This window comes from Scyliorhinus canicula, chromosome 26 (genome assembly GCF_902713615.1).
Source record: "Scyliorhinus canicula chromosome 26, sScyCan1.1, whole genome shotgun sequence".
NCBI classification, from domain to species: domain Eukaryota; kingdom Metazoa; phylum Chordata; class Chondrichthyes; order Carcharhiniformes; family Scyliorhinidae; genus Scyliorhinus; species Scyliorhinus canicula.
In genome coordinates, this window is record NC_052171.1 from 24,326,880 (window position 1) to 24,469,468 (window position 142,589).

Genomic DNA, 142,589 nt, shown 5'->3' on the forward strand with positions numbered 1-142,589 from the left:
AGCAGTGGAGTTTCTTTCTTGAGCTCTCTGAATTTCCAAACCTGTAACATGATCGCTGCTCCTGTCTAAATGATCACTCCGTCTCGGTGGAAGATGTTCGGGCTTGGTGAATCCTTGTCCTTTCTCTGTCACATTGCTACTGAAGGATGTTTGGAGGACGGTGATGTGTTCCAAATGCCCCTGTTCCTCTCTGGTGGAGAGGATGCGTTGGTGCACGGTCCCATCCCTGCAGACGCTGCGATCTGTCTGGAATGCCCTGTTCCTAGCTAAGGAGAGGATGTGATTCGACAGGCAAGCCCATCCCTTGGAGAAGACGTGATCAGTAAATGCTGGAGGTGGGATGTGGGCAAGTGACTCTCAGGTAGTCGCCGCTGAGAGATGGCACTGTGTGTGAGCGGAGTGTGTGTAAAGGGGAGGGGGGCTGCTGAATAGGTGTGAGTCCGGGAGCTAGCGAGCATGTGCATGTATGGATTTTGTTCACTGGTTGCTGGGGTACCGACTGCAGAAGCAGAGGGTGAATGCGAGTGTCAGTTGATGAACTCAGTTGGTGGCTTATATGTGTTAAATGGTGACAATATTGGGGCAGAGAGAGAGACTTCAGAAACTCACTGCAGTGTCCAGAACCTTACAGACTTCTGCATTGCCGACCACCTCTTGTAAAAAGATTACAGTTCACCAGGCCGTGTGGGGACAAGGACTGGAAGGACAAGGACTGGAATTTGGTTTGGCATGTTTAGAAGATTATCTGAGCTAAACTCAGAACATTCAATGTAGCCATAGAATTCATACTGTGCAGACAAGAGGCCATTCAGCCAGTCGAGTCTGCACCGAACCTCCGAAAGAGCACATTTCCCAGGTCCACATTCCTGCCTTAACCTCACCTAACCTGCACATCCCTGGTCACTTAAGAGGCCATTTAGCATGGCCAATCCACCTACCCCGCACATGTTTGGAGGAAACCGGAGCACACGGAGGAAACCCAGGCAGACACAGGGAGAACGTGTAAACTCCACACAGGTAGTCACCCAAGGTTGGGATTGAACCCAGCTCCCTGTGCTGCTAACCACTGTACCATCATTCCAAAGATTGCACAGCTACATAGGTTCCACCAAGCACCAGCAACAATAACAGGAACTGTTTCTTCCGTGGATGACACTGCCCACAGTGCCGCACTGTCAGAGGGTCAGTACTGAGGGAGTGCTGCACTGTCAGAGGGTCAGTACTGAGGGAGTGCCGCACTGTCAGAGTGTCAGTACTGAGGGAGTGCTGCACTGTCAGAGGGTCAGTACTGAGGGAGTGCCGCACTGTCAGAGGGTCAGTACTGAGGGAGTGCCGCACTGTCAGAGGGTCAGTACTGAGGGAGTGCCGCACTGTCAGAGGGTCAGTACTGAGGGAGTGCTGCACTGTCAGAGGGTCAGTACTGAGGGAGTGCCGCTCTGTCAGAGGGTCAGTACTGAGGGAGTGCCGCACTGTCAGAGGGTCAGTACTGAGGGAGTGCCGCACTGTCAGAGGGTCAGTACTGAGGGAGTGCCGCACTGTCAAGAGGGTCAGTACTGAGGGAGTGCTGCACTGTCAGAGGGTCAGTACTGAGGGAGTGCCGCACTGTCAGAGGGTCAGTACTGAGGGAGTGCCGCACTGTCAGAGGGTCTGTACTGAGGGAGTGCCGCACTGTCAGAGGGTCAGTACTGAGGGAATGCTGCACTGTCAGAGGGTCAGTACTGAGGGAGTGCCGCACTGTCAGAGGGTCAGTGCTGAGGGAGTGCTGCACTGTCAGAGGGTCAGTACTGAGGGAGTGCCGCACTGTCAGAGGGTCAGTACTGAGGGAGTGCTGCACTGTCAGAGGGTCAGTACTGAGGGAGTGCCGCACTGTCAGAGGGTCAGTACTGAGGGAGTGCCGCACTGTCAGAGGGTCAGTACTGAGGGAGTGCCGCACTGTCAGAGGGTCAGTACTGAGGGAGTGCCGCACTGTCAGAGGGTCTGTACTGAGGGAGTGCCGCACTGTCAGAGGATCAGTACTGAGGGAGTGAAACACTGTCAGAGGGTCAGTACTGAGGGAGTGAAACACTGTTAGAGGGTCAGTACTGAGGGAGTGAAACACTGTTAGAGGGTCAGTACTGAGGGAGTGCCTGACTGTCAGAGGGTCAGTACTGAGGGAGTGAAACACTGTTAGAGGGTCAGTACTGAGGGAGTGAAACACTGTTAGAGGGTCAGTACTGAGGGAGTGCCTGACTGTCAGAGGGTCAGTACTGAGGGAGTGAAACACTGTTAGAGGGTCAGTACTGAGGGAGTGCCTGACTGTCAGAGGGTCAGTACTGAGGGAGTGAAACACTGTTAGAGGGTCAGTACTGAGGGAGTGCCTGACTGTCAGAGGGTCAGTACTGAGGGAGTGAAACACTGTTAGAGGGTCAGTACTGAGGGAGTGCCTGACTGTCAGAGGGTCAGTACTGAGGGAGTGAAACACTGTTAGAGGGTGGGTTGCCTTGAGGTGGTGTGAAGAGCTATAGATGTTCTCTTGCGGAAAGTGGTTTTATATCTTTGTTCATCTCTGGGGGAATAGTGAAGGGATTGCGGGCATTGCAGCAATCTGACAGGAGACCGTCTGATGGGCTTCCACAATCCATATAGAGACTTCTGGGGGATTTGCCCAGGCCCATTCATGCATTTTGGGAAGTCTAATCCAGTAGGGAAATATACAGTAAATGGCAGAACCTTTTGGAGTATTGACAGGCAGAGGGATCTTGGTGCACAGTTCACTGTAAGTGGCAATGCAGGTGGAGAAAGTAGTCAAGAGGGCATACGGCATGCTTGCCTTCATTGGTCGGGGCATTGTGTATAAAAATTGGCAAGTCATGCTGCAGGTGTACAGAACCTTAGTTAGGGCACACTTGGAATATTGCGCACAATTCTGGTCGCGACCAGAAGGATGTGGAGGCTTTGGAGAGGGTACAAATGCGGTTTACCAGGATATTGCCTGGCCTGGAGACTGCAGCTATGAGGAGAGGTTGGCTGAACTCTGTTTTCGCTGGAACTACAGAGGTTTACAAAATTATGAGGGTCATGGACAGAGTGAACAGTCAGAGGCTTTTTCCCAAGGGAGAGGGGTCAATAACTGGGGGACATAGGTTTAAGGTGCGAGGGGCAAGGTTTAGAGGAGATGTGCAGCTTTTTATACAGGGGAGTGGGTGCCTGGAACTCTCTGCCGGGTGAGCAGGTGCGATGGTGAGGTTTAAGAGGCATGTTGACGAATACGTGACTAGGATGGGAATAGAGGGGTACAGACCCCGGAAGTGTGGAAGGTTTTAGTTCAGACGGGCATCCTGATCAATTGGTGGGCCGAAGGGCCTGTCCCTGTTGGTGGCTCAAGCTTAGCTGGACTACATGGATCAGGATTCAAATCCTGGATCCTCGTGATCCGGAGCTGGGAATGCCACACTTGAGTAGAAAGTGCTGGGAAGGTGAGGTCTTGATTCTTGGAGAGGGTGACATGGCCGTGCAGATGGCCAGGAGAGTGCGCTGTCCCCTCACTGAGCCAGCAATCCATTCCACTGCAAAGTGAAAGCAGCTTTGAATTCCTTCTGTTGCCGGCCGCACAAACTGTCTTATTACTGCAATAGCTACGGTCTTTTGTCTACTTTTTGTTTTTTTATCATCAACTTAGGGACAAGGAGCACGAGGCCAATCAGCTGCTGTAACTTCAAATCTGCGTCCTGCCTCTCCCCAGTAACATAGAATCCCTGCAGTGCAGAAGGAGGCCATTCGGCCCCTCGATTAGGCGCTGACCCTCTGAAACAGCCTCCTAGCCACGACACCGTGCTATCGCCGTAACCCCACCTAACCTGCACATCTTGGGCTAACCTTTCACCCCCTTGTTTACCAAGAACCTAGCCACCTTTGGCTTAAAAATATTCAAAGACTGCCTCCACTATCTTCTCAGGAAGAGAGGTCCAGAGACTCGGGGCACTCTGAGTGATAAAATTCCTCCTCCTCTCTCTTTTGAATGATATTTAAAATTATTTTTAAACAGTGACCCCCCAGTTCCAGCTTCTCCCAAATGAGGAACTATCCTCTCCACATCCACCCTGTCCAAACCCATTCGGGATCTTGGCATGTTTCAATCATGTCTCCTCTCCTGAGCTCCAGCGGATTCTCAAGCACAGCCCGTCCAACCTCTCCTCGTAAGACAACCCGCGCAATCCAGGTGTGTGCCTGATGAAGCTTCTCTGAACTTGCTTGGAATCCATTACATTAAATAAAGTGACCAATACTCCAGATGTGGTCTCACTCCTGCCCCGTACAACTGATGGGAACTAAACTGAGGGGCCCTTGCTGCTGACCCAGCTGGAGTTAAAAGATGCCATGGCTCAGGAAGAGCAAGAGCAATGCCCCCAGTATCCTGACCAGTAACCTTCCTCCAACCCACCCTCATTCAAAGCTGACGAACTGGTTGTTTTCACATTGCTGATTATGGGATTTAACTGTGCACAAATTGACTCCCGGTTTTGGTTACAGCTGCTCTACACCTAGCGATTTTTCCCAGTGCCTGGCGCAATGTGCTTTAAACTATTCCCCCGATGTTTTGCTTTCCACCGCCTGTGATTTTTAATTTGATGCTTTTTTTTATTGCCCCCATGGTGAAGGATGTGCAGCCTGCGATCTGGAAATCAGGCTTGGGCAGCAGAGGAACAAAAGGTTATAAAAACACATGGATGCATTTACTAGAATTCCAACCCCGAAGATCTGGGCTCCGTGACAAAATCTGGGAACCGAAACTGAAGTTTGGAAATGCCCAGAGGAAGCCGTTTGTTCACACAATTGTAGAAGTGTTACAGTGCAGAAGACTGTTCGTCCCATCGTGTGTGCACCAGCTCTCCAAAAGAGCAATTTGCCTTCTCCCCGTAACCCTGCACGTTCTTCCTTTTCAGATAACAGTCTAATCCCCTTTTGAGTGCTTCAGTTGAACCTGCCTCCACCACACGCTCAGGCAGTGCGTTCCACACCTTAACCACTCACTGCCTCATGCCGCTTTCGCCTCTTTCACCAATTGCTTTGAACCCGTGCCCTCTTGTTCCCGATCCATCTACCAATGGGAATGGTTTCCATTTCGTCCAGACCGCTCACAGGGCGGCACGGCAGCACAGTGGTTAGCACTGTTGCTTCACAGCACCAGGGTCTCGGGTTCAATTCCCAACTCGGGTCACTGTCTGTGCGGAGTCTGCACGTTCTCCCCGTGTCTGCGTGGGTTTCCTCCGGATGCTCCGGTTTCCTCCCACTAATCCCGAAAGACGTGCTGTTAGGTGAATTGGCCATTCTGAATTCTCCCTCTGTGTACCCGAACAGGCGCCGGAATGTGGCAACTAGGGGCTTTTCACAGTAACTTCATTGCAGAGCTAATGTCAGCCTACTTGTGACACTAATAAAGATTATTATTATTCTATCAAATCTTGTCTTCACCTCTTCAAGGGAAGCGTCCCCATTTCTCCAATCTATCTCCATGACTTGAGTTCTTTATCAGTGGAGCTATTCTTGTGAATCTCTTGAACACATTTGCTTCTTCCGAAAGTGGGGTGCCCAGACCGGGTACACTACTCCAGCTGAGGCTGGACATAGTTCAGCAAAATCTCTTTGCTTTTGTACACTGTGTCTCTATAAAGCCCAGGGTACCGTGTGCTTGATTAGCCACACTCCCCCTCTCTTGCCACATTCAACGAATTATGCACATGTTCGCCCAGCTCCCTCTGCTCCGAGAATTGTCGTGTTTTATTTTACATTGCTCTTCCATATTCTTCCCATCAAAACAACTTGTCTCACATTGAGCATCATCTGTCACTGCCCTTTCTCTGTCCTTCCTTCGCAATGCTTCTGCTAACATGGCAATGTTATTATCTCTGTGAAGTCGATTCCACTTCTGAATCCTCCACAACTCAAAGGTCTGTGGCAGGGAGTTGAGTGGGCAGCAACACATTGGACCCTGGATATTGGAGAGCCAGTGCGCACCTTCTACCCAGAGTATAACTGAAGACCTTGGCTAATTGGTGTTCTGTGATATCCCACTGCCACTGTGGGCCAATGTGTAAGGGTCAAAATCGTTCCAGACAGTATTGGGGAGTGGGCAAGGACATGTGGAATCTGTATCTTTGTCTTCAGAGGATAGGTTTGGGGGGGTGGGGGGGGGGGGGGGGGGGGGGGGGGGGACAATTCTGAATACAGCTTGTTCTGTACTTTCTGAGCATGGAGAATTGTGGTCCTCCAACACCATCTGTGTCCTGTGGATATGGCATGACACTGCAAAGCAAATCGCTGGGAACATTTTGCCGCCCGTGTCTGAATGCGTCAGGAAAATAAAGTTGTTTTTCTTTTATTTAAAATTTAGAGTATTCAAGGGACTTGGGAGTCCTAGTCCAGGATTCTCGAAAGGTAAACTTGCAGGTTGAGTCCGTAATTAAGAAAGCAAATGTAATGTTGTCATTTATCTCAAGAGGCTTGGAATATAAAAGCAGGGATGTACTTCTGAGGCTTTATAAAGCACTAGTTAGGCCCCATTTAGAATACTGTGAGCAATTTTGGGCCCCACACCTCAGGAAGGACATACTGGCACTGGAGCGGGTCCAGCGGAGATTCACACGGATGATCCCAGGAATGGTAGGCCTAACATACGATGAATGTCTGAGGATCGTGGGATTATATTCATTGGAGTTTAGGAGGTTGAGGGGAGATCTAATAGAAACTTACAAGATAATGAATGGCTTGGATAGGATGGACGTAGGGAAGTTGTTTCCATTAGCAGGGGAGACTAGGACGCGGGGGCACAGCCTTAGAATAAAAGGGAGTCACTTTAGAACAGAGATGAGGAGAAATTTCTTCAGCCAGAGAGTGGTAGGTCTGTGGAATTCATTGCCACAGAGGGCGGTGGAGGCCGGGACGTTGAGTGTCTTTAAGACAGAAATTGATAAATTCTTGATTTCTCGAGAAATTAAGGGCTATGGGGAGAGAGCGGGTAAATGGAGTTGAAATCAACCATGATTGAATGGTGGAGTGGACTCGATGGGCCGAATGGCCTTACTTCCGCTCCTATGTCTTATGGTCTTTCCAATTAAGGGGCAATTTAGCGTGGCCAATCCACCTAGCCTGCACATCTTTGGGTCATGGGGAGGAGACCCACGCAGACATGGGGAGAATGTGCAAACTCCACCCGGACAGTGACCTGGACCTCTGTGTTGTGAGACAGCAGTGCTAACCACTGTGCCATCGTGCCGCCCTAACAAAGATGGTTTCAAAAGATTTATATTTGTATTGGTAAATATCAGAAATAAGGTGTAGTTTTAGGTGGGTTTAATTTAATGCTTTTGTGCTTGGAAGGGTAAAACCAATAGTGAGATTCATGCTGCGTTTTTCTTGTACTTTGATGGGGTTACTGCATGAAGAATAGATAGGCCAGCAGAGGTGTGCGGCCATTGCTTAGCAACCAGAGGGCTTTGTAAGGTAAAAAAGTTGGATATATTGCAGTTGGAGACAGGACATCTGGGAGTGAACATCTCTCAACTCTGCCAGGAGAAAGACTGGGCAGAACGGGAGCTGCAAAGAGACAGGCTTCTGAAAGTGCAAGATACAGTGCAGATAACCAGGGAATTGTGGCAGAAAGAGCATCAAAGAAGTCTGTTGTTAAGTCAATGGAAATCAAGCCATTACTCGGAGGAATTCAAGGAAGAGTAAACAAAGGGTTCTGAAATAAAGGATAATTGCAGTAGCCAGATTTAAAGTGGAACAGCAGACCTGCTTGGTAGATGAAGCATTTGATGTTTTAATACAGCCAGGGAATCAAGATTTAAAGCAATTTTGAACAGTTTGTGCAGCAGTCAAGACATCAAAATGCTAAAATGGGTTGGTGTAAAGCCCAGGACTGGATTCACTGTTAAAAGTGGAGCAGAAACTATGTTTGAGCGTCATTTGGAAAATGTGGGCTGGATTTTGGCATGCGATCTGCTACTGGGAAGCACTACTGTGAGAGAAGAATTCAAAGCAAACTTCTGGGAGTAGGGTTTGGAAACTCAGACGCTGTCCACTCTGAACCGAAATTAATGTATTTGACCACAGCAATCTTGGGTGTTTGAAGGGACATTGTATTACAGACACCCTTGTAGATTAAGATATGTGTGTTAATTTAAAATATGTGTGTATTTGTTAAACTAAACGGGATTAAAGGAGTATTTTGCATTATCCAATTTTCCCAAGTTCAATTTTTTAAACATTCTTGTTAAAACTAATTTGAGATTCTGTGACACTATTCCTCCATATTTGATCAATAAAAAGCAAAAGAATCAGTCTATTGAGCCAGGGTTGCATCACTTGGATTGTAACAAAAGTAAGGTAGAAATTTTACTCATTGTGGGTTAAATATGGCCAAGGATATAAAGAGGCACTCTCTTATTCTCCAAAGAATAGCGCACGTCTTTAGAATCAAACCGATACAGCCGAGAGGGATATAGTTAACATCCCATCACAAAGAAAGCAACACAAACACTACAGCGCGCTCCTTCAGTACTGACCCTCTGACAGTGCAGCACTCCCTCAGTACTGACCCTCTGACAGTGCGGCACTCCTTCAGTACTGACCCTCTGACAGTGCAGCACTCCCTCAGTACTGACCCTCTGACTGTGCAGCACTCCCTCAGTACTGACCCTCTGACAGTGCAGCACTCCCTCAGTACTGACCCTCTGACAGTGCAGCACTCCCTCAGTACTGACCCTCTGACAGTGCGGCACTCCCTCAGTACTGACCCTCTGACTGCACCACTCCCTCAGTACTGACCCTCTGACAGTGCAGCACTCCCTCAGTACTGACCCTCTGACAGTGCAGCATTCCCTCAGTACTGACCCTCTGACAGTGCGGCGCTCCCTCAGCACTGACCCTCTGACAGTGCGGCACTCCCTCAGTGCTGACCCTCTGACAGTGCGGCACTCCCTCAGTGCTGACCCTTTGACAGTGCGGCACTCCCTCAGTGCTGACCCTCTGACAGTGCGGCACTCCCTCAGTACTGACCCTCTGACAGTGCGGCACTCCCTCAGTACTGACCTTCTGACAGTGCGGCACTCCCTCAGTGCTGACCCTCTGACAGTGCGGCACTCCCTCAGTGCTGACCCTCTGTCAGTGCGGCACTCCCTCAGTACTGACCCTCTGACAGTGCAGCGCTCCCTCAGTACTGACCCTCTGACAGTACAAAACTTCCTCAGTACTGACCCTCTGACAGTGCGGCACTCCCTCAGTACTGACCCTCTGACAGTGGGCACTCCCTCAGTACTGACCCTCTGACAGTGCAGCACTCCCTCAGTACTGACCCTCTGACAGTGCGGCACTCTCTCAGTACTTTTTAAAAATAAATTTAGAGTACCCAATTCATTTTTTCCAATAAAGGGGCAATTTAGCATGTTCAATCCACCTACCTTGCACATCTTTGTGTTGAGAGTGTGAAACCCACGCAAAAACGGGGAGAATGTGCAAACTCCACACGGACAGTGACCCAGAGCCGGGATTGAACCTGGGACCTCGGCGCCGTGAGACTGCAGTGCTACCACTGCGCCACCGTGCTGCCCCACTCCCTCAGTACTGACCCTCTGACAATGCAGCAGTCCCTCAGTACTGACCCTCTGACAGTGCAGCACTCCCTCAGTACTGACCCTCTGACAGTGCAGCACTCACTCAGTACTGACCCTCTGACAGTGCAGCACTCCCTCAGTACTGACCCTCTGACAGTGCAGAACTCCCTCAGCACTGACCCTCTGACAGTGCGGCACTCCCTCAGTACTGAGCCTCTGACAGTGCGGCGCTCCCTCAGCACTGACCCTCTGACAGTGGGGCACTCCCTCAGTACTGACCCTCTGACAGTGCCCACTCCCTCAGTACTGACCCTCTGACAATGCAGCACTCCCTCAGTACTGACCCTCTGACTGTGCAGCACTCCCTCAATACTGACCCTGACAGTGCAGCACTCCCTCAGTACTGACCCTCTGACCTTGCGGCACTCCCTCAGCACTGACCCTCTGACAGTGGGGCACTCCCTCAGTACTGACCCTCTGACAGTGCAGCACTCCCTCAGTACTGACCCTCTGACAATGCAGCACTCCCTCAGTACTGACCCTGTGACAGTGCAGCACTCCCTCAGCACTGACCCTCTGATAGTGCGGCACTCCCTCAGTACTGAACCTCTGACAGTGCAGCACTCCCTCAATACTGACCCTGACAGTGCTGCGCTACCTCAGTACAGACCCTCTGACAGTGCGGCACTCCCTCAGCACTGACTCTCTGACAGTGCAGCACTCCCTCAGCACTGACCCTCTGACAGTGCAGCACTCCCTCAGCACTGACCCTCTGACAGTGCGGCACTCCCTCAGCACTGACTCTCTGACAGTGCGGCACTCCCTCAGCACTGACTCTCTGACAGTGCGGCACTCCCTCAGTACTGACCCTCTGACAGTACAGTGCTACCTCAGTACAGACCCTCTGACAGTGCGGCACTCCCTCAGCACTGACTGTCTGACAGTGCAGCACTCCCTCAGCACTGACCCTCTGACAGTGCGGCACTCCCTCAGCACTGACTCTCTGACAGTGCGGCACTCCCTCAGCACTGACCCTCTGACAGTGCGGCACTCCCTCTGTACTGACCCTCTGACAGTGCGGCACGCCCTCAGTACTGACCCTCTGACAGTGCAGCACTCCTTCAGTACTGACCCTCTGACAGTGCGGCACTCCCTCAGTACTGACCCTCTGACAGTGCAGCACTCCCTCAGTACTGACCCTCTGACAGTGCGGCATTCCCTCAGTACTGACCCTCTGACTGTGCGGCACTCCCTCAGTACTGACCCTCTGACAGTGCAGCGCTCCCTCAGTACTGACCCTCTGACAGTGCAGCACTCCCTCAGCACTGACCCTCTGACAGTGCGGCACTCCCTCAGCACTGACCCTCTGACAGTGCGGCACTCCCTCAGCACTGACCCTCTGACAGTGCGGGGCTCCCTCAGTACTGCCCTCTGACAGTGCAGCACTCCCTCAGTACTGACCCTCTGACAGTGCGACACTCCCTCAGCACTGACCCTCTGACAGTGCAGCGCTCCTTCAGTACTGACCCTCTGACAGTGCGGCACTCCCTCAGCACTGACTCTCTGACAGTGCGGCACTCCCTCAGCACTGACCCTCTGACAGTGCGGCACTCCCTCTGTACTGACCCTCTGACAGTGCGGCACGCCCTCAGTACTGACCCTCTGACAGTGCAGCACTCCTTCAGTACTGACCCTCTGACAGTGCGGCACTCCCTCAGTACTGACCCTCTGACAGTGCAGCACTCCCTCAGTACTGACCCTCTGACAGTGCGGCATTCCCTCAGTACTGACCCTCTGACTGTGCGGCACTCCCTCAGTACTGACCCTCTGACAGTGCAGCGCTCCCTCAGTACTGACCCTCTGACAGTGCAGCACTCCCTCAGCACTGACCCTCTGACAGTGCGGCACTCCCTCAGCACTGACCCTCTGACAGTGCGGCACTCCCTCAGCACTGACCCTCTGACAGTGCGGGGCTCCCTCAGTACTGATCCTCTGACAGTGCGGCTCTCCCTCAGTACTGACCCTCTGACAGTGCGGCGCTCCCTCAGTACTGACCCTCTGACAGTGCGGCACTCCCTCAGTACTGACCCTCTGACAGTGCGGCACTCCCTCAGTACTGACCCTCTGACAGTGCGGCACTCCCTCAGTACTGACCCTCTGACAGTGCGGCACTCCCTCAGTACTGACCCTCTGACAGTGCAGCACTCCCTCAGTACTGACCCTCTGACAGTGCGACACTCCCTCAGCACTGACCCTCTGACAGTGCAGCGCTCCTTCAGTACTGACCCTCTGACAGTGCGGCACTCCCTCAGTACTGACCCTCTGACAGTGCGGCACTCCCTCAGTACTGACCCTCTGACAGTGCGGCACTCCCTCAGTACTGACCCTCTGACAGTGCAGCACTCCCTCAGTACTGACCCTCTGACAGTGCGACACTCCCTCAGCACTGACCCTCTGACAGTGCAGCGCTCCTTCAGTACTGACCCTCTGACAGTGCGGCACTCCCTCAGTACTGACAGAGCCATAGGGTGTATTTGGCACCCAGATATCAAGTGGAACCGGAACGGACTGTCTTTGAGTCGATGACAGTGTCACCCTCTGAGCTGCAATAAATCTCCCCTCCTGCTCCGTCTGTGATCCCGGTCATTGTGTGTACGAACTGTGTGCTCATCATTCTCCGATATTCCCAACAGTAATAAATTCACTCCAACACTGTTCCCAAAGAAATAAAATGAAACTTCTTAATGTGGCTGCTGCATTAACGTGGAGCCGGCTGAGTTAACAGAAACTCAGTCATGCTTAGTGAGTGACCCTTACCCTGCTGAATAAAAGCAGAGATGACATCCTCTGTGTCTGTGGCAAAATCAAATTGTTTCCCCCCTCCTCCTTCTCGACCTCTGACAGTGCAGCACTGTGGGCAGCACTGTCACACAGTGGTTAGCACTGTTGCTTCATGGCTCCAGGGTCCCAGGTTTTATTCCTGGCTTTGGTCACTGTCTGTGCGGAGTCTGCACCTTCTCTCCATGTCTGTGTGGGTTTACTCCGGGTGCTCCGGTTTCCTCCCACAGTTCAAATGTGCAGGTTAGGTAGATTAGCCATCCTATAATGCCCCTGGTGTCAAAAGAAAAGGTTAGGTTGAGCTGCTGGGTTACAGGGGTAGGGTGGAGGTGTGGGATTAGGTAGAGTGCTCTTTTCCAGGGCTGGTGCAGACTCGATGGGCCAAATGGCCTCATTCTGCACTGTGGATTCTATGACCTGTGCAGCGTTTGACCTGGCTGAACACCTCATTCTCCTGCAGCGCCTCTCGACTGACGAGGAATGTTCTTGCCTGATTCCATTCTCTTCTTTCTAATCATATCCAGGGACTAATTCACAATGGCTTCTCATTCTGCTCCTGCATCATTACTACCGGCATCCTCCAAGGATCAGTCCCTGCTCTGCTCCTTTCTCTCATTCGTTATGCTTACCTTTTGCAGCATCGTCTGAAAGTTCAGTGTAAGTTTGACAACACACAGCTCTCCCTCACCCCCATCTCTCTGAACCCCTTCATGTTTTGAGAAAAACTTACACTGATTATGGCCATCCAGCATTTGATGAGCAGAAATTTCCTCAAGTTAGCCATTGGTGAGCCCAAAGGCTTAGATTTCAGCTCAATACTCAAGACCCTCGTTGCCAACTCAACCCTCTCCCTGGCAACTGTGCCAGTGTATGTTTGACCCCTGAGATGGACTTCTGACCTATTCATGTCCTCATTGAGACCGCCAATTTCCATCTCCACAATATCGCTGAACTTTGACCCTGTCACACCCTCGTTTATTGTTCCAATCTTCACCCCTGCCTTTGTTGCCTCCAACCTCGACTATGCCAACACACTCCTGGCTGCTGTCCCACATTCTAACCTCTTATCATCTTAAGGTCAGCCAAAATTATGCTGCCTGTGTCTTCACTCACCGCAAGTCCTGTCCCCAATCACCCTTGTGCACTCTGACCTACTTTAATTCTCAGTGAAGCAACATTGCTATTATAAAATTCCTGACCTTTTCAAATCCCTCCGTGGCCTCGAGACTCCCTGTCTCTGTAACCTCCTGCAGCCAGATAACCCTCCCAAGATATCTGCGTTATTCCAGTTGTGGCCTCTGATCCATCCCTATTCCACCACCATTGACACCTCAATTCCCTGGGCCCCGGGCTCTGAAATTCCCTCCCGCTGTCTCGTTTTCACACATTCCTCCGAATTCCCATCTGTCAGCAAGCTTTTGGTCACCTGGTCTCGTATCTCCTGATGTGTCTTGGTGTTGTACTTTTTAATGGCCCTGTGAAGTGGCATTGGACATTCCATTACATTAAAGGTGTTATATCACTTGTTGAATAAACTGTGCCTCTGCAGTTGGTGTGTATCAGTTGAAACATGCAGGCATGGGATATTCTCATGCCCCGCGGAGTACAACCAGCTCCTGACCTTCAGCAGCCGATCGAAGAGATGGTGCACATGTCAGGAATGGGGAGAGGCAATTGGGTTCAACTGACCTGCTGTGGACAGAGTCTATAAGGAGATCTGACTGAAAGATTTTCATTTATATCACACCTTTGATGACTTCAGGCTATCCTTCAGTCTTCAGGGCACCATGGTAGCACAGTGGTTAGCACTGTTGCTTCACAGCGCCAGGGACCCAGGTTTTATTCCCGGCTTGGGTCGCTGTCTCTGCGGAGTCTGCACGTTCTCCCCGTGCCTGCGTGGGTTTCCGCCGGGTGCTCCGGTTTCCTCCCACAAGTCCTGAAAGAGCATAAGTGGATAACGGGGAGCCAATGGATGTGGTATATCTGGATTTCCAGAAAGCTTTTGACAAGGTGCCACACAAAAGGTTGCTGCATAAGATAAAGATGTATGGCATTAAGGGTAAAGTAGTAGCATGGATAGAGGATTGGTTAATTAATAGAAAGCAAAGAGTGGGGATTAATGGGTGCTTCTCTGGTTGGCGATCAGTAGATAGTGGTGTCCCTCAGGTCTCCGTGTTGGGCCCACAATTGTTCACAATCTACATAGATGATTTGGAGTTGGGAACCAAGGGCAATGTGTCCAAGTTTGCAGATGACACTAAGATGAGTGGTAAAGCGAAAAGTGCAGAGGATACTGGAAGTCTGCAGAGAGACTTGGATAGGTTAAGTGAATGGGCTAGGGTCTGGCAGATGGAATACAATGTTGACAAATGTGAGGTTATCCATTTTGGTAGGAATAACAGCAAACGGGATTATTATTTAAACAATAAAATATTAAAGCATGCCGCTGTGCAGAGAGACTTGGGTGTGCTAGTGCATGAGTCACAGAAACTTGGTTTACAGGTGCAACAGGTGATTAAGAAGGCAAATTGAATTTTGTCCTTCATTGCTAGAGGGATGGAGTTTAAGACTAGGGAGGTTATGCTGCAATTGTATAAGGCGTTAGTGAGGCCACACCTGGAGTATTGTGTTCAGTTTTGGTCTCCTTGAGAAAGGACGTACTGGCACTGGAGGGTGTGCAGAGGAGATTCACGTGGTTAATCCCAGAGCTGAAGGGGTTGGATTACGAGGAGAGGTTGAGTAGACTGGGACTGTACTCGTTGGAATTTAGAAGGATGAGGGGGGATCTTATCGAAACATTAAAAATTATGAAGGGGATAGATGCGAGCAGGTTGTTTCCACTGGCGGGTGAAAGCAGAACTAGGGGGCATAGCCTCAAAATAAGGGGAAGTAGATTTAGGACTGAGTTTAGGAGGAACTTCTTCACCCAAAGGGTTGTGAATCTATGGAATTCCTTGCCCAGTGAAGCAGTTGAGGCTCCTTCATTAAATGTTTTTACGGTAAAGATAGATAGTTTTTTGAAGAAAAAAGGGATTAAGGTGTTCGGGCCGGAAAGTGGAGCTGAGTCCACAAAAGATCAGCCATGATCTCATTGAATGGCGGAGCAGGCTCGAGGGGCCAGATGGCCTACTCCTACTCCTAGTTCTTATGTTCTAGAAGCACAGTACAACCAAACGACCATAAGACATTGGAGCAGAATTAGGCCGCTCGGCCCATCGTGTCTGCTCCGCCATTCAATCGTGGCTGATGTTTTTCTCATTCCCATTCTCCTGCCTTCTCCCCATCACCCCTCATTAATCAAGCAACTATCTATCTCTGCCTTAAAGACAAACAAGTACTTTTTATAGTTCTGTTGTGATGTGAGACGAGTAGCAACCAATTTACACATCGCAACGTCTCACAAACAGAAATGTGGTTCTGACCAGATCCGATGGTGGGTGAGGGATAAAACTCGCCTTGCTCTTCGAAATAGTGCCGTGGGGTATTTTACATTTACCCGAGAAAGCAGACGGGCTTCATTTAAAACACAGTACCTGCAGCAGTGCAGCACTCCATCGATACTGCCCTGGGCGTGTCACCTTGACCTTGTGTTGGAATTTGAAACAATTATTTGATGCTGAGAGCACCACCCGTTGAGTCATGTTTGGCAGTCCTGATTGTGGTGCTTTGACTGACTCCTCTTCCTGATCAAAGATTCACCATTCTTGCCATCGCGACTGAACTGCACCCTGTTGGGATGATGCCACCATTCTCTATTTTAATCGATGACTCCACTTCCTCATCTTGTTGCTTCATCCAGTCTATTAATAAACAAAACACGTCACTTCTGCTTCCTATAGATGGCAATTGTTTCCATCTCTGCCTGACGTGCAATTCTTTCTGATTCCCACCTGCTCCCAGTTTCGGCCCTTTTACCTACTCCTTCCCGAACGACAGGAGCCTCACCTTCCTTCCAAACTCCCTCCCTTTTCGTTTCCCTTTGATCATTCAAACCTTGCTGTGCAGTGAATCTGAGGAATCATTCATCATCCATCTCCGACACTTGTCCGCTGTCTTGGGTGTGGCTGCACTTGCCTGGTTCCATTCGCAGCCACATAAAAGCCAGAGAATCACATCACTTGCAATGGCTTCTCTTCCTGATCCCACATATTAACTCTGGTGTCTCCTTCCTGTCTCTCATCTAAATATTGCCCTTCAGTGACATTGGGAAGCACACAATTAGTTTTCGAGAGGACGCAGACAACGTTCAGCTCTCCCTCGACTCTGTCGACTCCTCCACGTGTCTAACACTAGCTACCAGCTCATCCCATTATCCTGACAACTGTCTGACACTGACCCACGCTGTTGGCAACCTTTTAGGAAAGTCATCCAGGTGAATGTGGGGAAGATCTTTTCCACGCTCCGGAGTGGTCACAATCTGAAGCCACTGCTGGCAAGGGAGCAGAGATGATTTCAAAAGAAAATGAGATGGTGACAGATGAGGTTGCAAGGCTCTGGGGTGAGAATGGGCGAACTGGATTGATCCACAGTGAGCATAGACTCCATTGGCGAATAGCCTCTGTCTGTGCCTTAAATAAATAAACTGTGAGTCACCTGAGGAAGGAGCAGTGCTTCCGAAAGCTTGTGTTTGAAACAAACCTGTTGGACTTTAACCTGGTGTTGTAAGACTTCTTACTGTAAATAAATAAAAACATTGGTGTCAGATTTGACCCCTGTATGGGCTTGTACATACAACCAGTGCTGGAACACTCTGTCCTGTTCAACAGACACTCAGTGCTACGACAGCAATCAGGGATATTTACTCGCTGGTTACCCGTGATGAGTTTGCCCCATGTCTGGGTGAACGAAATATACGCAACGCTATGATCCCCCCCCCCCCCCCCCCCCCCCCCAACTTGTGTTTTGGCCGGGGCTTCACACAAGGAGCCCCTCGCGCATTTCTTTTGTAGTGATGTCTCGTTTACTTCATTGCTGGATCCACATCAACAGTCTGGATTCAATTTACAATCAGCTGGCTTTCTTGTTTGAATTAAGGGTGGTTTGTGTAACTGAGATTAACTGTTTCCTGGGCGAACCAGACAGGCAAACTGTTACTGGGTCTGAGGGGTGAACGGGACGGAGGGCAGGGCATTGTACCCGAGGTAACAGGAGGTTCCTCTCCAGTAGGAGGGCTCTGTCCAGTGCTGACCGGGGGGTTCAATGTCCAGTGTGGTCTGGGGGGGTGGAAGTCACTGTCCAGTGTGGTCTGGGGGGTGTGGAGGTCACTGTCCAGTGTGGTCTGGGGGGGGTGGAGGTCACTGTCCAGTGTGGTCTGGGGGGTGGAGGTCACTGCCCAGTGTGGTCTGGGGGGGTGGAGGTCACTGTCCAGTGTGGTCTGGGGGGGTGGAGGTCACTGTACAGTGTGGTATGGGGGGGGGTGGAGGTCACTGCCCAGTGTGGTCTGGGGGGTGGAGGTCACTGTCCAGTGTGGCCTGGGGGGGTGGAGGTCACTGTACAGTGTGGGAATGCGAATGGGAGACCCCAGTCCAGTGTGGGACCCAGAGTGGGAGATCCTTGGCCAGGGTGGGAATGAGAGCAGGAGAGGGGGTGAATCTGTGGAACTCTTTGCCGCAGAAGGCTGTGGACTTTAAGACAGAGGTAGATAGGTTCTTGATTAATTTTTGTTTTTTAATTTAGAGTCCCCAATTCATTTTTTCCAATTAAAGGGCAATTTAGCGTGGCCAATCCACCTACCCGGCACATCTTTGGGTTGTGGGGGCGAAACCAATGCAAACACGGGGAGAATGTGCAAACTCCACACGGACAGTGACCCAGAGCCGGGATCGAACCTGGGACTTCGGCGCCGTGAGGCAGAAGTGCCAACCACTGTGCCACCGTGCTGCCTGAGGATCTTGATTAATAAGAGGATCAGGGGTTATGGGGAGAAGGCAGGAGAATGTTGATGAGAAAAATATCAGCCATGATTGAATGGCGGAGCAGACTCGATGGGCCGAGTGGCCTAATTCTGCTTCTATGTCTTATGGGTTTGTGTCCAGTGCGGAAGCGGAGCCAGGGACCCCTATCCAGTGCGAACAGGAGAGCTCGGTCCAGCATGGTTTTGTGCCTGTTGTACTGAAACTCCCAGAGGCAGTCCTCTGTGCCTGGGAAAGTGGTTGGTGTGAGTTCTCTTGCTTTGTGTTTTCACAAATGGGAAATGAAGCCCACTGACGTTTTGCTGTCAGGAAGCTGATGCCCTCTCTGGTGTAGGAGACTCACTGATGCTGTAGTGCTGATCTCACAGTGAATGGGAGTCCTTCGTGCAGTCCAGAGAGCCTGACTGAACCCTAACTGAATGGAGAGGTCGCAGACCCAGGATAATCTGGAGGAGTAGCCCATGCCTGCTGCACCCTGAGAGGCACAGAGTGAGTTAACGTCCAGCTCCTTGCCCTGAACATGGGCCAGATTGTATGCAAATAGCTCCCCGAGCCTCTGTGTGTGCTCTCGCTTGTTGCTACGGATGGGATGTGTTTTACACACTCACGTCCACTCACACACTCACTGACCTTCACGAGCAACAGGAAATAGTTCCAGTCAAATCCTGAACTTGAGAAGAGGACTTTAGACCAGCTGGTGACGAGAGAGGGAGAGTCACTCAGTCCCCAACTGCAGTGCCCATCGGAACATCTGAAACACGGCCAAGTCAACAGTAAGTTCATTTTTAAACTTCATTCTTATCCAGAGGAAATGTCTTTCTGCTTTTCACAGCTGCTTTGTGACAGATTGTATTTGTCAGGAACCATTTCTGAGCTGTTTCCAGTAGCTTTGTGTGAATCTAGTGAACACACGGTGTCTGATCAAACATCAAGCTGTACTGTCGCTGCATATTACTTAGTGTCTGAATGTGTGTCAGTCAGTCTGTGTGTGTCAGGCAGAGTGTGTATCAGTCTGTGTCAGTCAGTCTGTGTCAGTCAGTGTGTGTGTCAGTGTGTGTGTCAGTGTGTCAGTCAGTGTGTGTGTCAGTCAGTGTGTGTGTCAGTCAGTCTGTGTCAGTCAGTCAGTGTGTGTGTCAGTCAGTGTGTGTGTCAGTCAGTGTGTGTGTCAGTCAGTCTGTGTCAGTCAGTCAGTGTGTGTGTCAGTCAGTGTGTGTGTCAGTCAGTGTGTGTCAGTCAGTCAGTGTGTGTGTCAGTCAGTCAGTGTGTGTGTCAGTCAGTGTGTGTGTGTCAGTCAGTGTGTGTGTCAGTGTGTGTGTCAGTCAGTGTGTGTGTCAGTCAGTCTGTGTCAGTCAGTCAGTGTGTGTGTCAGTCAGTGTGTGTGTCAGTCAGTGTGTGTGTCAGTCAGTGTGTGTGTCAGTCAGTGTGTGTGTCAGTGTGTGTGTGTGTGTGTGTCAGTGTGTGTGTGTCAGTCAGTGTGTGTGTGTCAGTCAGTGTGTGTCAGTCAGTGTGTGTCAGTCAGTGTGTGTCAGTCAGTGTGTGTGTGTCAGTCAGTCAGTGTGTGTCAGTGTGTGTCAGTCAGTGTGTGTGTCAGTCAGTCAGTGTGTGTCAGTCAGTGTGTGTCAGTCAGTGTGTGTCAGTCAGTGTGTGTCAGTCAGTGTGTGTCAGTCAGTGTGTGTGTGTCAGTCAGTCAGTGTGTATCAGTCAGTGTGTGTGTCAGTGTGTGTCAGTCAGTGTGTGTCAGTCAGTCAGTGTGTGTCAGTCAGTGTGTGTCAGTCAGTCAGTATGTGTCAGTCAGTCAGTGTGTGTCAGTCAGTGTGTGTCAGTCAGTGTGTGTGTGTCAGTCAGTCAGTCAGTGTGTGTCAGTCAGTGTGTGTCAGTCAGTGTGTGTCAGTCAGTCAGTGTGTGTCAGTCAGTGTGTGTCAGTCAGTGTGTGTCAGTCAGTCAGTGTGTGTCAGTCAGTCAGTGTGTGTCAGTCAGTGTGTCAGTCAGTGTGTGTCAGTCAGTCAGTGTGTGTCAGTCAGTCAGTGTGTGTGTCAGTGTGTGTGTCAGTGTGTGTGTCAGTGTGTGTCAGTCAGTGTGTCAGTCAGTCAGTGTGTGTCAGTCAGTGTGTATCAGTCAGTGTGTGTCAGTCAGTGTGTGTATCAGTCAGTGTGTGTGTCAGTGTGTGTCAGTCAGTGTGTGTCAGTCAGTTAGTGTGTGTCAGTCAGTCAGTGTGTATCAGTCAGTGTGTGTGTCAGTGTGTGTCAGTCAGTGTGTGTCAGTCAGTCAGTGTGTGTGTCAGTCAGTGTGTATCAGTCAGTGTGTGTGTGTGTCAGTCAGTCAGTGAGTGTCAGTCAGTGAGTGTCAGTCAGTGAGTGTCAGTCAGTGAGTGTCAGTCAGTGTGTGTCAGTCAGTGTGTGTCAGTCAGTGTGTGTGTGTCAGTCAGTCAGTGTGTGTCAGTCAGTGTGTGTCAGTCAGTCAGTGTGTGTCAGTCAGTGTGTGTCAGTCAGTGTGTGTCAGTCAGTCAGTGTGTGTCAGTCAGTGTGTGTCAGTCAGTCAGTGTGTGTCAGTCAGTGTGTGTCAGTCAGTGTGTGTGTCAGTCAGTGTGTGTCAGTCAGTGTGTGTGTGTGTCAGTCAGTCAGTGTGTGTCAGTCAGTGTGTGTCAGTCAGTCAATGTGTGTCAGTCAGTCAGTGTGTGTCAGTCAGTGTGTGTCAGTCAGTGTGTGTGTCAGTCAGTCAGTGTGTGTCAGTCAGTCAGTGTGTGTCAGTCAGTCAGTGTGTGTCAGTCAGTCAGTGTGTGTCAATCAGTGTGTGTCAGTCAGTGTGTGTCAGTCAGTGTGTGTCAGTCAGTCAGTGTGTGTCAGTCAGTCAGTGTGTGTCAGTCAGTGTGTGTCAGTCAGTGTGTGTCAGTCAGTGTGTATCAGTCAGTGTGTGTGTCAGTCAGTGTGTGTCAGTCAGTCAGTGTGTGTCAGTCAGTCAGTGTGTGTCAGTCAGTCAGTGTGTGTCAGTCAGTCAGTGTGTGTCAGTCAGTCAGTGTGTGTCAGTCAGTGTGTCAGTCAGTGTGTGTCAATCAGTGTGTGTCAGTCAGTGTGTGTCAGTCAGTGTGTCAGTCAGTCAGTGTGTGTCAGTCAGTGTGTGTCAGTCAGTGTGTGTCAGTCAGTCAGTGTGTGTCAGTCAGTCAGTGTGTGTCAGTCAGTGTGTGTCAGTCAGTGTGTGTCAGTCAGTGTGTATCAGTCAGTGTGTGTCAGTCAGTGTGTATCAGTCAGTGTGTGTGTCAGTCAGTGTGTATCAGTCAGTGTGTGTGTCAGTCAGTGTATGTCAGTCAGTGTGTGTCAGTCAGTGTGTGTCAGTCAGTGTGTGTCAGTCAGTGTGTATCAGTCAGTGTGTGTCAGTCAGTGTGTGTCAGTCAGTGTGTGTCAGTCAGTGTGTATCAGTCAGTCAGTGTGTGTCAGTCAGTCAGTGTGTGTCAGTCAGTGTGTGTCAGTCAGTCAGTGTGTGTCAGTCAGTGTGTGTCAGTCAGTCAGTGTGTGTCAGTCAGTGTGTCAGTCAGTCAGTGTGTGTCAGTCAGTCAGTGTGTGTCAGTCAGTGTGTGTCAGTCAGTGTGTGTCAGTCAGTGTGTGTCAGTCAGTGTGTGTGTGTCAGTCAGTCAGTGTGTGTGTCAGTGTGTGTGTGTCAGTGTGTGTGTGTGTGTCAGTGTGTGTGTGTGTGTGTCAGTGTGTGTGTGTGTGTCAGTGTGTGTGTGTGTGTCAGTGTGTGTGTCAGTGTGTGTCAGTGTGTGTGTCAGTGTGTGCGGTGTGTGTGTGTGTCGGTGTGCGTGTCAGTGTGTGTGTCTGTGTGTGTGTGTCGGTGTGTGTGTGTGTGTGTGTCAGTGTGGTGTGTGTTTCAGTCAGTGTGTCAGTCAGTGTGTGTGTCAGTCAGTGTGTGTGTCAGTCAGTGTGTGTCAGTCAGTGTGTGTGTCAGTCAGTCAGTGTCTCAGCAATGTGTCCCATTGTCTGTGTCTCATTGTCAGTCTGTGTCTCGGTGTCAGTCTGTGTCTCGGTCTGTGTCTCGGTCTGTGGCTCGGTGTCAGTCTGTGTCTCGGTCTGTGTCTCGGTGTCAGTCTTGTTTCAGTGCATCTGAATGTGTGTGACTATCTCACAGTCGGTGGAAATGTCTTTGTTTATACAGATGTGTGTAAGGATGTCAGTCTGTGTATATATACATTGTGTACATATGTGCATGTATGGCTATGTACATTTGTTTTTGTCTGTGCAGTGGTGTGTCTGTGTGCATGTTTGTGCAATCATGCTTGTGTGTAAATCCACTTCTATTTTTAGCTGTGCATATGTTTGTGTGCATGTTAGTGGTGTGTGCGGTGTGTACTTCACATGTGCATGACTGTTCATATGTCAGTCTGAGTTTGTGCATGTGTAATATTTGTGTACGCGCGCATGTTCAACTGCACGTGCTTTTTCACATGCTTCTGAGTTTGTGCGTCTGCTTGAATGATGTGGACATGTACATGTATGTGCAATGAGATTTGTGCATGTACATCTGTGTGCATGCTTGTACATTCACTGGTATGCGTCCCTGCTTTGTGTGCACATGTGTTTGCATGTGGATTTGTGCAGGATTCAGTGGACGCTCATTAGTATGCATCCATGCATGTGTCCATTGTTGTCTGGGTTTGTATGTGTTTCCTCGTTTGCATGCTTTTATTTGCATTTGAGCATGTACGCTGCATGTTTGTGTGAGTATTTGGCAAAAATGTCCATTGAGGCAATGTTGTCACGGCATCCCAGACAGCGAGGGCATCGACTGAAATAATTGTGGAGTGGATTTATAAACTGGGTTAGTGAATCTCGAGCCTGTTTCAACTCTGGGTGCAAACAGATTTCATTGGAGTGAATTTGCAGGTGACACTGACGGATCCCGATTCTAACTGATGGCTTCTGAAGAATAAACAGAGTCCCCCCCCACCCCCCGTCATTCACACCTGTAAGGTGTCCCAGTGTCATTGACAGACAACTGAACTACTTGGGAAATGTGAGAATGAAGAAAAGTGGGAGGCGGTGGTGTAGTTGTATTGTGACTGGACTGGTAATCCAGAGACCCAGGGAAAGTTCTGGGTACCCGGGTTTGAATCCCACCACAGCAGAAGAAGATATTTGAATTCAATAAATCTGGAATTAAGTCTAATGGTGACTATGAAACCATTGTCGATTGTCGTAAAACTCCATCTGGTTTACTAATGTCCTTTCGGGAAGGAAATCTGCCGTCCTTACCCGGTCTGGCCTACATGTGACTCCAGACCCACAGCAATGTGGATGACCCATAACTGCACCTCAAAGACAATTAGGGATGGGCAATAGATACTGGGTCACTGGCAACATCCACGTGCCATTAACTAGTTAAAAATGGCAACCAATTTACACCAAGTACAATCCCAGATCACAGCATTGTGATTTTGGTCAGATTATCTGTTTTAATTATGTTGCTTTAGGTTAAATATTGGCCAGCACACCAGCGATAACTCTCCTCCTCTTCGCCATATGGCCATGGGGGACTTTACACTCATCTAAGAGAAGCTGGGCCATCCCTCAATCCAACAAGCAAAACCTCTGACAGTGCAGCACTCCCTCAATCCCTCTGACAGTGCAGCACTCCCTCAATCCCTCTGACAGTGCAGCACTCCCTCAATCCCTCTGACAGTGCAGCACTCCCTCAATCCCTCTGACAGTGCAGCACTCCCTCAATCCCTCTGACAGTGCAGCACTCCCTCAATCACTCTGACAGTGCAGCGTTCCCTCAATCCCTCTGACAGTGCAGCACTCCCTCAATCCCTCTGACAGTGCAGCACTCCCTCAATCCCTCTGACAGTGCAGCACTCCCTCAGTCCCTCTGACAGTGCAGTGCTCCCTCAATCCCCCTGACAGAGGTGCTCCCTCAATCCCTCCCCTCTGACAGTGCAGCACTCCCTCAATCCCTCTGACATTGCAGCGCTCCCTCAATCCCTCTGACAGTGCAGCGCTCCCTCAATCCCTCTGACAGTGCAGCACTCCCTCAATCCCTCTGACAGTGCAGCTCTCCCTCAATCCCTCTGACATTGCAGCGCTCCCTCAATTCCTCTGACATTGCAGCACTCTCTCAATCCCTCTGACAGTGCAGCACTCCCTCAATCCCTCCCTTCTGACAGTGCAGCGCTCCCTCAATTCCTCCCCTCCGACAGTGCAGCACTCCCTCAATCCCTCTGACATTGCAGCACTCCCTCAATTCCTCACCTCCGACAGTGCAGCACTCCCTCAATCCCTCTGACATTGCAGCACTCCCTCAATCCCTCCCCTCTGACAGTGCAGCGCTCCCTCAATTCCTCCCCTCCGACAGTGTAGCACTCCCTCAATCCCTCTGACAGTGCAGCCCTCCCTCAATCCCTCTGACAGTGCAGCCCTCCCTCAATCCCTCTGACAGTGCAGCGCTCCCTCAATCCCTCTGACAGTGCAGCCCTCCCTCAATCCCTCTGACAGTGCAGCCCTCCCTCAATCCCTCTGACAGTGCAGCACTCCCTAAATCCCTCTGACAGTGCAGCTCTCCCTCAATCCCTCTGATATTGCAGCACTCCCTCAATCCCTCCCCTCTGACAGTGCAGCACTCCCTAAATCCCTCTGACAGTGCAGCTCTCCCTCAATCCCTCTGACATTGCAGCGCTCCCTCAATCCCTCTGACATTGCAGCACTCCCTCAATCCCTCTGACAGTGCAGCGCTCCCTCAATCCCTCTGACAGTGCAGCGCTCCCTCAATCCCTCTGACAGTGCAGCGTTCCCTCAATCCCTCCCCTCCGACAGTGCAGCACTCCCTCAATCCCTCTGATATTGCAGCACTCCCTCAATCCCTCCCCTCTGACAGTGCAGCACTCCCTAAATCCCTCTGACAGTGCAGCTCTCCCTCAATCCCTCTGACATTGCAGCGCTCCCTCAATCCCTCTGACATTGCGGCACTCCCTCAATCCCTCCCCTCCGACAGTGCGGTGCTCCATCAGTGCTAAATGTACAAGTATCCATTTGCGTTCTGCGGTCACATGTCTTTAATGGGACTTGGACCAACAAGATGTGGAGTCCACCAAGCTGTGACTGACACTTTTTTGGATGTGACATTGAGAACACAACACCGGTGGGACAGGAGAGAGAGTCAATCTCTGCCCGCTCCGTTTAACCTGTTCCACAAAGATGATTTTGTTTTCTCAAATTGAAGCTCTGACAACCATGAAACTATTGTCGATTGTTGTAAAAAAACATTTGGTTCTCCCCAATCCCCCTGCTCATACAGCCACCATCAAACGCCTTGATAATGGATATCAAGCCTTGTAGAGAGGCGGCATATCGGACGTCCAATGATGTCTTCACCAGAGTGCATTCCAGTCGGAATCAGGAGCAGGAGAATCCCTGTTTGTTCCTCACCACTGACCCATTTCCACCTGCTTGCCTGTCCCACTCATCTATCCCCCTCACCATTACACTCGCACAACTCTCCCTCTGTCCCCACTCCATTCACAGTGCCACCCACCTCCACTCCCTCCTTCTGCTCTCGCTTCCTGCCACAACTGATGTCACATTCAATGCAGTGAGGCCTGTGTAAATATTAAACCCAGTGGTCTTTCTTTAAGGAGACTCTGCATGCAGCTCACGTGATTCCCTCACAATAAAGCCAATTATGCAGCTACAGGCAAACCATGAATTACATTCCAACCCTTTGCTCAATTCTGTCTCTCCTTCCTGCCCCCACCTCCCAATAGCAGTGCCGGGGACTGAGGGGCAAAGTGCACGAGGAACTCCCTTATTTTCAATCGCACTCCTGGCTGTGGAGTGGGGGCGCGGGAGGGGGGGGGGGGGGGGGGGACTTGACACTTTCTGAAGTTCGGCTGGAGTTGTTGCCAGGAACAGAACCGAGGGCTGCACAGGAACTGAGAGTGAGTCACTGATCTCTCGAGCTACAGCAGCACCACATTGAATTGACACACCATCCCAGTGAACTGGCAGTGTCTGCTTTAACCCTGAGCTAACAAGAGAGTGTTTAGCAGCAAGTTACAGACTGGAATCGAATTGGGGGAGGGTGGGTAGTACCTTGGGGAGTTTTAGACACAGAACAACAAATACCCAGGAGTGAATACAGGCAGGTATTGAATTGAGAAGTTCTGGTTGGTGGGTGTGGGGGGTAGGGGACTGCTTTCTTTCCAGGAATGCAAATAGTAATTAGGTAGGACAGAATTTAAGTATTGCTGAAAAAAGGGAAATGTCGAAGCTTTCGATCTTGAACTCATCAGGATATTTTGCGAGAATACTGATATCAGGAGAAAATGTCATTTTATGCTGTATGATTGGTTAGCAAGTAGACTCTGATTGGCAGAGACATTACCAGGAAGGATGCACCAGGTGACTGACAATTAACTGCCAAGCACCCAGCTTGACCCTGATTGGTCAAGGTAGTGTTTTGAAGAATGAGTTAGTGAATGGTTGTCACTTATTTGTTGAGCTGAAACAGGCACAATGTGAACATGTTCTATCTGTCTGCAAAGGACAGGGCCCTGGGTATTAATATATGTAGCTTCCAGAACACGCAGGTGTGCCACACTGTGAGCCCGACTGACCATCTTAAATCGGTTATCAGTGTAAAACGTGGCACACTGAGGGATTATTTTTATTTTGTTTTTAAAAATTTTTTATAGTTCCCAATTCATTTTTTTCAATTAAGGGGCAATTTTAGCGTGTTCAATCCACCTACCCGGCACATCTTTGGGTTGTGGGGGCGAAACCCACGCAAACACGGGGAGAATGTGCAAACTCCACACGGACAGTGACCCAGAGCCGGGATCGAACCTGGGACCTCGGCGCCGTGAGGCAGCAGGGCTAACCCACTGCACCACCGTGCTGCCCCTCTGAGGGATTGTTTAAAGAATGTTGTCTAATCACTCAATCACATCAAATGTCGGACAGTGTGTTTTGAGTTTTGCATGCTCAGGCTGGTTGGGTACAGTGCGTTCCTTGTCCTATACGTACAGCGACAGGGACATGCTGTTTGATGCAATCTGCCAGTCTTTCAGACATACATAATAATAATCTTTATTAGTGTCACAAGTAGGCCTTTGTTAACACTGCAATGAAATAACTGAAAAGCCCCTAGTCGCCACATTCCGGCGCCTGTTCGGGTACACAGAGGGAGAATTCAGAATATCCAATTCACCTAACAAGCACGTATTTCGGGACTTGTGGGAGGAAACCGGAGCACCCGGTGGAAACCCACGCAGACACGGGGAGAACGTGCAGACTCCGCACAGACAGTGACCCAAGCGGGAATTGAACCCGAGACCCTGGCGCTGTGAAGCAACAGTGCTAACCACTGTGCTACCGTGCCGCCCATCAGCTTACATACTGGCATGGAATTTCATATATCACATTAGCCTTTTGCGTGATCGGCAGAAAGTCTTTGACTTGACGCCAGCATCCTGTTGGTGAAACAGCTGGCTTGATCTGCGCTCAAATTATTGAGATATCCTGCCCTTCCAGGTTAGCCTGAGGTAGACTGGACACTTTCAATACTGTTCCTCCCAGACAGAAAGAACATGTTCTACACATTGCACCTGAAGTGACAGCCATTCACTGACGCATTCCTCAGAACAATGCCATGACCAATCATGCTCAAACTATCTGTTTCAAATTTCAAATACTTGCCAATTGACTGACAGTCACCTGGTGCATTCTCCATGGCAACACTTTGACCAATCAGAATCTTGTTGCCAACAAATCAGCACATTACTCTCAAAGTATAAATTGCTGTTTTTCCCTTATATCTCTCATCTTGCAGAATGTCACCCCCAACACCATGAGCTCTTATCTTGTGTGGTAACCTTTGAAGTGGCACTTATCAAATGCCTTTCGAAAATCCAAGGACACCACATCTACAGGTTCCCCTTTTACAAAAAACCTTTGTGTGGTATCAGCGGCAAGTGGGCAGTGGAATGGTGATAAGTTAATTGGTTGATTAGTTACCTAGTTTATGAGATAATTGATGTGGTCTGTGGCTGAGGCCACATTTAGGTTCACTGGGTACAACAACCTGAGCTAATCACCAAGGGGCTGGTTTAGCTCACCAAGCTAAATCGCTGGCTTTTAAAGCAGACCAAGCAGGCCAGCAGCACGGTTCGATTCCCGTACCAGCCTCCCCGAACAGGCGCCGGAATGTGGCGACTAGGGGGCTTTTCGCAGTAACTTCATTGAAGCCTACTTGTGACAATAAGCGATTTTCATTTCAAATTGCTGTTGTCAAATTACTGGTTGATCCACCTCCCAAAAGGGTTTCGGGATTGTGGTCAGTTGTAGCTAATTAACTTTGTCAGGTATAATGATCAAAACTAATCTTATCTTCGTCCCACATTTGTGGCTAAAGTCTTTTAAGAAACTTAACCACATATTCTAGACTGATACTCCCAGTGTATTATTGAGAGAGGCCTGCACTGTCAGAGGGTCAGTACTGAGGGAGTGCTGCACTGTCAGAGGGTCAGTACTGAGGGAGTGCTGCACTGTCAGAGGGTCAGTACTGAGGGAGTGCTGCACTGTCAGAGGGTCAGTACTGAGGGAGTGCTGCACTGTCAGAGTGTCAGTACTGAGGGAGTGCCGCACTGTCAGAGTGTCAGTACTGAGGGAGTGCTGCACTGTCAGAGGGTCAGTACTGAGGGAGTGCTGCACTGTCAGAGTGTCAGTACTGAGGGAGTGCCGCACTGTCAGAGTGTCAGTACTGAGGGAGTGCTGCACTGTCAGAGGGTCAGTACTGAGGGAGTCCTGCACTGTCAGAGGGTCAGTACTGAGGGAGTGCTGCACTGTCAGAGTGTCAGTACTGAGGGAGTGCTGCACTGTCAGAGGGTCAGTACTGAGGAAGTGCCGCACTGTCAGAGGGTCAGTACTGAGGGAGTGCCGCACTGTCAGAGGGTCAGTACTGAGGGAGTGCTGCACTGTCAGAGGGTCAGTACTGAGGGAGTGCCGCACTGTCAGAGTGTCAGTACTGAGGGAGTGCCGCACTGTCAGAGGGTCAGTACTGAGGGAGTGCCGCACTGTCAGAGGGTCAGTACTGAGGGAGCCCCGTACTATCAGAGGGTCAGTACTGAGGGAGTGCCGCACTGTCAGAGGGTCAGTACTGAGGGAGTGCCGCACTGTCAGAGGGTCAGTACTGAGGGAGTGCCGCACTGTCAGAGGGTCAGTACTGAGGGAGTGTTGCACTGTCAGAGGGTCAGTACTGAGGGAGTGCCGCACTGTCACAGGGTCAGTACTGAGGGAGAGCTGGACTGTCAGAGGGTCAGTACTGAGAGAGTGCCGCACTGTCAGAGGGTCAGTACTGAGGGAGTGCCGCACTGTCAGAGGGTCAGTGCTGAGGGAGTGCTGCACTGTCAGAGGGTCAGTACTGAGGGAGAGCTGGACTGTCAGAGGGTCAGTACTGAGAGAGTGCCGCACTGTCAGAGGGTCAGTACTGAGAGAGTGCCGCACTGTCAGAGGGTCAGTACTGAGGGAGTGCTGCACTGTCAGAGGGTCAGTACTGAGGGAGTGCCGCACTGTCAGAGGGTCAGGACTGAGGGAGTGCCGCACTGTCAGAGGGTCAGTACTGAGGGAGTGACCACTGTCAGGGTCAGTACTGAGGGAGTGCTGCACTGTCAGAGGGTCAGTACTGAGGGAGTGCCGCACTGTCAGAGGGTCAGTACTAAGGGAGTGCCGCACTGTCAGAGGGTCAGTACTGAGGGGCTGCCGCTCTGTCAGAGGGTCAGCACTGAGGGAGTGCCGCACTGTCAGAGGGTCAGTACTGAGGGAGAGCTGGACTGTCAGAGGGTCAGTACTGAGGGAGAGCTGGACTGTCAGAGGGTCAGTACTGAGGGAGTGCCGCACTGTAAGAGTGTCTGTACTGAGGGAGTGCCGCACTGTCAGAGGGTCAGTACTGAGGGAGTGCTGCACTGTCACAGGGTCAGTACTGAGGGAGTGCCGCACTGTCAGAGGGTCAGTGCTGAGTGAGTGCTGCACCGTCAGAGGGTCAGTACTGAGGGAGTGCCGCACTGTCAGAGGGTCAGTACTGAGAGAGTGCCGCACTGTCAGAGGGTGAGTTTTGAGAGAGTGCCGCACTGTCAGAGGGTCAGTACTGAGGGAGTGCCGCACTGTCAGAGGGTCAGTACTGAGGGAGCGCTGCACTGTCAGAGGGTCAGTACTGAGGGAGTGCCGCACTGTGGGAGGGTCAGTACTGAGGGAGTTTTGTACTGTCAGAGGGTCAGTACTGAGGGAGCGCTGCACTGTCAGAGGGTCAGTAATGAGGGAGTGCTGCACTGTCAGAGGGTCAGTACTGAGGGAGCGCTGCACTGTCAGAGGGTCAGTACTGAAGGAATGCTGCAATGTCAGAGGGTCAGTACTGAAGGAGTACTGAACTGTCAGAGGGTCAGTACTGAGGGAGTGCCGCACTGTCAGAGGGTCAGTACTGAGGGAGTGCCGCACTGTCAGAGGGTCGGTACTGAGGGAGTGCCGCACTGTCAGAGGGTCAGTACTGAGGGAGTGCCGCACTGTCAGAGGGTCAGTACTGAGGGAGTGCTGCACTGTCAGAGGGTCAGTACTGAGGGAGTGCTGCACTGTCAGAGGGTCAGTACTGAGGGAGTGCCACACTGTCAGATGGTCAGTACTGAGGAAGTGCCGCACTGTCAGAGGGTCAGTACTGAGGGAGTGCTGCACTGTCAGAGGGTCAGTACTGAGGGAGTGCCGCACTGTCAGAGGGTCAGTACTGAGGGAGTGCCGCACTGTCAGAGGGTCAGTACTGAGGGAGTGCAACACTGTCAGAGGGTCAGTACTGAGGGAGTGCTGCACTGTCAGAGGGTCAGTACTGAGGGAGTGCCGCACTGTCAGAGGGTCAGTACTGAGGGAGTGCCGCACTGTCAGAGGGTCAGTACTGAGGGAGTGCTGCACTGTCAGAGGGTCAGTACTGAGGGAGTGCCGCACTGTCAGAGGGTCAGTACTGAGGGAGTGCCGCACTGTCAGAGGGTCAGTACTGAGGGAGCGCTGCACTGTCAGAGGGTCAGTACTGAGGGAGTGCCGCACTGTCAGAGGGTCAGTACTGAGGGAGTGCCGCACTGTCAGAGGGTCAGTACTGAGGGAGTGCCGCACTATCAGAGGGTCAGTACTGAGGGAGTGCGCACTGTCAGAGGGTCAGTACTGAGGGAGTGCCGCACTGTCAGAGGGTCAGTACTGAGGGAGTGCCGCACTATCAGAGGGTCAGTACTGAGGGAGTGCCGCACTGTCAGAGGGTCAGTACTGAGGGAGTGCCGCACTGTCAGAGGGTCAGTCTGGCACTATTTTGAAGAAGATTTGGGGTGTTTATTCTATTCCCTCCCAGCCACCATCACTAAAACCCTAATTATCTGATCATTATTTGACTGCTGTGTGTGGGAGCTTGCTGTGCACTGATGACTGCTGCATTTCCTACGTTCAAACCCTGACTGTGCTTTTAAAAGCACTTCACTGACTAAAGAATTTTGAGACTAATGCCTGAGGTTGGGAAAGGTTCTGTCGAAATGTAAATTCTATCGTTGTTTCTGCCCACCCGCCTCCGAGCTGGACAGGGGACCGAGAGCACAGTAACAAAACTCAGTCTTGCATCAGCCCACCCACTGCTGTTTCCAAGATTGCACAGTCCGTTAGCAACAAGGCTTGGCTCCGAGTTATGGAAAAGAATGAGTAATATTGGCCATTTGGAAAGCTGCACACAATTCCCGGATCCAACCAGTGGCAGCTTGAGGGAACGAATGAGGCTCCTGGAGAAACTGTGCACAACACATTAACTTGTTGAATACAGTGTGTCAGCCACTCTCACTCACACAAGAGCCTGTATTAATTCTGGAATGTGCAGTATTCAGACATTGTCTTAAAACTGAAGTACTCTATTAAACCTGGAATATTAAACCAGTACTACACAGAATTAACCCTGTCTGACACAATGTTAACCTTGATATGATTAATATTACTCCTGAAAACCATGGCATGACCTTTTTAATGCCACAGTATTATTCCTGGAAGACATTTTTAATACTGTGAAATTCATACCCAATAATATATAGTGTGGACGGGTTTTTAAAAAAAATTATTTTATTCCAAACATATTCAAAAATATAAAACATAAATAATCTGGGTAACATTCTCCCCAACTCTCAATTTTACAGTCTACATAGAACATAGAACATAGAACAGTACAGCACAGAACAGGCCCTTCGGCCCTCGATGTTGTGCCGAGCAATGATCACCCTACTCAAACCCACGTATCCACCCTATACCCGTAACCCAACAACCCCCCCCCCCTAACCTTACTTTTATTAGGACACTACGGGCAATTTAGCATGGCCAATCCACCTAACCCGCACATCTTTGGACTGTGGGAGGAAACCGGAGCACCCGGAGGAAACCCACGCAGACACGGGGAGGACGTGCAGACTCCGCACAGACAGTGACCCAGCCGGGAATCGAACCTGGGACCCTGGAGCTGTGAAGCATTTATGCTAACCACCATGCTACCCTGCTGCCCCAAAAGTTTTTCTCCTTTTTCACCCCCCGCGGCAAATAGTTCCTCAAATATGGTCACGGACAATTCCCACCTTGCCTCAAAGCCCTCCACTGAACCCCTCAATTCAAACTTAATCTTCTCCAACCGGAGGAAGTCATACAGGCCACCCGGCAAGGCCGCCAACCCCTGGCGCTGTTGTCGACCACCATTCCAGCAGCATTCTTCGCTGGGCAACCAGAGAGGCGAAGGCCACGATATCGTCCTTCCTCCTCTCCATGGGCTCCAACATTGCCACCGAGAGGGAGGTAGAAGGGGTGGAGGAGTTGCATTACTCATCAGAGATGATATCACAGCTGTGATTAAGGAGGGCATGATGGAGGATTCGAGCACTGAGGCAATATGGGTGGAGCTGAGAAATAGGAAGTGTGCAATAATGTTGTTGGGTCTTTACTACAGGCCTCCCAAAAGCGAGCATGAAGTAGAGGTACAAATATGTAGACAGATTATAGAAAAATGTAGGAGCAATAGGGTGGTTGTGATGGGAGATTTTAACTTCCCCAACATTGAATGGGATTCGTGTAGTGTTGGAGGTGTAGATGGAGCAGTTTGTAAGGAGCATCCAGGAGAGTTTTTTAGAGCAGTATGTAAATAGTCCATCTCGGGAAGGGGCCATGCTGGACCTGGTATTGGGGAATGATCCCGGCCAGGTGGTTGATGTTTCAGTCGGTGATTACTTTGGGAATAGCGATCACAATTCCGTAAGTTTTAGAATACTCATGGACAAGGACAAGAGGGGTCCGAAAGGAAGAGTGCTAAATTGGGGAAAGGCCGAGTATAACAAAATTCGGCAGGAGCTAGGGAAAGTGGATTGGGAGCAGCTGTTTAAGGGTAAATCCACATTTGAAATGTGGAAGTCTTTTAAGGAAAGGTTGATTAGAGTGCAGGACAGACATGTCCCTGTGAAAATGAAAGATAGAAATGGCAAGATTAGGGAACCATGGATGACGGGTGAAATTGTGAGACTAGCTAAGATGAAAAAGGAAGCATACATAGGATCGAGGCAACTCAAAACTGATGAAGCTTTGGAGGAATATCGGGAAAGTAGGACGAATCTCAAACGTGCACTAAAGAGGGCTGAAAGGGGTCATGAAATATCTTTGGCTAGCAGGGTTAAGGAAAATCCCAAAGCATTTTATTCGTATGTAAGGAGCAAGAGGGTAACTATAGAAAGGATTGGCCCACTTAAAGACAAAAGAGGGAATTTATGCGTGGACTCAGAGGAAATGGGTGAGATTCTTAATGAGTACTTTGCATCGGTATTCACAAAGGAGAGGGACAAGACGGATGTTGAGGCTAGGGATGGATGTTTAAATACTCTCGGTCAAGTTGTCATACGGAAGGGGGAAGTTTTGGGTATTCTGAAAGACATTAAGGTGGACAAGTCCCCAGGACCGGATGGGATCTATCCCAGGTTACTGAGGGAAGCGAGGGTCGAAATAGCTGGGGCCTTAACAGATATCTTTGCAGCATCCTTGAGCATGGGTGAGGTCCCGGAGGACTGGAGAATTGCTAATGTTGTCCCTTTGTTTAAGAAGGGTAGCAGGGAAAATCCAGGGAATTATAGACCTGTGAGCTTGACGTCAGTGGTAGGCAAACTGTTGGAGAAGATACTGAGGGATAGGATCTATTCACACCTGGAAGAAAATAGACTTATCAGTGATAGGCAGCATGGTTTTGTGCAGGGAAGGTCATGTCTTACAAACCTAATAGAATTCTTTGAGGAAGTGACAAAGTTAATTGATGAGGGAAGGGCTGTAGATGTCGTATCCATGGACTTTAGTAAGGCGTTTGATAAGGTTTCCCATGGCAGGTTGATGGAAAAAGTGAAGTCGTATGGGGTTCAGGGTGTACTAGCTAGATGGATAAAGAACTGGCTGGGCAACAGGAGACAGAGAGTAGTGGTGGAAGGGAGTGTCTCAAAATGGAGAAGGGTGACTAGTGGTGTTCCACAGGGATCTGTGCTCGGACCACTGTTGTTTGTGATCTACATAAATGACCTGGAGGAAGGTATAGGTGGTCTGATTAGCAAGTTTGCAGATGATACTAAGATTGGTGGAGTTGCAGATAGCGAGGAGGACTGTCAGAGAATACAGCAAAATATAGATAGATTGGAGAGTTGGGCAGAGAAATGGCAGATCGAGTTCAATCCAGGCAAATGCGAGGTGATGCATTTTGGAAGATCAAATTCAAGAGCGGACTATATGGTCAATGGAAGGGTCTTGGGGAAAATTGATGTGCAGAGAGATCTGGGAGTTCAGGTCCATTGTACCATGAAGGTGGCAACGCAGGTTAGAGTGGTCAAGAAGGCATACAGTATGCTTGCCTTCATCGGACGGGGTATTGAGTACAAGAGTCAGCAGGTCATGTTACAGTTGTATAGGACTTTGGTTCGGCCACATTTGGAATACTGCGTGCAGTTCTGGTCGCCACATTCCCAGAAGGATGTGGATGCCTTGGAGAGGGTGCAGAGGAGGTTCACCAGGATGTTGCCTGGTATGGAGGGTGCTAGCTATGAAGAAAGGTTGAGTAGATTAGGATTGATTTCGTTGGAAAGACGGAGGTTGAGGGGGGACCTGATTGAGGTCTACAAAATTATGAGAGGTATGGACAGGGTGGACAGCAACAGGCTTTTCCCAAGAGTGGGAGTGTCAGTTACAAGGGGTCATGATTTCAAGGTGAGAGGGGGAAAGTTTAAGGGAGATGTGCGTGGAAAGTTTTTTACGCAGAGGGTGGTGGGTGCCTGGAACGCTTTACCAGCGGAGGTGGTAGAGGCAGGCACGATAGCATCATTTAAGAAGCATCTAGACAGGTATATGAATGGGCGGGAACAGAGGGAAGTAGATCCTTGGAAATAGGCAACAGGTTTAGATAAAGGATCTGGAACGGCGCAGGCTGGGAGGGCCGAAGGGCCTGTTCCTGTGCTGTAATTTTCTTTGTTCTTTGTAGGGTCCGGCCCGATCTCTACCCCCACAATCTTTGCTAGCGTCCCGAACACTCCCGCTCAGTATCTCTCTAACTTCTCTTCCCCCCCCCCCCCCCTCCCTCCCCCCAAGGTTAGGTGGATTGACCGTGATCAATGTGCAGGGTTACGGGGATTGAGTGGGGGGGGGTGAGGGTGGGTAAGGTAGGGTGCTCTTTGTACAATGTTGGAGGCACTGTGATTAGAAGTACAGCTGGCTCCTGGGGACCTTGTTAAAAGACTATGTTGATCGATGTTAACATGAACTGTATCTGTTTGGGACCATTTAAACACTATTCATTTTACATCTGAGGCACTTTATTCAGCGTTAGTCGAAGCAAACAAGTCTGTCATTTCCAGCAAGCCGTAAATGGATTTTTCAACTCCACTTTGCAAAGAGATTAATGATTAAACTAAAGCAGCAACTTAATCCATTACTAAGTATAATAATTGTACATTCAGTCAGTCACTAACTCAATAATCACACTGAGCCACTCATTTAATTATAAAAATGTTTCAGCGTTGCAAAGTAATAATAAACCTCTTGGTCCTGATTTAGCAAAACCCAATCCTCACAATCGCCACACATCTTCACATCTACGTCAGTTCCTCCTCAGTGCTGACTCTTATTAATTAAATTCACCACAGGGCTAACTTTTTTAAATGATTATAATCTGCAAAAGTCACCCCCTTTCACAACCTACATGTCCCAAAAATGAAGAGCTCGCATATAACAGATCTAAAAATGTTTTCTGGAAGTTACATATTTGTTTTTTGTGGAATTTCTATTCTATAAACTAACAGGGAAAGCTATGAGGGTAAGTGGATGTTGGAATGGCTAATCTTAGTGATATTTTCACGTTTAGAATTGTTAGGTGCCCTACCCAGGAAGGTGTGGAATCAAAACCAGAGGCTGTCCCTCACTCAGTGTCCCCCTGTCCTGTGATAACATGCTGAGTAAACAGAGACCTTCAAATTCCCCAATTGAACAGGGAGTACTTGTGGGATTATCCCTCTGTCTGGGGATGGGGCGTACTCTGTTAGAGGCTGTGTAATTCATTCTCCCATCTCTGTAGCTACATTGATTTGAGAGCAGGGTCTGAAGAAACTTTCTTGTTGGCCGTAGTTGATGAGTTGACTGAGTGAGAGAGTTAGTGTGTGCACCAACTGGGGGCATCCAGCGTCAGGGGTCACAGTCTGAAGATACGGGCTAGACCTTGTGGGACAGAGATGAGGGGAAACTTCTTCAACCAGAGAGTGGGTGACCTGTGGAATCCGGGGCCACGGGAAGCAGTTGACGCCCAAACACTTTTCAAGTAGCAGTTAGATGTAGCACTTGGGGTGAAGGGGATGAAAGGATATGGGAGGGAAGGTGGGGTCAGCCATGATCACCATGAATGGCGGGGTAGGCTGGAAGGGTTGAATGGCCACTTCCTGCTCCCATTTTCTATGCTTCTCTGCACTCTCTTCCATATTGAGTTACCATGGCGATAACCATCAGCTCGCCATGAGGAAGATGCAGCATTTCTCTGGGAATGTTAGGTTTTGGAGAACTGTTGAGGTAAATCCTCCCCAATTCTACCCATCCCCCCAACCTAATCTTCCACCCACTCCCTAATAACACCCACTGTTTCTTCACCGTGGCCTTGGAAACGGGGGATTTCTAAGCTTAACACCCCTGCGTGGTCAGTCAGAGGCATCAAACCTATTCTGTGAATCCCAATCACAGAGCGGATTATTGGGAAGAATGGAGGGTTTGAGATTTCTAAATTAATTTTCTCTCTGTGGGCATCCCTGGTAACGTTGGCGGTGTTGCCCTGTACGTGGCTGAATGGGTGGCAAGGTGGCATTAGAGGGCAGTTAGAAATCAGATTGAGACCCAGACCATCCAGGGAAGGCAGATCTCCTCGAGAGGACGCCATCAAGAGGTTGTGTTCCGATGATGATCCAAATCCTGGACCAAGTTACTCCGACCAGCTTAATTCCGCAAATTCAAATAATCAAACGGCATTGGTGGGATTTCAATTCTCTGCTTCACTATTCCCAGTCCCTTTGTCACTATTCCTAGTCCCCAGATCTCTATTTCCAGAGTCTCGCTCACCTTTCCCGGTCTCGGTCACCATTCCCAGTCTTGGTTACTATTCCCAGAGTCTCGGTCACAATTTCTAGTCTCTTGGTCTCTATTCCCGGTCTCTCGGTCACTATTCCTGGTCTCTGGGTCACTATTGCCGGACTCTGGATTACTAGTCCCGGTCTCTCGGTCACTATTCCCAGTCTCTCAGTCTCTATTCCCGGTCTCTTCGGTCACTATTCCCGGCCTCTCGGTCTCTATTCCCGGTCTCTCAGTCTCTATTCCCGGTCTCTTCGGTCACTATTCCCGGTCTCTTCGGTCACTATTCCCGGTCTCTTCGGTCACTATTCCCGGTCTCTCAGTCACTATTCACAGTCTCTCGGTCTCTATTCCCGGTGTCTCCTCCCAGTCTCTTGGTCACTATTCCTGGTCTGTGGGTCACTATTCCTGGTCTCTGGGTCACTATTGCCAGACTCTGGATTACTATTCCCGCTCTTTCGGTCACTATTCCCAATCTCAGCATGAAAATTCCTGGTCTCTCGGTCACTATTCCCGTCTCTCGGTCACTATTCCCGGGGTCTCGGTCACTATTCCCGTCTCTCGGTCACTATTCCCGGGGTCTCGGTCACTATTCCCGTCTCTCGGTCACTATTCCCAGACACTGGGTCAGTATTCCCGGTCTCAGTGTCAATATTCCTGGTCTCTGCGTTTCTCGGCTTAGACTTACTCCCACTCCTGACTGGAGTGTGAGGGCCGTGGTCACGGGAGAGGGAAATCCAGCGGTGGTGTTTGTGATGTTCACTCCCGCTGAGACAGATGAATATATCTCACTGCTAACGGCACACATTCAGCCTGGTAACTGTTAGATGTACAGCCTCCACCAGATGTCTGAGCATGTTCATAGTGTATGTGTGCGCGCATTGACTGGTGTCCGCTGAACAGTGAAACATGTTTCCACGACACTGATAGCGAGCCTCTCGGTACAGGGTAACAATGTTGGAGACACTGGCACTGTTGCTTTGCTGGTTCACACTACACCAGCTGCAGTGACTCAGGGATGAAGCAACCGAGCAGAGGCTGGGTTTGGCAACGAGATCTTCTCCGCAGTCAGTGTGTCGCCCTGGGTGCTTTGGGCTTTCTGCTGTTTGCTTCCTTTGCTGTGTCTGATTTGGGGGGGTTGACGCGAGAGGGGAAACAATTTAACGGACCTGGGACATGTGACTAGCTATCATGCTCTCACACTTAACCCTTCAACATTACTCTGTACAGATCTGAAGGAAGCTGAGTTCTGGAACTGAAGCAAACATTCCCCACAGGATGGAGCGAACGGTAAGTAAGTGGAATTTGTGCCCGAGGATTATACAGTCATAGAATCCGTACAGTGCAGGAGGGGGCCATTCAGCCCATCTACACCGACCCTCAGAAAGAGCACCCAACCTTGGCCCACTCCCCACCCTATTAAGCGAGGTCATGCTACACTGATGAAGATGAGTTTGTTTTAATTCTCCTGTATGAATAAGGCAACTTCCAGCCCCAGGATTGAACGTTGGTGATTTCTCCTAGAGCTGCTTCCTGTGCGGAATACTGTTGTGTTTGCAACCTCAGTCTGCAGTTTGAGTTGAAATGTGTCAGTCATTGACCCCTGTCTCTCAGCACACGTGTGTCACACACTCACTGCGAATGAGCTTTGACATTCCAGTAACTTTCTCCTGTCCCTTGACATTGCTCTCTCCTCTGATCTTTGCTCTATTTATTTGTTTGAATTTCCTAATCCGATGGCGCTTTCCTCCTGTCACCATCACTGTTGGAATTGAGATGTGTCACCTCTCAGTGCTCCGTACTGCTGAACTCCGATCCCCTCTCATTGCCACCACCCTTAGAAAACACAAGCTTCCAGTTTGCAAACAACATTTGCTCATTTATCTTGTCTGATAACCATGCTACTGCCTCGACACAGTCCTCATCCAGACCCTGCCATCCCTCTGGCCTGACCCATTCCCTGGGCTCTCTCTGTAAAATTTACTACCTCCCCTTCAAAGGTCTCGCAGACAACCGAGGAACAGAGTGGAGGAGGCCATTCAGCCCCTCAAGCCTGCGACTATAGGTATTCAACGGTGGTTGGATGTTTCATGGGATGTTTCATTGCATGCACCACCATCTCCAACCAGCCGCATGTTTTCACCTGGTTACCCGACATCTCTGATCATTCATGTCAAGAAAAATGAAAAATAGTAAATTTTAAACATTCTTGCATTACTCACACCAGGGTTCTGCATTTCTATAGTGCCTTTCACAGTCTCTGAGAGTGCAGCACTCCCTCAGTGCTGTCTTGAGAGTATTTTACATAGATAGAATTTACAGTGCAGAAGGAGGCCATTCAGCCCATCGAGTCTGCACCGGCTCTTGGAAAGAGCATCCTACCCAAGGTCAACCCTATCCCCATAACCCAGTAACCCCAACCAACACTAAGGGCAATTTTGGACACTAGGGGCAATTTATCACGGCCAATCCACCTAACCCGCACATTTTTGGACTGTGGGAGGAAACCGGAGCACCCGGAGTAAACCCACGCACACACGGGGAGGATGTGCAGACTCCGCACAGACAGTGACCCAAGGCGGAATCGAACCTGGGATCCTGGAGCTGTGAAGCAATTGTGCTATCCACAATGCTACTGTGCTGCCTAAGCTGCCTATAATTAGATAATCTCTAATTCCTGGTTCTCCAGGACAATGATAGGTCGCAGCACTCGTGAACCTCTTCCAAGGTCAGTACCCATCCTGGAACCAGTTTCACAAGTCCCCCCCCCATGGGTTGTGGCACAGGAGGTGCTCTCTGTCAACACTCATTCTCTCCATCCTCTTTCTGTCCCTCAGGATGGTCCCATGTACCAGCCCAAAATCTTCCTGATTTCTAAGCACACCAGTGTCCAACTAGCAGAACAGCCAAGTGGAACATTCCGGAAGAAGAGCCCGCCACCAGTGGAAGTTGTGACAGCTCCCCCCACTGACTCCATCAATCCTCCCACACTGAATGACTTCATCCCTTCCCACCTTCAGAACCAGCTGAGCACTGAGCTCCACCTAACCCCAGGAACAACCATCAATGGATGGAATGATCCGTTCCAGCCTGCTCCGGTAATGAAGTCAGGATAAGTACCTGTGGCTTGCCCCTGTGTAACACGGGCTTGACATATCGAGGAGAAAGGTTAGAGCTCAGGAATATACGGGACGGTAGTGACACGGAGTGGCTGAGTGACAGGAAACAGAGGGTAATGGTTTGGTTTCAACTGGGGGAATATTTAAAGTTGTGTTTCCCAAGGGGCCGGTGTTAAGACCTCCACTCTTTCGGGTCTATGTCAATTCACCTCGATCCTGGTTTACAGGAAACATTTCAAAACCTGTGGGCAGAACAAAAGCTGGAAGTATTGTGAGGAGATAGTGCAGGCGGAGACAGGACGTGGACAGCATAGAGAACTGGGCAGGCAGGTGGTGAGTGAAATTGAACGCAGAGAAGTGTGACGCGATGGAGAAACACTGGCTTGCCCTCAGTGGAGGACTGCTTCCAATGGGCAGCACGGTAGCATAGTGGTTAGCACAGTTGCTTCACAGCTCCAGGGTCCGAGGTTTGATTCCGGTCTTGGATTACTGTCTGTGAAGACTCTGCATGTTCTCCCCGTGTGTGCGTGGGTTTCCTCCGGCTGCTCCGGTTTCCTCCCACAGTCCAAAGATGTGTAGGTTCGGTGGATTGGCCATGCTAAATTGCCCTTGTCCAAAAAAGTTAGGTGGGGTTACTGGGGATGGGGTGGAGGTATGGGCGTAGGTGGGGTGCTCTTTCCAAGGGCCGGTGCAGACTCGATGGACCGAATGGCCTCCTTCTGCATTGTATGTTCTATGAATTCTGGGCACCACACTTTTGGGAGGGTGTGAACGTATTTGAGAGATTCACAAGAATATGCAAGGGTAAAGAACTGAGGTCATGGAGAAGGTTGGAGAAACGGGGACTGCTCTCCTTGGGAGGAGAGGAAGTTGAGACAACATCTGATTGAGCTGTTCAAAATCATGTGAATAGAAAGAAACTGCTCCAATTGGGGGGGAATCGAGATCCAGAGGACACAGAGTCCTGAACAAAAGGAGCAATGGCAACGAGAGGGGAGGGTTTTTCAGTCAGTAAGGGTTGGGGTGTGGAATGCATTGTCTGAGTGGATGCTGGAGGCAGGTTTAATCGAGGCAGAGGAATTAGATGATCAGAAAAGGAAGAATGTGCAGGGTTCTGGGGAGAAGGCCGGACAGTGGAATTAGGTCCAGCAGAGGGCTAGCAGAGGTACGGTGGACTAAATGGCCATTTGTGCTGAAACCATATGTTGGTTATTATTCTGCTGCTGTGTATACTGGGGTACAGTACTCGTGTATACAGGGCCAAGACTGTGGGCTCTCTCTCACTGCAGTAAGGTGTGCTTCCGTCAGTTTACAAGCTGAGTACATTTGGAGATTTATTGTGGAAGGTGAGTCAGGGTCTCTTGTCCATCAATTGTTAGTCATTCACATAATCTGGCTCACACTCTCCTCTTTTTCTTTTGTTTTTTTTTGCTGTTCCCTGCATATTATTCTCACTCTTTCTTTCTGTGCCTTTTCTTCCCTCTCTCTTTCTTCTGCCTCCTCTCAATCTTGTTCTCTCATATGTCTCTTGAGTCCTCTCTCCCTCTTCTTGCCATCTGTTCCTGTGCGTCACATTCTGTTTCTCCCTCTCCTTTCTTTTCTTTACCCCCTCACTTTCCCTTGCACACATTCTGTCGGCCATCTCTGACCCCCTCCTCTCTCCCCCTTTTCCTTCCCTCCCTTTCCCCCTTCCCTCCCTCTCCCCCTTTTCTCAATGTATCTCCACTCTCTGCATGTACTCTCTCCCTCATTCTCCCTCTATCTCCCCTTCTCCCCCTCTCCCTCTTTCTCCTCTGACTCTCCCATTCTCTATCTGCTTTTGTCTCTCTCTGGCTCCCTTCCACCCTCTCTCGCCCCTTCCACCCTCTCTCGCCCCTTCCTCTCCTCTGTCCCTCCCCTTCTCTCTTTCCCTTCCCCTCTCCCTCCCTTCCCCTCTCCCTCCCTTCCCCTCTCCCTTCCCCTCCATCTCTCTCTCCACCTTCCCCTCTCTTTCACCCTCCTACTTTCTCTCTCCCTGCCCCCTCTCTCTCCTCCTCTCTCCCTCCCCCTCCTGTTTTCTCTCTCTTCCTCCCCTCTCTCTCTCTTGCTCTTTTCTCTCCCCCTCCCTCTCTCCCCCTCCCTCTCCCCCTCCCTCTCTCCCCCTCCCTCTCTCCCCCTCCCTCTCCCCCTCCCTCTCTCCCCCTCCCTCTCTCACCCCTCCCTCCCTCGCCCCTTCACTCCCTCTCTCTCTTTCCATTTTCTTCTCCCACTTCACCGCGCTTGCTCGCGCTTTCTCCATTCCCCACTTTTTCTCCATTTCCCTCTTTCTCCTTCTCCCCGTCCCCTCTCTCTCCCTCCCTGCCTTCCTCTCATCCTCCCTATTCCCTCAGGTTTCTCTGATCAATGGAACTGAGAGACTCTCTGCATGTCCAGCTGCAGCATTCCCCCATCAGCCCAACGGTAAGTGATCATTTATACAAAAAACAGAACAAATTGTGCAAAGGGAGAGACAGAATAGTGTCAGCTCAAAAAACAATGCTACCTAACACTTCAGACAGTGTAGAGGGAGCTTTACTCTGTATCTAATCCCGTGCTATACTTGTCCTGGGAGTGTTTGATGGGGACAGTGTAGAGGGAGCTTTACTCTGTATCTAACCCTGTGCTGTACCTGTCCTGGGAGTGTTTGATGGGGACACTGTAGAAGGAGCTTTACTCCGTATCTAACCCCGTGCTGTACCTGTCCTGGGAGTGTTTGATGGGGACAGTGTAGAGGGAGCTTTACTCTGTATCTAACCCTGTGCTGTACCTGTCCCGGGAGTGTTTGATGGGGACAGTGTAGAGGGAACTTTACTTTGTATCTAACCCTGTACTGTACCTGTCCCGGGAGTGTTTGATGGGGACAGTGCAGAGGGAGCTTTACTCTGTATCTAACTCCGTGCTGTACCTGTCCTGGGAGTGTTTGATGGGGACAGTGTAGAGGGAGCTTTACTCTGTATCTAACCCCGTGCTGTATCTGTCCTGGGACTGTTTGATGGGGACAGTGTAGCGGGAGCTTTACTCTGTATCTAACTCCGTGCTGTATCTGTCCTGGGAGTGTTTGATGGGGACAATATAGAGGGAGCTTTACTCTGTATCTAACCCCGTGCTGTACATGTCCTGGGAGTGTTTGATGGGAACAGTGTAGAGGGAGCTTTACTTTGTATCTAACCCTCTGCTGTACCTGTCCCGGGAGTGTTTGATGGGGACAGTGTAGAGGGAGCTTTACTTTGTATCTAACCCTGTGCTGTACCTGTCCCGGGAGTGTTTGATGGGGACAGTGTAGAGGGAGCTTTACTCTGTATCTAACTCCGTGCTGTACCTGTGCTGGGAGTGTTTGATGGGGACAGTGTAGAGGGAGCTTTACTCTGTATCTATCCCCGTGCTGTACCTGTCCTGGGAGTGTTTGATGGGGACAGTGTATAGGGAGCTTTACTCTGTATCTAACCCCGTGCTATACCTGTCCAGGGAGTGTTTGATGGGAACAGTGTAGATGGAGCTTTACTCTGCATCTAACCCCGTGCTATACTTGTCCTGGGAGTGTTTGATGGGAAGAGTATAGAGGGAGCTTTACTCTGTATCTAACCCCGTGCTATACCTGTCCAGGGAGTGTTTGATGGGGACAGCGTAGAGGGAGCTTTACTCTGTATCTAACCCCGTGCTGTACCTGTCCCGGGAGTGTTTGATGGGAACAGTGTAGAGGGAGCTTTACTCTGCACCTAACCCCATGCTGTACCTGTCCTGGGAGTGTTTGATGGGGACAGTGTAGAGGGAGCTTTACTCTGTATCTAACCCCGTGCTATACCTGTCCCGGGAGTGTTTGATGGGGACAGTGTAGAGGGAGCTTTACTCTGTATCTAACCCTGTGCTGTACCTGTCTTGGGAGTGTTTGATGGGGACAGTGTAGAGGGAGCTTTACTCTGCATCTAACCCTGTGCTGTACCTGTCCTGGGTGTGTTTGATGGGGACAGTGTAGAGGGAGCTTTACTCTGTATCTAACATCGTGCTTTACCTGTCCTGGGAGTGTTTGGGGACAGTGTAGAGGGAGCTTTACTCTGTATCTAACCCCGTGCTGTACCTGTCCTGGGAGTGTTTGATGGGGACAGTGTAGAGGGAGCTTTACTCTGTATCTAACCCCGTGCTGTACCTGCCCTGGGAGTGTTTGATGGGGACAGTGTAGAGGGAGCTTTACTCTGTATCTAACCCTGTTCTGTACCTGTCCTGGGAGTGTTTGATGGGGATGGTGTAGAGGGAGCTTTACTCTGTACCTAACCCCGTGCTGTACCTGTCCCGGGAGTGTTTGATGGGGACAGTGTAGAGGGAGCTTTACTCTGTATCTAACCCCGTGCTATATCTGCCCTGGGAGTGTTTGAAGGGGACAGTGTAGAGGGAGCTTTACTCTGTATCTAACCCCGTGCTATATCTGCCCTGGGAGTGTTTGATGGGGACAGTGTAGAGGGAGCTTTACTCTGTTTATGAGCAGATTGCATTATCCCTGAGCTCATTACCTGCTGTCTAAACTTAATTGTAGTGGATACTGGAACAGCTCAGGATAATATTAGAGCACGACGGAAAAAGATCTGGATAAAGTACGATGGTGTTGGTCCAACGGATGAAGTAGGAATGCCTATTGCCTCCAGGCCTGTAAGTGAAGATATTGAGTTTGACGGTTACTGATTCACTGTGACTCACAGTAACGGCTCAGAGAGATACAGTCAACAGGGCGAGAACAAGATCATTTACAACATTCAGAGCAACTCATTCAATCGAAACACTGAGCACAACATCCCCAGAATATAGAATACAACCTGTCCCCAGTCCCAGACTGGATTACTGTCCATTCCCAATCCCAGACTCTGGGTTTCAGCCTGTTCCCAATCCCAGACACTGGATTACTGTCCATTCCCAATCCCAGACTCTGGGTTTCAGCCTGTTCCCAATCCCAGACACTGGATTACTGTCCATTCCCAATCCCAGACTCTGGGTTTCAGCCTGTTCCCAATCCCAGACACTGGATTACTGTCCATTCCCAATCCCAGACTCTGGGTTTCAGCCTGTTCCCAATCCCAGACACTGGATTACTGTCCATTCCCAATCCCAGACTCTGGGTTCCAGCCTGTTCCCAATCCCAGACACTGGATTACTGTCCATTCCCAATCCCGGACTCTAGATTTCAGCCTGTTCCCAATCCCAGACACTGGATTACAGCCCGTTTCCAATCCAGGTCTCTGGATTACTGCCCATTCCCAATCCCGTTCTCTGGATTACTGCCTGTTCCCAATCCCAGACTCTGGATTGATGCCCGTTCCCAATCCCGGACTCTGTATCACTGCCCATTCCCAATCCCGTTCTATGGATTACTGCCTGTTCCCAATCCCAGACTCTGGATTGATGCCTGTTCCCAATCCCGTTCTCTGGATTACTGCCTGTTCCCAATCCCGGACTCTGTATTACTGCCTGTTCCCAATCCCAGACTCTTGATCGATGCCCGTTCCCAATCCCGGACTCTGTATTACTGCCTGTTCCCAATCCCGGACTCTGTATTACTGCCTGTTCCCAATCCCGGACTCTGGATTACTGCCTGTTCCCAATCCCGGACTCTGTATTACTGCCTGTTCCCAATCCCAGACTCTGGATCGATGCCCGTTCCCAATCCTGGACTCTGTATCACTGCCCATTCCCAATCCTGTTCTCTGGATTACTGCCCGTTCCCAATCCCAGACTCTGGATCGATGCCTGTTCCCAATCCCGGACTCTGTATCACTGCCCATTCCCAATCCGGTTCTCTGGATTACTGCCTGTTCCCAATCCTAGACTCTGGATTACTGCCCATTCCCAATCCCGTTCTCTGGATTACTGCCTGTTCCCAATCCCAGACTCTGGATTGATGCCCGTTCCCAATCCCGGACTCTGTATCACTGCCCATTCCCAATCCCGGTCTCTGTATTACTGCCTGTTCCCAATCCCGGACTCTGGTTTCAGCCTGTTCCCAATCCCAGACTCTGGCTCACTGCCCGTTCCCAATCCCGGACTCTGTATCACTGCCCGTTCCCAATCCCGGTCTCTGGATTACAGCCCGTTCCCAATCCCGGACTCTGGATTACTGCCCGTTCCCAATCCCGGACTCTGGATTACTGCCCGTTCCCAATCCCGTTCTCTGGATTACTGCCTGTTCCCAATCCCGGACTCTGTATTACTGCCTGTTCCTAATCCCGGACTCTGGATTACAGCCCGTTCCCAATCCCGGACTCTGGATTAATGCCCGTTCCCAATCCCGGACTCTGGATTACAGCCCGTTCCCAATCCCGGACTCTGGATTACTGCCCGTTCCCAATCCCGGACTCTGGATTACTGCCCGTTCCCAATCCCGGACTCTGGATTACAGCCCGTTCCCAATCCCGGACTCTGGATCACTGCCTGTTCCTAATCCCAGACTCTGGATTGATGCCCGTTCCCAATCCCGGACTCTGGATTACAGCCCGTTCCCAATCCCGGTCTCTGGATTACTGCCCGTTCCCAATCCCGGTCTCTGTATCACTGCCCGTTCCCAATCCCGGACTCTGGATTACTGCCCGTTCCCAATCCCGGAATCTGGATCACTGCCCGTTCCCAATCCCGGTCTCTGTATCACTGCCCATTCCCAATCCCGTTCTCTGTATTACTGCCTGTTCCCAATCCCAGACTCTGGTTTCAGCCTGTTCCCAATCCCAGACTCTGGCTCACTGCCCGTTCCCAATCCCGGTCTCTGTATCACTGTCCAGTCCCAATCCCGGTCTCTGTATTACTGCCTGTTCCCAATCCCGGACTCTGGTTTCAGCCTGTTCCCTATCCCAGACTCTGGCTCACTGCCCGTTCCCAATCCCGGACTCTGTATCACTGCCCGTTCCCAATCCCGGTCTCTGGATTACAGCCCGTTCCCAATCCCGGACTCTGGATTACTGCCCGTTCCCAATCCCGGACTCTGGATTACTGCCCGTTCCCAATCCCGTTCTCTGGATTACTGCCTGTTCCCAATCCCGGACTCTGTATTACTGCCCGTTCCCAATCCCGGACTCTGGATTACTGCCCGTTCCCAATCCCGGACTCTGGATTACTGCCCGTTCCCAATCCCGGACTCTGGATTACTGCCCGTTCCCAATCCCGGACTCTGGATTACAGCCCGTTCCCAATCCCGGACTCTGGATCACTGCCTGTTCCTAATCCCAGACTCTGGATTAATGCCCGTTCCCAATCCCGGACTCTGGATTACAGCCCATTCCCAATCCGGTCTCTGGATTACTGCCCGTTCCCAATCCCGGTCTCTGTATCACTGCCCGTTCCCAATCCCGGACTCTGGATTACTGCCCGTTCCCAATCCCGGACTCTGGCTCACTGCCCGTTCCCAATCCCAGAATCTGGATCACTGCCCGTTCCCAATCCCGGTCTCTGTATCACTGCCCATTCCCAATCCCGTTCTCTGGATTACTGCCCGTTCCCAATCCCGGACTCTGGCTCACTGCCTGTTCCCAATCCCGGTCTCTGTATCACTGCCCATTCCCAATCCCATTCTCTGGATTACTGCCCGTTCCCAATCCCGGACTCTGGCTCACTGCCTGTTCCAAATCCTCGCGATTTGAATTCAACGGTGCAGAGTTTGAAGTCGACCTTAACAGCGGGTTGTCAGGGTCTGTGTGCTTGATGGAGCTGTCTCTTTTCTCTCTCATCTGACCCTTTCTGTGTTTTGAGCAGAGTGTGAACCAGCCAAGGGACTGGTACAAAAGGATGTTTCAACAGATTCACAGCAAACCCACAGGTAACTGCTCACTATTACTGTCTGAGACTTGCAAGACCAATGGGTGGAGGAGAAGGGAATGAAACGGAGGGTAAAGCAGGGAAGAAGGATGAGGGAAAGGGGAGCAGGCAGGAATAGGTAGGGAAGGCTACTGGGAGGAGGTGGAGGGTAGCAGAATGGATGAGACAGGCAGGAGGAGAGACCGAGGTCTAAAAGTAGAATAAAGGCTGGCATTTATACAAAGCCCCTCCCAAATTCATAACATCCTGGAAAGCTTCACAGTCAATTTTCACACTGTAAAGATCCAGTGAACAGACAGGAAAAAAATATCAAATCAGCTGTTATAATATTCATGGTTTAGGCACAATATTAAGCTGGATACTGGATAGGATTTCCCAGTTCCAGTAGTGCTGTGGGATCTTTTACATCCCCAGGAGGGAAGATGGGCCTTAACATTTCAATGAAAAGACGGCACCGTCAACAGAGCAGCACTCCCTCACTGACACCTGGTGTGTTAGTCAAGGTTTTGTGTTCAACTTATTCCGATCCCAAACCCCAACAGTGACTCGGATACTGGGCAGAAACCCCAATATTTTAGTTTATTTTGTAAGACTATGCGGGAAGAATTTGTCGCTGCAGGAGTGATTGCATGAAGAAATGGGAATTTGGTATTTTGAAACTAAGCTTTATTATTAACACACAATTGAGTTTTTTAATTTAGAGTACCCAATTAATTTAATCCAATTAAGGGGCAATTTAGCGTGGCCAATGCACCTCCTCTACACAGCTTTGACAAAGAGTCATCGGACTCGAAACGTTCGCTCTTTTCTCTCCCTACAGATGCTGCCAGACTTGCTGAGATTTTCCAGCATTTTCCCTTTAGTTTCAGATTCCAGCATCCGCAGTAATTTGCTTTTATTGCTCTACACATCTTTTGGGTTAGATACATAGAACAGTACAGCACAGAACAGGCCCTCGGCCCTCAATGTTGTGCCGAGCCATGATCACCCTACTCAAACCCACGTATCCACCCTATACCCGTAACCCAACAACCCCCCCCTTAACCTTACTTTTATTAGGACACTACGGGCAATTTAGCATGGCCAATCCACCTAACCCGCACATCTTTGGACTGTGGGAGGAAACCGGAGCACCCGGAGGAAATCCACGCACACAGGGGGAGGGCGTGCAGACTCCACACAGACAGTGACCCAGCCGGGAATCGAACCTGGGACCCTGGAGCTGTGAAGCATTTATGCTAACCACCATGCTACCCTGCTGCCCCATGAGGTTGTGAGGGCAGAACCTATGCAAACACGGGGAGAATGTGCAAACTCCACACAGACAGTGACCCAGAGCCGGGATCGAACCTGGGACCTCGGTGCCGTGGGGCAGACGTGCTAACCACTGTGCCACCGTGCCGGCCACAATTAAGTTCTTTAACCTCACACCTGAGACTATCTTACAATTACCCCATAAACACTACAGTACAGTAAATTGAACACCCTTAATTACTGTCTCTATTCTGAATTAAACAACAAGAAGGGAAAAAACATACAGCTCTCAATCTGACACACATCACAATGGCACAGATCAATTCTTGTTTTCTAGAACAGATTTGGCTCCTGTTACAACCCCTGCAGACTCTTGCTGCGTGTCTTCAAAAAGCTGTTTCAACTGGTCTTCTCCTTTTCCTCAGACAAGTCTGCACTGCTTTAAATACTATTGATCTTTTTTAACTATCCAACTGTGAGAGAAAAAGATTTTACTGGTCCTCACGGTAGCATGGTGGTTAGCATCAATGCTTCACAGCTCCAGGGTCCCAGGTTCGATTCCCGGCTGGGTCACTGTCTGTGTGGAGTCTGCACGTCCTCCCCGTGTGCGTGTGGGTTTCCTCCGGGTGCTCCGGTTTCCTCCCACAGTCCAAAGATGTGCGGGTTAGGTGGATTGGCCATGCTAAATTGCCCGTAGTGTAAGGTTAATGGGGGGATTGTTGGGTTACGGGTATACGGGTTTTCAAAAACATGACCACTGCAGTCAAACACACTAATCCCAGGCTTTTAACTGTTATATTGCCAAATGTTTATAATCCAAAATGTCTACAACCTGCATTTGTCACAACCGTTTCCAGTCGTGTTTTGTTGCTCTGTTTACTTGCTATAGCTACAGCAATCAATATGGTCGCCTCCTTTAATCCGAATTATGTCTATCCTTTAGAGTCGCCAGGTATCTCTCGATACCACCACAAGGTTCGAACCAAATACCGATCAAAGAGCCAATACACCAGTTAGTTAGTTCAAAGTTAATACTATTTATTTAAACACACAGTAAGATCTACTCATGCACAAAGTACTACAAACTATCTCTAACTCTAACGCCAATACTTAACTTCGGGTGCCCATTTAGTCAGAGGAACAATGGCTGTTGTTCAGATCTGAGGCTGTTGGGTTCGAAGGGATACAGGAGAACAGCTAAGATCGTCTGCCTGGTAGCGAGCGTTGACCTTGAACTTACTTGCTTCTGGTGATGCTGGTGGATCACCAGAGAGCCAAATCCAAGAGACTGAGTCTCTGGTGGGAGTTCCTTCTTATAGAACATAGAACAGTACAGCACAGAACAGGCCCTTCGGCCCTCGATGTTGTGCCGAGCAATGATCACCCTACTCAAACCCACGTATCCACCCTATACCCGTAACCCAACAATCTCCCCCTTAACCTTTTTAGGACACTACGGGGAATTTAGCATGGCCAATCCACCTAACCCGCACATCTTTGGACTGTGGGAGGAAACCGGAGCACCCGGAGGAAACCCACGCACACACGGGGAGGACGTGCAGACTCCGCACAGACAGTGACCCAAGCTGGGAATCGAACCTGGGACCCTGGAGCTGTGAAACATTTATGCTAACCACCATGCTACCGTGCTGCCCATACTTCTTATACTTGGAGGGGCTTCGCGCGCTTTTAGGCAGGCCTTAAACTTGGTCCCAATTAATTGGGCAGCTTCTCGATCAATGTGATCGATTTTAACCAATAAAGAGGTGGGTGCCCTGATGGCTGGGCGTGTCTTAGGTGGCCGTTGGCCTTGCTTTATTTGTGTCTTTTGGTTGGGGTACTGGCGCCGGGATGTCTGCAGCAGTATCAACTGCCTGAGTTTTAGTCCTTTGTTTCTCGGAGATGGGCCATCAATATGCTAATTGACCCAGAGTTTCAATTCTGTCTGGTAACTGCTTCCCGAATGTACATTCAGGCACTGTGCCTGCTTGCTGTCTAGCATTGACCACATTTCCCTACATTCTTTGTGAGCGTCCATTTTGTGTTCTGGAAGTGGCCATCGCAGATGGCTACAGTTTGGTCCCTCAGCTTGCACACTCAGAGGTGAGAAATCTCCCCATGCAGTCACAAGCGATCGTGTCACCCAGGAATGTTAGAATAGTTTCTTTGGGTAAACATCTGAACTTCGATTGAGCTTTGTTGATTGGTTCACTGGGGAGAATCATTACTGCGTGACAACTTTCCGTGAGGTAAGGGATTGCTGCGCGAGGGGCTTCCTTCAGGATGGGATTTCTGACGGAGTGAATTATTGTGGGAGGAGATCTCCAGAGGCATGGATCCCCTACGGATGGTGATTCCGGGGAGGGGAACTGGATTCCTGGGGGAGGAAATCCCGAGGGAAGGGCATTTGAGGAGTGATGGAGGAGGGGCATTGGACATCCTGAGGATGTGGAAGGAGCTATATAAATGTAGGTGTCTTTGTGGAATTGCTATTTGGCTCATTTCAGAATGAAATGCCAGAATCTTTTATTACAGATGATGAACTTGGAACCGATGATGTGACAGTCCCATCAGACAGTAAGTTTCGATATTTTATACTTTAACAGGATAAATTTCAATAATTTCATACTGACCAACTTTTTTTAAGTGTTGACATTGACTCATTTGATGAGGGGAGGGGATAGAGGAATGTGGAATAAAGATGGGTAGACGAGGTTGAGGTGCAGCCTAAGCATGACCTGATGGACTTGTCCGAACAGGCCGAGGGGGTGGATGGCCGCCTCCTCCCTCTTCCTCACTATTATATTTGGCAAGTTGAAAGGGTTTTTATTGTGGATTTTGGTTCCGGGTTTTTCATGTTTGCGTTTCTCAGGCGGGGAGGGTGATGTTTGTCTTTGCACAGAGAGTTGAGTCTGTGGCGTTCACGCCCAGAGTTAGTGATTGAAGCAGAGACCAGGACAATATTTCAGGACAGGTTAGATAGCAGCTAAAGGAAAGGAATCTCCCAAGAATATGGGAACTTTTTTTTCCTATTTAGAGTACCCAATTATTTTTTTTCCAATTAAGGGGCAAATTAACGTGGCCAATCCACCTGTCCTGAACATCTTTGGGTTGTGGGGGTGAAACCCACGCAGACACGGGGAGAATGTGCAAACTCCACACGGACAGTGACCCAGGGCTGGGATTCAAACCCGGGTCCTCAGCGACGTAGGCATCAATGCTAACCACTGTGCCGCCCTAGGAATATGAGAACATTGAGGATTAACAGCAGCACTGATTGGAAGGGATGAAAATTGCTGTTCAGTGAGCCTTGTAAAAGCATGAGGGACATGTACATTCACCATGGCAATGACTGACTCGCCAACCCATCAGTACTCTTTTCTCATGCAGTACAATTTGTTATTCCCTTGAAATTTGGTATTCTTGCATCTGTCCTAATGAGTGCAAGACCAAAAGCTTCAGCAGCTTGTCTTTTTTCAGCAACATATATATTTGCCGATGGTCCAGAGACATGCGGTGTTGTAGACAGTGAGTCACAAAGTTTTACCGACCCATCATGTCTGCGGCGGCCATCAAGCACCTATCTATTCTACTCCCATTGTCCAGCACTTTGTCCGTAGCCTTATTTGCTGTGGGCTTTCAAGTGCTCATCTCAATACCTCTTAAATGTTGTGAGGGTTCCTGCTTCTACCACTTGCCCTTTCAGGCAGTGAGTTCCAGATTCCCACTACCCTCAGGGTGAAAAGGTTTCCTCCAAATACCTTCCAAATCCCGTACCAGCCTCCCCGGACAGGCGCCGGAATGTGGCGACTAGGGGCTTTTCACAGTAACTTCATTGAAGCCTACTCGTGACAATAAGCAATTTTCATTTCATTTCAAATCTTCTGTCCCTTACCTTAATTTCAACCTAATTTCACTGTGGATAGGAGTTAACAGTACGAAGAGATAAACATAAAGTGAATGGTGTGATGAATGTAGGAGTTTCTGATTAATTGTATTATACGTGTTTGGTGCAGTGAGGGTTAAACGCCTGAGTTGGTGTGTGCGACTGGAAGTAGTACACTGCAGTAGTGTTTGTAAAGTTCCTGGTTTAAAAGGCAACTATGATTTTGGGAGCCAGGGATGCAATTAAAGCGTCATAAAAGTTTGGGCTAATGGATCTTTGTTTGGGTTAGTTAATTAGATACATTAAAGAAAGACGATGTAACTAACAGGAGGAGCTAGAATATCAGGAATTTTAGCAGAGATTGTTTGATTTTCCTGAAAGTCAACCCATGAAGACAGTTTCTGCATTATTCTGACAGGATACAGGTCTATCTCTTAAAGCAGACTCAAAGAACCTCTCTCAAGCAAGTATGCCTGGGTCTGCTGCCCGTATTTGAAAGTGGACTGAGAGCCGAGGTGGTTTTGTTGTTAGAGTGGGAATAAAGATAGCAGTTAAGGATTATTGTGCCACTATAGATTAGCATTGTTTAAGGGGTAATTGTAATCGATTTTCTTGTGTGATGTTAAAGATATTTTAATACTGTGTTAATGATGAAGTTTGTTTTCACATACCATTTCCCTATTTCTCCGTGAAATCACCCCTTCCTCACAGTCTTACAAAATTAAAATAAAATATTGGAGTTTCTGTCAGTGAGTCGCTATCAGGGTCTACTCTGGGATCGTAATAATAGACAAAACTGTGGCAGCTGTATAAATGTCTGAAGTCATTGACTTTGGACCTAAAGGGCATAGAACTTTCCACAGCTGATAGTTTCTAATGGGGAAAAGCTAAAAACAGTGAAGGTGCAGGTAGATTATTGAAATGCCGTGACTGATACAGAAAATACTCAAGAAGGTTCAATGAATGCTCATCTTTACCTTTAGAGAGTCAAACTACAAGGGGGTAGAAGTCATGCTTCAATTATACCGAGCCCTGGTTAGACAATAACTGGGATACTGGGAACAGTTCTGGGCCTGACACCAGTGACGCTATATATTGGCCTTGAAACATAAATTTCCCAAATGATACCAGAGCTCGAAAGTTAAATCACCAGGAAAGATTCAATAAACTCTTCAGCAAAACCCCAGGACTGTACGACCAAAACTAAATCAGGATGTGTTACTTTCTATTTCATTGTGGAAGTCATTGATTTGTAATGGCTGGAATTTTGAAGTTTTGGGGTGATTCGATCATGATTTCCAGCTCTGAAGGGGAGCTGGAAGGGTAGGTGGAGAGAAATGATTTCCATTTGTTGGAGATTCAAACCCAGTGAAGAAAGCACCTGGACACACAAAGGAAGACAAAAGTTTGGAACTCTCTGCCACAAATTGTCACAGTCCCCATAGAGATCGTTCACTTAAAAGAGCTGAATTTCCCAGTGACCAATGGAAAGAGCTGAAGAACAAGATTTCACATTTTAAGACTTTTACTGTAACAAACAGACTGAAATAAACGGAGATAAATCAATACACCAAGCTAAAGAAAATGTGCAGCCACATTAACCAACTAACAGAATCAAAATGCATGTTTGCAACCCTTTTCACTGTGCACCATGCTTTTAACAGATGTGTAGCATTATAGGAACAGCCACTCCATGATTCCCAATCTCCAGGCTCACTTCTCCCTGCTGTGCGAGGTCGAAACTTGGTGTCCTTCAAAAATTGTTTCACTCAGCATGAATTCTCTATATCTGATTTTCACCAGCAAACTCCAGGTTCCCAAGAATCTCTAAAAGTCCCTTCTGTTCTGTCCCCTCCTTTACAAACAGAAAAAAAACGTTCACAAGCATCCTCCTTAGTTGTTAGCATAAAACTGTCCTTTCGGCGTCTCAACACAGCAGTAGCTACTTTGTCTGTCTCTCCCTGTGTCTCACAAAGCTGTTGTCCTTTTTTGTGTCCGGACGTGAGAACTGTCAAACTGATTTCCATTTGATTTTTTTTTCCCCTGATGGCAACCAGATTACATGAGCCTGTCTTCAAGCGGGAGTGAAATCCCTTTTCCACTCAAACACCAAGGAGACTTTTTGAAATATCACCGTGTTGTGAAGTCAAATGTTCACAATAAGCTGGTAAATGATGCTGGATCAGCTGTTAAGTTGCAATCTGAGATTGAGAAACCTTTGTGAAACAAAGGTACCAAGGGATATGGGGCAAAAGCTGGTGTATTCAGTTGGGTCTCATATCAGCCTCGATCTCATTAACTAATGGAACAGGCTCGAGGAGCGGCTTTGTACTTTGTTCATACCTTCCTGAAGTGGGGTTTGGATGAACGCGTGAGAGTACTGCAAACTCATCCACAGCTGGCCTGGTTACAAATGGCCAAGGATTAAGAATCGATTTGAAAGATCCTTATTTCAAACTCTTCTCTTTCAGGGGCATCCCATTCTAGTGACCTCCCCCATGGTTTGACACAAGTGGAAACTGCAGAGCATGACCTTCTGCAGCCAGATTTCACCCTGAGTCACTGGTAGGTATGATGGTGGCGTTCGCTATCACTGGAGATTCAGACCAGCGAGGGTTAACCGCTCCTCCACTTACCGAGCACAAATTCCTTTCCAATGACACCAGCTATCATTCTGCCTGCAGTATTGTGGAACCAGTATTGCCAAGGAGGCCAGACATAACGGGGTGGGGGGGGCGGTAAATTTCCTGCTGATTAAATTAATTAGTTGGAGGGTCCAGAGAGAAGAAGATTCTGGCTGGGTGCTCCTTTCCTCGGCAGGTGAAACTCTCGGCATGCCTTCAACCGTACCCTGCCCGCTCCAGGGATGCAATGCCTGGGACCTGCAGCTAAAGGAGACTGTGGCAGAACACCCCCAACACCACCAGCCCTTTCCCTTTTCCTCTCTTGATCCCCCCCTCCTCAATTACCCAGAGGGGCTGAATGGGTCCTTTCCCGTATGTTCAGAAAGGGGAGGTACAGAGGTAGAGCTGCCTCTCAGGCACCGGGCCAAGCTGCTGGGAATACAGAGAGCGGCTGAAGATGTTGCTCTCCTTTGCTGTGAGTGTACGATGAAAAAGTGCCTGTGGAATGTGAGCGATGTGTTTGTGTTCAGTCCAGCCACAGACTAGAGTCTCAACATGTTGTGAGATGTGGAGTTTCACCAAGAAACGCTCCGACTCGGTTCTCATCTCCCTGAGCAACCATAAGATTTGATTTGGCATTTCCTTTCTGGACTGCAGGAAGGAGCTGGAACTCCGAGGGGTAGGGAGTGAAGGCCACAGACTGCAGGCTCAGCACAGGAGTATATTCAGCTATGAACCACAAGACTGGACGGTCCAGGAAGCTGAACAGCAGGTCAGTCCCTTCACGCTGTGCTTCACTGACCCCATTTCTCACTTCACTCTGTTTTACCCTCTCTATCCATCTCTCTCTGTACACTACTCTCTCTCTCTTCTGTCTCTCTCTCTCTTTCTGTCTCTCTCTCTGTCTGTCTATCCCTCCTCCCCCTCTCTCTCTCTCTCTCTTTCTGTCTATCTCTCCTCCCCCCCTCTCTGTCTCTCTCTCTCTCTCTCTCGATCTCTCTCTCTCTCTGTCTGTCTCCCTCTCCTCCCTCTCGCTCTCTCTCTGTCCTCCCTCTCTCTCTCTATCTGTCTGTCTCTCTCACTCTCTCTTTGTCTCTCTCTCTCTCTATCTCTCCCTCTCTCCCCCTCTCTCTCTGTCACTCTCTCTCCTCCCTCTCTCGCTCTCTCTCTCTATCCCTCACTCTCCTCCCTCTCTCTCTCCCCATTCCCCTCTCGCTCTCCCCATCCCCCCGCTCGCTCTCTCTGTGCTCTCTTGTATTCTATGAATTGATATCCCATTGTTGAAAATAGGGGGGGGGAGACATGGCAGGGTGTGAACACTCTTGAGCTTGTGACAGATGGAGCTGTAGGTGTCCCTCAATACAAGCTCACCTTCTGCTCTCATTAAACAAACTAAATGCTTTCCCCACCCAGAGCAGATCACTAGAAATGTTAGATTGAGCAAAGGTCAATCAGCAGCCAGGAATCTGCAGAGTTTTGCAAACTGTAACACAAAATCTTCCAGCTGGTTACTGAGTGACTGTGAGGGAGCTGGATTAACATCAGTAGAGATAGTCAGTAACACAGGGTGCTGGGGGGAAGAGGGGTTACTGAGTGACAGTGTGAGGGAGCTGGATTAACATCAGTAGAGATACAGTCAGTAACACAGGGTGCTGGGGGAGAGGGGTTACTAAGTGACAGTGTGAGGGAGCTGGATTAACGTCAGTAAAGATACAGTCAGTAACAGGGTGCTGGGGGGAGAGGGGTTACTGAGTGACAATGTGAGGGAGCTGGGGGAGAGGGGTTACTGAGTGACAGTGTAAGGGAGCTGGATTAACATCAGTAGAGATACAGTCAGTAACACAGGGTGCTGGGGGAGAGGGGTTACTGAGTGACAGTGTGAGGGTGCTGGATTAACATCAGTAGAGATACAGTCAGTAACACAGGGTGCTGGGGGAGAGGGGTTACTGAGTGACAGTGTGAGGGGGCTGCATTAACATCAGTAGAGATACAGTCAGTAACACAGGCTGCTGGGGGAGAGGGGTTACTGAGTGACAGTGTGAGGGAGCTGGGGGAGAGGGGTTACTGAGTGACAGTGTGAGGGAGCTGGATTAACATCAGTAGAGATACAGTCAGTAACACAGGGTGCTGGGGGAGAGGGGTTACTGAGTGACAGTGTGATGGAGCTGGATTAACATCAGTAGGGATACAGTCAGTAACACAGGGTGCTGGGGGAGAGGGGTTACTGAGTGACAGTGTGAGGGAGCTGGATTAACATCAGTAGAGATACAGTCCGTAACACAGGGTGCTGGGGGGAGAGGGGTTACTGAGTGACAGTGTGAGGGAGCTGGATTAACATCAGTAGAGATACAGTCAGTAACACAGGGTGCTGGGGGAGAGGGGTTACTGAGTGACAGTGTGAGGGAGGGGGATTAACATCAGTAGAGATACAGTCAGTAACACAGGCTGCTGGGGGAGAGGGGTGTCAGGAGGTAGCTCCTGTTTGTCAGTCCCCCATCACCTCCACTAATGTTACTGCTTTTTTCCAATTATTTTGGACGAGTGTTCAGTTCTGAACTCATCAACCAGGAGACTGTTGAGCTCAGTTGAGATGAGGGACTGTGCTGAATATCTCAGCTGTCCCCAGCTCCATCTCAATCGAACCTCCAAATCAGATGGGCGGACTATGGGTCTTGTTTGTGTCAGGGCTGACCCACCCCTCGACAAGGTTCCACTGTATCTGCCTCTTGCACCCTGCCTGCTGCAGGCAGTAATCCTCAAGGGAATTTATCGAAGCAGATGGGGAGAGAGGGGAATGGAGGGCTGCCAGGGATTGAGCTGTTCAGAGGAAGATGTGGGGCAGAGAAGGCGGCGAACCGGATTTACTAACACTGTGCCATTGGCAGGTATATCTCTCTGAGACAAAAAGGGGACAGAGGGCAGCTCGGTGGCACAGTGGTTAGCACTGCTGCCTGACCGCGCCGAGGTCCCAGGTTCGATCCCGGCTCTGGGTCACTGTCTGCACATTTTCCCCGTGTCTGCGTGGGTTTCACCCCCACAATCCAAAGATGTGCAGGGTAGGTGGATTGGCCATGCTAAATTGCCCCTTAATTGGAAAAAATAATTGGGTACTCTAAATTTATTTTAAAAGAACGAAAGGGGACAGAAAGCAAGGGAGAGCTGAAGATAAATGGAGGGAGAGACAGAGTTACAGACAGATGCAGGTGAAGAAAATAAAATAACTCACATCAAAGAGAGAGAAACTGGGAGAGAGTGAGAAAGATAGAGAGTGGGAGATGGAGGAGAGAGACAGGGATCGAGGTAAATATGAAAAGAGATAGAGATGAAGTGAGTCAGATGGAAAGAGAGAGGTAGGGGAAGTGACGTGGTGAAAAAATTGGGGAGAGGAGAGAGAGGGAGAGATGGTGGGATGGGGATGTAGACAGAGGAATGGAAAACCAAATCTTAGACAAAAACCCAACTCCTCAGAGATGAGGCTATGTGTGGACTGGAACCCAGAGGTGAGGAATTCGAACAACTGCAAGTATCTGACTGCTCAGTGTCTGGGAATGTCCACTGCCTTGTCCCTGGATCAGAATCCTGGCTCAGTGCTACTGAAGACTGTTGTTTGCCTGCCCGGAGCATTCCTAACGATATATCCTGTTCATTGGTGCAGATCTCACTCGAGACAGAGCTGAGTCAGTTGGAAGCTGAGTTAGATTCTGATCTGCAGAAGCTCAAGTTGCGGCTGGCAGAGAGAGAGAAGACACACCAGGTAAAAACATCATGTCCTCTCAAACTCTGCTGTCTATATCCGAACTCGCACCAAGTCCTATTCACCTAGTCACTGAGCAACACTGGACTCGAGTCAAACACAGCTCAATTTTAAAATGATCGTATCCCTTCTTAGCTTCGCCCCTCACTATACCTGTCATCTTGTTCAGCCTAAACCTCACCGAGATTGCTGCACTTCTCTAGATTAACCTCTGGGGCATCCTCGATTTCATTGAGGACTGTACCTTCAACTGTCTGGCTCCAAAGATTTATAACCCTCTCTATCGCTCTCTTCCTCTTCGGACACTTCTGAAAACCCAGCTCTTGGACCATGTTTCTGGTCACCTGCCCTCTGTGGCTCATTGTCACCACCCTTATCCCTGTAACCTTGCACATCCTCTTTTCACATAACAATCCAATTCCCTTTTGAACACCTGAACTGGAAGCAGTCTCCAGATGGGTCCGAACTAGTGTCTTGTACAAGTTCAACATGATCTCCTTACTCTTATACTCTGTGACCCTATTGATAAAACCTATGATACTGTATGTTTTATTAAAACTCTCTCAACATACCCTGCCATCTTCAATGGCCTATGCACATGTACACCCGGGTACCTATGTTCCTGCACTTCTGTTGAATGGCAGTGCATCAAATACCTTTCAAAATTCTATATACACCACATCAACTGCGTTGCCCTTATCGACCTTCTCTATTACCTCAAAAAACTTCAGCAAGTCAGATAAACATGATTTTCCTTAACCAATCCATTCAGGCTGTCCTTAATTGTCCTACACCTGTCTAAGCGATGATTGATTTTGTCCCGAATAGTTTCCAGAAGTTTTCCTCGCACTGACGTCAGACTGACTGGTCTGAAGCTGCTGGCATTATCCTTGTTCCCCTTTACCAACGAGGGTGCAACATTTGCAATTCTCCAGTCCTCTGGCACCACCCCTGTGCCGAAGGAAGACTGGAAGATTATCGCCAGTGCCTCTGCAATTTCCACTCTCAGTATCTTTGGATACATCTATTGAACCCTGCTACCTGACTCTGTTAAAACACCATATTTCAATTAATCCCAATCTGGCAGTAAAAGCCAGTCTTTTACTGTCACTTTACTCAGCATCTTGAGCCCCTCACACCAACCTTTCTGCACATGGATGTTTCTGCCTTGTTTCCAGTTGTAATGTTCCTCAGTCAATACAGACACTCTGCAACTCGGAATGGAATGGGACATGTTTCACTGGGTCACTGCCACTGGGATCTCTCTGTCAATCTCTGTTGCTGTTCAGCTAGCCTGGTCACATGCTACTTCCAATTCACTCACTTCAACACCTGGTCAAAATGGCTGGGTTTCAATTTCCAACTGGAGTGAATTTCAGGGCAATACAGCACGGGGTTAGATACAGAGTAAAGCCCCGTCTACACTGTCCCCATCAAACACTCCCAGGACAGGTACAGCATGGCGTTAGAAACAGAGTAAATCTCCCTCTACACTGTCCCCAACAAACACTCCCAGGACACGTACAGCACAGGGTTAGATACAGAGTAAAGCTCCCTCTACACCAGGAGTTCTCAACCTTTTTTAACCCATGGACCCTATTTCCTCTTAATTTTTTTGTGGACCCCCATAGCCATTCCTAATCCTTATATTTTGTCCGATGACTAAAGTCCATCTACCTTACCGTGAGGGTTGGAAACGGATTAGCGGTATTTTCGTACGCTGCCAAACTTATTCTAATATGAAAAGTAATGAAAAAAACTTTTTACTGACTAAATTGAATTAAATTACTCTAAAAATAAACAATTCATATCAAATATACACAGTTTCTAGTGATTACTGTGTTAAATCATTCATTAAACTTGTCAAGGAGAAACGATGGGTGATTTTCACCTCCGTTTGTTCTAGGTAACTTTAAATTTACGACACTGTCAAATGTAAAGTTCTTTTCTTCTACTTGATTGCCATAAACAATTCATAGCTACATGAATATTTCTACTTTTAGTATTTTAAAAATTTAATTCTCAGTAATAACAATTGTTCTGAAGTAGAATTGCTCTATGGACCACTAAAATATCACCGTGGACCCCCAATTCGGTATTATTTTTGTGTGGACCCCCAGTAATGTTACATGGACCCCCAGGGTCCATGTGGACCCCGGTTGAGAACCACTGCTCTACACTATCCTCATCAAGCACTCCCAGGACAGGTACAGCACAGGGCTAGATATAGAGTAAAGCTCCCTCTACACTGCCCCCTCAAACACTCCCAGGACAGGTACAGCACGGGGTCAGATACAGAGTAAAGCTCCCGCTCCACTGTCCCCATCAAACACTCCCAGGACAGGTACAGCACGGGGCTAGATACAGAGTAAAGCTCCCTCTACACTGTCCCCCTCAAACACTCCCAGGACAGGTACAGCACAGGGTTAGATACAGAGTAAAGCTCCCTCTACACTGCCCCATCAAACACTCCCAGGTACAGGTTGGGTAGGGCCTGAGGACACTGACCACGTGATGTGCTGATGACCTTTTATTAAGGAATCCTCTTGGTTAGAAGGTGAGATGCTGCCAGGTGGAGTTTAGGACCCAGTGTTGACTTGCTGACTAAGTGTGAGTTACTGACAGCTTCCAAGAATTCCCCATTCCAAACATTCCATCCTGTCTCCTCCTGGGTTCCGGACTTGGATCTTTCAACACTTCTCCGTCTGCTCTTTTTTAGAAAAGCTTGGGAAGTGCGCAGCTGGAAGGAGAGCCACAGAGAGCCAGGTGAGTGTGGGTAAAGTGAGGGAGGGCAGGGTTGTGAATACAGGTCAGGCTTCAGCTGGGATCAGTCAACATTTCACGGCCCTTTGGGGGAATTCTGCCAACCGACTTTCAAGCTACTTCAGTGAGTTTACAGCAGTCACAGTCTGGGGTGTGCACCCAGATATCAACAAATAGATTCTGTGACACCATTTATCTGCTGCGATTGAGAAGGGATTATATAACCACCATGTCTGAACAGTGGATTAGATACTTAATGGCAGGGTCACAACCCATGGTTTTGAAGAGTGTTGGATTTATCTGAGTCTTAAAGTGAGGGGTGTGGGATATATCAGTGTTACAGTGAGGGGTGTGGGGTATATCAGTGTGTTACAGTGAGGGGTGTGGGGTATATCAGTGTTACAGTGAGGTGTGTGGGGTATATCAGTGTGTTACAGTGAGGGGTGTGGGGTATATCAGAGTGTTACAGTGAGGGGTGTGGGGTATATCAGTGTGTTACAGTGAGGGGTGTGGGGTGTATCAGGGTGTAACAGTGAGGGGTGTGGGATATATCAGAGTGTTACAGTGAGGGGTGAGAGATATATCAGCGTTACAGTGAGGGGTGTGGGGTATATCAGAGTGTTACAGTGAGGGGTGTGGGGTGTATCAGGGTGTAACAGTGAGGGGTGTGGGATATATCAGAGTGTTACAGTGAGGGGTGTGGGGTATATCAGTGTGTTACAGTGAGGGGTGTGGGGTGTATCAGGGTGTAACAGTGAGGGGTGTGGGATATATCAGAGTGTTACAGTGAGGGGTGTGGGATATATCAGAGTGTTACAGTGAGGGGTGTGGGGTATATCAGAGAGTTACAGTGTGGGGTGTGGGGTATATCAGTGTTACAGTGAGGGGTGTGGGGTATATCAGAGTTACAGTGAGGGGTGTGGGGTATATCAGAGAGTTACAGTGAGGGGTGTGGGGTATATCAGAGTGTTACAGTGAGGGGTGTGGGGTATATCAGAGAGTTACAGTGTGGGGTGTGGGGTATATCAGAGAGTTACAGTGAGGGGTGTGGGGTATATCAGTGTTACAGTGAGGGGTGTGGGGTATATCAGTGTTACAGTGAGGGGTGTGGGGTATATCAGAGTTACAGTGAGGGGTGTGGGGTATATCAGAGAGTTACAGTGAGGGGTGTGGGGTATATCAGAGTGTTACAGTGAGGGGTGTGGGGTATATCAGAGAGTTACAGTGTGGGGTGTGGGGTATATCAGAGAGTTACAGTGAGGGGTGTGGGGTATATCAGTGTTACAGTGAGGGGTGTGGGGTATATCAGTGTTACAGTGAGGGGTGTGGGGTATATCAGAGTTACAGTGAGGGGTGTGGGGTATATCAGAGAGTTACAGTGAGGGGTGTGGGGTATATCAGAGTGTAACAGTGAGGGTTGTGGTGTATATCAGAGAGTTACAGTGAGGGGTGTGGGGTATATCAGAGAGTTACAGTGAGGGGTGTGGGGTATATCAGAGTGTTACAGTGAGGGTTGTGGTGTATATCAGAGAGTTACAGTGAGGGGTGTGGTGTATATCAGAGAGTTACAGTGAGGGGTGTGGTGTATATCAGTGTGTTACAGTGAGGGTTGTGGTGTATATCAGAGAGTTACAGTGAGGGGTGTGGTGTATATCAGAGTGTTACAGTGAGGGGTGTGGAATATATCAGAGTGTTACAGTGAGGGGTGTGGGCTATATCAGAGTGTTACAGTGAGGGGTGTGGTGTATATCAGAGTGTTACAGTGAGGGGTGTGGAATATATCAGAGTGTTACAGTGAGGGGTGTGGGGTATATCAGAGTGTTACAGTGAGGGGTGTGGAATATATCAGAGTGTTACAGTGAGGGGTGTAGTGTATATCAGTGTGTTACAGTGAGGGGTGTGGTGTATATCAGAGTGTTACAGTGAGGGGTGTGGGGTATATCAGAGTGTTACAGTGAGGGGTGTAGTGTATATCAGTGTGTTACAGTGAGGGGGTGTGGTGTATATCAGAGTGTAACAGTGTGGTGTATATCAGAGTGTAACAGTGTGGTGTATATCAGTGTTACAGTGAGGGGTGTGGGGTATATCAGTGTTACAGTGAGGGGTGTGGTGTGTATCAGAGTGTAACAGTGTGGTGTATATCGGAGTGTTACAGTGAGGGGTGTGGTATGTATCAGAGTGTAACAGTGAGGGGTGTGGTGTATATCAGAGTGTTACAGTGAGGGGTGTGGTGTATATCAGAGTGTAACAGTGTGGTGTATATCAGTGTTACAGTGAGGGGTGTGGGGTATATCAGTGTTATAGTGAGGGGTGTGGTGTATATCAGAGTGTAACAGTGTGGTGTATATCAGAGTGTAACAGTGTGGTGTATATCAGTGTGTTACAGTGAGGGGTGTGGTGTATATCAGTGTTACAGTGAGGGGTGTGGTGTGTATCAGAGTGTAACAGTGTGGTGTATATCAGAGTGTTACAGTGAGGGTTGTGGTGTATATCAGAAAGTTACAGTGAGGGGTGTGGGGTATATCAGAGAGTTACAGTGAGGGGTGAGAGATATATCAGCGTTACAGTGAGGGGTGTGGGGTATATCAGAGTGTTACAGTGAGGGGTGTGGGGTATATCAGAGTGTTACAGTGAGGGGTGTGGGATATATCACTGTTACAGTGAGGGGTGTGGGGTATATCAGAGTGTTACAGTGAGGGGTGTGGGGTATATCAGAGTGTTACAGTGAGGGGTGTGGGATCAAAGTGTTACAGTGAGAGGTGTGGGGTATATCAGAGTGTTACAGTGAGGGGTGTGGAGTATATCAGAGTGTTACAGTGAGGGGTGTGGGGTATACAGTATCAGAGTGTTACAGTGGGGTATATCAGAGTGTTACAGTGAGGGATGTGGTGTATATCAGAGTGTTAGAGTGAGGGGTGTGGTGTATATCAGAATGCCACAGTGAGGTGAGGGGTGTGGAATATATCAGAGTGTTGCGGTGAGGGGTGTGGGTATATCAGAGTGTTACAGTGAGTGGTGTGGGATATATCAGGGTAACAGTGAGGGGTGTGGGGTATATCAGTGTTACAGTGAGGGGTGTGGGGTATATCAGTGTTATAGTGAGGGGTCTGGGATATATCAGTGTTACAGTGAGGGGTGTGGGATATATCAGAGCGTTGCGGTGAGGGGTAGGGGATATACCTGAGTGTTACAGTGAGGGGTGTGGGATATATCAGTGTTACAGTGATGGGTGTGGTGTATATCAGAGTGTTACAGTGTGGGGTATATCAGAGTGTTACAGTGAGGGGTGTGGGGTATATCAGTGTTACAGTTAGAGGTGTGGGATATATTAGTGTTACAGTGAGGGGTGTGGGATATAGCAGAGTGTTACTGTGAGGCGTGTGGGTATATCTGAGTGTTACAGTGAGGGGTGTGGGGTACATCAGTGTTACAGTGAGGGGTGTGATGTATATCAGAGTGTTACAGTGTGGGGTATATCAGAGTGTTACAGTGAGGGGTGTGGGGTATATCAGAGTGTTACAGTGAGGCGTGTGGCGTATATCAGAGTGTTACAGTGAGGGGTGTGGGGTATATCAGTGTTACAGTTAGAGGTGTGGGATATATTAGTGTTACAGTGAGGGGTGTGGTGTATATCAGAGTGTTACTGTGAGGCGTGTGGGATATATCAGAATGCCACAGTGAGGGGTATGGAATATATCAGAGTGTTACAGTGAGGGGTGTGATGTATATCAGAGTGTTACAGTGAGGGGTGTGAGGTATATCAGAGTGTTACAGCGAGGGGTGTGGGATATATCAGTGTTACAGTGAGGGGTGTGATGTATATCAGAGTGTTACAGTGAGGGGTGTGGGATATATCAGAGTGTTACAGTGAGGGGTGTGGGATATATCACTGTTACAGTGAGGGGTGTGGGGTATACAGTATCAGAGTGTTACAGTGGGGTATATCAGAGTGTTACAGTGAGGGATGTGGTGTATATCAGAGTGTTAGAGTGAGGGGTGTGGTGTACATCAGAATGCCACAGTGAGGTGAGGCGTGTGGAATATATCAGAGTGTTGCGGTGAGGGGTGTGGGTATATCAGAGTGTTACAGTGAGTGGTGTGGGATATATCAGTGTTACAGTGAGGAGTGTTGGGTATATCAGTGTTACAGTGAGGGGTGTGGCGTTTTTCAGTGTTACTGTGAGGGGTGTGGGTATATCTGAGTGTTACAGTGAGGGGTGTGGGGTATATCAGTGTTACAGTGAGGGGTGTGGGATATATCAGTGTTACAGTGAGGGATGTGGGTATATCTGAGTGTTACAATGAGGGGTGTGGGGTATATCAGTGTTACAGTGAGGGGTGTGGGATATATCAGTGTTACAGTGAAGGGTGTGGGATATATCAGTATTACAGTGACGGGTGTGGGATATATCAGAGCATTGCGGTGAGGGGTGTGGGATATACCTGAGTGTTACAGTGAGGGGTGTGGGATATATCAGTGTTACAGTGATGGGTGTGGTGTATATCAGAGTGTTACAGTGTGGTATATCAGAGTGTTACAGTGAGGGATGTAGTGTATATCAGAGTGTTACAGTGAGGGGTGTGATGTATATCAGAGTGTTACAGTGTGGGGTGTATCAGTGTTACAGTGAGGGGTGTGGGCTGTATCAGAGTGTTACAGTGAGGGGTGTGGGGTATATCAGAGTGTTACAGTGAGGGGTGTGGGTATATCAGTGTTACAGTGAGGGGTATGGGATATATCAGTGTTACAGTGAGGAGTGTGGGATATATCCGTGTTACAGTGAGGGGTGTGGGATATATCAGCGTTACAGTGAGGGGTGTGGGGTATATCAGAGTGTTACAGTGAGGGGTGTGGGGTATATCAGTGTTACAGTGAGGGGTGTGATGTATATCAGAGTGTTACAGTGTGGGGTATATCAGAGTGTTACAGTGAGGAGTGTGGCGTATATCAGAGTGTTACAGTGAGGGGTGTGGGGTATATCAGTGTTACAGTTAGAGGTGTGGGATATATTAGTGTTACAGTGAGGGTGTGGTGTATATCAGAGTGTTACTGTGAGGTGTGTGGGGTATATCAGAGTGTTACAGTGAGGGGTGTGGGGTATATCAGAATGTTACAGTGAGGCGTGAGGTGTTGTTCACTGTTACAGTGAGGGGTGTGGGGTATATCAGAGTGTTACAGTGAGGGGTGTGAGGTATATCAGTGTTACAGTGAGGGGTGTGTGGTATATCAGTGTTACAGTGAGGAGTGTGGGGTATATCAGTGTTACAGTGAGGGGTGTGGGATATATCAGTGTTACAGTGAGGGGTGTGGGGTATATCAGTGTGTTACAGTGAGGGGTGTGAGGTATATCAGTGTTACAATGAGGGGTGTGGGATATAGCAGAGTGTTACTGTGAGGCGTGTGGGATATATCAGAGTGTTACGGTGAGGGGTGTGGGGTATATCAGAATGCCACAGTGAGGGGTGTGGAATATATCAGAGTGTTACAGTGAGGGGTGTGAGGTATATCAGTGTTACAGCGAGGGGTGTGGGATATATCAGTGTTACAGTGAGGGGTGTGATGTATATCAGAGTATTATAGTGATGGGTGTGGGGTATATCAGAGTGTTACAGTGAGGGGTGTGGGATATATCGGAGTGTTACAGTGAGGGGTGTGGGCTGTATCAGAGTGTTACAGTGAGTGGTGTGGGGTATATCAGAGTGTTACAGTGAGGGGTGTGGGGTATATCAGTGTTACAGTGAGGGGTGTGATGTATATCAGAGTGTTACAGTGTGGGATATATTAGTGTTACAGTGAGGGGTGTGGTGTATATCAGAGTGTTACTGTGAGGCGTGTGGGATATATCAGAATGCCACAGTGAGGGGTGTGGAATATATCAGAGTGTTACAGTGAGGGGTGTGAGGTATATCAGAATGTTACAGCGAGGGGTGTGGGATATATCAGTGTTACAGTGAGGGGTGTGGGGTATATCAGTGTTACAGTGAGGCGTGTAGTGTATATCAGTGTTACAGTGAGGGGTGTGGGGTATATCAGTGTTACAGTGAGGGGTGTGAGGTATATCAGAGTGTTACAGTGAGGGATGTGGAATATATCAGAGCGTTGCGGTGAGGGGTGTGGGTATATCAGAGTGTTACAGTGAGGGGTGTGGGTATATCTGAGTGTTACAGTGAGGGGTGTGTGGTATATCAGTGTTACAGTGAGGAGTGTGGGGTATATCAGTGTTACAGTGAGGGGTGTGGGATATATCAGTGTTACAGTGAGGGGTGTGGGGTATATCAGAGTGTTACAGTGAGGGGTGTGGGATATATCAGAGCGTTGCGGTGAGGGGTGTGGGATATATCAGTATTACAGTGAGGAGTGTGAGGTATATCAGTGTTACAGTGAGGGGTGTGGGATATATCAGTGTTACAGTGAGGGGTGTGGGGTATATCTGTTACAGTGAGGGGTGTGGGATATATCAGTGTTACAGTGAGGAGTGTGGAATATATCAGAGCGTTGCGGTGAGGGGTGTGGGTATATCAGAGTGTTACAGTGAGGGGTCTGGGTATATCTGAGTGTTACAGTGAGGGGTGTGTGGTATATCAGTGTTACAGTGAGGGGTGTGATATATATCAGAGTGTTACAGTGTGGGGTATATCAGAGTGTTACAGTGAGGGGTGTGGGGTGTATCAGTGTTACAGTGAGGGGTGTGGGCTGTATCAGAGTGTTACAGTGAGGGGTGTGGGGTATATCAGAGTGTTACAGTGAGGGGTGTGGGGTATATCAGTGTTACAGTGAGGGGTGTGATGTATATCAGAGTGTTACAGTGAGGGGTGTGGGGTATATCAGAGTGTTACAGTGAGGAGTGTGGCGTATATCAGAGTGTTACAGTGAGGGGTGTGGGGTATATCAGTGTTACAGTGAGGGGTGTGGTGTATATCAGAGTGTTACTGTGAGGTGTGTGGGGTATATCAGAGTGTTACAGTGAGGGGTGTGGGGTATATCAGAGTGTTACAGTGAGGCGTGAGGTGTCGTTCACTGTTACAGTGAGGGGTATGGGGTATATCAGAGTGTTACAGTGAGGGGTGTGAGGTATATCAGTGTTACAGTGAGGGGTGTGGGGTATATCAGAGTGTTACAGTGAGGCGTGAGGTGTCGTTCACTGTTACAGTGAGGGGTATGGGGTATATCAGAGTGTTACAGTGAGGGGTGTGAGGTATATCAGTGTTACAGTGAGGGGTGTGGGATATAGCAGAGTGTTACTGTGAGGCGTGTGGGATATATCAGAGTGTTACGGTGGTTGGGTATATCAGAATGCCACAGTGAGGGGTGTGGAATATATCAGAGTGTTACAGTGAGGGGTGTGAGGTATATCAGAGTGTTACAGCGAGGGGTGTGGGATATATCAGTGTTACAGTGAGGGGTGTGATGTATATCAGAGTATTATAGTGATGGGTGTGGGGTATATCAGAGTGTTACAGTGAGGGGTGTGGGATATATCGGAGTGTTACAGTGAGGGGTGTGGGCTGTATCAGAGTGTTACAGTGAGTGGTGTGGGGTATATCAGAGTGTTACAGTGAGGGGTGTGGGGTATATCAGTGTTACAGTGAGGGGTGTGATGTATATCAGAGTGTTACAGTGTGGGATATATTAGTGTTACAGTGAGGGGTGTGGTGTATATCAGAGTGTTACTGTGAGGCGTGTGGGATATATCAGAATGCCACAGTGAGGGGTGTGGAATATATCAGAGTGTTACAGTGAGGGGTGTGAGGTATATCAGAATGTTACAGCGAGGGGTGTGGGATATATCAGTGTTACAGTGAGGGGTGTGAGGTATATCAGAATGTTACAGCGAGGGGTGAGAGATATATCAGTGTTACAGTGAGGGGTGTGAGGTATATCAGAGTGTTACAGTGAGGGGTGTGGGATATATCAGAGTGTTACAGTGAGGGGTGTGAGGTATATCAGAATGTTACAGCGAGGGGTGAGAGATATATCAGTGTTACAGTGATGGGTGTGGGGTATATCAGAGTGTTACAGTGAGGGGTGTGGGGTATATCAGTGTTACAGTGAGGGGTGTAGTGTATATCAGTGTTACAGTGAGGGGTGTGGGGTATATCAGTGTTACAGTGAGGGGTGTGAGGTATATCAGAGTGTTACAGTGAGGGATGTGGAATATATCAGAGCGTTGCGGTGAGGGGTGTGGGTATATCAGAGTGTTACAGTGAGGGGTGTGGGTATATCTGAGTGTTACAGTGAGGGCTGTGGGGTATATCAGTGTTACAGTGAGGAGTGTGGGGTATATCAGTGTTACAGTGAGGGGTGTGGGATATATCAGTGTTACAGTGAGGGGTGTGGGGTATATCAGAGTGTTACAGTGAGGGGTGTGGGATATATCAGAGCGTTGCGGTGAGGGGTGTGGGATATATCAGTATTACAGTGAGGAGTGTGAGGTATATCAGTGTTACAGTGAGGGGTGTGGGATATATCAGTGTTACAGTGAGGGGTGTGGGATATATCAGTGTTACAGTGAGGAGTGTGAGGTATATCAGTGTTACAGTGAGGGGTGTGGGATATATCAGAGCGTTGCGGTGAGGGGTGTGGGATATATCAGTATTACAGTGAGGAGTGTGAGGTATATCAGTGTTACAGTGAGGGGTGTGGGATATATCAGTGTTACAGTGAGGGGTGTGGGGTATATCAGTGTTACAGTGAGGGGTGTGGGGTATATCTGTTACAGTGAGGGGTGTGGGATATATCAGTGTTACAGTGAGGAGTGTGGGTATATCTGAGTGTTACAGTGAGGGGTGTGGGGTATATCTGAGTGTTACAGTGAGGGGTGTGGGGTATATCAGTGTTACAGTGAGGAGTGTGGGGTATACAGTGTTACAGTGAGGGGTGTGGGATATATCAGTGTTACAGTGAGGGGTGTGGGATATATCAGTGTTACAGTGAGGAGTGTGGGGTATATCTGTTACAGCGAGGAGTGTGGAATATATCAGAGCGTTGCGGTGAGGGGTGTGGGTATATCTGAGTGTTACAGTGAGGGGTGTGGGATATATCAGTGTTACAGTGAAGAGTGTGGGGTATATCAGAGTGTTACAGTGAGGGGTGTGGGTATATCTGAGTGTTACAGTGAGGGGTGTGGGATATATCAGTGTTACAGTGAAGAGTGTGGGGTATATCCGTGTTACAGTGAGGGGTGTGGGGTATATCAGAGTTTCACAGTGATGGATGGGGATGATATGTTAGCGGGATTGTGGGATATAGGTCTCCTCTCTCAGCAGGTATGATTAGCAGCCTCCTGCTTGGAGGAAGAGTCGCAGGGAGTCATCATCAAATCTCGGAGTCGTCCTCTGGGCCCTCCCCAGCTCCTGGCTCCATTCTCATGTCCATCTGCGGGGTCCTGCATGTTTTAAAATCAGCAGAAGAGTCATCCTCATTTCCAAATCAAACTCTGACCTGCTGCACAGTATTGGCTACAGTTTTGATTCTTCTGGACAAAAAAAGTCCACCCTTGATGATGCTTTCTCCTGCAGCTGCCAACGTCATCTGCAAAGGATGTTTTTAAACAAATGGCCATGGCTCTTTTTTTCATAAATTTAGAGTACCCAATTCATTTTTTTCCAATTAAGGGGCAATCTTAGCGTGTTTAATCAACTTACCTTGCATATCTTTGGGTTGTGGGGGCGAAACCCACACAAACACGGGGAGAATGTGCAAACTCCACACGGACAGTGACCCAGAGCAGGGATCGAACCTGGGACCTCGGCGCCGTGAGGCAGAAGGGCTAACCCACTACGCCACTGTTCTGCCCCAAATGGCCATGGCTGACCTCCAGTTCACAGACTGTCTCCCCCTGAATGTTCCTCCCCCTGATTTGGCTCAATGCCTGTCCTTCCTGGAATGAATTGGTTAGCTTTGCACCAGGTAGCCGTTAATTAGCCACCACACACACATTGTCCAACGTCTTTCAACGGCTGCGTTGGGGTCAGCGGGTCACCCACCAATAGGGTATGTAACGGTCAGTCCAAAGAGCCTACAAAGTCCACAGTGAGTGGACAACATTGGTAGGTAGATAATAATAATAATAGCTTATTATCATAAGTAGGCTTCAATTAAGTTGCTGTGAAAAGCCCCTAGTCTCCACATTCCGGTGCCTGTTCAGGGAGGCTGGTACGGGAATTGAACCCGCGCTGCTGCCTGAGGAAATGTGAAGTGTGAAATGGCAAAAAGGTTGCACGCAGGTACTGCAAGTGATTCGGAAGGTGATGGAATGTTGACCTTTATTTGCAAGGGAAACAGATTGTCGAAATAGGGACGCGTTGCTTCTGTTTCACAGGGCCTTAATGAGAGCACATCGGTGTACAGTTTTGGTCTCCTTACTCCAGGGGGGATCTACCTGCTTTGGAAGCAGTTCACAGAATGTTCACGTGGCTGATTCCTGGGGCGAAGTGGTTTGGCTTGCGAGGCCAGGTTCAGCACTTTGGGCCTAGACTCATTGGAGTTGATGAATGAAAGGCGATCTTATTCTGAGAGGGCTTGACACGGATAGATTGTGGGAGGACGTTTCCCCTCGTGGGAGAGACTGGAATGAAGGAGTAGAGTTTTAAGGGGCGTCCCATTTAAGACGGAGGAGGAATCTTTTTTTTCTCTGAGTTGTTGGACTTTGGAATTCTCATTCCCAGAGAGCAGTGGTGGCTGTGGGTCATGGAACATATTCAAGGCTGAGTTCAATAGATTTTTGATCAACAAGGGAGACAAACGTTATCGGAAACAGAAAAGGGGAGTTCAGTCCATAATCCGATCAGCCGTGATCTGATCAAATGGCAGAGCAATCCCGAGGGGCTGGATGGCCCAATGTTCATGGTTTTATGATCTTGCAGTGAGTGTGTGGAAATTTACCGATGAGCTTTACTTTCCTCAAGTTCCCCTAATTTCCCAATTGCTCCCTCGCTCCTCAGTTTTAAAAAGAATGCGAGCTGCAGAAACCCTCTACAGGGGTTCAGTGCGTCCACAATCCTGCTACCAAATGGGACATTGAGTAAGTCAGCAATACCGCAAAATGTGCAACTGCCCGAGGGCGGCACGTTGGTGCAGTGGTTAGCACTGCTGCCTCACGGCACCGAGGTCCCAGGTTCAATCCCGGCTCTGGGTCACTGTCCGTGTGGAGTTTGCACATTCTCCCCGTGTCTGTGTGGGTTTCGCCCCCACAACCCAAAGATGTGCAGGGGAGGTGGATTGGCCATGCTAAATTACCCCTTAATTGGGAAAAAAATCATTGGGTACTTTTTTAAATAATTTGTTTTGAAAGTATGCAGTTCATGGTGAACAGGGAACCTGCTCATCACAGTTTTAAAAAAAATATATTATGTTGCCCTCATCACCGTTTTACCATCGGACTGATTACTGAGGGAATAATAATAGATGTAAGTCAAGTGAATGAGCAAAGACTGGTCATAATCGAGAACAAATAGGGGCAATATCTCATCAGGAGGAGTTTCCACTCCTTCATAGACGCAGACACATTGACCTCCCAACAGGTATGGGGAAGTGGCAATATCAAATCGCTTGAACCACCAGTAGGCGAGACCAAAGTTAGGGCTCACAAGTTAGTGACAGAGAAAGCCAATGGGGAGTTCAGGAGAGACTCCTTTACCCAGAGAGTCGTGAGAATGTGAAATCCATTTCCACAAGGAGTGGTTTGGGTGAAGAGTATCGATGTCTTTAAAGGGAATCTGGATAAATACACAAGGGAGAAAGGTGGGGTCAGAAGAAGAAGGTTGGGGGAGTCTCATATGGAGCGTTGGTTTTTCTGTGCTTTATATTGGAGTTGATTGATTGATTTTGATTTATTGTCACGTGTACCGAGGTACAGTGAAAAGTATTGTTCTGCGTATGTCCAGGCAGATCGTTCCATAAATGAAAAACATAGGACATATGATAAATACACAATGTAAATACATTGACACCGGCATCGGGTGAAGCTTACGGAGCGTTGTACTACTCAGTAGGGAAGCTACGAGCAGAGATCAGTTCAGACCATAAGAGGATCGTTCAGGGGTCTGGTAACAGCGGGGAAGAAGCTGTTTTTGAGTCTGTTCGTGCGTGTTCTCAGACTTCTGTATCTCCTGCCCGATGGAAGAAGTTGGAAGAGTGAGTAAGCCGGGTGGGAGGGGTCTTTGATTATGCTGCCCGCTTTCCCCCGGCAGCGGGAGGTGTAGATGGAGTCAATGGAGGGGAGGCAGGTTTGTGTGATGGACTGGGCTGTGTTCACGACTCTCTGAAGTTTCTTGCGGTCTTGGGCTGAGCAGTTGCCATACCAGGCTGTGATGCAGCCTGATAGGATGCTTTCTATGGGGCATCTGAAAAAATTGCTAAAAGTCAATGTGGACATGCCGAATTTCCTTACTTTCCTGAGGAGGTATAGGTGCTGTTGTGCTTTCTTGGTAGTAGCGTCGACGTGGGCGGACCAGGACACCCCTCGGAATTTGAAGCTGTCAACCATCTCCACCTCGGTCCCATTGATGCAGACAGGGGTGTGTATGATACTTTGCTTCCTGAAGTCAATCAGTTCAAAGAGTTTTTAGCTCTTATACTAATAGCAAGCACACATCATCAGCAAGGTCACTGGAACTGAGAGAGAGGTGGTTGAGAAAGGAATCTCATGCTTATCCATCCTGTACATTGTTGTGTTGTGTTTAGGTTTAGAAGTTTCTGGATGTCTTGTTCCACAGTCTAAAGTTAAACACACCCTGGGACCGTTTCTGATACTTCGGAAATACGATACAATTATCATTTTGTGGTGTCACTAGCAAGGCCAGTATTCTCCATTTGGAGAGCCCTGAGATTGTGCCTCTGGACTTTCTGAATCTGATCGATGTGACTGGGTGTCTTGCTGAGCTTTCTCCAGAGGACAGCTAAGTAATGTGGGACTGGAGTCACGTATAGTTCAGACAGGACAGGGGACAGCACCACATCCCTGAGTTAGTTAGGTTGTTACAAAAATGCAGGAGTTTTACTGATTCTCAAACTCCCACAGTGAGACTTAAACCTCTGTTCTGTGAATGAATGGTCCAGGAACATAATCGCTGTCTTTGCTGTACCTCCCTGGGTTTGACTGCTAATTCATCCTGTTTTAGATTCAGCAGAACCAGTGGATGCCAAAAACGTACTGCAGACGTCAGAGAGTAGTAGTAGAGTGAGGGGCTGGAGTATTGTACAGAGAGAGAGAGAGAGATGCCGAGAGAATGTGAGACAGGCAGAGCGAGGGTGAGAAAAACATGGAGCCAAAAGGGGAGAGAATGGAGATCTGAAGAGATTAAGGAATAAGGAAATCTCATTGGTGTGTAGTTTAGAGGTCAGAATAAACAGGTCAGACAGTGGAATGCAGTCAGGCTGATTAGTATGCAGGATAGACTGATTAGTATGCAGCACACGTTCCTAGCAATGGCTGGCTGAGGTTTGATAATGGATGGCTCTTTCTGCGAGAGAATGACCAGACAATGTTCAGCAACAACTGATAATGGGATTGTTCAGCCTGGTCTGGGAGCTGCCCTGGGAGCAGAGGGACTTGGGGGTTCAAGTACATCATCAAAAATAGCCACTTAAGAGAAAGAGCTGATTCACGAATGGCTTTTCAACCAAATAGCCAAGTGGACATGGCGCAATCAACGTCTGTAAAGCCTCTGAGACCACAGTTGGAGACCGTGCTCAGGTTTGGGCTCCACACCATAACCGGATCCTGAAGTTAATTGTGAAGCCGCTGTGCACATTCACTGCGATGTCCGGGCAAGAACAAATTGTCCTGAAGTTCTGGAGAGGAGTTATAATCAATTGGAAACATTAACTCTGTCTCTCTCTTTCCCCACAGATGTTGCTAGACCTGAGTATTTCCAGCATTTTCTGTTTTAATTACAAATTGTTCTGTTTCCACATTTACAAAAAAAAAGTTTATTGAAAAATTTTCACATTAATCAAACAATTGAAAAGAAAAACAAAAAAAAGCTACATCACACACAACACCTAATTAACTTTAACACAAAACTAACTCCTTAAAAAAGGAATTGAATGGTTTGCACCTCGGGTAGAATCTCTCCACCGACCCTCTGACAGTGAACCTGAACGTCTCCAAACGCAGAAATGACATGAGATCACCCAGCCAGGCCGAGGAGCCGCGTGGAGGGGGAGACTTCCCTCCAAGCAGAATCCGCCTCTGGGCCACCAACGAGGCAGAGACGAGGACATCCACCTTCGCTCCAGACTGAGCCACTGGCGAATCTGACACCCCAAATATGGCCACCAATGGACATGGGTCCATATCTACACAGAGTATCTCCGATAAGTCGTGAAAGAAAGAGGCTCAGAGCTTATCAACGTGGGACAGGACCAGAGCATATGTGCACGGTTAGCCAGCCCACTAAATCAGAGCTCACACTTATCTTCAACCCCAGGGGAAAAAACACTCATCCAAGCTCTAGTCTAGTGTGTCCTGTGCAAAATCTTGAATCAGACTGAGCTGAGCACATGAAGACGTGGAGTTGACCTGGTGAAGGGCCTTCATACACACTTCATTATATCCATGTATATCCAAAATAGACTCCCCTTCAGGCGCAGCCAGCGACCCAATCTTCTTCAACAGGGAAGACCCTGCCACTGAAGGAAAGGAGGGGAAAGTGAAAAATCACAAATTTGAAACTAGCCGAAAAGACAGTAACCGGGGTAAGAGGTCATTAAACATCTCCAGAATTAAAGGCACCAGTTGCTCTGAGGGCTTCTTATAGAATTCAATTGGAAAGCCACAGGGACCAGGGATTTGCCAGATTGCATTAAACCAATACACTTGTAAAGTTTCATCAGGATGCAAGAGGGACTGCAACTCACCGTTCCTGTCCACCGCAACAGCACCAAAGGCAGAATCCCCCACACACACATCGTGGAAAATCCCAAATCGAAACAAGAACTATAAGAACTTCACCCCAACAAGAAGAAACAGGAGCAACAAACCCCAACTCTGTAACAATTCAACATGCCCGTCGACATAACCAAGTACTCAATTTCGCTGCTCCCAACCTGTGTATTTGAATGAAAGAGTCCATCTCTCCCGGCAAAGTTAATCTGAGCTGAGCTGGATAGGCCAAAGGAAACCAAACCGGACTCTACTTTTGTACAGGGCAGCCTTCACTCTACTGAACGCAGCCCTTTTCTGTGCCAGCTCCGCACTCACGTCTTGATAGAACGTGATCGAGTTGCCTTCCCACTTACAGTCGTGGTATTCCTTCACCCATCTCAAAACTCTCCTTTCCTCTGAAGCTGTGGAACCTCACTATCACCGCACGCGGTGGATATTCAGGACCAGGCCTCAGCCAGAGTGTACGTTGGGCTCGATCCAACTTGGGTGGGTCCACCCTCACCCACCATCTCACTGAACATGCCTGAGAGGTACTCTGTGGGCGTTGGTCCTTCCATCCCTTCTGGGAGCCCCACAATTCGGATATTCTGCCTCCTGGACCTATTTTCTAGGCCATTTGTCTTTGGCCTAGAACGATTTATTCGCTTTGACCCACAAAGACTTCTCCGGTTCCAGCAAGGCAGTCCGATCTCTGTCACCTCCATACCTTTGATCATGGCTCGCCGGGCTTCCGCTGTCTGATTGGCTTTCCCCAGAGCCGCTGAAAATGAGGGCCAAGGCCTCTTTAATCGATTTACTGAGATCCTCCGTCACAGTACGTCAGCGCTTTCCGCACTCCTCCGCCAAGGTACTAGAAAGCACCTCGGCCATTAGCGCTGTAGACAGAGCACCAGGCACTGACTCCGCCATTTTACCTGCCGGTGAGAGGCTTCAGACTCTATCGTCGAGATTCTGCTCTCGATCTTCTTTAACTGACTTTTTTGGGCATTTGAGTCGTACGGGATCTTTATGACACTGTGGGTTTTTGAGAATAAGCAATCTGTGGTACTAAGTAAAGAGGCAGAATATACAGTTCTCCAGCAGGGTGCCACCTTGCTCATCTTCCCCCAATATTACACCGTCGGAATTGCCACTTCCACATTTTGTTCAGGTCATTGTGTAATTTCTGATTCCATCCTTCCTGCTTGGTTGGCATCAAGTACAACGTTAGTCATTTTACACTGAGTTTCTGAAAATAACTTGTTGAATGAATTTGGAGCAATTTAACCCGGGTGTTTGGGGCGATCCAATGAATCAGGACTTCTCTTTGGGAAGGTTTGCAGGCTGAAGCTTGATATTGTACAGAGAGTGAATCCTGATTTCATTTTTTAAAGTGAAGCATTTTTCCCTCTTCCTTTCAGTGCAATGAACTCACCCCCAGGGTGGTACCAGTCACCTATCCATCTCCAGACCAATGGCCAACGAAGTGAGTTGTCCAGCAACATGAGCATCCGAGGAGATGTGAGCGGGAGAGATCATCCCACATCACCTTCAGGGGGTAAGAAAGAAAGACTCACATTTCTATAATATAATCTTTATTAGTGTCATAAGTGGGCTGACATTAACACTGCAATGAAGTTACTGTGAAAAGCCCCTAGTCGCCACATTCCGGCACCTGTTCGGGTACACAGAGGGAAAATTCAGAATGTCCAATTCAACTAACAAACACGTCTTTGGGGACTTGTGGGAGGAAACTGGAGCACCCGGAGGAAACCAACGCAGACACGGGTAGAACATACAGTGCAGAAGGAGGCTATTTGGCCCAACAAGTCTGCACCGACCCACTTATGCCCTCACTTCCACCCTATCCCCGTAACCTAATAACACTTCCTAACCCCTTTGGACACTAAGGACAATTTATCACGGCCAATCCACCTAACCTGCACGTCTTTGGACTGTGGGAGGAAACCAGAGCACCCGGAGGAAACCCACGCAGACACGGGGAGAACGTGCAGACTCCGCACAGACAGTCACCCAAGCTGGGAATTGAACCTGGGACCCTGGAGCCGTGAAGAAACAGTGATAACCACTGTGCTACTGTGCATTCTGTAGCACCTTTCACAACTTCTGCCTGTCCCAAAGGGCTTTACAGCCAATGATGTACCTGTTGTAATGTAGAAAAGGCAGCAGCCAGTTCACACCGAGCGAGCTCCACTAATAGCAGTCTGATAATGACCAGGTAACCTGTCGTGGTGATTTTGGGGGCGGGGGGGAGAAATATTAGCCCGAGGACACCAAGAAAGATTTCCGTGCTCTGCTTTGAAATCAGGCGATCTGTCCCATCGAGCCGAGAGGCCAGATTATTCTCACACCGGGAGGGAGTGCTGCACTGTCAGAGATGCCCTCTTTCAGCTGAGTTGACAGACCACTCCACTCCGACTGCTTAAAAAAATGCCACAGCTCCACATTTCTCACCGGCTTCCAAGCCAGGCCTCTTCCAAAATACAGAGTGGATTGCAGATGCCCGGAGTCCTCCTGTGCAGTGCAGGACCACCTTGGGAAGCAAAACCATGTCCTCATCACCAGCTGCTATATTCTGGTGAGTCTTCAATTCATTAACGCAGTGAAAACCTTTGGGACACGTAAATAACCTTTCAGTGTGTTAGTGAATGAGTGTGAGTGAGGGCGTGGGCAGGGCACCAGCAGGGTCGGCTGGTAAGATGGTCAGGTGGGGTTGAAGGGAAGCCAGCGGGTCAAGGGTAGGAGTTGGAGGGTCAGGCAAGAGTCAGGGGTGCCGGTTGATTTGTTTTCCTGGCGTTTAGACCTGTTCATTTTCAGTCTAACATTTACTGGGTAATTATCCAGGTAAATAGGTTTGGACCCTTAAAAATATCCAAATGGAGTTGGAGATGTTTGTGGAGATTCTCACACGCAGGAATGGACCACTGGCAGTTGAAACTTGCCGTGAAATACCCATGGAGCTTTTACATTGGAGCTTACAAAGGGTCCCCAATGTGTCACCCAGGGGTACCTCTGTATGACCATTCGGCAAGCTGGACTGATGTTTCCTACATAACAAGAGTGAAGACACTCCAAACCCTGTTTCATTGACTGTAAAGCACTTTGTGGCATCCTGTGCTTGTGAAAGTAGAGAGATGTAGAACCTTTCTTTTCTCTTTTATTTACAGATCGCTGGAACTCTGGGAGTAATGGGAACAGCCCTGATGGGAGACCGGACAGAGTGTCAGATCGGTCACACAACTCGGAAATGGGGAAGGTAAGCACGGACACGTGGCTGGGCGCGAGAGACAATTCAGTGGCCATTTATTGCAGCGTTCTGTGCTTTAGCGCCCTGACATCATATCTGGGGCCCCACGGCTGATAGCGTAGTCATGGAGGACAAGAAGCGACTTGTAGCTCGAGTTCAAGACCAGCTACAGCAAGTCAGGAATTCTGGTAATGTTTGATCTGGGATCAGATAAACAAGCATGAAACTTGCCCTGGTTCAACAAAGCTCCTCAGGGAAAGGAACCTGTCAAACAGCATTCTCTATGAACTGGACGGAGTGCATGGCTCTGCAGAATTCCCGAATCAACCACAGGGAAACACAGGAAATGTCAGTCAGAAGTGTCACTGCAAAGTCATGAGCACATGATTCAGACTGATACTCCATCTGAGAGCGGGACTGAGGGAGTGCTGCACATTCAACACCTTTCACTCTCTTTGGGCAGCACGGTAGCATGATGGTTAGCATAAATGCTTCACAGCTCCAGGGTCCAAGGTTCGATTCCCGGCTGGATCACTGTGCGGAGTCTGCACGTCCTCCCCGTGTGTGCGTGGGTTTCCTCCGGGTGCTCCGGTTTCCTCCCACAGTCCAAAGATGTGCGGGTTAGGTGGATTGGCCATGCTAAATTGCCCGTAGTGTCCTAAAAAGTAAGGTTAAGGGGGGTTGTTGGGTTACAGGTATAGGGTGGATACATGGGTTTGAGTAGGGTGATCATTGCTCGGCATAACATCGAGGGCCGAAGGGCCTGTTCTGTGCTGTACTGTTCTATGTTCTATGTTCTATGTTCTCTTGGGTAAATGTAAAAATCCCATGGCAATATTTCAAAGAATGACGGTACAGTGTAGAGGGAACTTTACTCTGTATCTAACCCCGTGCTGTACCTGTACTGGGAGTATTTGATGGGGACAGTGTAGAGGTAACTTTACTCTGTATCTAACCCCGTGCTGTACCTGCCCTGGGAGTGTTTGATGGGGACAGTGTAGAGGGAACTTTACTCTGTATCTAGCCCCGTGCTGTACCTGTCCTGGGAGTATTTGATGGGGACAGTGTAGAGGTAGCTTTACTCTGTATCTAACCCCGTGCTGTACCTGTCCTGGGAGTGTTTGATCGGGACAGTGTAGAGGGAACTTTACTCTGTATCTACCCCGTTCTGTACCTGTACTGGGAGTGTTTGATGAGGACAGTGTAGAGGGAGGTTTACTCTGTATCTAACCCCGTGCTGTCCCTATCCTGGGAGTGTTTGATGAGCACAGTGTAGAGGGAACTTTACTCTGTGTCTAACCCCGTGCTGTACCTGTCCTGGGAGTGTTTGATGGGGCAGTGTAGAGGGAGCTTTACTCTGTATCTAACTCCGTGCTGTACCTGTCCTGGGAGTGTTTGATGGGGACAGTGCAGAGGGACCTTTACTGTGTATCTAACCCCGTGCTGTACCTGTCCCGGGAGTGTTTGATGGGGACAGTGTAGAGGGAGCTTTACTCTGTATCTAACCCCGTGCTGTACCTGTCCTGGGAGTGTTTGATGGGGACAGTGTAGAGGTAACTTTACTCTGTATCTAACCCCGTGCTGTACCTGTCCTGGGAGTGTTTGATGGGGACAGTGTCGAGGGAGCTTTACTCTGTATCTAACCCCGTGCTGTACCTGTCCTGGGAGTGTTTGATGGGGACAGTGTAGAGGGAGCTTTACTCTGTATCTAACCCCGTGCTGTACCTGTCCTGGGAACTCTTCCTCAGTACAAATGAATTTGATTCAGTGAGTTCTGTTCTGTTGGAAACTAAGAACCAGGCTGCGATTGTGATTCTGGATGAGATTCCTTTCTTCTCCTGACTTGTCCTTATTCTTCCCACAGATGAAGGCTGCACGGGCAAAGTTTGATTTCCAGGCTGAATCTCCAAAGTAAGTTGAATAAATAGAAACCTGTGAGATGGGTGTGGTTGACGGCGATGTTCGTGGCAGGATCAGGTCACCTCGGCCATCCATCCAAACTCAGACCCAAAGGCAGCTAGGGTTTTCAAACTGGACTTGACTCAGTCCGTAGATCATAATCCCCTCCCCCGCCCCAGGGCTGCGTCTTGTTGCTTCAACTCCTCTCTACATCTTGGCACAAGCCGTGATTAAACCAGCATTGGCATTCCTCGGTAAGGGAAAGTGGATTCATCCATGATCCAGTGACTTACTCGCCTCCCGTACCAGCCTCCCCGAACAGGCACCGGAATGTGGCGACTAGGGGCTTTTCACAGTAACTTCATTGAAGCCTACTCGTGACAATAAGTGATTTTCATTTTCATTTCCTCTCTGTTTATGGGTGACTGAATGCTGTGATGCCCAAATGGTTGAATAGTTCATGTTTGCCAGGGCCAGTTTGTCATTGGTAACTGGAGGAGACATGGAATCTATGCAACTGTATCCAGTGAGAATCAACCCTCTGGGAGTCGCGTGTGTGTGTGGGGTTGGGGGAGAGGTCTCCATCCCACTCTTTCTCGGTGAGGACTCAATTCTCTCGGGACATTGCTCGCGCTGCCTTGGACGTTGCTTTACAATTCCTACAGCGCAGCAGGAAGCCATTCGGCCCATCGATTCTGCACCGACCCTCTAGCTAGGCTCAATCCCTCACCCTATCCCCGTAACTCCACCTAACCTCTGAACACTAAGGGGCAAGGTAGCATAACCATCCCACCTGACCTGCACATCTTTGGATTGTGGGAGGAAACCGGAGCACCCGGAGGAAACCCACGCAGACACGGGGAGAACGTGCAGACTCCGCACAGACAGTGACCCAAGGCTGGAATTGAACCTGGGACCCTGGAGCTGTGAGGCAACAGTGCTAACCACTGTGCCGCCCTATTTGTTTCGTATAGTCTGTTCCAGAGGATGTGCCAGACTGGCTGCTGTGTCTTGTGCTGCATCAAGAGGTTTTCCACGTCTCCTGATGATTCTTTTCACCTTGTTCCTGTGGTTTCCCCCCCAGGGAACTCACTCTTCAGAAGGGAGATGTGGTCTACATTCACAAAGTGCTCGACCAGAACTGGCTGAAAGGGGAGCACCACGGGAGGCTTGGAATCTTTCCCACATCCTACGTCGAGGTAGGTTCTTCCGCCTCAACTGGCCACCTGCTTGGTGTCTGTCATTGCGAACGGAGAGGTCTGGAGGTGACGGAGAACCCGGGTCGGGGACAGACCTCTTGGTGGGTGGGACATGGATCTTTCCAGTAGAATATTGGAATTCTGTTGGGAGGACCGGGAACTGCCCAGCAGAATATCAGACTTCCTGGAGTGTGGTAATGGGCAGTGAGGGAGCTGAACAATGCCGTGACAAATCCAGGCTGGGTCGACTCGACTCTCAGGCCTGAACTGACTGTTGTTTCACCTCTTGTTTTCCCGTTTCAGTTCATTCCTGCTACTGAGAGACCAACTCCGATTAAAAACCCGCCCTTTCAAATCCTGGAGTACGGAGAAGCTTTCGCTGTTTTCAATTTCAAAGGAGACCTTAGTGTGGAGCTCTCCTTTCGCAAGGTGTGTGTATGGGAATAGATTTAACCAAAGCGTGAGCAGGCTGGGGAGTTAGTGAGGTGTCAGCCGATGGGATTGAGGCACAGTATCGCTGTCCAAGACAGAGAGCTGAGAGTTGGCACGGTGCTGATGGGGTGAATGTGGTCCTCCTGTGTTGTATTTTCTAGAATAAGAAATCTTACAACACCAGGTTAAAGTCCAACAGGTTTGTTTGGAATCACTAACTTTTCTAGAGACTTAATTTAACATGTGCCTGTCTCTCTCGCTCTCTTTTGCCATCTATGTTTGTGGATATGTCTGTCTGTCTCTCTCTCTCTCTCTCTGCTCCTCCCTCTCTCTCCTTATACTTTCACTCTCTCCTGCACCCTAGACTATCCTGGCCTGAGTTTCAGCACCACCTTGTGGAGATGTGGAGAATTACAGAGGGATTCTGATCCAGTTACGGCAGCAACGACTTACAAGGGAGCGTTTGCAGATTCAGTGAGTGGGCAGAGCAATCTTATATTCACTACATTTTGGCAGTTTTTTCCATCTTCCCCATTGTTATTTTAGTCCAGTTGGAACTAAGCCTGTCGAGTACAACACTCCTTTGAGGTAGCCTCAGAGGAGATCACTGTCAGTGAGGAAACTCCAGATATTACAGAAAAGGCTAACATATCAGTATCTGGATACTGAACCCTCCAGCCCTCTGTGGAGGTGCTGAGCAAAGCCATTGACTCTCCTGCCATCGGCAATGTGGTGATCACAAGTTAACTAGATGCAATACAACTGAGCAAACACTAGAGGGGGCACGGGAGAGCCATATAAATAGACGGGGACAGGAAGTGAGGACACACTTCACTGAGGGCAGAACTTGGGGCAGGACACATACACCCACACCAGCTAGGAACACTGAAGGTAACCTTAGGAAACAGCTCTGAAGAGAGAACGAACTCACAATAAAGCATCTTCTCCACATTTGAGACTACGAGCTTTATTAAGACACGAGTAACAACACAGGCAAAGCTCCGGGTGCTAATGCTATACCAGCTGAGCCCATCAAGTGTTGGAAACCGGCACTCCTTTGGAAACAGGAGCTTCTCTGCCGCTGCTGGAGAGAGGGGTTGTAACGTGGGACATGCCGTAATGCCAAGATTGTGAATCCGAACACGCACCAGGGCGACCGCAGTGAATGCAACAACGATTGAGGCGTCACTCTGCTGAGCATCGTGGGCAGGTATCTGTCCCTGTCAGCTCGTCAGATCCTGGCTGAACACATCGACCCCGAGGTCCAGTGCCGTTTCAGAACCAGGAGATGTTAAACTGACCTTATCTTCTAAGTCTAGAAGCAGCAAGAGAAAAGCCGTAACAACGGGGACCAGCATATATTGTCTTCATAAAACTCGCCAAGGCGTTCGCCCACCCGACCAGGTGCCAGCTGTTTGAGCTGTTGAAATAAATTGGCTGCCTGCTGAATTGGCTTCCTTTTTCCATGATGACATCTTGGGTAAGGGAAACACGGGAATCCTTTGAGATCCACAGTGGGGTCAAACAGGGTTTGTGTTCTAGCACCGACACACACTTCTTGGTTGCTTTCATTTGCCTTCAGGGGCGGCACGGTAGCACAGTGGTTAGCACTGTTGCTTCGCGGCGCCAGGGTCTCAGGTTCGATTCCCGGCTTGGGTCACTGTCTGTGCGGAGTCTGCACATTCTCTCCGTGTCTGCGTGGGGTTCCTCCGGGTGCTCCGGTTTCGTCCCGAAAGACGTGCTGTTAGGTGAATTGGACATTCTGAATTCTCCCTCTGTGACCCGAACAGGCGTCGGAATGTGGCGACTAGGGGATTTTCACAGTAACTTCATTGCAGTGTTAATGTCAGCCTACTTGTATCCCAGAACTGATAGCTATTCAGTCTTGCCTGAGATCCAAGACAAAAGTGCCCAAGTCTCATCCGAATGTTGCTCTCCGCTAATGATGCCTTATCAACATTCCATATTGAGGAACACCTTCCGTGGCAAAAGGATAGACTGCCTCACGCCTATATAGAGTTTGGGTCCAGGATATTGTCACTGCCATTTATCGGCTTTGGCAATGAAGCTGATAGATGTTGCTTACTTCACATATCTCAGCTCCACAATCACCAGCAATCTGTTACTTGATGCTGGAATCAATGCACATCAATGCGAAAGCGATCATGTCCCAGTGGAGTAAGAGAACGTGGAGTGTCAATAACCTGAGTGAGAACACTAAACTGAGAGTCTGCCAAGCCTGTGTCCTCAGCGCATCTGTCCAGTGGTGAGACCTGAGCAACATAAGCCAAGCAATAGAAAAGGGCTTGTTTCCGTCTTCAGGATCTCAGACCTCAGTAATCTCTCGGCAGGACAAGGTCACCAACTCCGTGGTCCTAAGCAATCTAATTCCACCATTGCTAAGCCAATGATCTCTGTGCTGGATTGGCCCTATTCATCAGATGGATGATACAAATCATCCAAATACCTTGTGAACGATGAACTGGCCACGGGGTCACAACCTTCTGGGAATCCGTGACTCCACTTTAAGGACACCTGCAAGCGAGCTATGAAGATGAGGTTTACCAACAACTTGGATCCAGTCACTGATGGCTGTGACCTCTGGAGGCTGACTATTTGAAAGGGCGTCGGAAGGGGTGAACAGAAAGCTCAGCTGGCCAGGAAGAGGGGCCCGGCGCAAACAGAGGCCAGCGAGTCGTGCACCTTCCCGGCCCACAGGGCTGGGAGTGAGTCCCGGGAGCAGGAGAGCCCCGTGCAGTGTTGCAGCCGGAGCTGTCAGACTGATCGGGTGTCCCGGTACTGGTGGAGATTAGCAGGGAGGCAGTCTCTGCTGCCTTGTGTGAGCTGTTTGTGGAAATGTCACAATGACCCACAACGTTGAGATCCAAACTGTGCCGCCCCTGAAGGCAAACCGCCAGGGTGAGGGATCCACAAGAGTGGTCGTGATTTAAGTGGATGTTGGTAGAACCTCTGACTTACTCCAGACTTCATTTGAGAGAGGATTGATTTCCATCACAAAATTAATTGTTTTTCAGCACAGAATCGAGCTATTCGACGCAGGTGCTCCGTGATGGTACATCTTTTATTTTTATTCGTTCATGAGATGTGGGCCAGGCCAGCATTGCCAACCCCTAGATGCCATTGAGAAAGTGGGGGTGAGCTGCTGCCTTTAGCCGCTGCCGTTGCTGAGGTGTAGGTACACCCACTGTGCTGTTAGGGAGGGAGTTCCAGGATGTCGCCCCAGTGACAGTGAAGGAACGGCCGATATATTTGCAAGTCAGGGTAGTGAGTGCCTTGGAGGGGAACCTCCACACAAGTCTCTTCTTACCCCCTCTTCATCTCACCCTATAAACAGATCCTTGCATTCCTTTCTCGCTTTGGTGTTGATCAGGGGATCCCATTAGAAAGGCCAGTCTGATCAGCATTTCCTGACGGGTAAAACCTCTCCGTTCTGGTGTTGCCGTATTCTTTTTGCACCTTTTCGCATGGAGACCAAAACTGTGCACATTATTCTCAAGTGTAGTCTAACCAAGGTTTTCAAGAGATTTCACACAACTGCCCTACTTTTCACTTCTATCTCTCCCAAAATAAAGCCCAGAGTTTGGTTTGTCAGAGTGGGAAGATTCAGATCGATGGAATTTTATAACATGGCTAAAACAGAACTCTCTGCACCCGGCCCTGGGGCACTGTTCGTGTGGAGTTTGCACATTCCCCCCGTGTTTGCGTGGGTTTCGCCCCCCACAACCCAAAGATGTGCCGGGTAGGTGGATTGGCCACGCTAAATTGCCCCTTAATTGGGGGAAAAAAAGAATTGGGTAGTTTCAATTTAGTTTAAGAAACAGAAATGTCTGGATTGAGGCTAAGCCCAGTTTTTGGTTGAAGATGGGCATTTGTTGATCACATCCGGTGGAAGCATCAACTGTTACAACAACAGCTTGTACTCTTTACCTCCCAGGGCTGCATCACAAGAACCATTATCAAAAAAAAAAAGTTTTTCCACCAAGACATAGAAGGAGGTTTAGGTAAAGACATTGTTCTTTCGGATTATGTTCATAGTGAAGATAGGTTTAAGGAGAAAATCTCAGAACTTTGGACCCAGACAGCTGGAGGCACAGTTGAGAAAGAGGCCAGGATTAGAGGAGCTCTGATGTTTCACAGAAGATTACAGAGATAGTGAGGAGGGAGGGTATGGAGGGAGTTGAAGATAAGGATGACAATTTGAAACCGGAGATGTCAGTGATCCAGTATAGGTCACCAAACGCAGTGATAATGGATGAATGAGACTTTGTGTGGGCCGGAATATGGACAAGCAGCAGAGCTTTGGATGAGTTGAAGTTGGTGGAGAGTGGAAGATGGGGAACCATCCACGAGACCATTGGGGTAGTCAAATTGGATGTGACAACGGTACGGATGATAGATTTGGCAACAGATGAACAGAGTTAGGGTTGGAGCCAGGTGACTTTACAGAGATGGGAGTCAGTAATCTTGGTGGTTGGAAACTCAACATACAAGGATTCTTAAACTCATTGTTGTTTGTGCCCCAGGGTGAAATGATCTCACTGATACGAAGAGTTGATGACAACTGGTTGGAGGGAAGGATAACAGGCACCAACCGACAAGGGATCTTTCCAGGCAATTATGTACAGGTGGTAAAAGATCCGAAGGTGAAAAATACTGGTGAATATCCCATTGGTTCAATCCCCCTGTCCCCAAATCACCACTACCCCAATACATCACCCACCCCCCCAACCCAACAAACCCCTAAAACCTCACCAACACTGCTAACCCAGCCACACCCGAGATCTGTATCAAGTCCTCCAACCCCATATGACTACAGTCCTTCCATCCCCATAACCTCAGCAACTTGTCCAACCCAGTCAATAACCCAGCAATATCTCAAAACCCCATCGGCCACTGGAACACCGCAATACTCCAATATTTCAACCTCGCCAACCCAGCAATACCCCACAACCTCGCCAACCCCCATAACCCAGCAATACCCCACAACCCCCATAACCCAGCAATACCCCACAACCTCGCCAACCCCCATAACCCGGCAATACCCCACAACCTCGCCAACCCCCATAACCCGGCAATACCCCACAACCCCCATAACCCAGCAATACCCCACAACCTCGCCAACCCCCATAACCCAGCAATACCCCACAACCTCGCCAACCCCCATAACCCAGCAATACCCAGCAACCCCCATAACCCAGCAATACCCCACAACCTCGCCAACCCCCATAACCCAGCAATACCCCACAACCTCGCCAACCCCCATAACCCGGCAATACCCCACAACACCCATAACCCAGCAATACCCCACAACCTCGCCAACCCCCATAACCCAGCAATACCCCACAACCTCACCAACCCCCATAACCCAGCAATACCCAGCAACCCCCATAACCCAGCAATACCCCACAACCTCGCCAACCCCCATAACCCAGCAATACCCCACAACCTCGCCAACCCCCATAACCCGGCAATACCCCACAACCTCGCCAACCCCCATAACCCAGCAATACCCCACAACCCCCATAACCCAGCAATACCCCACAACCCCCATAACCCGGCAATACCCCACAATCTCGCCAACCCCCATAACCCAGCAATACCCCACAACCTCGCCAACCCCCATAATCCAGCAATACCCCACAACCCCCATAACCCAGCAATACCCCACAACCTCGCCAACCCCCATAACCCAGCAATACCCCAGAACCTCGCCAACCCCCATAACCCAGCAATACCCCACAACCCCCATAACCCAGCAATACCCCACAACCTCGCCAACCCCCATAACCCAGCAATACCCCACAACCCCCATAACCCAGCAATACCCCACAACCTCGCCAACCCCCATAACCCAGCAATACCCCACAACCCCCATAACCCAGCAATACCCCACAACCTTGGCAACCTCCACAAAGAGGGACTGCTCTGATGCATCCATGAGACTCCCTGACAAACAGTATTCGGTACCAATGTTATCCACCAATCAGCCGACAGTTCTGACACCAAGAACCAATCAGCACTCAGTGCCAGCTTTGTCGACCAATCAACATGGAGCCAGTTCGGTCACCTGGGACCTACAGTCACCAAACCCTCAACGAGGTCAAGGTCCAGTGACCATTCCAGCGGCATCCTCCATTCCGGTAAGGGACAACAAACCTTGTATCATCATAGCATCTTTAATGTAATGAAAGATCCCAAAGTGCATCATGGAAGGTTTACAAAATAAAGTGCCACATAAGGAGATACTGAATTAGAAAGAGTTGAGTGAAGGCTTGGTCAATAAGGTAGTCTTTAGGGACGAAAGAGAGTTGCAGAGGTTAAGAGAAGTTATTCCCAGACCCCAGGGACTGGTGGAGGAATTGAAATCAGGGCTGCACAAGAGGCCAGAATTGGATGTGTCTGCATGTTCTCCCCGTGTCTGCGTGGGTTTCCTCCGGGTGCTCCGGTTTCCTCCCACAGTCCAGAGATGTGCAGGTTAGGTGGATTGGCCTTGATAAATTGCCCTTATGGTCCAAAAGGTTAGATGGGGTTACTGGGTTACGGGGATGGGTTGGAGGTGTGGGCTTGGGTTTGGTAGGTGGCACACTCGATGGGCCAAATGGCCTGCTTCTGCATGGTAAATTCTATCAATATCTCGGTGGGTTGTGAGGTTGGAGGAGATGGCAGAATAGGGAGGGCTGAGGCTATGGAGGTATTTGAAAACAAAGATGGGAATCTTAAAATCCAAGTTCACGAGGGTCTGGGGAGGGGGGTCAGGAACCCCTGTGACCAAGAGCCAGTCAGAAAAAACAATTAATTCTATACCCTAACATACCACACCTCAGGGGGAATTCGGGACATTCAGCGACACCCACATCCTGAGAATTTAAACAGCAGCCCACTCCCACAGCCCCCTCCCCTCCCACAGCCCCCTCCCCTCCCACAGCCGCCTCCCCTCCCACAGCCTCCTCCCCTCCCACAGCCCCCTCCCCTCCCACAGCCGCCTCCCCTCCCGCAGCCTCCTCCCCTCCCACAGCCCCCTCCCCTCCCACAGCCCCCTCCCCTCCCACAGCCCCCTCCCCTCCCACAGCCTCCTCCCCTCCCGCAGCCCCCTCCCCTCCCGCAGCCCCCTCCCCTCCCACAGCCCCCTCCCCTCCCACAGCCTCCTCCCCTCCCGCAGCCTCCTCCCCTCCCACAGCCCCCTCCCCTCCCACAGCCTCCTCCCCTCCCACAGCCTCCCACAGCCCCCTCCCCTCCCACAGCCTCCTCCCCTCCCACAGCCTCCTCCCCTCCCACAGCCCCCTCCCCTCCTGCAGCCCCCTCCCCTCCCGCAGCCTCCTCCCCTCCCGCAGCCCCCTCCCCTCCCGCAGCCCCCTCCCCTCCCACAGCCCCCTCCCGCAGCCCCCTCCCCTCCCGCAGCCTCCTCCTCCCCTCCCACAGCCCCCTCCCACAGCCCCCTCCCCTCCTGCAGCCTCCTCCCCTCCCGCAGCCCCCTCCCCTCCCACAGCCCCCTCCCCTCCCACAGCCTCCTCCCCTCCCGCAGCCTCCTCCCCTCCCGCAGCCTCCTCCCCTCCCGCAGCCTCCTCCCCTCCCACAGCCTCCCCCACTCCCGCAGCCTCCTCCCCTCCCACAGCCTCCTCCCCTCCCACAGCCTCCCACAGCCCCCTCCCCTCCCGCAGCCTCCTCCCCTCCCGCAGCCCCCTCCCCTCCCGCAGCCTCCTCCCCTCCCGCAGCCTCCTCCCCTCCCACAGCCTCCCCCACTCCCGCAGCCTCCTCCCCTCCCGCAGCCTCCTCCGGGTGACATCAGTGATAGGCAGCCCAGCAATCCCTGAATCTCTTTCAAACTAGAATCACCTCCATCCCAGAATCACCCTGGGAAAGGAGGAGGATTCACACATCGAGATGTCTCCACCGGGGTTCCCAAGTTGTGTCGGATGCAGAGTGGGAATGCTAGCAGACGAGGGTGAACAGGGAGCACCTGTAGGAATCTCCTTCTCTATTCAGGCTGAAACGGCAAGAGCGAGCTGCGATATCTGAACGTTTATTTGGGGTGTGAGATCCTGGCTCCCGAGGGGGTTTCTGCTCCGATGATAAATTTAGTCCCACGAGGGCAGAGTCTTCTGGACACGCGGAGCAGAGTTGGGCCTGAGTGTGAATCTTATTGCTGCTCCTCATGTTTCTGTAACTAACTTTGTTCTCTGCTCATTGGACAGGTCCAGAGGACCTCTGAGCCCAGCCTACAATCTGGCAGAATTTACAGCCAGGCAGCAGGATCGCACACGGTAGCTTCAAGCATCACGCTTGGCGCTGGCTGGAATCCGTGAGTAACAGTTTCATTCACCTGAGATACAAGGGGGTGAGTCCAGGGTCAGATGGGGAAGTCGGGAACACTCAGATTATCCTTAACCTGTCCGTCTGCACCCAGAGTATTTACCCCTTCACTCCAGACAAGGGAACATTCCTGGGAAGATCAGAGTCAAAGGCCAAGGTGATGACAGTCACGACAATCAGATCCCAGTCAAGTGAAAGTGGGAACAAATATTGGGGGCAGAAGTTCGATCCCATTGCTGTAAATCTGAAGGGAGGAGTGGAGTGATCCCATTCCTGAGGGTCTGGGGGAAGGAGCAGAAGCTCGTTCTGTTATTTGGGTCACATGCATGGGCTGGCCACCAGGCTCCCAGGTCTTGGGAGGGAGTGCCCATTCCCTGAGAATAGAGGGATAGTTTCAGATTTCTATATGGATGGATATTCCGTTTTCTGACTTGTTCCCACTGAATTGTGTCGGTGTTTCAGGTACAGGGCACTGTATAACTACCATCCTGTCAATCGGGATGAATTGGAGTTGATCGAAGGTGATCTTGTGGATGTGATGGAGAAATGTGATGATGGATGGTTTGTAGGTAAGGCTCCTCCTCAACATCAGGGTAAATGAATCTCTCATACATCGAGTTAGACAACATAACAGAGACCACTTGTTCACTCAGCTATTCTGTCTCTCCTGTGCAGGCACATCTCGACGAACCAACAATTTTGGAACATTCCCCGGGAACTATGTGCAACCGGTATAACCTTCCACCATCGGATTGAGAACCCCATCTCAGTAAACTAGGCCCGAGTCCTCTCTCTGCCTCTGTCTGTCTCTCTCTCTCTCTCTGTCTGTCTCTCATGTCTCTGTCTCTCTCTGTCTTCCTCTGGCTCTATCTCTGTCTCCCTCTCTCTATCTCTATCTCCCTCTCTGTCTCTCTCTCTCTCTGTCTCCCTCTCTCTATCTCTATCTCCCTCTCTGTCTCTCTCTCTCTGTCTCCCTCTCTCTATCTCTATCTCCCTCTCTGTCTCTCTCCCTCTCTGTCTCTCTCCCTCTCTGTCTCTCTCTCTCTATCTCTCTCTGTCTGTCTCTCATGTCTCTGTCTGTCTCTCATGTCTCTGTCTCTCTCTGTCTTCCTCTGGCTCTATCTCTGTCTCCCTCTCTCTATCTCTATCTCCCTCTCTGTCTCTCTCTCTCTGTCTCTCTCTCTGTCTGTCTCTGTCTCTGTCTCCCTCTCGCTATCTGTCTTTCTGTCTGTCTCTCTTGTCTCTCGCTTGCTCTCTGTCTCTCTCTCTCTCTGTCTCTCTTTCTCTGTCAGCCCTTGCTCTCTCTCTCTCTCTCTCTGTCTGTCTCTCATGTCTCTGTCTCTCTCTGTCTTCCTCTGGCTCTATCTCTGTCTCCCTCTCTCTATCTCTATCTCCCTCTCTGTCTCTCTCTCTCTCTGTCTCTCTCTCTGTCTGTCTCTCATGTCTCTGTCTGTCTCTCTCTCTCTGTCTGTCTCTCATGTCTCTGTCTGTCTCTGGCTCTGTCTCTGTCTCCCTCTCGCTATCTGTCTTTCTGTCTGTCTCTCTTGTCTCTCGCTTGCTCTCTGTCTCTCTCTCTCTCTCTGTCTCTCTTTCTCTGTCAGCCCTTGCTCTCTCTCTCTCTCTCTCTCTCTGTCAGCCCTTGCTCTCTCTCTCTCTCTCTCTCTGTCAGCCCTTGCTCTCTCTCTCTCTCTCTCTGTCAGCCCTTGCTCTCTCTCTCTCTCTCTCTCTCTGTCAGCCCTTGCTCTCTCTCTCTCTCTCTCTGTCAGCCCTTGCTCTCTCTCTCTCTCTCTCTCTGTCAGCCCTTGCTCTCTCTCTCTCTCTCTCTGTCAGCCCTTGCTCTCTCTCTCTCTCTCTCTCTGTCAGCCCTTGCTCTCTCTCTCTCTCTCTCTCTGTCAGCCCTTGCTCTCTCTCTCTCTCTCTCTGTCAGCCCTTGCTCTCTCTCTCTCTCTCTCTCTGTCAGCCCTTGCTCTCTCTCTCTCTCTCTCTCTGTCAGCCCTTGCTCTCTCTCTCTCTCTCTCTCTCTCTGTCAGCCCTTGCTCTCTCTCTCTCTCTCTCTCTCTCTGTCAGCCCTTGCTCTCTCTCTCTCTCTCTCTCTGTCAGCCCTTGCTCTCTCTCTCTCTCTCTCTCTCTGTCAGCCCTTGCTCTCTCTCTGAAGCATTTTTCCTCCTACAAGCAGTGATCTCTCCAGTTGCAGTAATCTATGCACTGCTCCCCATCCCTCAGTTTGGTCTCAATATGTTTATTGGAATGGATCAGCTGGTGGCATTCCCAAATCCGAGTGTAAATCCTTGCAGAGTGGGAGCCGGGGCTCAGTGCCTGGGTTACTGGGGGACTTGGGGAGGGGCGGAATTAAGGCTTTTCCCAAAGAGAGGCATGATCCTGCTGTTGGATTCTTGTTTAGACCAGAGCCCAATGTTCCTGACACAGAGACGCCTCTTGTTTCTGGAATCGTACCTTGGAAATCTGGGAAGGAGGGTGCACAGGAAGCCCGTCACAGTGAGATTAAGGACCACTCCACTGTTCCAGCACATTCCCAGTTATGAAGAGGCTGTGGCTTAATGGACTAGTTATTCAGAGACCCAGAGTAATGCTCTGGTGAAAGCAGATGATGAAATCTGAATTCGATAAAAATCTGAAATAAAAAGTATAATTATCACCATGAAACCATTGTTAATTGTCATAAAAACCTCACTAATCTCCATTAGGGAAGGAAATTTGCCGTCCTTACCTGGTCTGACCTACCTGCGACTCCAGACCCACAGCAATGTGGTTCACCGTGAAATGCCCGCTGAAAATGGCGGAGCAAGGCAATTAGGGGATAGGCTGGGTAGGCCCCAGCCAGCGACGTCAACGTCCCCCAAAGGAATATAGAAAACAATGTTCCGTCCTCACTCGCTGACCTTCAGTGAAGGTCTGGAGCAACCTGACTCTGCTGGACCAGCTACAGAGCAGAGGTAGGCCCAAGGCACACAGCGGGAGGACAAAGCCATCACTGCTGAGGCCTGTCGGGGGGCGGGGGGGGGGGGGGGGGGGGGGGGGGCAAAGTGCTGACTTTCTGGGGAGGGGGCAGTGCGGATTCAAACTGCATTATCCTGAGCAGGAATCGGAATACCAGGAAGGCACAGATGGTCCCAGCCCTGTTGGAGCAGGTGGGTCTGAGTGCGGACAAGTCACAGGCCTGTGGGTGGATCTGTCTGCTTCTGCCCTCTGTATCTCAGCTGCTCGCCAGAACGGTATACCTGGGTTACATAACCAGGGTTGTGCACCAGTGTCCAGGGATGCATTCCTGAACTCCTGTGTATCTGGGTTTTTGTTCCTGAGCAACATGCCATGGCTGCACACCCCAGCTGAATTGCGAACCAGATCCTCGTCCCCATGTACCAGGGATGCTTGTCTGTCAGACTGTCAACAATGTGTACCATTCATAAATCGAGTATTTGTGTAAATCGCCCATTATTTTGAATAAAACTATATCACAGACACACAGAGTCTCTCCTTTCCTGAGTGATGTGACATCTGCAAACAAAATGGATCACTTCCTCTGTAAGTAATACAACAGGTTGCATTTTTACAGTAGTTTAATCAGTAAAATGTCCCAGAAGTATGGTCAAACAAAGCTACACCAATTGACAGAGATGCCAGGGCAGCTGATCAAAAACTTGTTTATGGAAAGGGTGGTGCAGTGGTTAGCACTGCTGCCTCACGACACCGAGGACCCGGGTTCGATCTCTACTCCGGGTCACTGTCCGTGTGGAGTTTGCACATTCTCCCCGTTTCTGCGGGTCTCAACCCTACAACCCAAAAAGATGTGCAGTATCGGCGGATTGGCCACACTAAATTGCCCCTTAATTGGAAAATAGTTTTTAAATAAATAAATAAATAACAAGCTTGGTTACGGAAGACGGTTTTAAGGTATGTCCTTGAAGGAGCAGAGAGTTGAAGAGTTTCAGGGCGGGGTTTAGGAGCTAGGTGCTCAAGCAGCTGAAGGCACGATAGGACCAGAGGCAGAGCAATTAAATTCAGGCCACAATTGGAGAATCGCAGAGATTTCAGAGGGTGGGTGTAGGGACTAGAAATGCTACACAGACTTTGGAGAGTTGCTTGGGCTGGAGGTGACAGACACAGGGAGGTTTGTAGGGACTGGAGGAAGTTACAGAGATAGGGAGGTTTGTAGAGGCAGGAGGAGGTTACAGAGATAGGGAATATTGTAGGGGCAGGAGGAGGTCACAGAGATAGGGAGGGTTGTAGAGGCTGGAGGAGATTACAGATAGGGAGGGTTGTAGGGCTGGAGGAGGTTACAGAGATAGGGAGGGTTGTAGGGGCTGGAGGAGGTTACAGAGATCGGGATGATTGTAGGGGCTGGAGGCGGTTACAGAGATAGGGAGGATTGTAGGGACAGGAGGAGGTCACAGAGATAGGGAGGATAGTAGGGGCAGGAGGAAGTCACGGAGATTGGGAAGGTTGTAGGGGCTGGAGGAGGTCACAGAGATTGGGAAGGTTGTAGAGGCTGGAGGAGATTACAGAGATTGGGAAGGTTGTAGGGGCTGGAGGAGGTTACAGAGATAGGGAGGGTTGTAGGGGCTGGAGGAGGTTACAGAGATAGGGAATATTGTAGGGATGGAGGAGATTACAGAGATTGGGAAGGTTGTAGAGGCTGGAGGAGATTACAGAGATTGGGAAGGATTGTAGGGGCAGGAGGAGGTCACTTGATTGGGAAGGTTGTAGGGGCAGGAGGAGGTCACAGAGATAGGGAGGATTGTAGGGGCAGGAGGAGGTCACAGAGATAGGGAGGATTGTAAAGGCTGGAGGAGATTACAGAGATTGGGAAGGTTGTAGAGGCTTGAGGAGATTACAGAGATTGGGAAGGATTGTAGGGGCAGGAGGAGGTCACAGAGATTGGGAAGGTTATAGGGGCAGGAGGAGGTCACAGAGATAGGGAGGATTGTAGGGGAAGGAGGAGGTCACAGAGATTGGGAAGGTTGTAGGGGCAGGAGGAGGTCACAGAGATAGGGAGGATTGTAGGGGCAGGAGGAGGTTACAGAGATTGAGAAGGTTGTAGGGGCAGGAGGAGGTTACAGAGATTGGGAAGGTTGTAGAGGCTGGAGGAGGTTACAGAGATAGGGAGGGTTGTAGGGGCAGGAGGAGGTTACAGAGATTGGGAAGGTTGTAGGTGCAGGAGGAGATTACAGAGATTGGGAAGGTTGGAGGGGCTGGAGGAAGTTACAGGGATAGGGAGGGCTGGAGGAAGTTACAGGGATAGGGAGGGTTGGAGGGACTGGAGGAAGTTACAGGCATTGTGAAGGTTGTAGGGGCAGGAGGAGATTACAGAGATTGGGAAGGTTGGAGGGGCAGGAGGAAGTTACAGGGATAGGGAGGGTTGGAGGGGCTGCAGGAAGTTACAGGGATACGGAAGGTTGGAGGGGCTGGAGGAAGTTAGAGGGATAGGGAGGGCTGGAGGAAGTTACAGGGATAGGGAGGGTTGATGGGGCTGGAGGAAGTTACAGGGATAGGGAAGGCTGGAGGAAGTTACAGGGATAGGGTAGAGCTGGAGGAAGTTACAGGAATAGGGAGGGTTGGAGGGGCTGGAGGAAGTTACAGGGATAGGAGGGGCTGGAGGAAGTTACAGGGATAGGGAAGGTTGGAGGGGCTGAAGGAAGTTACAGGAATAGGGAGGGTTGGAGGGGCAGGAGGAAGTTAGAGATTGGGAAGGTTGTAGGGGCAAGAGGAAGTTACAGGGATAGGGAAGGTTGGAGGGGCTGGAGGAAGTTACAGGGATAGGGAAGGTTGGAGGGGCTGGAGGAAGTTACAGGGATAGGGAAGGTTGGAGGGGCTGGAGGAAGTTACAGGGATAGGGAAGGTTGGAGGGGCTGAAGGAAGTTACAGGGATAGGGAAGGTTGGAGGGGCTGGAGGAAGTTACAGAGATTGGGAAGGTTGTAAGGGCAGGAGGAAGTTACAGGGATAGGGAAGGTTGGAGGGGCTGGAGGAAGTTACAGGGATAGGGAAGGTTGGAGGGGCTGGAGGAAGTTACAGGGATAGGGAAGGTTGGAGGGGCAGGAGGAAGTTACAGGGATAGGGAAGGTTGGAGGGGCTGGAGGAAGTTACAGGGATAGGGAGGGTTGGAGGGGCTGGAGGAAGTTACAGGGATAGGGAAGGTTGTAGGGGCAGGAGGAAGTTACAGGGATATGGAAGGTTGGAGGGGCTGGAGGAAGTTACAGGGATAGGGAAGGTTGGCGGGATAGGGAGGGCTGGAGGAAGTTACAGGGATAGGGAAGGTTGGAGGGGCTGGAGGAAGTTACAGGGATAGGGAGGGTTGTATGGGCTGGAGGAAGTTACAGGGATAGGGAAGGTTGGAAGGGCTGGAGGAGGTTACAGGGATAGGGAAGGTTGGAGGGGCTGGAGGAAGTTACAGGGATAGGGAAGGTTGGCGGGATAGGGAGGGCTGGAGGAAGTTACAGGGATAGGGAAGGTTGGAGGGGCTGGAGGAAGTTATAGGGAGGAGGTGTAGGCTGCATTGTCGAGCAATGTGCACCAGCAGGAATAGGGTTAAAGGGCTCCCTCCTCAGCTCCGCAGCTTGTGATTATTAACAAGCAGCATGTGGCGGCTGAAGACAGAAAATTCCAGGATTTGTGCCAGAACAGTTCCCAAAAACTCTGTTTGAAAATTGAGAATCCAAACTGCACGTTTTCCCCTTCATTTTCAGGGGATCTTAAGGAAAAGCAGGAGATGACAATGGAGACTTTGCCAGAGTTTGGGAGACCGATCAAATTCATGTCAATTGCCTCTGTTGCTCGTTCATGGTTCTGTAAATTTTGCTCCGTCAAGATTTTATCCAGTTCTGTTTTGAAAATAATTAGTAAATTTTCTGCCAAGCAGTGCATTCCAAATCTCGGGGGGGGGGGGATTATCCTAATTTCCCCTAACTTTGCCAATTGTGTTAATTACTTGCCTCCTGCTCACAGTATCTTCCTAACTCCCCTTCTCGATTTTATTAAATCTCCCATAAAGTTTCTCGGAGAAAAATCACTCTCGTCTCTCTCCAAACCTCAAGGACCTCTTGTGGTTTGTGTCTATCTCCTCCCACCCTCACCATAGTGTTGACATTCTTCCTGGAGATGTGGCCTAATTGGACACTGGCGAGGTTTAGCACAAAACCCTTGCTCTTGTGCTCTGTGCCTCTTTTTTTTAAATTCAGAGTGCCCAATTATTTTTTTCCAATTAAGGGGCAATTTAGTGCGGCCAATCCACCTACCCGGCACATCTTTGGGTTGTGGGGGTGAAACCCACGCAGACACGAGGAGAATGTGCAAACTCCACACGGACAGTGACCCGGGGCCGGGATCGAACCCGGGGTGCTCTGTGCCTCAACATATGGAATCCATAACCTTATTTTTGTTAACAGCTGTTCAATGTGTTACCTTCAAAGATTTGTGTAGACGTACCACCTGTCCCACCCTCCTCTGGTTTCACTGTTCCTGCATCCCCTTCACAATTGAATCATTCCGTTTATATTGCCATTAGTGTATATTCAGTGTGATCTAGTTTTAACCCAATACCTTCTAACTTGGATAGGGACACAGAGAGAGAGAGAGTAATCCCAATTGATTCAAGTATGGAGCAGGTTAGTGAATCGGGTGATACGTCCACGCAGAATCTGACTTAAGCTGACAGGATTGGTGAGTTATCCTTGTCTTTGTCTGTGTGTGTGTTTGTGCGATGGGCAGTGAACCGCCCGTTCCTGACCTGTACCACATTCTGTGAATGTGGCACCATATTGCAATCTGATGGTGGAAGTCCCTCTTTACATTGTGTTTTATTACCCCAAAGGGAAGCTGGCTAGCGCAGAGGCGTGAGAAGCAACTAAACAAATTGTCTCAGTACTTAGACCATAAGACATAGCAGCAGAATTAGGCCACTCGGCCCATCGAGTCTGCTCCGCCATTCAATCGTGGCTAATATTTTCTCATCCCCATTCTCCTATAAAACCATAAGACTTAGGAGCAGAATTGTCGACAATGAGCTCCTCGCCCTTGGTGAAAGTGAGGGTGCAGAAGGAGTGAGTTAGAACAGTACAGCACAGAACAGGCCCTTCGGCCCTCAATGTTGTGCCGAGCCATGATCACCCTACTCAAACCCACGTATCCACCCTATACCCGTAACCCCAACAACCCCCCCCCCTTAACCTTACTTTTATTAGGACACTACGGGCAATTTAGCATGGCCAATCCACCTAACCCGCACATCTTTGGACTGTGGGAGGAAACCGGAGCACCCGGAGGAAACCCACGCACACAGGGGGAGGACGTGCAGACTCCGCACAGACAGTGACCCAGCCGGGAATCGAACCTGGGACCCTGGAGCTGTGAAGCATTTATGCTAACCACCATGCTACCCTGCTGCCCCTGTTGACTGTGAAGGGCTCATTTTCGGAAGAAAGGTTGAGTAGGTTGGGCCAGCACCCAGTGGAGTTTCGAAGAATTTGAGCTGATAATTTTGAAACTTGGAAGACCCTGAGGTGATTGTTAAAGTGGATCCTGGGAGGATGTGTTCCCTTGCGGGGTGGCGAGAACAAGGGGACACAGTTTAAGACAGAAGGGTGGAGATATTTTTTATCTCTGAGGGGTATTAGTCGGTGAGAGTCTCTTCCTGAGAAAACAATGGAGGCTGGGTGATTGAATTCATTCAAGGCTGAGTTAGATACATTTTTGAAAGACAAAGGGAGTCGAGGGTCATGGGGGACAGACGGCAAAGTGGATTTGAGACTACAGCCAGAAAAGCCATGATCTTATTGAATGGTGGAGCAGGAACCAAGGGCTGAATGATGTAATACCGCTCCTAAATCCTATATTCCTCACTGGGTCAATTCACTCCATTACCTTTGGCTCAATGTTTCACCCTCTCATCCTTGAGTCAAAAGATAGTGAATTCAAGTCTGAGATTTTGAACAGATAATGAAGGCTAATATACCCCCCAGTGCAGTCCTGAAGATGTGCTGCACTGTCAGAGAAACTGTCTTATCAGCCCTGCCTGCAATGTCATATATATAAACTATCCTGTGGTCAAAATGGGCGGCATAGTGGTTAGCATTGTTGCTTCACAGCGCCAGGGTCCCAGGTTTGATTCCGGCTTGGGTCACTGTCTGTGCGGAGTCTGTATCTTCTCTCCGTGTCTGCGTGGCTTTCCTCCGGGTGCTCCGGTTTTCTCTCACGTCCCGAAAGATGTGCTGTTAGGTAATTTGGACATTCTGAATTCTCTCTCTGTGAACCCGAACAGGTGCCGGAATGTGGCAACTGGGGGCTTTTCACAGTAACTTCACTGCAGTGTTGGGACAGGTGCGAGAGAAATGCAGGCCTTTTTCAGTAGAAAGCAGACACCCCAGTACCCTGTTGGTTTCGGAGACGATATCCTGTTCACTTGCCAAGGCTTCGTCAATAGTACCTGCCAAAAGAGGCTGGGGAGGTTGACAAATTGATTGGGTGTGTGGACAAGAACTTGGCAGATGGAATTCGAGAGGGGGAAGTGTCAGGTTATCCAGTTTGGGTGGTCAGAGACTGGGAAGTGTTGACTTTCGGGGGGACATGGGTGTTCTTGTCACTGGATCACAGAAATTTCAGCAGGCAATTAGGAAAGGAAATGATATGTTAGCTTCTGTTACAAAGGAATTGGAATATAAGAATGAAGAAGACAATGACTCTGACTCCACCACCTCTGCTGACAGTGCATTCCACACACCCACCACTCTCTGTGTAAAGAACCTACCTCTGACATCTCCCCTATACCTTCCTCCAATCACCTTAAAATTATGTCCATTTCCGCCCTGGGGAAAAGTCTCTGGCGATCCACTCCATCCATGCCTCTCATCACCTTGTACACCTCTACCAAGTCACCTCTCTTCATTCTTCGTTGAAGCACTCAATTCTTCAGGCGTTTGTCAGGGTGGATGGTGAGAAAATGCTGGGGAATGCAGCTGGGGAATGCAGAACGCAAGGGCGCAGATTGAGAATCGGGGCCTTGGGGACTGAGATGAGAAATCTCCTGAGTCCAAGGGTTGTGAATCTTTGGAATTCTCTGTCCCAGAGAGGTGTGGCCGCTTAGTTATTGAGTACATTCGAGGCTAAGATTGGCAGATTTCTGGGTGCAAAGTGAACTTGGGGATATGAGATGGTGCAGGTCAGGGCGATGATGAGTTGTGATCTTACTGAATAGTGGAGGGCCAATTCAAATCCAACTACAATCTTTGAGAATTGGAGTTCAGTTGATAAAATAACAGGAAATTACCAATTTTTACCAGACAGCATGGCCATGAATTGGATTGTGTTGGACTGTTGTTATATCCCAACTAGTTCACTCATTTCCTTTTGGGAGGAAACTTACCTTCCTCAACAAGGATGGGGCCTACATGTAACTCCAGTCAAACATCAATGAGGTTGACTTTTAACTCCCCTCCACTTGGCTGTGTCAAACCCTCAATCAGAAGTTATACAAATGTGCAACATGTTAATGTTATGCTAAACCTAGTCCCTAGAGGGAGCTAAGGGACAGTACTCTAAATTGCACTGGCTCTTAAATTGAAGGGAGGAGATTAGACTGGGGCTGATGAAGATAAGATTCTAGTGTAGCGCAGTTAGTTAAGATATGACAGTTATAATTAGTAGAGACAATGTTAGTGAGTGTAGTTTACTTCTTACATGTACGTTTGCTATTCAGAATACGTGTTAAACTCAAATTTAGTAGTGCTAATAAAATTAGTTTAGTTCTTCAAAAGAACTTTATGCATCTTTGTGATCACTATACCTTCCATCCTGGAAACCCCTCACAAAGGTCACCACAAGAAGCCTCGACCGTCACTCCAAACTCAAACTGCAATGATACGGGAGCACGGGCTGTGGGGCTACAGACTGAACTCTTTCAGCTTCCAGCGAAGACACAGTGTGGCTGTTTGTACCTTCCTCTTCAATGTATAAGCTTCTCCACCACCCACAATTCCATGTTTCTGCTTCTTTGCCTGAAGGGTGTGGACGAGCGACAGAACAAACTTCCAATCAGATAGCATCTCTCACCAACGTCGAATGTCTCAAAGTGTCTGAAAGGCACTCGAATTGTTTTGAAATGGTGTCACTTATAATGTCGGAAACATGGCAGCCACTTTGTGCACAGTGAGATCCCATAAACAACCAAATTATCATGGCAGATCATCAGTTTTGGAGGTTCCTGTGGAAGGGTTCTGTGTGAGCTGGAATCAGATAATTTTTTCCACTGCTTATCTAAGAAGCCACATCCCACTGTCCGCTCACATTTGATACAAACTCTTCACATGCAAGAGCATTTTTTTTTATAATGCATTGTGACAGTAGAATGATCGAGCACAGAGGGAGGCCATTTAGTCCGTATTGCCTGTGCAGGCTCTTTGAGACAGCCATCACGTGGTCCACTCCTTCACTCTTTCCCCAAAGCCCAACAAAGTTTTCCATCTAAGTATTTATCCATTCCCCTTTTGAAAGTTCTTATTGAATCTGTTGCTTCGGGCGGCACATTCCAGATCATCACAACTCACTATGTAAAAAAGATTCTCCTCATCCTCTCGTCCTTTGACCAATCATCGATGTCTGATCAGAAGAGTTAGGAACAGGAGAAGGCCACTCGGCCCCTCGAGTCTGCTCCACTATTCAATAAGATCATGGCTGACCTGATATTAACCTCTCACCCCCTTTCTATTAAGAATATCCCTCCCTCTGCCTTAAAAATATTCAAGGAGGGACGATCTTATGAGGAAAGGTTGAAAGACTTAAGGCTGTTTTCATTAGAGAGAAGAAGGTTAAGAGGTGACTTGATTGAGGCATACAAGATGTTGAGAGGATTCGATAGGGTGGACAGTGAGAGCCTTTTTTCTCGGATGGTGATGGCTAGCACGAGGGGACATAGCTTTAAATTGAGGGGAGATAGATATAGGACAGATGTCAGAGGTAGATTCTTAACTCAGAGAGTAGTAAGGGTGTGGAATGCCCTGCCTGCAACAGTAGTGGACTCGCCAACACTAAGGGCATTTAAATGGTCATTGGATAGACATATGGATGATAAGGGAATAGTGTAGATAAGCTTTAGAGTGGTTTCACAGGTCGGCGCAACATCGAGGGCCGAAGGGCCTGTACTGCGCTGTAATGTTCTATGATCCACCTTTTGAGGAAGAGAGTTTGTAAAACAGTCACGACACTCAGAGAGACAAATCTTCTTTGTCCTAAATGAAGGACCCCTTATTTTTAAAAATTATTCCATTGAAGTTTATAAAGTAACTCAACAAAGTCATAGGATTGGTACATTACAGCATAAACGTCTCAGCATCCATAGATACAGAGGAGAGAAGAACAACAATATAATTGGCTCAGTGCAATCATTACACTCACCTTGGTGCCTCCTTAAGCGTCACCAGAGAACAAGAGAGAGGAGGACAAGGCCACGAAAAAGGGAAAATGGTGAACACTGTTGTGTTTGGTGTGTCGACCGTTGTAATGATTTACACAGAACATTTAGTTGTGCAACGAGAAAAATGATTTATTAACAAACACGTGGAAAGATAATTAACAGATTACTAGACAGACAATAACTACTAAATGAATTCAGTGATTTCTACTGGAACTACTCTAACTGTGACTATCCTCTCATACGTCCTACTACCAACTAGCGGGTATCTCTGGTCACGTGATGGGTGTCTGATGCCACCTACTGGTTGGAGGTCGTACCAATACTATCTGCACCGATCTACAACTATATACATTCATGTGCACATGCATATCACCACAAACACCTTCCTGCGCGGCGATTGCTCGCAATGACCACGAGAATTCAGGATAAGATTTTGCGCCATGTTCGGGCGTACCCCAGTACATATCTCCCTCAACTCCACAGGCACTAATAACACGCTGTGACGTCCTCGCGAATATCAGACCTATTTGTACTCTTGCAGGATCCACTCACGGATTCTTTAACCCTGCCTTAAATAAAATAAGGGAAAATCTCTGGAACCCAATGAAGCAGACTGAGACAGTGCTTACCCAAGTAGGGAGAAAATCCCGAAGAGAGAAATGCCAGAATTAACCAACGGTTATCAGACACAGACCAGCACCGTACACCATTACAGAAAGGATAGCAGGAAACAGAGCAGCATAGCCTCATCAGAGACAAAAACTGCCTCCCCAAGGAAGGCCCGATTCCAAAGAGGACGGCATTCAGGAAGCCACCATTTAAGACCTCTTGGAGGAGGGCGGCCTATCTTCCCCCATCCAGCCTATCCTCAAACCGAAGGAAGGAACCAACAACGCAGTCCACGCGGTACAGACTCTCACTCCAACAAACGGAGCAAAGATTAACCGAGCACATCCAGGTATGTGCCAGCGCACATTTCCCTCATCCAACAACTCCACAGACACTGAGCACAGAGAAAAATCACATGGAACCCAGTCCTCTCGAATACCTGATCTGTCTGGACTTTCGTAAAAGATAAGCATGGTTTCTCGAAACTCAAAGTAACAAAAAACAAAATAAAGACCGGATACTGATAGTTCTAACTGAGGGCTTTCCTCAAGCCAAGTGAGGACTTATCTAACCTCTCCTCCCACCAGCCCGTCGTGGCTCTACTCATCTTCTCTATAAACAAGGTGAGCGGTGTCTAAATTCACTCCCTACCTCTTTGTAAATGCAAGGATTACAACACATAGAAAAGGATAAGACTCTGGATATCCGCAGCTTTGACAAAGAGTCATCCCACTCGAAACGTTAGCTCTTTTCTCTCCCTACAGATGCTGCCAGACTTGCTGAGATTTTCCAGCATTGTCCCTTTGGTTTCAGATTCCAGCATCCGCAGTAATTTGCTTTTAGACTCTGGACATGTCACATTACTGTCTCAGTACGGTTCGGGACAAAACAGAATATCAGGTGACCCCTGCCTCAGAGCTTGTTTATCGTACACCATTGTCAGGAAAATAGACAATCAGATAAAATCAACAGCATAATCTCAAGGGAACAAAGTTCAGGGTGATTTCATCAACTGCAGGATAAGTTTTTGTTCAAATTTAGAGTACCCAATTCTTGTTTTTCCAATTTAGGGGCAATTTAGCGTGACCAATCCACCTAACCTGCACATCTTTGGGTTTTGGGGGTGAGACCCACGCAGACATGGGGAGAATGTGCAAACTCCACACGGACAGTGACCCAGGGCTGGGATTCGAACCGGGTCCTCAGTGCCGTAGTCCCAGTGCTAACCACTTCGCCAGGTGCCACCCCTTTCTGGCACATGAACGACTGTATCAATTCTATCTGCTCCTCTTACTTTCATCAACTTTGCCCCAATTTCTACCCATCCCTCAACTTCACATGATCAATTTGTGACTCTTGACTCTTCACTCCTTTGCCTCCACCTCTGAAGACATGTTGTGGACTATTCTGAAGTCCCATTCCCACTCTGTCCTCACCCTCTGTCAACAAAGCTCAATATAAGCTTGAAGAACAGCACCTCATCTTCCCTTAACAGACCATCCAGCCTCAAGGATCAGAGATAGACCAACAATTTCTGATCACCACTGCCCTCAATTATTTTTTAGATGGCAGCTTTTGGTGACAATTCTGTTATTCTCATTTACACCTTCTCCAGAACATCTTTAATTTCTTTCCTGGTTCCAAATACCATCTCCTTTTGCTTTGCACCATCATTCCTCTTGCTGTTTCACCCATCCTGTCTTCCACCCTATCAGAAACCTTCCCGTCTGTTCTCTATAGTTCTCGTGAGAGCTCATTGACCTGGAATGTTAACTTTGTTTTTCTCTCTCCCGCTGGATACTACTTGATCTTTTTTTTAAATTCATTTACAGGATGTGGGCATCGCTGGTTAGGCCAGCAATTATTGCCCATCTCTAGTTGCCCCTTGAGAAGGTGGTGGTGAGCTGCCTTCTTGAACCGCTGCAGTCCCTGTGGTGTAGGTACAACCCCAATGCTGTTAAGGAGGGAGTTCCCGGATTATGACCCAGCGACAGTGAAGGAACGGCCGATATATTTCCCAGTCAGGGTGGTGAGTGACTTGGAGGGGAACCTCCAGGTGGTGGGGTTCCCAGGTATCTGCTGCTCTTGTCCTTCTAGATGGTAGTGGTCGTGGGTTTGGAAGGTGCTGCCTAAGGAACCTTGGTGAGTTGCTGCAGTGCATCTTGTAGATGGTACACACGGCTGCCACTGTGCGTCGGTGGTGGAGGGAGTGAATGTTTGTGGAAGGGGAGCAATCAAGCGGGGCTGCTTTGCCTGGATGGTGTTGAGCTTCTTGAGTGTTGTTGGAGCTGCGCTCATCCAGGCAAGTGGAGAGTATTCCATCACACTCCTGACTTGTGCCTTGGAGATGGTGGACAGGCTTTTGGGGGGGGGGGGGGGGTCAGGAGGTGAGTTACTCACCGTAGGATTCCTAGCTTTTGACCTGCCCTGGTAGCCACAGTATTAATATGACGAGTCCAGTTCAGTTTCTGATCAATAGTAACCCCCAGGATATTGATTGTGGGGGATTCAGCGATGATAATGCCATTGAATGGTCGAGGGGCGGTAGTTAGTTCCTCTCTTGTTAGAGATGATCATTGCCTGACACTAGTGTGGCACGAATGTAACTTGCCACTTGTCAGCCCAAGCCTGGATATTGTCCAGGTCTTGCTGCATTTGCACAGGGACTGTTGAGAATTTGCATCATTTTCTGTTTTTAGCTCTGAGACAAGCCTGGTTTCCCAGTGTTTATTTTTAATTGGCTCTTGGAATGTGGGTGGAACTGGCAAAGCTGCATTCATTACCCCTCCCTAGTTACCCTCCGGGCATGACGATGGAGTCAGCCACATCCTGTGGCACTGGAGTAGTGCAGGTCCAGGATTGGTAAATTTCCCTTCATCGATGGATACATTTGGAAGCTGGTTGTGTTTTTACAACGATATTAATGGGAGACAGCTGACAATTGACTAGAGTTATTGAAATGGTCGGATTTAAGCTGCGGATTTCTGGTCCAGTAATAGAAGCACAAGGTACTGGAGGAATGTGGTGGGGGAAGGGGGTATGGGGAGCAATGTGCATGAGGAGCCAGAAACTGCTCACCAATGGAATGGGCTGACAATGACCCTGAGGAAGTCAGTACCATCGATCACTAAACAAATGGAAACTGAGTTAATGAATGAAATGTCAGGAGGTGACCAACAACTTGGTCAAAGAGCTGTGTCTAGTTTAATGATAGAGGAGAAAGAGGAGGGGAAAGTTAGACACAAGACTGTGGCCAAGTTTGATGAAGGCTCAGCCCCCCCCCCCCCCCCATGATAGAGTGAAGGAAAGAGTGAAGAAATAGAGAAAAAGAGAGCTGGTTGTCAGTGGGGGATGGAGAGTTGGAGGTGAAGGAACAGGGAATGGAGGGATTTGAACAAGAGGATGAGAACATAGAACAGTACAGGCTCTTTGGCCTACGATGTTGTGCCGACCATTTATCCTAATCTAAGATCAACCTAACCTACACCCCTTCAATTTACTGCTCTCCATGTGCCTAAGATTCATTTAAATGTCCCTAATGATTCTGACCCCACCACCTCTGCTGGCAGTGCATTCCACACACCCACCACTCTCTGTGTAAAGAACCTACCTCTCTGACATCTCCCCTATTCCTTCCTCCAATCACCTTAAAACTATGTCCCCTCGTGACAGCCATTTCCACCCTGGGGAAAAGTCTCTGGCTATCCACTCTATCCATGCCTCTCATCACCTTGTACACCTCTATCAAGTCACCTCTCTTTGAGGTGTACGTGGCAAGTTTTTTACACAGGCGGAGAAGGTAGTCAAGAAGGCATACGGCATGCTTGCCTTCATTGACCGGGGCATTGAGTATAAGAATTGGCAAGTCATGTTGCAGCTGTATAGAACCTTAGTTAGGCCACTCTTGGAGTATAGTGTTCAATTTTGGTCGCCACACTACCAGAAGGATGTGGAGGATTTAGAGAGGGTGCAGAAGAGATTTACCAGGATGTTGCCTGGTAACATGCCCTGGTACGGAGGGCATTAGTTATGAGGAGCGGTTGAATAAACTCGGTTTGTTCTCACTGGAACGGCGGAGGTTGAGGGGCGACCTGATAGAGGTATACATAATTATGAGGGGCATAGACAGAGTGGATCGTCAGAGGCTTTTCCTGAGGTTAGAGGGGTCAATTACTAGGGGGCATAGGTTTAAGGTGCGAGGGGCAAGGTTTCGAGTAGATGTACGAGGCAAGTTTTTTTACACAGAGGGTAGTGGGTGCCTGGAACTCGCTGCCGGAGGAGGTGGTGGAAGCAGGGACGATAGTGACATTTAAGGGGCATCTTGATAAATACATGAATAGGATGGGAATAGAGGGATACGGACCCAGGAAGTGTAGAAGATTGTAGTTTAGTCGGGCAGCATGGTCGGCGCAGGCTTGGAGGGCCGAAGGGCCTGTTCCTGTGCTGTACTTTTCTTTGTTCTTTGCTCTAGTGAGCAAAGCCCTCGCTCCCTCAACCTTTCTTCATAAGACATGCCCTCCAGTCCAGGCAGCATCCTGGTAAATCTCCTCTGCACCTCTCCAAAGCATCCACATTCTTCCTATGAGAAGTTTAGAATCATGGAATTGTTAGAACAGGAATCAAAGACTTGCCTTCTGAAACATTGAAGGGCTTTGTGTAATAAAAGAGAACATTCTGGAAATTCAGCAGATCCAGCAACATTTGTGGAGGGAGAAAACAGAGTTAATTTCTGAGTCTGTATCATTCTTCATCGGGGCTTCACATCCAAAACATACTCACAGTTCCCCCCGTCAGTGATTGCAGCGACCATCACTTCCATTGCACCCTGGTCCATTCCTCCATCGCCCCAACCCTTTATCCCCTTCCCACGGCACCGTCCCATGCAATCACAAAAGGTGCAAAAGCTGTCTCTTTACCTACTCACTTCTCACTGTCCATGGGCCCAAATATTCCTTTCAGCGTCTCGCCTGCACCTCCTTCAATTTGGCCCACTGTCTTTGCTGCTGCCAATGAGGTCCGGTATACACTGGAGAGACTAAACTCAGACTGGTGACCGCTTTGTGGAACACTTTGCTCAGTCCACAAGCACGACCCCAATCTTCCTGTCACTTCCCATTTGGACTTGCCATGCTGCTCACACGCCCACGTGTCTGTTCTTGGCCTGCTGCAATGTTCCAGTGTGAAGTCTGACACCTCATCTTCCAATTGGGCACGTTACCGCCTTCTGGACTCAACACTGAGGTCAACGGTATCAGACTGTGAACTTTCCCCTCCACCGTGACCTCCTTTTTATTTATGTTTCCATGGTTTGTCCCAATACAACCTCCCCCACCCCCACAGGGCCAGCTGTCACTTGTTCTTCAGTTTTGTTTTCACTGAGCACTGTTGTCCCATTAACACATTCTCCGATCTAATGTCTATCCCCCTATTGGCACTCCAAGTCTTCAGCAGGGCCGGCTCAAGGTACCGGCAACTCGGGCAGTCGCCCGGGGCGCCATGTGCTAGGGGGCGCCATCAAGGAGTGCGTGACCGCGTCAGAGACCCGGCGCTGCGTAAAAGACTCGGGTCCCGCGCATGCGCAGTTGGGCCGGTGTCAACCAGCGCATGCGCGGTGGCCGCCCTCCCCCAGGCCGCCCCGCACAAACATGGCGGATGGATCCAGGCTCGGCGGTGGAAGAAAGGAGGCCTGCCGACAGAGAGACCGGCCCGCCGATCGGTGGGTCCCGACCATGTACCAGGTCACTCCGCCCCCCCCCCCCCCCGAAGGGCGCCGAAGTTTCAGCTTGCCCGGGGCGCCAGCAACCCTAGGGCCGGCGCTGGTCTTCAGTGCTACTATTTTTTTTTTCTTTATTTCTTTTTTAAATTTAGATTACCCAATTATTTTTTCCAATTAAGGGGCAATTTAGCGTTGCCAATCCACCTACTCTGCACATCTTTGGGTTGTGGGGGCGAAACCCATGCAGACACGGGGAGAATGTGCAAACTCCACACGGACAGTGACCCAGAGCCGGGATCGAACCTGGGACCTCAGCGCCGTGAGGCGGTTGTGCTAACCACTAGGCCACCGTGCTGCCCGCTTCAGTGCTACTATTAACACTTCCTTTGTCATGTGTCCATGGCATCTTTGTCAATCTCTCCTGAGCTCCGTTCTATCCCTGACCTTCCATTCTGCCCCACCTCCTCCAACCAAAAATCCTGTTTGAAGGACGTGTCACATGGGCTGGAAACGTTAACTCTCTCTCTGCACAGATGCTGCACGACCTGCTGTGTTTAGCATTTCCTCTTCTTGTTATCGCTGGGTCCCTGCTTCAAGTTTGGCTCTGACTCCAGTCCTGATGCGTTGTCCTTCTGTGTGGCACGGTAGCACAGTGGTTAGCACTGTGGTTTCACAGCAGCAGGGTCCCTGGTTTGATTCCTTGGGTCACTGTCTGTGCGGAGTCTGCATGTTCTCCCCGTCTGCGTGGGTTTCCTCCGGGTGCTCCGGTTTCCTCTCACAAGCTCCGAAAGATGTGCTGTTAGGTGAATTGGACACTCTGAATTCTCCCTCTGTGTACCCGAACAGGCGCCGGAATGTGGCGACTAGGGGCTTTTCACAGTAACTTCATTGCAGTGTTAATGTCAGCCTACTTGTGACACTAATAAAGATTATTATTGTTATGAGACTGAAGGAGGTTTTCTGGGAAGCTAGAGTTTGTTAGAGCAGGCTGACCTGAATGCTGCATTTATCCAGAGTGTCCCTAAAATGGAGGGCTGTTCGACTGTATGTGGCTGCACATTTGAGCTCAGTCTCTCTGGCAGTCGCCCCCTCAGGGCTGGGAGCTGACAGGACTGATGTGGCTGGGAGCAGGGGTGGTTCCCAGTGAGAGAGGAGGAGGAGGAGGAGGAGGAGACTGCAGCAGGTGGAGTGAGACGTGTTGTGGAGGCGGGTGGGGCTGTTGCTGCTGTGAAAGGGGCGGCGCTCAAGCTGCAGCTCTGATCCCTGGGCTGCGCTGCCGAGATGTCTCGCCTGGTCAGGCTGCCGGCTCCCGGACCCTGGGGCTTCCGCATTACCGGCGGCCGGGACTTTAACAAAGCCATCGCGGTGTCCAAGGTGAGAACTTTGCACCGGGAGCAGGGCTGGAGAAAGTTGTCTTGTTGGGGTTCAGCTCCAGTCCAGGGCGCTGGAGGGGTTCAGGGGGTTCTGGCTCCTGTTCTGCTGGACATGGCATTGTGCAAAGTGCTGCTTCTGGACAGTCTGCACACAGCGTTTAGCCAGGAAACTTCTGCCTGACTAGGGGCTGTCAGTGTGGTGAATGGCCATGATCAGCTTGGGGAAGTTTGACAAGTTAGTTAGAAATGGGCTGAGGTTGTTGGGGGAGAGGGGGGTGTTCGAAGGCAATGGGAGTTGGGAAGGGAGTCACATTCATTCAGGTGTCTGACTTGGATCTTGCTATGTAGCCCCTGCAGTGGCCCTCTGGAAATGGGCCAATTGAGCCCAGTATTAATCCGGAGTGAAGCTATTGATTGAAGAGGGGATGCTCAGGGAGCTTTTGATTGGAGTGGAGCTTCTCTCTGATCTGTCTGAATCCAGGGCATGATTATTTTTTTAATTTAAAGTACCCAATTCTTTTTTTTCCAATTAAGGGGCAATTTAGCATGGCCAATCCACCTACCCTGCACATCTTTGAGTTGTGGGCGTGAGACCCATGCAGACACGGGGAGACAGCATGAACATAAAGGATTCTCCCTGTGTTTGCGTGGGCTTCACCCCGATCAGGGGTTATGGGGAGAAGGCAGGGGATGAGAAAATATCAGCCATGATTGAATGGCAGAGCAGACCTGATGGGCCGAGTGGCCTAATTCTGCTCCTATGTCTTATGTTCAGGGTAGGTGGATTGGTCATGCTAAATTGCCCCTTAACGGCCGCATTTGGAGTATTGCGTACAGTTCTGGTCGCCTCATTATAGGAAGGACGTGGAAGCTTTGGAACGGGTGCAGAGGAGATTTACCAGAATGTTGCCTGGTATGGAGGGAAAATCTTATGAGGAAAGGCTGATGGACTTGAGGTTGTTTTCGTTAGAGAGAAGAAGGTTAAGAGGTGACTTAATAGAGGCATACAAAATGATCAGAGGGTTAGATAGGGTGGACAGTGAGAGCCTTCTCCCGCGGATGGGGGTGGCTAGCACGAGGGGACATAGCCTTAAATTGAGGGGTAATAGATATAGGACAGAGGTCAGAGGTGGGTTTTTTACGCAAAGAGTGGTGAGGCCGTGGAATGCCCTACCTGCAACAGTAGTGAACTCGCCAACATTGAGGGCATTTAAAAGTTTATTGGATAAGCATATGGATGATAAGGGCATAGTGTAGGTTAAATGGCCTTTAGTTTTTTTTTCCATGTCGGTGCAACATCGAGGGCCGAAGGGCCTGTACTGCGCTGTATCGTTCTATGTTCTATGTTAATTGGAAAAAAAAATTGGGTACTCTAAATTTTTTAAAAATGAACATAAAGGATTTTTTTTGCCTGTTTGTGTGAGAGAATTGAAGTGATTCTGTCACAAATGGAACCCTCTGGAATCCCTCTTTCCCACAGTCTCTCTCTCTCCCCACCTCAGGCTCCGCCTTCCCACAGGGTGATGGGGAGGATAAATGGGTGACATTTGGTCAGATAGTCTCAGACTCTCTCTGTTCTTGTGACACTGAGCAGAGACTTGGAGAAACTGCTTATTGGTCGGTGTAGGTTTGTAGACCGTGCTGGAAGCGCAAGAGCAGCTGGAGGCAAGACCTCCGGTAGATAGAAGAATTGACGAGCTTTCATTAAACATTCATCCAATGGAAGTTAAGGAAGAACCAGACAGGCTTCTAGGACAGAAGGAGGCTATTGGTGTCAACTCTTGGACCGAGTTGAATGGAAAGAGCCATCTAATTGATCCCACTCCCTTCCTTTCCCAAGATATTTTCCTTTTTTGCGGACCTAACCATTTGTTACGAGTGAATCTGCTGCTCCATTGGAATGAAAGTGATTTGCTGTTGAAATGCAGAGTAGCAGGATACTGGGAAAGATTCGTGGCCTGGTGAATCAAGTCAGAAAGGAAGAAATTCTGGACAGCTTTCTTGCCCAATCCCTGATTAAATCATGTTCTCGTCTCTCCTTCACTCAACCCCTATTTCCTCAGATTTTGCCCTTCATTCCTGGATGAAGAAGCGTCAATCTGTCTCCTCGCGACTGAATGACTAACCCATCTACAGTTTCCCTCTTCCAGCCTTTCTCACTCACTCTCCCTGCTGCACTGATAGGCCGGTGTTTTCCAATATTTTCTTCCGAACCCTGGTTCTGACAGGTAGCTCAGAACTATATTCCAGCTAAAGCGCTATGAATACCTTGTCCAAATTCACCATCACTTCCTTTTGACATGAATTCTGTCTGTGTAGCTTTCCCAATCTGTTAGAGGTGGGAGTTGGGGGTTTGGGAAGGGGCTGAGGTTTCTGGACTGCTCTGTGAAGGTTGCAGACTAGCCTGTCCTGACCCAGAGAGTGGCTGTCTCAGTCTCAGGCTGTGGGGATAAGGGGAGGTTAAAGACGGCTGATTTGATCTTTCTAACGTTGATATTGTGGAGTTTGAGTGAGTTACCACAGAGATGTGCTGCCTGGCTGCTCTGTGGGTTTTTTTGCACTGCGATCGTGCCCTTTCAGTTTCCTGTCTGTCTGCAATCTGCAATTTCCGGATTGAACTGGCGTTGAATGTAACACCCGCTATTTCCCCTGTAACCGACTGAGAGGCAAGTAGCCATTCTGTCTTCCAGATTTGAGATTGTGCCCCCAATCCCCTCCTTCCCTGCAAGCAGTGGGTTTCTTCTGTCAACCTGGCTCTCAGAGTCTCTATCACGGACATCCCCCTCACTCCCCTCTCAATCCCCATTCTTCAGGCCCCCCCTGACTTTGCACTGCAGCTCTGCAAAAGGGGAGCTTGCGGCTGAATGTGGAACTTGGTCAACAGGCCAACAATACCTGGTCCTGGCTGGATTTTTTTATTATCATAGAATTTACAGTGCAGAAGGAGGCCATTCGGCCCATCAAGTCTGCACCGGCTCCTGGAAAGAGCACCCTCCCCAAGGTTAACACCTCCACCCCATCCCCATAACCCAGTAACCCCACCCAACACTAAGGGCAATTTTGGACACTACGGGCAATTTATCATGGCCAATCCACCTAACCTGCACATCTTTGGACCGTGGGAGGAAACCGGAGCACCCGGAGGAAACCCACGCGCACACGGGGAGGATGTGCAGACTCCACACAGACAGTGACCCAAGCCGGAATCGAACATGGGACCTTGGAGCTGTGAAGCGATTGTGCTATCCACAATGCTACCGTGCTGCCCAAATAATTTGTTCTCAGTATGTGGACATCATTGTCAATGAACGCCGCCCCCCCCCCCCCTCTCCCATTTTCACTGGGACAACTTGTTGGGCAGGCTGGATTAGGATAGCAGCTTTTGCTTTGCTGAGGGACATCAATGATTCAGCTTCTTGGTCACTTTACTGAGAGCAGAACTGGAATTCAAACTTTCAATTTGCCCGAGCGGATTCACATTCTTTGCTCTACCTGTTGAATCGTGTAACCAGTGCAAATGCTGTAGCCCCTGGTGAGGGAGGACCTGGGGATGAGTTGGGGTCTGTGATGATCGTATGGCAGAGTAGGACAGTGAGCTGGATAGTTACTGAATTGGAACTGGATTGCAGCATTCTCGTTAATGGCGTTTAACGTTCAAGGCTGTTGGCTTTATAACAGACAAAGTGTTTGAAGCATTGAAGTTCTGCTGAAACTTTCAAAAACACTGGTTCAGTGTCAAATGGAATATTGTGTTCAGCTCCAGGCACCACACCTTCAGAAGAATGTAAAGGCCTTGGCAAAGGTGTCGAGGTGATTTACTACAAAGTTTCCTGGGATAAAGGATGATGCACAAAGGGAAGATGGCGGGGCTGGAGTTGTTTTCCCGCAGGGAAGGAGATTTAATCGAGGATTTTGAAGTTAGGAGGGGTTTGGATGAGATGGAATAGAGAAAAACTGTTTGGATGGACAAGGTGGTCAGTGGCTGACTTGTTAGGTGGATGATGATGGTGAGGCCACACTTTACCCCAGCACTGTTTTCTGATGATTCCATGTATCCCGTGTCTGAAGCTAGTTTGCAGACAAGCTGACTTCCCAATGTTTATTTTTAATTCACAGTCAGAGAATGGGTGTAACTGGCATAGCTGCTCTCATTACCCCTCCCTGGAGGAGCCCTCAGGGTATCAAGGAGGATTCAGGCCAGTAAACTGGGACTAGAGTCAGCCTGCCATTGTCGCATTTCATCACGGAAAAAAGTTATGTTTCAACAGTGTCAGTTCACAGTCACTTCATTTACTTGCCACCTCTCCCCTCTCTTTGTGACCTCCGTCTCTCTCTGTTCTCTCTATCTTTCTATCCCGTCTCTTTCTCTCTCAGAGACTCCCTACAGTGCAGAAGGAGGCCATTCAGCCCATCAAGTCTGCACACTCCTCTGAAAGAACATCCTACCTAGGCCCACACCCCGCCCTATCCCAATGATCCCTCAACCTAACCTGCACATCCCCTTACTGTGGGAGGAAACCCTCTGTGTCCCCTCCCCGCGTCTCTCTGTGTGCCCCTCCCTCTCTCTGTGTGCCCCTCCCTCTCTCTCTGTGTGCCCCTCCCTCTCTCTGTGTGCCCCTCCCTCTCTCTGTGTGCCCCTCCCTCTCTCTCTGTCCCCTCCCCTGCGTCTCTCTGTGTCCCCTCCCCTACGTCTCTCTCTGTCCCCTCCCCTGCGTCTCTCTGTGTCCCCTCCCCTGCGTCTCTCTGTGTGCCCCTCCCCTGCATCTAGAACATAGAACGATACAGCGCAGTACAGGCCCTTCGGCCCTCGATGTTGCACCGACATGGGAAGTCCAAAAACTAAAGGCCATCTAACCTACGCTATGCCCTTATCATCCATATGCTTATCCAATAAACATTTAAATGCCCTCAATGTTGGCGAGTTCACTACTGTTGCAGGTAGGGCATTCCACGGCCTCACCACAGGCACAGGGTTGCCCGATGGACTCTTAGTTCCTTCCCCCCCCTCCCCCCTCTGTAAATAGATCACGTTTATGTATTATAGTTTCACGTCACCCCCGCTGGACTCATTTTTTTACAGGGGGTGAATGTGGTGATCTCTGCCACTGTATATATGTGTGCTTGCATTAGGGGATGTACGACAGTACCTGTATTACAGGTTTTCCAGTAAGCCCCTGCTGGCTAGCTCCGCCCACAGGGAGCAGTATAAATATTCATACGTTTCCCTGAGATGCCATTCTACAGCTGCTGCCGAAGGAATAGCATCTCACTGTAATAAAGCCTCCCTTGTACTGTATTGAGTCTTCTGTGTGCAATTGTTAGCGCCACAGTCCCCTCCCCTGCGTCTCTCTCTCTGTGTCCCCTCCCCGTCGCTCGCTCTCTCCCTGTCGCGTGCCCGCGCGCTCTCCCTGCCGCGCCCCCGCGCTCCCTCCCTGTCGCGTCCCCGCGCTCCCTCCCTGCCGCGCCCCCGCGCTCCCTCCCTGTCGCGCCCCCGCACCCTCTCCCTGTCGCGCCCCCACGCTCCCTCCCTGTCGCGCCCCCGCGCCCCCTCCCTGTCGCGCCCCCTCCCTGTGGCGCCCCTCCCTGTGGCGCCCCCTCCCTGTGGCGCCCCCTCCCTGTGGCGCCCCCTCCCTGTGGCGCCCCCTCCCTGTGGCGCCCCCTCCCTGTGGCGCCCCCTCCCTGTGGCGCCCCCTCCCTGTCGCGCCCCCTCCCTGTCGCGCCCCCTCCCTGTCGCGCCCCCTCCCTGTCGCGCCCCCTCCCTGTCGCGCTCCCTCCCTGTTGCGCCCCTGCGCTCCCTCCCTGTCGCGCCCCCGCGCTCCCTCCCTGTCGCGCCCCCGCGCTCCCTCCCTGTCGCGCCCCTGCGCTCCCTCCCTGTCGCGCCCCCGCGCCCCCTCCCTGTCGCGCCCCCTCCCTGTCGCGCCCCCTCCCTGTCGCGCCCCCTCCCTGTCGCGCCCCCTCCCTGTCGCGCCCCCTCCCTGTCGCGCCCCCTCCCTGTCGCGCCCCCTCCCTGTCGCGCCCCCTCCCTGTCGCGCCCCCTCCCTGTCGCGCTCCCTCCCTGTTGCGCCCCTGCGCTCCCTCCCTGTCGCGCCCCCGCGCTCCCTCCCTGTCGCGCCCCCGCGCTCCCTCCCTGTCGCGCCCCCGCGCTCCCTCCCTGTCGCGCCCCCGCGCTCCCTCCCTGCCGCGCTCCCTCCCTGTCGCGCCCCCGCGCTCCCTCCCTGTCGCGCCCCCGCGCTCCCTCCCTGTCGCGCCCCTGCGCTCCCTCCCTGTCGCGCACCCCGCGCTCCCTCCCTGTCGCGCCCCCGCGCTCCCTCCCTGTCGCGCCCCCGCGCTCTCTCCCTGTCGCGCCCCCGCGCTCCCTCCCTGTCCTGCCCCCGCGCTCCCTCCCTGTCCTGCCCCCGCGCTCCCTCCCTGTCGCGCACCCCGCGCTCCCTCCCTGTCGCGCCCCCGCGCTCCCTCCCTGTCGCGCCCCCGCGCTCTCTCCCTGTCGCGCCCCCTGCGCTCCCTCCCTGTCGCGCCCCCTGCGCTCCCTCCCTGTCGCGCCCCCGAGCTCCCTCCCTGCCGCGCTCCCTCCCTGCCGCGCTCCCTCCCTGCCGCGCCCCCGCGCTCCCTCCCTGTCGCGCCCCCTCCCTGTCGCGCCCCCGTGCTCCCTCCCTGTCGCGCCCCCGCGCTCCCTCCCTGCCGCGCCCCCGCGCTCCCTCCCTGTCGCGCCCCCTCCCTGTCGCGCCCCCGTGCTCCCTCCCTGTCGCGCCCCCGCGCTCCCTCCCTGCCGCGCCCCCGTGCTCCCTCCCTGTCGCGCCCCCGCGCTCTCTCCCTGTCGCGCCCCCGTGCTCCCTCCCTGTCGCGCCCCCGCGCTCCCTCCCTGCCGCGCCCCCGCGCTCTCTCCCTGTCGCTCCCCCGCGCTCCCTCCCTGCCGCGCCCCCGCGCTCCCTCCCTGTCGCGCCCCCGCGCTCCCTCCCTGCCGCGCTCCCTCCCTGTCGCGCCCCCGCGCTCCCTCCCTGTCGCGCCCCCGCGCTCCCTCCCTGCCGCGCTCTCTCCCTGTCGCTCCCCCGCGCTCCCTCCCTGTCGCGCCCCCGCGCTCTCTCCCTGTCGCTCCCCCGCGCTCCCTCCCTGCCGCGCCCCCGCGCTCCCTCCCTGTCGCGCCCCCGCGCTCCCTCCCTGTCGTACCCGTGCTCCCTCCCTGTCGCGCCCCCGCGCTCCCTCCCTGTCGTACCCGCGCTCTCTCCCTGTCGCGTCCCCGCGCTCCCTCCCTGTCGTACCCGCGCTCCCTCCCTGTCGCGCCCCCGCGCTCTCTCCCTGTCGCGCCCCCGCGCTCTCTCCCTGTCGCGCCCCCGCGCTCCCTCCCTGTCGGCCCCCGCGCTCCCTCCCTGTCGCGCCCCCGCGCTCTCTCCCTGTCGCGCCCCGCGCTCTCTCCCTGTCGCGCCCCCGCGCTCCTTCCCTGTCGCGCCCCCGCGCTCTCTCCCTGTCGCACCCCCCGCGCTCCCTCCCTGTCGCGCCCCCGCGCTCCCTCCCTGCCGCTCCCCCGCGCTCCCTCCCTGCCGCTCCCCCGCGCTCCCTCCCTGTCGCGCCCCCACGCTCCCTCCCTGTCGCGCCCCCGCGCTCCCTCCCTGCCGCTCCCCCGCGCTCCCTCCCTGTCGCGCCCCCACGCTCCCTCCCTGTCGCGCCCCCGCGCTCTCTCCCTGTCGCGCCCCCACGCTCTCTCCCTGTCGCGCCCCCGCGCTCTCTCCCTGTCGCGCCCCCGCGCTCCCTCCCTGCCGCTCCCCCGCGCTCCCTCCCTGTCGCTCCCCCTCCCTGCCGTACCCCCGCGCTCCCTCCCTGCCGCGCCCCCGCGCTCCCTCCCTGCCGCGCCCCCGCGCTCCCTCCCTGTCGCGCCCCCGCGCTCTCTCCCTGTCGCACCCCCTCCCTGTCGCGCCCCCGCGCTCCCTCCCTGCCGCGCCCCCGCGCTCCCTCCCTGCCGCGCCCCCCGCGCTCCCTCCCTGTCGCGCCCCCACGCTCTCTCCCTGTCGCACCCCCTCCCTGTCGCACCCCCGCGCTCCCTCCCTGCCGCGCCCCCGCGCTCCCTCCCTGCCGCGCCCCCGCGCTCCCTCCCTGTCGCGCCCCCACGCTCTCTCCCTGTCGCGCCCCCGCGCTCTCTCCCTGTCGCGCCCCCACGCTCTCTCCCTGTCGCGCCCCCGCGCTCTCTCCCTGTCGCGCCCCCGCGCTCTCTCCCTGTCGCGCCCCCGCGCTCTCTCCCTGTCGCGCCCCCACGCTCTCTCCCTGTCGCGCCCCCACGCTCTCTCCCTGTCGCGCCCCCACGCTCCCTCCCTGCCGCGCCCCCGCGCTCCCTCCCTGTCGCGCCCCCACGCTCTCTCCCTGTCGCGCCCCCACGCTCTCTCCCTGTCGCGCCCCCGCGCTCTCTCCCTGTCGCGCCCCCGCGCTCCCTCCCTGCCGCTCCCCCGCGCTCCCTCCCTGCCGCGCCCCCGCGCTCTCTCCCTGTCGCGCCCCCGCGCTCTCTCCCTGTCGCTCCCTCCCTGCCGCGCCCCCGCGCTCTCTCCCTGTCGCGCCCCCGCGCTCTCTCCCTGTCGCGCCCCCGGGCTCCCTCCCTGCCGCGCCCCAGCGCCCCCTCCCTGTCGCGCCCCCGCGCTCCCTCCCTGCCGCGCCCCCCGCGCTCTCTCCCTGTCGCTCCCTCCCTGCCGCGCCCCCCGCGCTCTCTCCCTGTCGCTCTCTCCCTGTCGCGCCCCCGCGCTCCCTCCCTGCCGCGCCCCAGCGCCCCCTCCCTGTCGCGCCCCCGCGCTCCCTCCCTGCCGCGCCCCCGCGCTCTCTCCCTGTCGCGCCCCCGCACTCTCTCCCTGTCGCTCCCTCCCTGCCGCGCCCCCGCGCTCTCTCCCTGTCGCTCCCTCCCTGCCGCGCCCCCGCGCTCTCTCCCTGCCGCGCCCCCGCGCTCTCTCCCTGTCGCTCTCTCCCTGTCGCGCCCCCGCGCGCTCTCCCTGTCGCGCCCCCGCGCTCTCTCCCTGTCGCTCCCTCCCTGTCGCGCCCCCGCGCTCTCTCCCTGTCGCTCCCTCCCTGCCGCGCCCCCGCGCTCTCTCCCTGCCGCGCCCCCGCGCTCTCTCCCTGTCGCTCCCTCCCTGCCGCGCCCCCGCGCTCTCTCCCTGTCGCGCCCCCGCGCTCTCTCCCTGTCGCTCCCTCCCTGTCGCGCCCCCCGCGCTCCCTCCCTGTCGCTCCCTCCCTGTCGCGCCCCCGCGCTCTCTCCCTGTCGCTCCCCCGCGCTCCCTCCCTGCCGCGCCCCCGCGCTCCCTCCCTGTCGCGCCCCCGCGCTCCCTCCCTGCCGCGCTCCCTCCCTGTCGCGCCCCCGCGCTCTCTCCCTGTCGCTCCCCCGCGCTCCCTCCCTGTCGCGCCCCCGCGCTCTCTCCCTGTCGCTCCCCCGCGCTCCCTCCCTGCCGCGCCCCCGCGCTCCCTCCCTGTCGCGCCCCCGCGCTCCCTCCCTGTCGTACCCGTGCTCCCTCCCTGTCGCGCCCCCGCGCTCCCTCCCTGTCGTACCCGCGCTCTCTCCCTGTCGCGTCCCCGCGCTCCCTCCCTGTCGTACCCGCGCTCCCTCCCTGTCGCGCCCCCGCGCTCTCTCCCTGTCGCGCCCCCGCGCTCTCTCCCTGTCGCGCCCCCGCGCTCCCTCCCTGTCGGCCCCCGCGCTCCCTCCCTGTCGCGCCCCCGCGCTCTCTCCCTGTCGCGCCCCCGCGCTCTCTCCCTGTCGCGCCCCCGCGCTCCTTCCCTGTCGCGCCCCCGCGCTCTCTCCCTGTCGCACCCCCCGCGCTCCCTCCCTGTCGCGCCCCCGCGCTCCCTCCCTGCCGCTCCCCCGCGCTCCCTCCCTGCCGCTCCCCCGCGCTCCCTCCCTGTCGCGCCCCCACGCTCCCTCCCTGTCGCGCCCCCGCGCTCCCTCCCTGCCGCTCCCCCGCGCTCCCTCCCTGTCGCGCCCCACGCTCCCTCCCTGTCGCGCCCCCGCGCTCTCTCCCTGTCGCGCCCCCACGCTCTCTCCCTGTCGCGCCCCCGCGCTCTCTCCCTGTCGCGCCCCCGCGCTCCCTCCCTGCCGCTCCCCCGCGCTCCCTCCCTGTCGCTCCCCCTCCCTGCCGTACCCCCGCGCTCCCTCCCTGCCGCGCCCAGGCGCTCCCTCCCTGCCGCGCCCCCGCGCTCCCTCCCTGTCGCGCCCCCGCGCTCTCTCCCTGTCGCACCCCCTCCCTGTCGCGCCCCCGCGCTCCCTCCCTGCCGCGCCCCCGCGCTCCCTCCCTGCCGCGCCCCCGCGCTCCCTCCCTGTCGCGCCCCCACGCTCTCTCCCTGTCGCACCCCCTCCCTGTCGCACCCCCGCGCTCCCTCCCTGCCGCGCCCCCGCGCTCCCTCCCTGCCGCGCCCCCGCGCTCCCTCCCTGTCGCGCCCCACGCTCTCTCCCTGTCGCGCCCCCGCGCTCTCTCCCTGTCGCGCCCCCGCGCTCTCTCCCTGTCGCGCCCCCGCGCTCTCTCCCTGTCGCGCCCCCACGCTCTCTCCCTGTCGCGCCCCCGCGCTCTCTCCCTGTCGCGCCCCCACGCTCTCTCCCTGTCGCGCCCCCACGCTCTCTCCCTGTCGCGCCCCCACGCTCCCTCCCTGCCGCGCCCCCGCGCTCCCTCCCTGTCGCGCCCCCACGCTCTCTCCCTGTCGCGCCCCCACGCTCTCTCCCTGTCGCGCCCCGCGCTCTCTCCCTGTCGCGCCCCCGCGCTCCCTCCCTGCCGCTCCCCCGCGCTCCCTCCCTGCCGCGCCCCCGCGCTCTCTCCCTGTCGCGCCCCCGCGCTCTCTCCCTGTCGCTCCCTCCCTGCCGCGCCCCCGCGCTCTCTCCCTGTCGCGCCCCCGCGCTCTCTCCCTGTCGCGCCCCCGGGCTCCCTCCCTGCCGCGCCCCAGCGCCCCCTCCCTGTCGCGCCCCCGCGCTCCCTCCCTGCCGCGCCCCCGCGCTCTCTCCCTGTCGCTCCCTCCCTGCCGCGCCCCCGCGCTCTCTCCCTGTCGCTCTCTCCCTGTCGCGCCCCCGCGCTCCCTCCCTGCCGCGCCCCAGCGCCCCCTCCCTGTCGCGCCCCCGCGCTCCCTCCCTGCCGCGCCCCCGCGCTCTCTCCCTGTCGCGCCCCCGCACTCTCTCCCTGTCGCTCCCTCCCTGCCGCGCCCCCGCGCTCTCTCCCTGTCGCTCCCTCCCTGCCGCGCCCCCGCGCTCTCTCCCTGCCGCGCCCCCGCGCTCTCTCCCTGTCGCTCTCTCCCTGTCGCGCCCCCGCGCGCTCTCCCTGTCGCGCCCCCGCGCTCTCTCCCTGTCGCTCCCTCCCTGTCGCGCCCCCGCGCTCTCTCCCTGTCGCTCCCTCCCTGCCGCGCCCCCGCGCTCTCTCCCTGCCGCGCCCCCGCGCTCTCTCCCTGTCGCTCCCTCCCTGCCGCGCCCCCGCGCTCTCTCCCTGTCGCGCCCCCGCGCTCTCTCCCTGTCGCTCCCTCCCTGTCGCGCCCCCGCGCTCCCTCCCTGTCGCTCCCTCCCTGTCGCGCCCCCGCGCTCCCTCCCTGCCGCGCCCCCGCGCTCCCTCCCTGTCGCGCCCCCCGCGCTCCCTCCCTGTCGCGCCCCCTCCCTGTCGCGCCCCCTCCCTGTCGCGCCCCCGCGCTCCCTCCCTGTCGCGCCCCCGCGCTCCCTCCCTGTCACGCCCCCGCGCTCCCTCCCTGTCGCGCCCCCGCGCTCCCTCCCTGCCGCGCTCCCTCCCTGTCGCGCCCCCGCGCTCCCTCCCTATCGCGCTCTCTCCCTGTCGCGCCCCAGCGCCTCCTCCCTGTCGCGCCCCCGCGCTCCCTCCCTGCCGCGCCCCCGCGCTCCCTCCCTGTCGCGCCCCCGCGCTCCCTCCCTGTCGCGTGCCCGCGCTCCCTCCCTGTCGCACCCCCTCCCTGTCGCGCCCCCGCGCTCCCTCCCTGTCGCACCCCCTCCCTGTGGCGCCCCCGCGCTCCCTCCCTGTCGCACCCCCTCCCTGTCGTGCCCCCGCGCTCCCTCCCTGTCGCGCCCCCGCGCTCCCTCCCTGTCGCGCCCCCGCGCTCCCTCCCTGTCGCGCCCCTGCGCTCCCTCCCTGTCGCGCCCCCGCGCTCCCTCCCTGTCGTACCCGCGCTCCCTCCCTGTCGCGCCCCCGCGCTCTCTCCCTGTCGCGCCCCCGCGCTCTCTCCCTGTCGCGCCCCCGCGCTCCCTCCCTGTCGGCCCCCGCGCTCCCTCCCTGTCGCGCCCCCGCGCTCTCTCCCTGTCGCGCCCCCGCGCTCCTTCCCTGTCGCGCCCCCGCGCTCTCTCCCTGTCGCACCCCCCGCGCTCCCTCCCTGTCGCGCCCCCGCGCTCCCTCCCTGCCGCTCCCCCGCGCTCCCTCCCTGCCGCTCCCCCGCGCTCCCTCCCTGCCGCTCCCCCGCGCTCCCTCCCTGTCGCGCCCCCACGCTCCCTCCCCGTCGCGCCCCCGCGCTCCCTCCCTGTCGCGCCCCCACGCTCCCTCCCCGTCGCGCCCCCGCGCTCCCTCCCTGTCGCGCCCCCGCGCTCCCTCCCTGTCGCGCCCCCGCGCTCCTTCCCTGTCGCGCCCCCGCGCTCCCTCCCTGTCGCTCCCCCTCCCTGCCGTACCCCCGCGCTCCCTCCCTGCCGCGCCCCCGCGCTCCCTCCCTGCCACGCCCCCGCGCTCCCTCCCTGTCGCGCCCCCGCGCTCTCTCCCTGTCGCACCCCCTCCCTGTCGCACCCCCGCGCTCTCTCCCTGTCGCGCCCCCGCGCTCCCTCCCTGCCGCGCCCCCGCGCACCCTCCCTGCCGCGCCCCCGCGCTCCCTCCCTGTCGCGCCCCCACGCTCTCTCCCTGTCGCACCCCCTCCCTGTCGCGCCCCCGCGCTCCCTCCCTGCCGCGCCCCCGCGCTCCCTCCCTGCCGCGCCCCCGCGCTCCCTCCCTGTCGCGCCCCCACGCTCTCTCCCTGTCGCGCCCCCGCGCTCTCTCCCTGTCGCGCCCCCCACGCTCTCTCCCTGTCGCGCCCCCGCGCTCTCTCCCTGTCGCGCCCCCACGCTCTCTCCCTGTCGCGCCCCCACGCTCTCTCCCTGTCGCGCCCCCACGCTCCCTCCCTGCCGCGCCCCCGCGCTCCCTCCCTGTCGCGCCCCCACGCTCTCTCCCTGTCGCGCCCCCACGCTCTCTCCCTGTCGCGCCCCCGCGCTCTCTCCCTGTCGCGCCCCCGCGCTCCCTCCCTGCCGCTCCCCCGCGCTCCCTCCCTGCCGCGCCCCCGCGCTCTCTCCCTGTCGCGCCCCCCGCGCTCTCTCCCTGTCGCTCCCTCCCTGCCGCGCCCCCGCGCTCTCTCCCTGTCGCGCCCCCGCGCTCCCTCCCTGCCGCGCCCCAGCGCCCCCTCCCTGTCGCGCCCCCGCGCTCCCTCCCTGCCGCGCCCCCGCGCTCTCTCCCTGTCGCTCCCTCCCTGCCGCGCCCCCGCGCTCTCTCCCTGTCGCTCCCTCCCTGCCGCGCTCCCGCCCTGCCGCGCTCCCTCCCTGCCGCGCTCCCTCCCTGCCGCGCTCCCTCCCTGCCGCGCTCCCTCCCTGCCGCGCTCCCTCCCTGCCGCGCTCCCTCCCTGCCGCGCCCCCGCGCTCCCTCCCTGCCGCGCCCCCGCGCTCCCTCCCTGCCGCGCCCCCGCGCTCCCTCCCTGCCGCGCTCCCTCCCTGCCGCGCCCCCGCGCTCTCTCCCTGCCGCGCTCTCTCCCTGCCGCGCTCTCTCCCTGCCGCGCTCTCTCCCTGCCGCGCTCCCTCCCTGCCGCGCTCCCTCCCTGCCGCGCTCCCTCCCTGCCGCGCTCCCTCCCTGCCGCGCCCCCGCGCTCCCTCCCTGCCGCGCTCCCTCCCTGCCGCGCCCCCGCGCTCCCTCCCTGCCGCGCCCCCGCGCTCCCTCCCTGTCGCGCCCCCGCGCTCCCTCCCCGCCGCGCCCCCGCGCTCTCTCCCCGTCGCGCCCCCGCGCTCTCTCCCCGTCGCGCCCCCGCGCTCCCTCCCTGCCGGCCCCCGCGCTCCCTCCCTACCGGCCCCCGCGCTCCCTCCCTGCCGGCCCCCGCGCTCCCTCCCTGCCGCGCCCCCGCGCTCCCTCCCTGCCGCGCCCCCGCGCTCCCTCCCTGCCGCGCCCCCGCGCTCCCTCCCTGCCGCGCCCCCGCGCTCCCTCCCTGCTGCGCCCCCGCGCTCTCTCCCTGTCGCTCCCTCCCTGTCGGCCCCCGCGCTCCCTCCCTGTCGCGCCCCCGCGCTCCCTCCCTGCCGCGCCCCCGCGCTCCCTCCCTGCCGCGCCCCCGCGCTCTCTCCCTGCCGCGCCCCCGCGCTCTCTCCCTGCCGCGCCCCAGCGCTCCCTCCCTGCCGCGCCCCCGCGCTCCCTCCCTGTCGCGCCCCCGCGCTCTCTCCCTGTCGAGCCCCCGCGCTCTCTCCCTGTCGCGCCCCCGCGCTCCCTCCCTGTCGGCCCCCGCGCTCCCTCCCTGCCGCGCCTCCGCGCTCTCTCCCTGTCGCTCCCTCCCTGTCGCGCCCCCGCGCTCCCTGCCGCACCCTCCCTGTCGGCCCCCGCGCTCCGTCCCTGCCGCCCCCCCCGCGTTCCCTCCCTGTCGCGCCCCCTCAGCGTTCCTGTAAATACAGAAATTAAATCTCTTGGTGGGACAAATGTTGCCACCTTCCACCCAGTCCGAACAATCTGATATTTTCTCCCCTCTCAAAGCTGCTTCTCAATTTGGATACTCTCTCCATCCCTCCTGTCCTGTTTCGATGTAAATAGGGAGCCCAAACTCTCTGTAATATTTAACTGGGTTCCAATCAAAACCTGTGTCCCAATTCAGTGAATGGAATCAAGATAATCACTCCCCTCTCTGGATCTTGGCCAGTAGTGTGGTTTTTATACTGGGCTCTGCTGTTTCTAGCTGTCACTGACTGGTACTGATGAGTTCACACCTGATATTTTGGTTCTTGGTTAACTTTGTTCAGTAAATACCAGCTGAACCGTGCGCTGGTTCTAATTCTGTCTGCAAAGACTCGATGCAACAGAAATACAAAATTCAGATTGAATACTTCCCTGTAACCTAATGCCAGCCAACATGCATTGCCAAGGTGCCTGGTTTGGTGTCACTGCCTCAGGACTGGGTATCAGAGGTGGTGGGGGTCAGTTTAAATCAGCTGAAGCCCCTCGAGTGGAGTTCTCGCCACTGAATAAGTAGGAATGGGCTGGAAGTTGCTCCTGATCATGGGTTCATTTGTCCACACTGACTGTGCTGTCTTGTAGGTGTCCAATGGGAGCAAAGCCGAGTCCGTGGACCTGCAGTTCGGAGACCTGATCATCAGCATCAATGGATCTGAAACCTGTGACATGATCAATATGGAGGCTCAGAACAAGATTAGAATGTGCGAAGGGGACCTCGTCCTCAGTGTTGAGAGGTAGGTAGCGAAGAATGGGGGGGGGGGGTCATGAACACCATCTATTGCAGCCCCCAGGGTGGTAGTTTGGTGATGCCGTCACTGGGAGGGTTTGTAGAACGGGCGGCAAAGGAGACAATTGCAGGATGGGCATCACCAGTTTCAGGATTGCTGCCAAGTCCAATCCAGCAAAGTTCTGCCCATTCCTGCTGGCCTCTCCCCTGCTTCCAGTTTTTCTCCTTATCCGACATGCTCCATTCTCGGGTTTCGGGTCTATAAGGGTTCAGCACGTCTTTCCTGTCCATTTTCCCTGCTCCCTACTCCCAACGATATTGGGAACTGCAGTGTTCTATTGTGAGTGTCAGAGCTGCCTCCTCCAATATACCAAACCCTCCTCACACTCTGCCTCTCCATCCCAGGGATGATAGGGTGGAGGTGTGAACTTTCCAAGGGCAGGTTCAGACCCGATGAGCCAAATGGCCTTCTGCACTGTAAATTCTATGACACCGGGGAGTGGACACAGGAGTAGCAGACACCCAGGGAGAGTGACTTCAGAGTGACATGTTTATATCGCAATTTTTAAAGCAACGCAATTAATAATGGGATCAAACATCTGCACTCTTTGGAAAGCTAAAAGCTACACTCAGTACATGAGGTTTGGGGAGATAATATCCTGGGATTCATACATTCCGATATTGAGCCTGGTGAGTGTAGGAGGGAGGATGGCAGGGTCTGATACTCAGTCCTTGTTCCAAGGTCTCGAATGAACAAGGAATGGAGGAGAGGGAAGACCCCCTGGATTCCAGTCTCCAGAACAGAGTATAAATTGATCAGGTGGGGCTTGCTGTAACTGGGATAAACAATATCTGTAACCACAACAAGCTGAACAGGAATGGGACAGTGTTTCAGCTGTTCTTTGCTTCTTTTGCTACCCTGGGCAGCAGGGTAGCATGGTGGTTAGCATAAATGCTTCACAGCTCCAGGGTCCCAGGTTCGATTCCCGGCTGGGTCACTGTCTGTGTGGAGTCTGCACGTCCTCCCCCTGTGTGCGTGGGTTTCCTCCGGGTGCTCCGGTTTCCTCCCACAGTCCAAAGATGTGCGGGTTAGGTGGATTGGCCATGCTAAATTGCCCGTAGTGTCCTAATAAAAGTAAGGTTAAGGGGGGGGTTGTTGGGTTACGGGTATAGGGTGGATACGTGGGTTTGAGTAGGGTGATCATGGCTCGGCACAACATTGAGGGCCGAAGGGCCTGTTCTGTGCTGTACTGTTCTATGTTCTATGTTTTGTTCCTCTCCCGTGCACTGAGGCCTCAGGGTGCACAAGACCAGTTGGTGAGCGTGCGTCTAACTGCACCTGCGCAGAGAGAATCCTCCATTTTCTAACTCTCTCTGCTCTCTGAGCGAGTGAGCTGGTGTTCCCCCTTTGGGATCGGTGAAGGGACTGGACTGGAGGGGACGTTGCCTCAAACTAGTGAGCGAGGGGCAATCAGGGAATGGGAAAGGAAGGGTTAATAGTTCTGGGGGGATGGGGTGACGGGCTTATGGGGAGGATGAAGGGCAAAGGGGTTAATGAACCCGAACTGGAGAGGGTTTCAAAGACATTGAGCAGTTGTTCAGCCGTGAACAGCAGACTCTTGATCCTGCCCCACCCAGATGTGCATTGCTGTCTGACATCGCAGTAAGGTGCTCCTGTCCTATTGTGTCCTCAACCAGGGAGATCCCACGGAAAACTGCTTTGAGGGGAATGGGGGCATTGACTGACCAGCCCATTAAAGCAGTTGTTGTTCCAGAGCTGGAACAGGAAGTCCTGGATATTTATTGCCCATCCCACTTGTCCACAGGTGGAGTTGGATCTTCTTGGGTCACCATTTCACGAGTCACCGGATTGGCTTCACAGAACAGATCAAAATCAACCCTGTTGATGTGGGGCTCGAGTCACGTTTCAGTCCAGACCAGGTTAAGGACGGAAGATTTCTTTCTCTCTCTCCAGGATATTCGTGATCCAATTGGCCTTTTAGCAACAACCTGACAGCATTGATCTCACTTTCTGTACTTTGCATGAAATTCTCAGTCTTGTGCAAAGTGTTGATGGTAGCCATGATGTGGAGATGCCGATGTTGGACTGGGGTGAGCACAGTAAGAAGTATTACAACACCAGGTTAAAGTCCAACAGGTTTGTTTCAAACACTGGTTTCGGAGCGCAGCTCCTTCTTCAGGTGAATCTGAAACAAACCTGTTGGACTTTAACCTGGTGTTGTGAGACTTCTTATTGTGCCAAGTGATTTGAAGATGTGTTTGTGCCCATTTAAATTCAGACATTATTTTTAAAATAAATTTAGAGTACGCAATTTATTTTTCCAATTAAGGGGCAATTTAGCGTAGCCAATCCACCTACCCTGCACATCTTTGGGTTGTGGGGGTGAGACCCACGCAGACACGGGGAGAATGTGCAAACTCCACACGGACAGTGACCCAGAGCCGGGATCAAATCTGGGACCTCGGCACCGTGAAGCAGCAGTGCTAACCACTGAGCCACCGTGTTGCCCTTTTAAATTCAGTCATAACCACGACACTTGCAGACTCCTGGGAGACGAGGTACAGACGTGAAACTAATAGATTCTGGCAGAGTTCAGCGATTAATTGATGCTTCCAAGTGTGCTGGCAACTTTGATTCTCATTCTTCTAACTTCTCAAACTTTCTTTCCAGGCCAGAGCCAGGCTCACCTCGGGTGCTTGATGGATCTTCCACAGATATTTTTCTTGCACAGAGATTCCAGGTCAGTGTAGGTGGGAATGTTGCCCAGAGGGAAACACGGTGGTGATGCCAGTGTACAGGCCCCACTTGCTTCTAACTAGTGATTCACCTGATTTGATTGCAGTCAGGAGAGAGAGAGGCTTGTTTATTGTTTGCCCTCATTGTGCTTTCCTTTTCCTCATAGTTCAGCTGTTTGGGTTACAGGAACTAAGGTGATATCTCTCTATCTATCTCTCAGTGTCTCTCTGTAATACAATCTCACACCCTCCACGTCTCAGGGCTGTTTAACACTGATCCATCATTGCTGACAGTGCTGACCTGGGATTGACCCCCAAGCCTTCGTATAGAACATCAGAGTTAGGAACAGGAGTAGGCCATTCGACCCTTTTGAGCCTGATCTGCCATTCAACAAGCGACTGATTTTTTTTTTTTTTTGCTCACTTGAACCTTCTTCACCATCCTTCTCACTTAAATTTCTTAGTGTCCAGAAATCTCTCCACCTGTGAGTTGAACATATTCCCAACCACAACGAGACGATGTCAAATCTTCGCAACCATTGATGGTGGAAATCTCTCTTCATTGCAACCCCAATAAATTTCCCTGGATTGTGAGATTCTGACCCCATGTTCTGTATTCCACAGCTGGGGGAAACTATTCTCCTGTGAAGCCCTGAAGAATTTTAATGTTTCAGTCACGTCACCCCTCAATCTTCCAAATCTTTAATTTTGTGATTCATGTACACCCAGGACTGCAAACTTCCTAATCGCTCACCATTGGTAAAATATTCTGCTTTTTCTAATGTTTCTGAAGGGGATAACTTCACACTCGGCATTACGGGTTTTCCATACACCATGTCCTTCCCCAACCAACCTATAACATTCTGGAGTGTATGTGTGTGCTCCTCGATACTGATGTTTCCACCAAGCTCCGTATCATCATCAAACTTGAATACATTACACTCGGTCCCTTGTGTAAGGCATTAATGTGGATCCTCAATATCTGAGGTACAAGCAGAGTGCTGCACTGTCAGAGGGACAGTACTGAGGGAGCGCTGCACTGTCAGAGGGTCAGTACTGAGGGAGTGCTGCACTGTCAGAGGGACAGTACTGAGGGAGTGCTGCACTGTCAGAGGGTCAGTACTGAGGGAGTGCTGCACTGTCAGAGGGTCAGTACTGAGGGAGTGCTGCACTGTCAGAGGGTCAGTACTGAGGGAGCTCCGCACTGTCAGAGGGTCAGTACTGAGGGAGTGCTGCACTGTCAGAGGGTCAGTACTGAGGGAGTGCCGCACTGTCAGAGGGTCAGTACTGAGGGAGTGCTGCACTGTCAGAGGGTCAGTGCTGAGGGAGTGCCGCACTGTCAGAGGGTCAGTGCTGAGGGAGTGCCGCACTGTCAGAGGGTCAGTACTGAGGGAGTTCCGCACTGTCAGAGGGTCAGTACTGAGCGAGTGCCGCACTGTCAGAGGGTCAGTATTGAGGGAGTGCTGCACTGTCAGAGGGTCAGTACTGAGGGAGTGCCGCACTGTCAGAGGGTCAGTACTGAGGGAGCGCTGCACTGTCAGAGGTTCAATTCTTCAATGAGATATTAAACCCCGCAGCCTCTGGGTGGATATTCATGGCCAATAATTGAAGAAGAGGGTCACCCAACGTTTTGGAGTTGAGAGTTAACTCTTAAATAACCATCACTGACGTAGATAATCTGATCCTGACTCATTGGGAGCTGCAAATTGACTAATTTCCCATATTTAGCATTGGATACACTTGGAAAGCTTTTCATTGGCTCTGCAGTCCGAAGATTGTGAAACGTTGCACAGAAATTTACAGGGTCGGAAGGCAAGACCTGTGTCTGGACCTTAGACAATTTTTTCCATTTCTTTTCTTTTTCCTAGGCCGTCCTTAGCCCGAGCAGAGATGAGAATAAAAATATTTTGGAGAGATCAAGTGCAGACAGCAGCTCCGGTTCCCTCATCCTGACACCACACAGATCCCTCAGTTCTACACCTCAACCTAAATCCATATCTCCAAACACAGGCAGGAGGTAAGGAAACTTCTGCTCGAGTTCAAAGCTGCTGCCAACAAGAAAAAGGTCAATTTCTGTTCTGATTCCGACTTGGTCGGTGGTTTAAACCTACGTAGAGAATGTTGCTCTTCTGTCTCAATCTTTGCTCTTCCGTGTTGGTTTGATGGGTGTTCACCTTGCAGGGCCGTCACTGACAGACTCCATATCAGAGCTTCAATGTTTGTGAAGACAAAACCTTTCCTCTGTGTTCTGACAAATGGGAAAAGTGCCTTTTCAGGCCCACCAACCAAATCAGAATGTATCCTCCTGTGATACTGCATCGAGGACACGGGTTCGATCCCGGCCCTGGGTCACTGTCCATCTGGAGTCTGCACATTCACCCGTGTCTGCGTGGGTCTCACTCCCACAACCCAAAGATGTGCAGGTTTAGGCAGATTGGCCAAGATAAATTGCCCCTTAATTGGAAAAAAAATAATTGGGTGTTCTTAAATTTATTTTGAAAAAATGAATTGCCTCATTGGTGGAAGCTGTGGCTTCAGCTGGAACCGAAACTGCTTTCTATCCATAAACTCCCTCATTTCAGTTTGCTCTGTGAAGTCCCCATACCTCCTGATGTGGCTCTGAATCTAATTTGGTTTAATACCATTCCTGTGAATCGCCTTGATAGGTTTTACCGGGTTACATGCAGCTTATGTATTCAGAGCGGTTATGCTTATGTTATTTAATTAACTTTCAGAACTTGGCTGAAGTTTAAAGCTCCTTGTTTAATTCTACATTTAGAGGGTGTCCGTGCAAGGATCCCAAAGTGATGCCTGACTTTTCCATAGCTAATCAGGTAGCTTGTTCATAGTGATTTGCTCTTTGGCAGCTCGTTCAGTCTCCTTCCAAACACTTAATTCAACTTCAAATCCGGGCTCCTTTGAGAAATCCTGCTGTCTAAACCAAACCAATACCAAAGCACCAATGTCTCCACAAGAGGTAAATGATCTTTGGGAATACATTAGAGACAGGACCACCATGTACTCAAACCATAGGTTGCAGGTTAAGTCTATGAGTCAGATTTATCCAAAGATAAAATATACAGAAGCAGACATCAATCAGAATCATTACAGTCATTCATTTTCACTAGTTTTAAAAAAGCAACTAACGAATATCTTTTTAAAGTCAGACATTTTATTCACGTGTATCACTGACTGACTTGTTTAACTTGCCGTCCTACCTGAATGTTAAAGCAGCCAGGCTCCTCTACCGCCTTCCCTTTCAGCTTGTGTCCAACATCCACTTCTTCCCTGGCACCAACCCTGCCTCCTGTTCACAAGGAGGGGGTGCTGTGCTTACACCGGCCTGAAGATTCCACTTGGGGTTGAGGGGAGCGGCTTGTCACGGTCACCAACCCTATTAGGCTAACCAAGACAACTGTCAATTGTAAGTTTCAGTTACATCAACTCTCATTGGTTCCAGGTCTGCATCCCCAATTTGGAGCCCAAGAGTGAAGGAGGAAACTCCACACCAGGGAAATGTGGTGTCAAAGGTAAGTGTTCACACGGGATCAGGGGTGAGCTGGCAAGATGGATACAGAACTGGCTAGGTCATAAAAGGCAGAGAGTAGCAATGGAAGGGTGCTTTTCTAATTGGAAAATGTAACTGGTCTGATTAGTAAGATTGCAGATGACACAAAGGTTGGTGGAATTGCGGATAGCGATGAGGACTGTCCGAGGATACAGCAGGATTTAGATCGTTTGGAGACTTGGGCGGAGAGATGGCAGATGGAGTTTAATCCGGACAAATGTGAAGTATTGCATTTTGGAAGGTCTAATACAGGTAGGGAATATACAGTGAAGAGTATTGACAGTCAGAGAAATCTAGGTGTGCAGGTCCACAGGTCACTGAAAGGGGCAACACAGGCGGAGAAGGTAGTCAAGAAGGCATACGGCATGCTTGCCTTCATTGGCCGGGGCATTGAGTGTACAAATTGGCAAGTCATGTTGCAGCTGTATAGAACCTTAGTTAGCCCACACTTGGAGTATAGTGTTCAATTCTGGTTGCCACACTACCAGAAGGCTTTAGAGAGGGTGCAGAAGAGATTTACCAGGATGTTGCCTGATATGGAGGGCATTAGCTATGAGGAGAGGTTGAATAAACTCGGTTTGTTCTCACTGGAACGACGGAGGTTGAGGGGCGACCTGATAGAGGTCTACAAAATTATGAGGGCCATAGACAGAGGCTTTTTCCCAGGGTAGAGGGGTCAATTACTCGGGGGCATAGGTTTAAGGTGCGAGGGGCAAGGTTTAGAGGAGATGTACGAGGCATTTTTTTTACACAGAGGGTAATGGGTGCCTGGAACTCGCTGTCGGAGGAGGTGGTGGAAGCAGGGACGATAGTGATGTTTAAGGGGCATCTTGACAAATACATGAATAGGATGGGAATAGAGAGATACGGACCCCGGAAGTGTGGAAGATTTTAGTTTAGACGGGCAGCATGGTCGGCACAGGCTTGGAGGGCCGAAGGGCCTGTTCCTGTGCTGTACTTTTCTTTGTTGGTCGTGTGGATGGGCCATTGGGCTTAACTTGGGGTGGGATGAGCAAGAGTTTTTTTTAATATAAATTTAGATTACCCAATTATTTTTTCCAATTAAGGGGCAATTTAGAGTTGCCAATCTACCTATCCTGCACATCTTTGGGTTGTGGGGGTGAAACCCACGCAGACACGGGGAGAATGTGCAAACTCCACACGGATAGTAACCCAGGGCCGGGATTCGAATCCAGGTCCTCAGCGCCGTAGGCAGCAAAGCTAACCACTGTGCCACAGTGCTGCCCGGGGATGAGCAAGAGTGACCTTGAAGAGTAGAAGGAGTAAACATGCGGGCGGCACATGGAGCAGTGGTTAGCACTGCTGTCTCTCGGTGCCGAGGTCCCAGGTTCGAATCCTGGCCCTGGGTCACTGTCCATGTGGAGTTTGCACATTCTCCCCGTGTTTGCGTGGGTTTCGCCCCCACAACCCAAAGATGTGCAAGGTAGTGGATTGGCCACGCTAAATTGCCCCTTAATTGGAAAAAAAATACTTGGGTACTCTAAATTTATTTTTTAAAAAGAAAGGAGTAAACTTTCACTTTTGTGATGCCTTTCAAGGCCTGTGGGTATCTTGAAATGATACCCTAATTTGCCTCCGTTCTCTTGTGAAGGGGAATTGGGTGAGTTGCTGCCACTATGAGGACGGAGTTGGGAAATGAAAAATGAAATGAAAATCGCTTATTGTCACGAGTAGGCTTCAATGAAGTTACTGTGAAAAGCCCCTAGTCGGCCACATTCCGGCGCCTGTCAGGGGATGCTCATACAGGAATCGAACCACGCTGTTGGCCTGCTTTAAAAGCCAGTGATTTAGCCCAGTGAGCTAAACCAGCCCCTATATAGAGAAATATAGAGATGAACTAGTGGCTTGAGAGATATGACTGAGCTGTGTGTGGAGGATTCACCCCCTCTCGGTGTCCCGGTGAGAGTCTAAATGATTTACTGCCCTCGTGTGGGTTTCCTGTCTGACTCTCCCCTCCCATGTTTGTTTCTCAGGAATTCCAAGTTGGAATCAAAGGTGGCAGGAGTCTATCGCCCATCAGCAGTGCCCTGTCTGCGCCAAGGATGAACCACTCAGCAGACTCCAGTCCCTCGGAGGTGAGGGATCACAGTGAGGAATCGCTATCGCCCAGCTCTGCTCTTTTGAGCAAAGGGTAGGTGCCAAAGTTTTATAAACATGTACAAGAAGGACTTGGGGTTCTATAGCAATGTTCACCCCCTCAGGACCTCACGGAGAGCTGCACAGACAATGAAATATTTTTGAAGTCAGTGATGTAAAATAGCAAACCTGGGGACAAATTTGCAGACAGCAAGGTCCCAATAAGGGAGCAGGGCAGGCTAAACAGCAAGAGGTCATGGGGGTTGTTCCTAGAGAATAATTATCTGGCATATATGGGGTTAATGTGTGAGAGAGCACATGCTCCACGCACATGAGTGTTGGACAGAGCTGTGTGTACCAGCAAGCATGGAGACAATTCTGAGCTTGTACCCATGACTGTATATTTGTAAATAGTTCAAAGAATCAAAAAGACTTTGAGTTAACACAGGTATGGTGATATGCATCACTGTAAATACACAAGGGGTTAATGTAAATACACATAGACTAGATAGACACTAGAGGGAGCACCAGAGACATGACACACAGACATTCAACCAATAGGTCAGTAAGATAGGACACGACCAATGGGCATTCACGATACACACAGAGGTGACACTACTACAGGGGGGCACTAAACCAACCCGTATAAAAGGACTTTTGTGAGGGCCACGAAGAATCCAGCATGAGTTTTCAGGCTACAAAGAAATAACATTTATTTACAAATTAACATATATACACAACAGCAGCAACAACTTCTCTTGCTGCCAAACTCCTCTCTCCCTGGTTCCAAACTGGCCAGCTCTATTTATGCAGGGAGTCTGCTAATGATTTCTCCGCCCCCCCTCATTGGGGGAGCTCATACTCCCACAGGATTGTGGGATTGTCATTAGTCCCCTGCCAATGGTAAGCAGGCAGGTTATAACAAGGACACAGCAAACATGATCTTCCTCTTTTCAGTGGAGACACTCAGTGAGTCCACAGGGTTGATTCAACACATCACACCCACCACGTGGATTGTAGCAGACTGGTTCGTCTGAGTAGCTATAGCAGGATTAGCGGGAGAGTTGAATCCAAGTAGGAGAATTGTTAACAGTTTTAATAGACGTGTCAAAGCTATCTCCAAGTCTGAACCTTCATTTGTCAGAGTGCACATCAAGGAAATAGCTTGTGCTCCGTCAAGTGCATAACAAAACAACAGGTATGACTGAAAACTTCTTCCGACCTACTGGAATACAACCAACACCCAATACAGATCCCTTTCCCATCGCTCCACCTTTAGTGCCCGTGTATTCAGCTGCCTGGGTCCTAAGCTCCAGAATTCCCTCCCTAAAAACCCCTCTACCTCTCACAATGGGACGTCCAGCAAATCTATCGCTTTTACTGAGCTTTTGATCATGTGTCCTCATGTGGACCGGTGTCAAATTTTAATTGATGATAGTCCTGCGACGTACCTGAGGACGTTTTATTCCATCAAAGATATTATTTAAATGCAAGTAACAGGTTTTAATAAAAGTTGTTTCCCCTGTCAGGTAACCTTGGCAGCAGTTTCTGGGTCCCGGGCTCCATTGGCATTTACTCGGCACCTCTGGTGTATGTTTATCCGTTTCCTTTCCGTCCTCAGAGCCCCTGAACGTCGCAACTTGAATCGAATTGACAAAGACTCGGAGGTTTATAAGATGCTCCAGGAGAATCGAGCTGCGAAGGAGCCTCCGCGACAATCGAACCGCTTTCGTCAGCTCCAGGAGGCTCTGGATGCAGACCAGGATGGTGAGGCCAGGACTGGGGAATATCAGCATGTTTGAGGAGGGTGGGGACAGATAGGGACATGGATCAGCAGCGAGGGAGGACTGCTGGATTCGATATGATCTGCTCTCTGGTCTCATTCCCCTAGGAGCTGCCGTGAAATTCCCAGGGAGATTCTCTCCCTCGGCTCCAATCGCAGGAGCACCCAAGTATCAAATGTGCGAGAAGTGCGGCTCCAGCATTGTGTGAGTACCGAACAGTGCGGGTGATGGAGTTTAATGCAATCAAACTGATCAAGGAGGCAGGAGATGGGGAGGGGGCAGTGGGGGGTGCTTTGGTGCATGGTGAGTGAGGGTTAATAGTATTGAGTCAATATTCATTCTGTACAGGTACCATACACACTCCCTTGTATTGATTTACTGAACATGTGACCAGTGCGACAGCTTGTTGCTACAACCATGATGAGGGGAGTGTGGTGAATGTATAATATAAATTCATCACTGTGTCCCTGTGGGCTCCATCTGTGAGCCGTTGCGCGGCTCTGCTCACGGGGAGATGAGTAGCTTGTACCGGGCTCCACCCTTGGCTCTGTCCATGGCTCCTCCCACAACCAGAAGTATAAAGTGCTGCGGTCTTGCGAGCCTGCCTTCAGTTCAGCTAGTCGCAGGCAGGCTCAGTTGTAAGTCGATTAAAGCCACAGTTTACTTCTACTCGTGTCCTTCAGTGAATTGATGGTCGCATCAATTTAATCGACTTAAAAAACTGCCATGGAATCAGCCCTCAAACCTTTTTTTAAAATAAATTTAGAGTACCCAATTTTTTTTCCAATTAAGGGGCAATTTAGCGTGGCCAATCTAACTATCCTGCACATCTTTGGGTTGTGGGGGTGAAACCCACGCAGACACTGGGAGAATGTGCAAACTCCACACAGACAGTGACCCAGGGCCGGGATTCGAACCCGGGTCCTCAGCGCCGTAGGCAGCAATGCTAACCACTGCGCCACCGTGCTGCCCTCAGCCCTCAAACCTAATCGACTGGAACTCGATCCACAGGCCGCAGAAGCGAAGGAAATATTTCTGCATTGGCTTCGGTGCTTCAAGGCCTAACTGGCTGCGTCGACTACCTCTGCTGTTACTGAAGAACAGAAACTCAGTCTTCTACACGCACGGGTGAGCCATCGCATTTCAACTCAACTTGATAGTACCGACTCGTACACCGAGGCCCTCGCAATACTCGACCGCCTGTACGTGCGGCCCATAAATGACGTTTATGCGCGGCATATTTTTACTACCCGCCACCAGCGCCCCGCAGAGTCACTAGAAGACTACCTGCGCGACCTAAAAGCTCTAGCACGGGAATGTAACTTCCAGGCTGTGACAGCCTCCCAGCACATGGAACTGGCCGTCCGAGATGTGTATGTTGCAGGGGTCCGGTCCAATTACGTGCGCCAGCGTCTCCTCGAAAAAGGGGCCCAGAACCTGGAGGACACAGTAACGCTAGCGACCTTGTTTGAGGTCGCTTTTCAAAGTTTTTAAACTCGTTCCCAGCCGACCACGCGACCCCATCGTGGACCCCCGACCAGAGACTACCCCAGGCCTGCGCCGCGCGGCCACCCGCCCACCACGGAACGCCATCCTGTCACTTGTGCGGCCAGCCCCAACACCCCCGGCAGCACTGCCCGGCCCGCAACGCGACCTGCAGCAGCTGCGGACGGAAAGGACATTTTGCTAAGGTATGCCTGGCTAAAACCAAATCCTCAAACTCGAACGCTATCCAGAACAATCGCCCCTCCCACTCACAGGCCCGCAGACCCCGCAATGTGGCAGCGTGTCCGCCGACTTCGCCTCCGCACGACATGTGCGACTCATGGGGGCCGCCATCTTGGCAATCCTCCCCCACGCGGCCGGCCATGTGCGATTCATGGGGGCCGCCATCTTGGCAATCCTCCCCCACGCGGCCGGCCATGTGCGATTCATGGGGGCCGCCATCTTGGGCGCTATCTTCCTCGCCGCCCGCCACGTGCGATCAACGGGGGCCGCCATCTTGGCCATCACCCGATATACAAATCGACGACTACGACCTCCGCGGACAGTCATCACGGGGCCGCTCCAGCACCGCTGACCAAGCCACCGACTACCCGCAACTCAACGTAGTCACTTTGGACCAATCGCGGCCAAAACACCTCAGAAGCTCCATGGTGCCCATTCAAGTCAACGGATACAAGACACCGTGCCTCTTCGACTCCGGGAGCACCGAGAGCTTTGTTCACCCAGACCTGGTAAGACGCTGCTTCCTCCCGATATTTTCAGCACGGCAAACTATCTCCCTTGCCTCGGGCTCGCCCTCGGTCCAAATACAAGGGCGCACGGTTGCGACACTAACGATACAGGGCGCCAACTACTCCAACTTCCAATTGTATGTACTCCCCGACCTCTGCGCCCCTCTGCTACTCAGACTCGATTTTCAGTGTAACCTCAGGAGCCTAACACTCAGTCTCGGTGTTCCAATGAGCAATGGACCGAATGGTGGACCAGTATGGGCTGCGGGCGACGTTTCCGTGTTTGGACAACGTCACCATCTGCGGCCACGACCAGCAGGACCACGATGCCAGACCACGACCAGCAGGACCACGATACCTGCCCCCTCTCACTATATGCAGTTTAGCAACTCTAAAAATCGACCCTCCTCCACTCTTCGCTAACCTCACCGTTAACTGCAAACCCGTGGCCATTCGCAGCAGGAGGTATAGCCTGCAGTACAGGGTATTTATTAGAGCCAAAGTCCAGCGGCTCTTACGTGAGGGAATCATAGGGGCCAGTAATAGCCCCTGGAGAGCTCAGGTAGTGGTCGTCAAGACCGGGGAAAAGTTCCGGATGGTGGTTGATTACAGTCAGACCATTAACCGGTTCACGCACCTCGATGCTTAGCCCCTCCCCCGGATTGCAGACATGGTCAATCAGATCGCCCAGTACCGCATCTTCTCCACGGTGGATCTGAAGTCTGCATACCACCAGCTCCCAATCTGCCCGGAGGACCACCACTACACGGCATTCGAGGCAGACGGCCGCCTCTTCCATTTCCTCCGGGTCCCCTTTGGCGTCACGAATGGGGTCTCGGTGTTCCAACGAGCAATGGACCGAATGGTGGACCAGTATGGGCTGCGGGCCATGTTTCCGTGTTTGGACAACGTCACCATCTGCGGCCCCGACCAGCAGGACCACGATGCCAAACTCCACCGATTTCACCAAACCGCCCAAAAGCTCAACCTCACATACAGTAAGGAGAAATGCGTTTTCCGCACAACCAGACGAGCCATCCTCGGCTACGTCGTGGAAAACGGGGTCTTACAACTCCCTCTCCCTCACTGTTCCAGGGCCCTCAAGAGGTATCTTGGATTTTTCTCCTGCTACGCCCAGTGGGTCCCCCAGTATGCAGACAAAGCCCGCCCACTATTTATTTTAAGACTACACTCTTTCCACTGTCAGCCGAGGCCCGCCAGGCCTTCAACTGCATTACGGAGGACATTGCCAAAGCCGCCATGTGGGCGGTGGATGAATCTGCTCTCTTTCAAGTGGAGAGCGATGCCTCAGAGGTCGCTCTCGCCGCCACTCTGAACCAGGCAGGTAGGCCAGTAGCGTTCTTCTCCCGAACCCTCTCCGCTTCGGAACTTCGACACTACTCAGTCGAAAAAGAACCTCAAGCCGTTGTGGAAGCCGTACGGCACTGGAGGCACTA

At 51.4% G+C, this 142,589-nt stretch overlaps 2 protein-coding genes across 2 annotated transcripts in view; both read left to right on the forward strand.

Moving 5' to 3' along the window:
- Positions 1 to 18,732: 18,732 nt before the first annotated feature.
- Positions 18,733 to 94,108, forward strand: LOC119957294 (vinexin-like). The gene is made up of 21 exons (XM_038785131.1): positions 18,733 to 19,113; positions 39,223 to 39,282; positions 40,830 to 41,090; positions 43,481 to 43,550; positions 45,658 to 45,770; positions 48,855 to 48,918; positions 52,707 to 52,748; positions 56,529 to 56,622; positions 57,339 to 57,453; positions 60,337 to 60,435; positions 63,155 to 63,201; positions 79,490 to 79,626; positions 81,257 to 81,345; positions 83,201 to 83,247; positions 84,320 to 84,434; positions 84,738 to 84,863; positions 89,411 to 90,589; positions 90,644 to 91,027; positions 93,080 to 93,186; positions 93,660 to 93,766; positions 93,873 to 94,108. The coding sequence occupies exons 2-21, from the start codon at positions 39,271 to 39,273 to the stop codon at positions 93,932 to 93,934; spliced, it is 3,270 nt and encodes a 1,089-aa protein (XP_038641059.1). The 5' UTR covers positions 18,733 to 19,113; positions 39,223 to 39,270; the 3' UTR covers positions 93,935 to 94,108.
- A 19,036-nt stretch (positions 94,109 to 113,144) lies between these two features.
- Positions 113,145 to 142,589, forward strand: part of pdlim2 (PDZ and LIM domain 2 (mystique)) — a 32,918-nt gene continuing 3,473 nt past the window's right edge. Inside the window, exons 1-8 of the mRNA XM_038785617.1 lie at positions 113,145 to 113,315; positions 128,545 to 128,696; positions 131,382 to 131,451; positions 133,315 to 133,463; positions 134,907 to 134,976; positions 137,009 to 137,166; positions 138,733 to 138,878; positions 139,003 to 139,099. Coding sequence (XP_038641545.1) covers positions 113,223 to 113,315; positions 128,545 to 128,696; positions 131,382 to 131,451; positions 133,315 to 133,463; positions 134,907 to 134,976; positions 137,009 to 137,166; positions 138,733 to 138,878; positions 139,003 to 139,099 — 935 coding nt within the window. The 5' untranslated portion in view covers positions 113,145 to 113,222. The remainder of the gene's footprint in view (positions 113,316 to 128,544; positions 128,697 to 131,381; positions 131,452 to 133,314; positions 133,464 to 134,906; positions 134,977 to 137,008; positions 137,167 to 138,732; positions 138,879 to 139,002; positions 139,100 to 142,589) is intronic.

Bases quoted from the DNA above. Each gene is read 5' to 3' on its own strand.
- LOC119957294 (XM_038785131.1), top strand. The intron at 45,771-48,854 runs GTAAGTGAAGAT...TGTTTTGAGCAG, and splicing joins TGCCTATTGCCTCCAGGCCT to AGTGTGAACCAGCCAAGGGA. The intron at 52,749-56,528 runs GTAAGTTTCGAT...CTTCTCTTTCAG, and splicing joins TGTGACAGTCCCATCAGACA to GGGCATCCCATTCTAGTGAC.